The sequence below is a fragment of the Dendrobates tinctorius genome, unplaced genomic scaffold (genome assembly GCF_039654945.1).
Source record: "Dendrobates tinctorius isolate UK_male_01 unplaced genomic scaffold, ASM3965494v1 ptg000095l, whole genome shotgun sequence".
Lineage (NCBI taxonomy): Eukaryota > Metazoa > Chordata > Amphibia > Anura > Dendrobatidae > Dendrobates > Dendrobates tinctorius.
The window spans coordinates 10,902,124-11,046,302 of NW_027361763.1; the positions used below are offsets into that span (position 1 = coordinate 10,902,124).

Here is a 144,179-nt window from a genome sequence, read left to right on the forward strand (position 1 = left end):
AAGAAAACTTTTTGTCCCACTGGAGCACATAATTATTTTTGATTATTATTAGCATCATTTGCTAGGGATTCAATCTCTGTTTTTTATACTCTGTATGTACTGAGCTCCTCCTAGTGGTGACTGTATAACTCTGTATGTAGTAAGTTCCCACAAGTGGTGGCTGTATAAATCTGTATGAAGTGAGCTCCCCCTAGTTGTGGGTGTATAATCTGTATGTAGTGAGCTCCCCTAGTGGTGACTGTATAATTTGAATGTAGTGAGCTCCCTCTAGTGGTGACTGTATAATCTGTATGTAGTGAGGTCCCCTAGTGGTGACTGTATAATCTGTATGTAGTGAGCTCCCCCTAGTGGTGACTGTATAAATCTGTATGTAGTGAACTCCCCCTAGTGGTGGATGTATAATCTGAATGTAGTGAGCTCCCCTAGTGGTGACTGTATAATCTGTATGTAGTGAGTTCCCTTAGTGTGACTGTATAATCTGTACGTAGTGAGCTCCCTTAGTGGTAGCTGTATAATCTGTATGTAGTGAGCTCCCCCTAGTGGTGGCTGTATAATCTGTATGTAGTGAGCTCCCCCTAGTGTTGACTGTATAATCTGTATGTAGTGAGCTCCCCTAGTGGTGGTTGTATAATCTGAATGTAGTGAGCTCCCCCTCTTGGTGGGTGTATAATCTGTATGTAGTGAGCTCCCCCTAGTGTTGACTGTATAATCTGTATGCAGTGAGCTCCCCTAGTGGTGGCTGTATAATCTGAATGTAGTGAGCTCCCCCTCGTGGTGGGTGTATAATCTGTATGTAGTGAGCTCCCCCTAGTGTTGACTGTATAATCTGTATGTAGTGAGCTCCCCTAGTGATGACTGTATAATCTTTATGTAGTGAGCTCCCCTAGTGGTGACTGTATAATCTGTATGTAGTGAGCTCCCCTAGTGGTGACTGTATAATCTGTATGTAGTGAGCTCCCCTAGTGGTGACTGTATAATTTGAATGTAGTAGGTTCCCACTAGTGGTGACTGTATAAAGATGTATGAAGTGAGCTCCCTCTAGTGGTAACTGTATAATCTCTATGTAGTGAGCAAACCCTAGTGGTGGCTGTTTAACTATGTATGTAGTGAGTTCCCACTAATAGTTGCTGTTTAGCTCTGTATAAAATGAGATCCCACTAGTGGTAGCTGTATAAATCGGTATGTAGTGACATCCCCCTAGTGGTGGCTGTATAAGTCTGAATGTAGTGAGCTCCCTCTAGTGGTAACTGTATAATCTGTATGTAGTGAGCTCCCCCTAGTGGTGACTTTATAATTTGTATGTAGTGAGTACCCCCCCAGTGACGACTGTATAATCTGCAGTATATGTTGTGAGTTCCCACTAGTGGTGGCTGTATAATCTGTATGTAGTGAGCTCCCTCTAGTGGTGGTTGTATAATCTGTATGTAGTGAGCTCCCACTAGTGGGGGCTGTATAAACCTGTATGAGGTGAGCTCCCTCTGATGGTGACTGTATAATCTATATGTAGTGAGTTTCCACTAGTGGGGGCTGTATAACCTGCATGTAGTGAGCTCCCCCTTGTGGTAGCTGTATCATTTTGAATGTATACAGTGTTTTCTAATGTGTTTCTTCTGTGTTGATTCTTGATATAACTGTTTCTTATATAATTAATGCCTCCTAATGTATGAAGAAAATGAAAGTAACTGTGGCGCCCCTGAGGCTCAGTCGCCACAGAGGTACTGCACCGCCTCCTGAGGTGTAGTATCCCACCGTCCAGGTAAGGTGGAGACTGCTGACCACACTCCAACACCTGCACCCCCACACCACAAAGTAGTGTAGCAAAGCACCTTCGGTGGCTCCCTGCTTGGAGTATAGCAAGGCACCCATTGGTGGCTCCCTGCTTGGAACACGAAACGTGCTGGGAAGTGGGTGGAGTTAGTTTTACATTACAAGGAGCGGGAAGAGTTTAGGATTAGAGATCAGTTGGTTAGAGAGTTGGAGAGAAGAAGATCCCCGGAGAGAGGGATGGAAGGATGGAGGTGCTGCAGCGGACCCCAGTGATCTGGATCTGCTGGCACGGGAAAGGAAGAGAAAGAGCAACGTAGACTGAAAGCCTGATTCTCCATAGAAGGAAAGATTAGTACGGAACGTGAGGAGTAAGAGAGAACAGAGGACGTGGGTTAGAGGAGAACCCTACCTAGAAGTTCTAAGCGCAAGGCCGGGGCCCGGTCCCTGAGGTTGTATGGATACTAATGGTCCTGCAGCAGACACCGGAGGAGTAGAAGTAGTGACCACTTTATTCCCACACAAGACTTGGGGGCACCACAGCAACTGGATAGTGAGCCGGGACTTAGTAGCAAGGAGTCCCCGAAGCAGGCTACAGCTGTCTGCCGTACAAGTAGAGTTCTTAGGAACATTGGACAGGAGCAACTCCAGTGTAACTCAGTACTAGGAGCACTTCACTCAAAGGCGCTATAAGAGGAGACGTTCAGCAAGGCACATGTTGCGGTGTTAGGAGGAAATATAAAGATGTACCTGAAAGTGGACCCTCTGGATCACGGCTCCAGAGCCCCCGGGGGCGAGTGCCCAGGTGAGGACCACCCCCTATACAGGGAGTGTTAGGGACAGACCTCCAGGGGATAGAACCGCAACAGCCGGAACCAAAGGGATGACTGAGGCAATAGAGGGTAAGAAGGCACAGACGTCGATAAGCAGAGCACCGGGCAAGCGCAGAGACCAAGAGGGTTACTGGACGGGAGAGCCGGGGGAGCACAGAACTGGAGGCTGTAAAGGCAAAGAAGCACGGTGAAGTACAAGGCGTAGGAAGGCAGGCAACAGAGACGGAGAGGGGAGAGCAGGAGGCAGGACAGAGGAGGGAAAGCACTAGGGAGACTGGGAGTGCAGAGTACAGGAGAGACTGGCCGAGACGAAGCAGGCAGCGGACAAGGGAGAACTAGAGGAACTAAACACAGAATGGACATAGGACGGGAGGGGGCCTGAGAACACAGTGGACGCCGCACCAGACAGCGTCACCACATAAGATAACCAGGCACCTTACCAGAACAGGCACCAAGCATATGTAGCGGTGGGCGCCGCCATGTTGGGGGCGGGGCCAGCGCATCACACTACCCAGGAGGCTGCGCGCTGTGTGCACGTACCCGACGCCGAGGGAGCCGGAGGCCGGGCGCGGGGTACGCGCCGAGAAGCAGGAGCGCACCGGGCAGAGGGCGCAGAGAGGTGAGCAGGAGCAGGAGCCGTGACAGCACATATTGGCAGAGTGTTGGAAAGGAGTATTCCATCTGGCTGGGAGGTTGGCTGAGCTCCTGACCCGGAGGACACGGCACGGAGGCAGGCACCTGTTTGTACAACAGACTGTGAGTAAAGATTTGGAACTACATGCCCTGGTGTCCTCCACTCATTCCTGCGAGAACCTGCCCAGCACTGCTGCACCCTCTGCGCCTGACACTACACCATCTGCGTGTCACCTCACCTACTCTGCCCTGGGACCCCAGCCCTGCCTGTGGAGGGCTATAACATCACTGCTGCACCACACCATCTGTCCCAGAGGATCGTCGGCTTACATCTTCGTTGCCGAACACCACAGGTGGCGTCACTAATCATTTATAAACTTTCACTACCTCAAGCACACTGAAACAACCCCCTTTTACAATGGGCACCCAGGGCCACGGGCCGGGTCACAGCTGCTGTGACATCTCCCATTGAAGCTCACAGGGCCCGGTACCGAGTACCCCACAGCCCTGGGTGTGAGGGCGTCCCATAACATTGCAAGCATGGGATAAAGACATACTTATAGTTAGCTAGCGCTGCCAATGGAAAGAGTTTTGAGGAGGAAGAAGAGCGTTACTTCCTGGAGAAATCGGCAGATAACAGTGAAGTGAAGCTGGTCACAGTGAGTGTGGCAGGGAGCGTGACAGACTGGGCCGCACAGTGATGAGTGAGTGCAAGGAGCCTTTTTTGAGGTAGCAAACCTTGGCTAGGGTGGCAGTCTGGATCCTAAGACAGCCAATACATCCTAGATCCTGGGAATTGGGTCAGACAGAAAAAAAGCTTCAGCAGGTACAGCTGGGAGCCCAGAGAAATAGAGCTGAGTTGTGGGTAACCCTGAGACAGCACAGGTGAAGTGTGGCTGAAGAGTCAACGTGAAGGCCGAGCTGGGTGTCGTAAAAGAAAAATACTGGACTCGCCAGGCCAGGGCATGGGTGCCACAAGGAAGTGGAGGCAGATAGAAATAATGGAGTATTCAAGTCAGGCATATGTCAGCCACGTGACCGTTACACCGGTTCCTCTGTGCAAAACAGAAGCTGTGAACCACAACTTTTGTACCTGCTGCCTATTGTATGTATGTTCACCAGTTCGACCAGTAAAGTTTACTTAATTTTTATAAAACGGACTGAAATGATTCTTGTTAATGCAACACATCTGGGGTTTCTGAGTCACCTTAGGATATGCAGCCAGAGTGGGAAACAGCTGAAAGACATCACACACGATCCCAGAGGAACCCATGTCCCTGGCGCCAAGGGTCAACTCGCAACAGCGCACTTCAGCCCTTGAGACGCTGGCTTTGACCATAGATTGGCAAAGTTGGCAGGATGGAGTCCTGCAGAATGTGGAACAATAGAAATGGCGCCTGACAACATGTGCTCCCTTATCTGTGGACTGGCTGCAGTGGTGATGTCACGTTGATAGCGCAGCAGCCAATCACTGAGATCAGCTGCTCTGCCAATGTAGACAGCAGGAGCTGCGGGAGAGACATGGCACTGGACCTGGGGAGGGTAACTAACGCCAGGTTTTTTTTACACATGACGGAGCTAATTGGAAAAAGTTTGTTGAATGGGAACAACCATGTCCTTGACCGATACTCAGCATGCCAACATGACGCATTGCCACTATGTTCAGTCTGGCCACGTATAGACGTCTAATCTAAGCAGAATGATGGTACGAGGAAAAAAAAAACCAATAAGAAGAGAAAATAGTCTTCCTTCATTAAATACAGTGCTTTGATAGAGTATTCATACCCCATGAATTTTTCCAAATTTTTTATGTTACACCCACAAAAAGAACAGGGATTTTCTATGATATTCCAACAGGCACATAAAGTAAGAACACAGAAACCCCGATATAAAACCTACACATATAAATCCGAGGATAGAAGCACATCTGCAGTGACACAAACCACATCAAGGGGATCATAATAACCCGATAAATCAGTGGTTGATGTCGGCAAGGATTACGGTGAGGTCACCTGCAGGTTACAATGTTCTAAGGCTGGAACACAATGAATTCATTGATGGATCCCTCAAAGGAAAACATGAGAATGGCATCATGTATGGAGGAGCAGTCACTGCTATATGCATCAATGGTTTCCTGCTAATTCTGGGAACTGTCAGGCTAAATATGGCATCCGATCATTTCTTCTTCTCCCCCGAACATACAGTATGGAGGAGCAGAATGAAAGATATGCAGAAAGGCACACATAGACAGTGCTTCTTGTGCTGTTCCGTCTAAGTTATGATTATATGGTTTCATACATTGTGTTATTTTTCATGCTGTGTATAATCTTGTCCTGCATTTGCTATGCTGCCACCTGCTGGTCCTTTTTCTGTATGGCAGCCTGCAGCTAATTAATTCTTGTACATGCCTTTCACTTCCGGGTCAAGGTTCAGGGATTCACTTTTTCTTTGCAGCCATTCTTAGTTTCACTTTCACCCGGGAGAGACGTGCTTGTATTGAGCTGTGAAAGGCATCAGTTTTTCGACCACACTTCGTTGCCCACACCTCGTTGATAACACTCTGCATTTCTGGAGAAGTACTGCATTACCAATCATATGCTGTGTGTCCAGATTTCCAAATAAACAAGTCTGGACTTCACAATCCCTGGTGTGTATCATCTCTCGCTGAGCAACCATGGTCCTGCCTGCCCTGCATTAAGGAAACGAATGTAGGAATCTCTCACAGCCCCTATTCACCAGCCACATCTTCATTTGCCTTATGCTATGTTATGTTCACATTTGCTATGTTTTTTGCTTTATAACAGTGCTGGTGAGTAAGTGTCAGCTGACACCTTGCGGTATTGGGCCCGGCCGGTTTTCTTACTGATCGGGGCCAATTAACCTCTTAGGTACTACTGTCAATCGCGACAGTGGAATCTAAGTGGTTAAAAGGGGGTTAAAAGACCCCTTTTGGCAGGACCGACCACCCTCGATCTTAATCACGAATGTCAATCGTTGCCATGGTACTATGGAGTCATCTGATGACACTAAGGTGCAGTGGTCTCAGGGGCGGACACTGACAGCTTGGGGCCCCTGTGCAAGAAGTGTGTCTGGGCCCCCTCCTTTTATGGCGACAAAGCTATAGATATATATAGCCACACACATACATGTATCTATATTATAGTCTTTATTATGTATATTGCCGTCCCATATACAGTGTCCTCTCTTGCTATGTACAGCACCGTCCCTTACATATTGGATTATTTGGATTATATAGAGCCCTCTTTTTTATTACATACCGTCCTCGCTTGTTAGCTGTATAATGCAATGATAGCTGATGGAGCATGGGAAAGCTTATTTTCTAATGGAGGAGATAATGGACTGGTAGTCTGTTCACCGGCTCCTCGATCAACAGTCATTTTATGTCTAACAAGAGAGCGGACGATGTAATAAAATAGGGCGCTGTGAATAACAAAATAACAAGAATACACTATGTAAGAGACAGCACAGTACATAACAGCAGGGGAAGCTATATAATAAGGGACGGCACCATATATAACTAGAGAGGATGATATGCAATAAAGGACAGTGTTATACATAACAAAAGAGGAAACTATGTAACTAAGGATGGTGTTATACATAATAAGTAAGTTCACTATATACTAAGGGACTGTGCTATACATAAAAAGTGACTACACTATATACTGAGGGATGGCGCTGTTCATAATAAGTGAGTACACTAAATACTAAGGTGCTGTGTTATGTACAGTCATGGCCAAAAGTTTTGAGAATGACACAAATATTAATTTTTACAAAGTCTACTGCTTCATTTTTTCTAATGGCAATTTGCATATACTCCAGAATGTTATAAAGAGTGATCAGCTTAACAGCAATTACTTGCAAAGTCAATATTTGCCTAGAAAATGAACTTTATCCCCCAAAACACATTTCAACATCATTGCAGCCCTGCCTTAAAAGGACCAGCTAACATCGTTTCAGTGATTGATCCATTAACACAGATGTGGGTGTTGATGAGGACAGGGCTGGAGATCAATCTGTCATGATTAAGTAAGAATGACACCACTGGACACTTTAAAAGGAGGCTGGTGCTTGGCATCATTGTTTCTCTTCTGTTAACCATGGTTATCTCTAAAGAAACACGTGCAGTCATCATTGCACTGCACAAAAATGGCCTAACAGGGAAGAGTATCGCAGCTAGAAAGATTGCACCTCAGTCAACAATCTATCGCATCATCAAGAACTTCAAGGAGAGAGGTTCCCTTGTTGCCAAAAAGGCTCCAGGACGCCCAAGAAAGACCAGAAAAAAGTGTTTCAGCTGCGGGATCGGGCTACCAGCAGTGCAGAGCTAGAGCTTGCTCAGGAATGGCAGCAGGCAGGTGTGAGTGCATCTGCACGCACTGTGAGGCGGAGACTCTTGGAGCAAGGCCTGGTCTCAAGGAGGGCAGCAAAGAAGCCACTTCTCTCCAGGAAAAACATCATGGACAGACTGATATTCTGCAAGAGGTACAGGGAGTGGACTGCTGAGGACTGGGGTAAAGTCATTTTCTCTGATGAATCCCTTTTTGATTGTTTGGGACATCTGGAAAACGGCTTATTCGGAGAAGACCAGGTGAGCGCTACCACCAGTCTTGTCTCATGCCAACTGTCAAGCATCCTGAAACCATTCATGTGTGGGGTGGCTTCTCAGCCAAGGGAATGGGCTCTCTCTCAGTCTTGCCTAAAAACACAGCCATGAATAAAGAATGGTACCAGAATGTCCTCCAAGAGCAACTTCTCCCAACCGTCCAAGAGCAGTTTGGCGATCAACAATGCCTTTTTCAACATGATGGAGCACCTTGCCATAAAGCAAAGGTGATAACTAAATGGCTCAGGGAACAAAACATAGAGATTTTGGGACCATGGCCTGGAAACTCCCCAGATCTTAATCCCATTGAGAACTTGTGGTCAATCATCAAGAGACGGGTGGACAAACAAAAACCTTCAAATTCAGACAAAATAAAAGCATTGATTTTGCAAGAATGGACTGCTATCAGTCAGGATTTGATCCAGAAGTTGATTGAGAGCATGCCAGGGAGAATTGCTGAGGTCCTGAAGAAGAAGGGTCAGCACTGCAAATATTGACTTGCTGCATTAACTCATTCTAACTGTCAATATAACCTTTTGCTACTCATAATATGATTGCAATTATCTTTCTGTATGTGATAAAAACATCTGACAAACACGCATAAAAACCAGAGGGCAGCAGATCATGTGAAAATATAATATTCGTGTCATTCTCAAAACTTTTGGCCATGACTGTATAATAAGTAAATACACTATATACTAATGGACTGTGTTAAAGTGAACCTGTCACATGTTTTGGCCGCTATAAGATGCGGCCAGTGGCTTTCAGGGCTTTCTACAGCATTCTATAATGCTGTAGATAAGTCCCCAATCCGACCTGAAAGATAAGAAAAATAAGTTTTATTATGCTCACCTTGGGGGCGGTCCAGTCCGACTGGTGTCGCAGGTCTGCGTCCGGCGCCTCCCATCTTCTTGCGATGTCACCCTCCAGCTTGCGTCATGGCTCCCCGGCATTGCGCTCCTGCGCAGGCATACTTATCTGCCCTGTTGAGGGCAGAGCAAAATACTGCAGTGCACAGGAGCCGGGAAAGTCAGAGAGACCTAGCACCTGCGCACTGCAGTACTTTGCTCTGCCCTCAAGAGGAAAGATAAGTACGTCTGCGCAGGGGCGTGATGCTGGGGAGTCATGAACCAAGCAGGAGGACGGCATCGCAAGAAGATGGGAGGCTCCAGACCCAAACCTGTGACACCCATCAGACCAGACCGCACCAGACAGCCTCTCCCCTCGGGTGAGTGTAATAAAACTTATTTTTCTTCACTTCTTATCTACACATTTCTTCACTTCTGATCGGCTTATCTACAGTATTGTAGATTTCTGTAGATAAGCCCTGAAAGGCAGCGGCCGCATCTTATAGCAGCCAAAACAGCTGACAGGTTACCTTTAAAAATAATAAGCAATAATAATGTCTTCCTCCACCTCCTTCTGTTCCTAAATCCATTATAAATCCCCCTTCCTCCCTTCCCAATCCCCCACACCCCACATTGTCCTCTCCCCCACCCCCATCATTGCCTTCTCCCCTATCACCCCCATCATTGCCCTTTCCACTACCCCCATCATTGCCCTTTCCACTACCACCATCATTGCCTTTTCCCCATCACCCCATCATTGCCCATTTAACCACCTCCATCATTGCTTTTTCCCCCACCACCCCATTATTGTCCATTCCACCACCATCATTGCCTACTCACCCACCACCCCATCATTGCCCATTCCACCACCTCCATCATTTCCTCCTCCCCTATCACCTCCATCATTGCCTTTTCCACCATCATTGTCCTTTCCACTATTACCATCATTGCCTTTTCCCCACCACCCCATCATTGCCCATTCCACCACCTCCATCATTTCTTACTCCCCCACCACCCCATTATTGCCCTTTCCACTGCGACCATCATCGCCTTTTCCCCACCACAATCATTGCCCATTCCACCACCTTCATCATTTCCTCCTCCCCACCATCCCCATTATTGCCCTTTCCACCACCTGCATCATTTCTTTCTCCCCACCACCCCATCATTGCCTTCTCCGCAATCACCACCCCCATCATTGTCCTTTCCACCACCTGCGTCATTGCTTTCTCTCCCACCACCCCCATTATTACACACACACACACATGCACTCTCACCTCACTGCACTCTCTCCCACAGCATCACCTTCGCCGGCAGTTTCCTCTCTCTGGCACAGCCATCAGCCGCGCACTGAATGATGACATCATCCAGCCACAACGCTGACTGATGTGAGAGACCGGAAGTGCGGGCAGAGAGCAGGACAGATAGCTGCAGCTCCACTGTTAATTTTTCTTGTAGGCCGCGGAGATGCAGGGATCTCTCCCTGATCGCCGCAGGGCAATCTGGCCAGGGGCCAGATGAACAGGCCAGATTGCCCTCATTATTAGCCACACTGCAGTGGCCCCCTGGAAACTCTGCGCCCGGTGAAGCCTCAGTGGCTGCACAAGCAGTGTGTCCACCCATGGGTGGCCTGTGAGATCCAGGTATAAGCCGCCTCTCACAAGCACAGTCAGTGAGTCACTGACAGGTCTCAGGCACTGCAGAACACACAGATTCGGACTGGCCCACAGGGAAACCAGTGAATTCCCCGGTGGGCCCCTCAGCAGGATTAACCCACTCAATCTCACCTATATGGGCACTAGTAGGCACATTTCACTATGGACAGACAAAAGCAGCTTCTCATAACTCATTCAACAAACTACATAGTGTATATACAGAATCAAAGATGAATTTGTGAATGAGAATAATGTACTGTTTGCCTATAGCTGAACAGTGGCCCCTGAGTCATTGCTACTGGTGGGCCCTTGGCACTACAGTCTGACTCTGAGAACATAAGTACTGCAGAGCATGAGGCCAGTGATCAAAGTAAAAAATATATGTGGGCTACGTGAAAAAGTTAAAAAAATAAAATAGGTAAAAAACACAAAAAAGTGCAAAAAAGATCATGAAAAGCATTTTTAAAAAAGGCAGGTTTTTTGGTAAAACAAAAATAGACATAAAAACATACACATAATTGGTATGGCCGAATCTGAAACAACTCATTCTACAAAACTCAGACTTTATTTATTCTGTACGAGGAACATCGTAAAAAAAAAAATAATAAAACACACCAAAAATGCCTCTTTGATCATACTGACACAAAATAATCAAAGAAAAGAGATCAAAAACTCATATGTAAAAAAACAAATTCATTTTTGTAAAATATTTTTATTAGTCTCTAAAAATAGCAAAGCATAAAAAAAATATATAAATCTGGTATCGTAATAATCATATTGACCTCGCGAATAAATCGGAATAAATCGGTCTTATCACTTTTAGTACACGGTGAACTGCGCAAAAAAAAATAGTCATTGAATTGCTGGTTTTATGTTCACTGTGCATCTGAAAAATTTGATTAAGGCTGTGTGCCCACGATGCGATTTTTAAGCGTTTTTGCCGCGATTTTCGTCGCGAAAACGCTGCGAAAATGCTTAACAATCGTGTACAGAACGCCCCCCATGCATTCCTATGGCATTCCGCACATGCTGTGCTAATGCTGCGCTTTTTTCCGCGGCGGAATCGCATCGCGGAAAAAATCGCAGCATGGTCTTTCTTTTGTGCGGAATCGCAAAGAATTGCCGCGATTCCGCACCCATAGGAATGCATGAGAATCGCTTACTTCCCGCATGTGGCTATGCCCACCATGCGGGAAGTTAAGCGTCTCATGTGCGGTTGGTACCCACGGTGTGGAGGAGAGGAGACTGTCCTCCAGGCCCTGGGTACCATACCCCTGTAAAAAAAAGAATAAAAAATCGGGGTATATTTACCTTCCGACGTCCCGCGCTGCATTCCCGGCCTAAGTGTTCCCAGTAATGCCTTGCGGCAAGGTCCTGTGATCACATAGTCTTGCGTGACTCTAACGGTCTCGCGAGATCACTATAGCAACGCGAGACCAACGTCATCACAGTTCTCGCAAGGCATCGCTGGGAACGCTGAGGCCCGGGATGGCAGCGCGGGACGCCGGAAGGTAAATATACCCCGATTTTTTATTTTTTTTTTCATTTTTAACATTTTATCTTTTACTATTGATGCTGCATAGGCGGCCTCAATAGTAAAAAGCTGCTCACACTTGTCAAACACTATGTTTGACGAGTGTGACCAACTTGTCAATCACTTTCCAAGCGATGCTTCAAATCGCTTGGAAAGTGCTTGAGAAAATCGCGGCAAAATCGCGAACAGAATCGCAGTAAAATCGCGGTGAAATCGCGCTGAAAAAACCGCGCGATTTCTGGGAAGGAGTCCGATTTTCACTGTGCGTTTTAACACGCAACGTGGGCACATAGCCTAAAAAGCGATCAAAAAAGTTATTTGCCTCAAAATGGTAAAAAAAACAACTCGTTGCTCAAAAATTAAGCCCTTATATAGCTCTGTTTGCTTAAAAAAAAATTAAATGTCTCAAAATGTGGCGACAAATTTGTTTTAAAAAAAGCATTTTTTCCGTGTGGTAGCAGCAAAGCATAAAAATCCCATATAAATCTGGTGTCGTTGTAATCGTATAAGGGGAGGTCAGGACTGTAGTCATAGCCAGAGACACTGAAGCATCTGTGTCCCGACCTTCCCTCACAGAAAACTGGAATCCGTTGCTCAGCGTATCTGCATCTCCAGTTTCAGGTCCCCCTGGGCACTTCCCAGGCGGTGACGGCCCTTCTTCCAGGCGACCTCCAGTAATGGAGACATAGTCCAGAGTAACTTTAACGTTTTCTTTTCATATAACTTCACATATTATATCCACAGTTGGCACATCATGGAATTCACATTCAACTTTACTTGCTTCCTCAGCTTTCGCCACTTTGCTGACGCTTTTGTAAGGCACACGTCTGGACCAGATCATCTTAGACTGCTTCCCAGCTTCTTCCTGGCCTAACCTTGCCAGGATGACAATTTCTTCTGCCTGTTTCACCCCTGACTTGAAATCATCCGCCACCCAGTTTAGTTGCCTCTGGGAAAGCATCCGGCCTGTCTATACTGTTCCCTGCAAAGCTTCAACTTCCTTCTGTTCCTCACTCCAACCGACTACCGCCCTAAAGGTGTCCGCCCAGGCTATGAGTCGCCACATGTTCTTCCTACTGTATTGACCTACTGCAATGATGCCCAGTGGCCACGGATAATGTGGGCTATAGCTACTTAACATTGCGTTGCTGCCGAGCCGTCCTGGGCCTATAGCCCATGTGGACACTTCGGGCACCCTGACCCCATCAGACTAACTTCCCTTCTGCTCTAACCTTAACTCCCGACAGCCCCTCCTATGTGCGTAATCTTTTACTTTCTACACTATACTGGGAACAGTGTGTACTAAAATGCCCCCATCTTGTGGCCAAATAAAGGTACTACGCTCTCCCTTTAAATCACAGTGCACAACCTATGTACATAGAAGCAACAAGATATAAGACAGTATACATAAAGACATAGCAGAACATATATACACATTATAGATTTAACGTCTAGGGTAAAACACCAGTAGGTGTAGCAATACCTTTCCATATGAGTGGTAATACACTATAAGTGTAGCAGTACCATAACATTTTTGTCATAGCCTTACAATCGCACCGACACGAAGAATAAACGCGCCTTATCACTAATACAGGGCAAAAATAAAAATAAGAGCTAATCTTTTACTGCTGTCTATTTGTTACCTCGGCTTCCCAAAAATCAGACCAAGGCTCAGTTCACATTTATCCTGTGTTCTCTGCTGAGCACTTACGTCAGGGTTTGTGTGTGAATCCCCAAAAAATGTGATTTAGACTAAATTCCCAATGGAGCCACTCACTATAAAGAGGCACATGGAGACACCTTAGACTTTGTCCGATCATTTTAGGTGTCTTTTTATCACACAAGTATGGTTGAGCACAGTTCTGTGAACGCCTAAAAAGATGGACACCACCGGAGCAGACACCAAACAGACTCCAAAGTGTCTCCATCTGCCTCACTATAAAGAGTGGTTCCATCAGGGGTTTTATCTGAATTTTTGTGGAATTTACACGTAAACCCCCAGAATGTGATCCCAGCCTTACGATGAAAACAATCAAATAATGTTATGTACCCCAAAATGTTATCAACAAAAAATATAACTCATGCTGTACAAAACCAGCCACCACTCAGGTCCGTCATCTGTCACTGGAAATATAGTGGTTTCCAAGTTACTGGTAGTACAAAGAAAAGTTTAACCAACAGGGATGGGGGTGACCCGCTTCTTGCCGCAGACAAACACGAGACTGAGACAGAGGTTGTATTCAACAGGTCCATTTTTATTGGCCGTCCTTCTGACGACCACCGCAGCTCATCACAGCAGGTTTACACTTCTCTGTGTACAGGCCCAGGTACCTTCACTTCTTTTGTTATTATAATGGTGGCGTCCTCTATGGCTCTTTTCACTGTGGCTGCCCTAGGCCCATCCACCACAGCGCTTCACCAATCTGAGTACACCGTCCGTTCAATACCCACAGACCGTCTTCATCTGCGGCTACCTTCCTCTGGGCCACCCCCCGTGACCACCTCAACAGTCAGTCCTCTCTGGAACCTTTCTACTGTCTCTATTTCCGCAGCAGAACTTCCTCTCTAGTGTGCTCCCCTCACTGACTGGACTTTCCAGAACCTTCCCTCAGCCTTTTATACTCCCAGTCCTGGTAGCTCCGCCCACTATTACCTGACAGTTTCTCTGACCAATGGCAGTTATTCAGCCCCACTCATACACTCTCCACTGCCCTCTAATGGTCAAACTATAATACGGCACCCTTTCTCTTTATCTCGGCGCTTTCACATCTACACTGCTCTATCCCTCTGCCTCTCACTACAGGCAGATCTGTCCGTCAGTCCAACTTCCCTACACAAAGACTCTGGAAAAGCAATAGCTCTCATCCTCCCCCCTTAAATAAAATCCAGTGAAATCTATGCTCCCAAACTATTATCATTATTATTATACATTTATATAGCGCCATTTATTCCATGGCGCTTTACATATGAAAAGGGGAAATATAGACAAGCACAATAAACATGTGCAAGACAAGGGACACACAAGTACTGAAGGAGAGAGGACCCTGCCCGCGAGAGCTCACAGTCTACAGGGATGGGTGAGGGTACACTAGGAGAGGGTAGAGCAGGTTGTGCGTTGGTTCAGTAGACCGAGGATCATTGTAGGCTGTAGGCTTGTCGGAACAGGTGGGTCTTCAGGTTCTTGTTGAAGGTTTCCGTTGTTGGTGAGAGTCTGATGTGTTGCGACAGGGAGTTCCAGAGTATGGGGGAAGCATGGGAGAAGTCTTGTATATGCGGTTGTGGGAAGAAGAGATAAGAGGGGAGTAGAGAAGGAGATCTTGAGAGGATCGAAGGTTGCATGAGAGTAAGTATCGGGAGACCATGTCACAGATGTATGGAGGAGACAGGTTGTGGGTGGCTTTGTATGTCATGGTTAGGGATTTGAACTGGAGCTTCTGGGCAATAGAAAGCCAGTGAAGGGCATGGCATAGGGGGGAGGCTGGGGAATAGCGGGGGAGACAGGTGGATTAGTCGGGCAGCAGAGTATAGGATGGACTGGAGTGGTGCCAGAGTGCTGGAGGGGAGGCCAGAGAGTAGGAGGTTGCAGTAGTCGAAGCGGGAGATGATAAGGGCGTGCACTAGTGCTTTTGTGGTTTCATGGTTGAGGAATGCGCAGATCTGGGAAATATTTTTGAGTTTGAGGCGGCAGGAGGAGGCAAGAGCTTGTATATGTGGTTTGAAAGAGAAGGCAGAGTCGAGGATCACCGAGCGTGCAGGACTGAGGAAAGCGAGCCGCCATTGACAATGAGAGCAGAAAAGAAGGAAAATCCAAATGCCCCGATCCATCTGAGGCCTACTGTGCTCAAACCACAGTAAGCGGCCACATGTTTGGCATTATAGTAGCAGGGATAGCGGATTTAACTTTTTATGGGGTGCATGTTTCCAGAAGAACAAGTTAGTCAAAATGTATGGGGGTGCTACACTATGTGGGGGCACTACACTGTATGGGGTCACAATGTATGGGAATTAAACTGGCAGATTTGCAATTTTCCAGAAATAAAGCCCGGTCTGGATGTTATAAAATAGTCATTTCAGCCATAGATTATTTTATTGAGCGGTACAATTTCTACAATAGGGTCTGGTATGGGGGCAGAAGGGCCTGAAGTCTGCTGCCTGGTAGCGAGGGCCGACCAAGTGGTATGCCGGAGGAGGACACCTGGTCATCGAGGGGAGAGCAAGCCATGGCTCCTGAGACAGTGCGGAACGCACTAAATAAAAATAATAATAAAGTACGTTTGCCGCTCGGGGTCCACCGTGCAGTAGGTGATATAACCGCTGCTAAGTGGTGGCAGGAGCAATATGGCGGAAATGCGCACAGGGTTAAACTTCACCCAGGTGCGCAGCGCAATCTCAGTTAATTCACAGAGATGCCAAATAAGTACAAACACAAAAGACTGAGCCTGTTGAGGTCACTGTACTCAGTAAAAACGCACACACGGTATCAGGTAACAGGAGTAGCCCAAGACGGTGGCTCTACGTCCGTCTAGACCTACCGTGTGCGGAGTTTTGCAACTGCGGACGCAAAGGGGCTGCTACTGCAGTGCGGCGTGGACACTGACGCTAAACGACAAGGCTAAGACGCAAGCGCAATGTCGGACGCTAGCAGCTGTGGATGTTGCAGCAGAGGAGCGCTGGTGCTGATTCTAACTCAGTCCCTAACCACATACGTAACATCAGAGGGAAGGGGTTTTATAATGAGTCATTCACCAGAATCATACATCCGTCCTCACACACACAGCAGCAAGTAAGTCTATACTAGCGCATGACGGAACAGCCATGTGTGCCTTTTATAGCAGCCGGGACCTTCCGCAAGCTTCCAGATCTCTGAGATGGACCAATGAGATCCGGAGCGGGACCTGAGCACATGACTCCCGATCTCCAATGGGAAATCGTCCCATGAGCATGCTCAGTAGGAGGACAGAAGGACTTAGCCTCAGGAGAGCTTTGCTGCAAGGCAATCTCCTCTGCAATCTCCTCTGCAATAGATAAACAGCAGGAGACTGCAGAATGTGAGGGTCTGGATCCCTGCGGAGTAAACGCAGAAATCTGATGCCTAACAGCCAGAACCTTTTGCCCGAGCCTGGTTTGCTGCTAAAGGGAGGGCAAAAAAACTTGCTACCCTATGGGTTGAAATACCCGTAGGTCCAATTCCCCTTCTGCTCTTTAGAATGCGAAAGCGTAGGCTGTTAGGAATGGGACACCGAGGAGAAAAAAGCTAAACAAGCTAAGTCACAGAAAACCAGAGAGGTTGGTAACTATGCAGATTGCAGATCCCTGATCTTACCACACAACTAGCAGTAGCCGTGGAGCGTGCCTACGATGTTCCTAGACGCCTCGTCACAGCCGGATTACTAAATAAGCCTAAAGCAAGAAAAGGGAAAACTAACTGCCCCAGAGCAGACCCCAAAGGCATAGATAGCCCCCACACAAGTATTGATAGTGAAACAAGATGAAGGCACAAACACAGGCAGGAAAATAGGCTGACCAAATGATGGGGCCCAAACTAACTAGACAGGAAAGGAAAGGAGAGACACTGTCTGCAAGCCGCAAAAAACCCTACAAAATCATGTCCAACACTTCTGATAGCAAAATTAACCCTGAAGTCACTAGACTTCTCCCACTATATCAGCACTCTGAAATATTCTGAGACAGAGCAAAAAGAGACCGAACTAGTAAGGGACAAAAAGCCAATTGGCAAAATACTGATAAATAAGAGTGGAAATTCAGCACAGCCCCCAGCAGGGGCTGGCTGACCACATCAAAAAACTGAATAGACCAACAAAATCAAGTGTGAACATTAGCAGAAAAACTTAGCTTTAGATGACAGGAACAGAGCTGAAAACCAAGAGCTAACAAGCCAGAAGGAATCACCAGCAACTGAATAGGGCGTCAGCTGTCTTAAATCCAATCTGAGACTCCTGAGATCCAATCGTCATCCTCATTCTCAGGTGGCAGATCTCCACCCATCAAATCAGCCTCTCTACCTCCTGTTACCACCAGAGGGAGTCTGGAAGGAGAACTCACAACTGGTGAACCAGAGAATGAACTCACAACAGTACCCCCCCCTTGAGGAGGGGTCACCGAACCATCATCCACGCCACTAGGCCGATCAGGATGGGCGCTGTGAAAACCACGAACCAATCTATTGGCATGAATATCGGAGGCAGAGACCCAAGAATTATCCTCCTGACCATAACCCTTCCATTTGACCAAATACTGGAGTCTCCGTCTAACCAAACGAGAATCCAATATTTTCTCTACCTCATATTCCACATTGCCTTCAACCAACACAGGGTCAGGAGGTGCTGCCATAGGAACCACTGGCTCAACAAACCTCTTCAACAGAGATTTGTGAAATACGTTATGGATCTTAAACGTAACTGGAAGAGCCAATCGAAACGAAACAGGATTAAGAATTTCCAAAATCTTATAAGGACCAATAAATCTTGGCTTAAATTTAGGAGATGCAACCTTCATAGGAATATTCTTAGATAACAACCAAACCATATCACCCACTTTATACCGGGGACCAATGGTCCTATGCCGGTTGGAAAATCGCTGGGCCTTTTCCTGAGAGAGTGACAACTTATCCACCACTTGGTCCCATATCTGCTGCATTCTCTTAACCACAGTGTCCACACCTGGGCAGGATGAAGATTCCACTTGCCCTGAAGAGAATCGAGGATGAAACCCAAAATTACAGAAAAACGGTGACATCAAAGTGGCAGAACTAGCTCTATTGTTCAGTGCGAATTCGGCCAAGGGCAAAAATGAGACCCAATCATTCAAACCCAAACATCTCAAATAAGACTCCAAGGTCTGGTTTGTTCTCTCAGTCTGTCCATTGGTCTGGGGATGAAACGCAGAGGAGAAGGATAACTGAATTCCCAGATTGGAACAAAAGGCTTTCCAGAATCTGGAAACAAACTGGACTCCTCTGTCGGACACAATATTCTCAGGAATCCCATGTAACCGAACCACCTGTTGTAAAAACAAGGGCACCAAGTCGGCGGAAGATGGCAACTTTGGGAGTGGTACAAGATGGACCATCTTCGAAAATCTATCACAAATCACCCAGATAACAGTCATTCACTGAGAGACAGGAAGATCAGAAATAAAATCCATTGAGATATGGGTCCATGGCCTCTTGGGCACCGGCAGGGGCTTCAACAACCCACTAGAACGAGAACAGGGTTTAGACCGAGAACAAGTCCCACAGGCCTGTACAAAATTCCTGACGTCACGAGATAAGGCAGGCCACCAAAAGGACCGACTCACCAAATCTCTGGTACCAAAAATACCTGGATGACCAGCCAATGTGGAGCAATGAATTTCAGACATCACTCTCTTTCTTCACTGGTCAGGAACATACAATTTTCCAATAGGGCAACGCTCAGGTTTATCCTCCTGAAATTTCTCCAGGGCGCGTCTCAAATCGGGCGAAATGGCAGAAAGAACTACCCTCCTCACCTAGGATGGTAGTAGGCTCGGTCACACTAAGAGAATCGGCAAAGAAACTCCTAGAAAGGGCGTCTGCCTTAACATTCTTAGTGCCCGGAAGAAAAGAGACCACAAAATTAACCCCTTACCTACAATTGACGTAATATTCCGTCCATGTGACCATGGACCTAATTACCATGGACGGAATATTACGTCACCATGATCAGCGGCGCCCACGTGGTGAGCGCCGCTGATCGCGGCCGGGTGTCAGCTAATTATCATAGCTGACACCCGGCACAATGTGTCAGGGGCGGTCACGGACCGCCCCCGACACGTTAACCCCTTGCACACCGCGATCAAACGCGATCGCGGTGTACCGGGGGTTAAAGGGAAGCATCGGCAGGGAGGGGGCTCCCTCCGTGCTTCCCTGAGCCCCCCACGGCAGCGCAATGTGCAGCGCTGCTGCGGGGGGCTCCTTTCCTCCAGGCCCCCGAATCCAAGATGGCGACGGGGGCCTTCGGGGGCCTGAGGAAGCTGGCTTCCTCAGTGCCTGCAAAGCGCAGGCATGAGGAAGTCTGCAGCAGTGCCTGTGACAGATCGCTGATCTGTCACAGTGATCTGTGATGTGACAGATCAGCGATCTGTCACAGGACAGTGATGTCCCACCTGGGACATGGTAATAAAGTAAAAAAAAAAAAAAAAAAGTGTTAAAAATAATTTAAAAAAAATCGCTAAATAAATTAGTAAAAAAAAAAAAATATTTCCCAATAAATCAATTTTTTCAAAATAAAAAAAAACAAAAACAATAAAAGTACACATATTTGGTATCGCCGCGTCCGTAATGACCTGCCCTATAAAACTGTCCCATTAGTTAACCCCTTTAGCGAACCCCTTAAAAAATAAAAATAAAAAACGAAGCAAAAAATAATGATTTATTATCATACCACCGAACAAAAAGTGCAATAACGCGCGATCAAAAAGACACATAGAAATATCCATGGTACCGCTGAAAACGTCATCTTGTCCCGCAAAAAACGAACCACCATACAGCATCATCTGCAAAAAAATAAAAAAGTTATAGCTCGCAGAATAAAGCGATGCAAAAATAATTATTTTTTATATAAAATTGTTTTCATTGCAAAAAACCGACAAAACATAAAAAAACGACCTAAATGAGGTATCGCTGTAACCGTACTGACCCGTAGAATAAAACCGCTTTATCAATTTTACCGCACGCGGAACGGTGTAAACGCACCCCCCCAAAAGAAATTCATGAAATGCTGGTTTTTGTTCATTCTGTGTCCCAAAAATCAGAATAAAAAGCGATCAAAAAATGTCACGTGCCCGAAAATGGTACTAATAAAAACGTCAACTCGTCCCGCAAAAAATAAGACCTCACATGACTCGGTGGGTCAAAATACGGAACAATTATAGCTCTCAATATGTGGTGATGCAAAAACTATTTTTACAATAAAAAGCGTCTTTTAGCGTGTGACAGCCGCCAAACATAAAAACCGCCATAAATAGTAAATCAAACCCCCCCGTTATCACCCCCTTAGTTAGGGAAAAATAATAAAACTAAAAGAAAATGTATTTATTTCCATTTTCCCGCTAGGGTTAGGGTTAGGGTAGGGTTAGGGTTAGGGTTAGGGCTAGGGTTAGGGCTAGGGCTAGGGTTAGGGCTAGGGCTCAGATTAGGGTTAGGGGTGTGTTGAGGTTAGGGTTGGAGTTATAATTGGGGGGTTTCCACTGTTTGGGCACATCAGGTGCTCTCCAAAGGCAACATGGCGTCTGATCTCAATTCCAGCCAATTCTGCGTTGAAAAAGTCAAATGGTGCTCCTTCCCTTCCAAGCTCTGCCATGCGCCCAAACAGTGTTTTACCCCCACATATAGGGTATCAGCCTACTCAGGACAAATTACAAAACAACTTTTGGGGTCCAATTTCTCCTGTTACCCTTAGGAAAATAAAAAATTGGGGGCAAAAATATAATTTTGCGGAAAAAAATGTTTTTTTTATTTTCACGCCCAGGCGTTATAAACTTCTGTGAAGCACTTGGGGGTTCAAAGTGCTCTCCACACATCTAGATAAGCTCCGTGGGGGGTCTAGCTTCCAAAATGGGGTCACTTGTGGGGAGTTTCAATAGTTTAGGTACATCAGGGGCTCTCCAAACGCACATGACACCCGCAGACCAATCCATCAAAGTCTGCATTCCAAAACGTCACTACTTCCCTTCCGAGCCCCGACGGGTGCCCATACAGTAGTTTTCTCCCACATATGAGGTATCAGCGTACTCAGGACAAATTGGACAACAACTTTTGGGGTCCAATTTCTCCTGTTACCCTTGGGAAAATAAAAAAATTGGGGACTAATTGATCATGTTTGTGGAAAAAATACGATTTTTTTATTTTCATGCCTGGGCATTATAAACTTCTGTGAAGCCCTTGGGGGTTCAAAGTGCTCAACACACATCTAGATAAGTTCCTCAGGGGGTCTAGTTTCCAAAATGGGATCATTTGTGGGGGGTTTTCACTGTTTAGGTACATTAGGGGCTCTCCAAAGGCAACATGACACCCACAGACCATTCCATCAAAGTCTGCATTCCAAAACGTCACTACTTCCCTTCCGAGCCCTGACGTGTGTCCATACAGTAGTTTTCTCCCACATATGGGGTGTCAGCGTACTCAGGACAAATTGGACAACAACTTTTGGGGTCCAATTTCTCCTGTTACCCTTGGGAAAATAAAAAAATGGGGACTAAAAGATGATGTTTGTGGAAAAAATACGATTTTTTTATTTTCACGCCCGGACGTTATAAACTTCAGTGAAGCACTGGGGGGTTCAAAGTGCTCACCACACATCTAGATAAGTTCCTTGGGGGGTCTAGTTTCCAAAATGGTGTCATTTGTGGGGGGTTTCTACTGTTTTGGTACATCAGGGGCTTTCCTAACGCGACATGGTGTCCGATCTCAATTCTAGCCAAAAACGTCAAATGGCGCTGCTTCCCTTCCGAGCTCTGCCATGCGCCCAAATAGTGGTTTACACCCACATGTGGGGTATCAGCGTACTCAGGATAAATTGCACAATATCTTTTAGGGTCCTGTTACTTTTGGAAAAATAAGAATTGAGGGTGAAAAGATCATTTTTGTGGAAAAAATATGATTTTTTAATTGTACTGCTGTACGTTATAAACTTCAGTGAAGCACTGGGGGGTTCAAAGTGCTCACCACACATCTAGATAAGTTCCTTGGGGGGTCTAGTTTCCAAAATGGTGTCATTTGTGGGGGGTTTCTAGTGTTTTGGTACATCAGGGGTTTTCCAATCGCGACATGGTGTCCGATCTCAATTCTAGCCAAAAACGTCAAATGGCGCTGCTTCCCTTCCGAGCTCTGCTATGCGCCCAAATAGTCATTTACACCCACATATGGGGTATCAGCGTACTCAGGACAAATTGCACAATAACTTTTAGGTTCCTGTTACCCTTGGAAAAATAAAAATTGGGGGTGAAAAGATCATTTTTGTGGAAAAAATATGATTTTTTAATTGTACCGCTGTACGTTATAAACTTCTGTGAAGCCCTTGTGGGTTCAAAGTTCTCACCACATATCTAGATAAGTTCCTTGGGGGGTCTAGTTTCCAAAATGGGGTCACTTGGGGGGTTTCCACTGTTTAGGTACATCAGGGGCTCTCCAAACGCGGCATGGCGTCCGATCTGAATTCCAGCCAATTTTGCATTGAAAAAGTCAAACGGCGCTCCTTCCCTACTGAGGTCTGCCATGCGCCGAAACAGTGGTTCCCCCCCACATATCAGGTATCAGCGTACTCAGGACAAATTGCACAATAACTTTTGCAGTCCAATTTCTCCTGTTACCCTTGGTAAAATAAAGAAAATTGAACCTGAAGTATTTTTTTTGTGAAAAAAAGTTAAATGTTCATTTTTTTTTTAATATTCAAAAAATTCCTGTGACGCACCTAAAGGGTTAATAAACTTCTTGAATGTGGTTTTAAGCACCTTAAGGGGTGCATTTTTTAGAATGGTGTCACTTTTGGGTATTTTCTATCATATAGACCCCTCAAAGTGGCTTCAAATGTGAAGTGGTCCCTAAAAATAAAATGGTGTTGCAAAAATGAGAAATCGCTGGTCAATTTTTAACCCTTATAACGTCCTAACAAAAAAAAATTTTGGTTCCAAAATTGTGCTCATGTAAAGTAAACATGTGGGAAATGTTATGTATTAAGTTTTTTGTGTGCCGTATCGCTGTGATTTAAGGGCATAAAAATTCAAAGTTGGAAAATTGCGAAATTTTCAAAATTTTCGCCAAATTTCCGTTTTTTTCACAAATAAACGCAAGTTATTTGAATGCAATTTTACCACTAACATGAAGTACAATATGTCACGAGAAAACAATGTCAGAATCACCGGGATCCATGGAAACGTTCCAGAGTTATGACCTCATAAAGGGACAGTGGTCAGAATTGTAAAAATTGGCCCGGTAGTTAACGTGCAAACCACCCTTGGAAGTGAAAGGGTTAAAACGCGTGAAAAACAAGGCCCATCTAGCCTGTCTGTGATTCAAGCGTTTGGCCGACTCCAGATAAATCAAATTCTTGTAATCGGTGAGGACCACAACTTGATGTCTAGCTCCCCCCAACCAATGTCTCCTCTCCTCAAATGCCCACTTCATGGCCAACAATTCCCGATTCCCCACGTCATAGTTGCGTTCAGATGGGGAGAACTTTTGAGAAAAGAAGGCACAGGGTTTCATCTTAGAAGTCACAGGGTCATTTTGGGACAAAACAGCTCCTGCACCAATCTCAGAAGCATCTCCCTCCACCTGAAATGGAAGTTATACATCAGGTTGCCGTAAAACTAGAGCTGAAGTAAATCTTTGCTTAAGCTCCTGAAATGCTGAGACAGCCTCAGGAGACCAATTCAGCACATCAGCGCCCTTCTTGGTCAGATCAGTCAGTGGTTTGACAATACCAGAAAAATTACCTATAAATTTACGATAGAAATTAGCAAAACCCCAAAACTTCTGGAGGGCCTTCAAAGAAGTAGGCTGAACCCAATCATAAATGGCCTGTACCTTGGCCGTGTCTATTTCAATAGTCGATGAAGATAAGATAAATCCCAAAAATGAAATCCTCTGTACACCAAAGAGACATTTCGATCCCTTAACAAACAGGGAATTCTCCCTCAAAATCCGGAACACAGTCCGGACGTGTTCCACATGAGAATCCCAATCACTAGAAAAGATCAAAATATCATCCAGATAGATGATCAAAAACTTATCCACAAGGTCACGGAAAATATCATTCATAAAGGACTGGAAGACAGAAGGGGCATTAGAGAGCCCAAAAGGCATCACCAGGTACTCAAAATGTCCCTCCGGAGTATTAAACGCCGTCTTCCATTCATCCCCGTGCTTGATGCGAATAAGATTATTCACCCACCTGAGGTCAGGCTTAGTAAACCAGCAAGCACCTTTAACTCTGGAGAATAAATCAGACATCAGAGATAACAGGTACTGATATTTAACCGTCATCTTGTTAAGGGAACGATAATCAATACACGGTCTTAATGAACCATCTTTCTTGGCCACAAAAAAAACCCAGCACCTAAAGGTGACGAGGATGGTCTAATATGACCCTTCTCCAATGACTCCTTAATGTAGGATCGCATAGCATCATGTTCGGGTACTGATAAGTTGAAAGCCGACTCTTGGGAAATTTACACCCAGGCATCAACTCAATTGCACAGTCATAACTCCTATGAGGAGGCAAAGATGCAGACTTGCTCTCACTAAATACATCAGAAAAATCGGCTAGATAATCAGGAATATCATGAGACTGAGGAGAGGTGGTGAAAACAGGAGCATCCCTAAGAACACTCTGACAACCCCAATTCACCACAGACACAGATTTCCAATCCAAAACTGGGTTATGAGTTTGCAACCAGGGGAACCCCAGAACAATAGTATCATGCAAATTATGCAACACCAAAAATTTACAATTTTCTTGGTGGTCTGGGGCAACTCGCATTGTCACCTGGGTCCAAAACTGAGGTTTATTCTCCGCCAAAGGAGTAGCATCAATACCCCTCAAAGGAATAGGCGTCCGCAGTGGCGTCATGGAAAAACCACAATGTTTAGCAAAGTCCAAATCCATCAGATTCAACGCTGCATTCGTGGAAAACGTGGATAAGGAGCAGATCAGAGTAATTGCCAAAAGGAACTTAGGTTGTACACTGCCCACAGCAAATGTGTGTGCAAAACGTTTCTCTCATTTTGGGCAGACAGAAATAGTATGAGAGACGTCTCCACAGAAAAAACACAGCTTATTATGCCTTCTAAACTCCTGATGTTGCGCCCTAGACAAAATCCCATCACATTGCATAGGTTCAGACGTTTGTTCAAAAGGTGGCAGCGCCTCCCGTGTAGTTTTACGTTCACCTAAACGCCGATCAACTTGAATGGCTAATGACATAGAATCATCCAGACCAGAGGGAACAGGAAATCCCACCATAGTATCTTTTACGGTCTCTAATAAACCGTTCCGAAAGAGAGCTGCCAATGCACTATCATTCCATGTAGTAAGGACCGCCCTCTTTTGGAATTTTTGACAGTATAACTCTGCAGAATCCTGAACCTGGTTTAATGCCAACAGGGTTCTCTCAGCTTGATCAACAGCATTAGGTTCATCATACAACAACCCCAAGGCTTGAAAAAATGCATCCACATTAGTCAGAATAGGATTTTCAGGTGTCAGAAAAAGCCCAATCCTGGGGATCGCCGCGCAGCAAGGAGATGACAATTTTAACCTGCTGCACAGAGCTCCCCGATGAGTTAGGCTTCAAGGCCAGAAATAATTTACAATTATTCTTAAAATTCAGAAATTTAGACCGATCCCCAGAAAACACATCAGGAGTAGGGATCTTAGGTTCAGCAGCATGTGACTGAATGAGGTAGGTGGAAATTCCCTGCACTTGAGCAGCCAGCTGCTCCACACGATCAGATAATTGCTTAATCTCCATTAGGAAAAAGAAAAAAAATCCACCTACGGCCCCAGAGGAAAAAATATAACAAAAAAAAAAAATTCTGACACTTTTTTTTAACAACTTTTTCCTGCTTTTGAGTACCCTAGAATCTGCGGTATGGCTGGTGATTCTGTTATGAATGGGTCACCGAGGAGTAAAAAGCTAAACAAGCTAAGTCACAGAAAACCAGAGAGGTTGGTAACTATGCAGATTGCAGATCCCTGATCTTACCACACAACTAGCAGTAGCCGTGGAGCGTGCCTACGATGTTCCTAGACGCCTCGTCACGGCCAGAGGACTAAATAAGCCTAAAGCAAGAAAAGGGAAAACTAACTGCCCCAGAGCAGACCCCAAAGGAATAGATAGCCCCCACACATGTATTGACGGTGAAACAAGATGAAGGCACAAACACAGGCAGGAAAATAGGCTGACCAAATGATGGGGCCCAAACTAACTAGACAGGAAAGGAAAGGAGAGACACTGTCTGCAACCTGCAAAAAACCCTACAAAATCATTTCCAACACTTCTGATAGCAAAATTAACCCTGAAGTCACTAGACTTCTCCCACTATATCAGCACTCTGAAATATTCTGAGACAGAGAAAAAAGAGACCGAACTAGTAAGGGACAAAAAGCCAATTGGCAAAATACTGATAAATAAGAGTGGAAATTCAGCACAGCGCCCAGCAGGGGCTGGCTGACCACACCAAAAAACTGAATAGACCAACAAAATCAAGTGTGAACATTAGCAGAAAAACTTAGCTTTAGATGACTGGAGCAGAGCTGAAAACCAAGAGCTGACAAGCCAGAAGGAATCACCAGCAACTGAATAGGGCGTCAGCTGTCTTAAATCCAATCTGAGACTCCTGAGATCCAATCGTCATCCTCCTTCTCAGGTTGCAGATCTCCACCCATCAAATCAGCCTCTCTACCTCCTGTTACCATCAGAGGGAGTCTGGAAGGAGAACTCACAACTGGTGAACCAGAGAATGAACTCACAACAGACGGCCGTGTCCCAATAGACTACCGAGTTGGTGGAAGAGAAGAAGCAAAGTGAAGAGTGGGCAAGGGCTTGGATGGATGGACGGACCTGAAAGAGACAGTCTATCCCACCAGCTGATCCAAGGAATGATCTTGTCCTGTGACAAGGTACAGGGTACAGGTTCCTACAGGAGGAACACACAAGACACATCGTCTATGTGAACCTCTACTCCATCAAGCAAAATTACCTACCCTCTTACCTGCATAGCTTACAGACCGGGGTAGTGGGTGAGATTCCTAAGAGGATGGACCCAGAGGATGATATGCTGTGTCTGTTTCTCGTGTGAATATGGGGTCAGACATAGAGGAGAAGACCCGTGAGGTGAAACTGAGGGCGGCCATCATTAAAGAAGGGGAAAATGTAAAGAAGCAGAGTGTAATGATGTATAGTAGGTTTCTATGAAGACAGTGGCTAGATGATAGAGTCACAGACACAGGTATACGTGAAAGTAGTTTGTATTAAACAAGCAGCACAGAACAGCACAGTTGCTGGCGGAGCCAGATAATGACAGCAGTGGTAACAGCAGCAGAACTCAGTCCAGTAAATAGCAAGTTGTACACCGGCACTGTGTAGATGTAAGCAGACACAGTCTGAAGAATGCAGGCAAGGACAGTCACTTAGCCCTCTCCCTTGCGGGAGGGGAATCTTCGGGCACAGTGCAGTGGCAGAGAAAGTCACTAGGTAATTGATACTGGATGTGCAAAGGTAGCAGGGATAGTCTCTCAGGTGGAACGCACACAGCAGTCAAGATCTTCAGCGCATACCGTGAGTGCTGTAGTAGCGGTGAGCGGTGGAGGCAGGGCTGGAAGGAGCCTTCAGGCAGACACCGTCAGAAGGTCCAGGCGGCGGCAGTAGGCAGCAGGTAATCCAGGTGGATTCAGCAGGAAGGAAGGAGGTAGCACAGCGTGCAACTCCCAGCTAGCAGATCAGGTACAGGACGAGATATACAAGCAAGGTAGTCACGTCCAGGAAAGCTATTTAAACCCGGCGGGCGGGACCAACAGGCGGTGATGTCACAGGAACCAGTATGGCCGAACGAAGCCAGGCTTAAGGGCAACAGTAAGGGCAAAGTCCAGAACACAGCAGAATAGGAACGATGCTTACATTATTCCCCCCTTAAAGAATGTCCTCCGGACAATCTTCGACCAGGCTTGTCCGGGTACCTTAGATGAAACTGCTCCAGCAGCCGCGGAGCACAGATATTCTCCACCGGTTCCCAGGAATTCTCCTCGACAGAGTATCCTTGCCACTTGACCAGATATTGCAACTTCCTTCTGAAGATCCGTGAATCCAGAATCTTCTCCACGACATATTGTTCATGTCCATCAACAAGCACTGGAGCTGGAGGAGAGGAAGTACGCCCTGGGAAAGAATTTGGTACAACTGGCTTTAGTAGGGAAACATGGAACACCGGGTGAACCTTCCAGGCAGGGGGTAATTTCAGACGCACCGCTACCGAATTCACTAGAGCCACGATCTTGTATGGCCCTACAAACTTCTGCCCCAGCTTGACAGTCGGTGCCCTCACCCTCAGATTCTTGGTAGACAACCAGACCGTATCTCCCACCCTATACACCGGAGCCGGCCTCCTGGTACGATCTGCTGCTCTCTTATACCTTTCCTGCGCAGTCGTCAAGGTGGTCTTCAGAGCTTCCAAATTCTGGTGTAAGAAAGAAAGATGGTCAGACACAGCAGGCACTGCAGCCTCCTTGGGGAACTGCGGCAAGATGCTTGGGTGGTAACCCTGATTAGCAAAGAACGGTGACTGCTTAGTCGAGGAGTGCTGCGAGTTGTTATATGTGAACTCTGCCAGGGGAAGCAGATCTACCCAATCGTCCTGCAGATGACTTAAGTAGCAACGGAGGTACTGCTCCAGGGTCTGATTCGTACGTTCCGTCTGTCCATTAGTCTGAGGATGGTAAGCCGAAGACAGACTTACTCTAATATCCAGAGCCGCGCAGAAACACCTCCAGAACCTAGACGTGAACTGCACCCCACGATCCGAGATCACCTCATCCGGGACTCCGTGCAGACGGACCACCTCTTGAATCAACAAGTCTGCAGTCTGTTTTGCTGTGGGTAATCCAGCGCAAGGGATAAAGTGTGCTGCCTTAGTGAGGCGGTCCACGACCACTAGAATGGTGTTCTTACCCTTGGAGACCGGTAGTTCAACAATAAAGTCCATTGAGATGGATCTCCAGGGACGAGATGGTATAGGCAAGGGTTGTAACAACCCGGAAGGCGACGCACGAGGCATCTTGAACCGAGCACATACCTCGCAGGATGACACGTATCCCTCCACGTCCTTCCGGTACGAAGGCCACCAGAAGTACCGAGCCAGGAACTCTTGGGTCTTCGTTATTCCACGATGTCCCCCAATCTTAGAATCATGGATCAGTCGGAGGACTTCAAGTCTTGTCACCTCTGGTACATACAGCCGATTCTCCTGTAACCACACTCCTCCATTGTAATTTAGGCTTACTTCGGGGGTAGGTTGCCTTAGCAACGGATCTGCTGCGTATGCTGCTTTGATCTCAGACAGAAGATCCTGATGATGGATTGCAGAGATGAAATGAGCGGGAGACACAACAGTACTAGGAGACGACTTAATCACTTCCTCAGGAGCAGCAATCCTAGATAGCGCATCTGCCTTACCATTCCGTGCCCCCGACCTGTAGGAGATGATGAAGTTGAATTGGTTTAGAAACAAGCTCCAACGTGCCTGACGTGGGTTCAAACATCTTACGGACTGCATGAATTCCAGGTTTCGGTGGTCGGTAAGAACTGTAATCGGAGTTGAGGACCCCAGCAGCAAGTGTCTCCACTCCTTGAATGCCGTCACAATCGCCAGTAACTCCTTGTTCCCTACGTCATAGTTCTTCTGCGCCGGGGATAGCTTCTGAGAAAGAAAGGCACAAGGATGAAGAACTGCCTTCTCACCTCCTCTCTGTGACAACACTGCGCCGATGGCGACATCCGATGCGTCCACCTCAAGAGTAAAGCTCAGGTCTGGGTCTGGATGTCTTAAGATGGGAGCCGACACAAATTTGTCCTTCAGCCGTGTGAACGCCTCCTGGGCTTGCGGAGTCCACCGGAACGGTACCCCCTTCTTGGTCAGTTGGGTGATGGGAGCCACAATCTCAGAGAAGTTACGGATGAAGCGCCTATAGAAGTTGGCGAATCCCACAAACCTCTGAACTTCCTTCACCGATCCTGGCGCTGGCCACTCCTGGATCGCTCTGGTCTTTTGATCGTCCATCTGGAGACCCTGTGGAGAGATGACATAACCGAGGAACTGCACTGTTGCCCTGTGGAACTCGCATTTCTCCAATTTGATGTAAAGATGGTTATGCAGCAGGCGTTGCAGCACTGTCCTCACGTGGAGCCGATGTTCCTCGAGATCACTGGAAAAGATTAAAATGTCATCGAGATACACAACCATAAATACATCAAGCACATCTCGGAAAATGTCATTAACAAAATGCTGAAAGGTTGCAGGAGCATTTCGTAGTCCGAACGGCATGACCCGTGATTCGAAGTGTCCATAACGGCAGCGGAAGGCCGTCTTCCACTCATCTCCAGACCGAATTCTCACGAGATTGTAGGCTCCCCGAAGATCCAGTTTGGTGAATATCTTAGCCTGCTTCACCCTCTCCAGTAGTTCAGAGATTAAGGGTAGCGGGTGCCGATTCATGACCGTTACCTTGTTTAAATCACGGTAGTCCATGCAAGGACGCAGACCCCCGTCCTTTTTCTTCACGAAGAAGATTGGTGCACCCGCAGGAGAAGTAGACGGTCGGATGAAGCCCTTGGCGAGATTCTCGTCGATGAAGTCCTTCAAGGCCTTTAATTCAGGACCAGACAAAGGGTAAATACGCCCGAATGGGATCTCCGCCCCAGATATCAGTTCTATCGGGCAATCATAAGGCCGGTGGGGAGGTAACATATCTGCCCTCTTCTTATCACATACCTCTGCCAGATCCTGATACTCCATTGGTAATTGTCCCTCAGTCGTAGCTACTACCTTGGGGATAGCAGCGACCTTAGGAATAGCGGGGTTGCTGTTAGAACTTGGAGGGAACTGCACTTCCCTGGTCTCCCAGTTGATGCGAGGATTCTGAACCTGGAGCCAAGGTAACCCCAGGATAATAGGAAAGTGAGGAGAAGATATTAGTAAAAAGGACAAATGTTCCACATGTTCCTCTCCAATGCATATCTTCACCGACTCAGTCTCCATGGTTACCGGTCCCGATGTAAGTGGTGACCCGTCTACTGTCTCCATCAAGACTGACGACTCCCTCTTCACTGCCCTGATTCCATGCTTCCTTGCAAACGCGATATCCATGAAGTTTCCACTGGCCCCGGAGTCCAACATGGCGGCGCTCTCGACACACCGACCCTGGAAGCAGACCCTCAAGGATAGGTAATAGTGGGAATTCTTCTTAGTAGCGAAGGAGGAAACGACGGATGTCATCGAGATCACCACTGCGTTCAATGGAAGAGATGCCAGCGAATTCATATCGGCAAAGTCCAGGTCTCTCTGATTGTCTCTGCCCCCCGAATTGTTCAGATCTAGGACGCAGGACTCCCCCGCCTCGGAGTTACAATCAATGATAGCTGCAGCCGTCTTACGTCTCCTGACTGGACACTCGGAGATGAAGTGACCGGTCCCCCCGCAGTAGAAGCACAGGTTTTCCTTAAAGCGATGCTCCTTGCGGGCATCAGGAGGATTTCTACGTACGGCATCCACCTGCATCGGTTCGGGCTCGGGCTCGGGATTCCTCCTGCTGGTGACATCTCTGGAGGGAGAAGAGAACGGAACAGTGTTATTAAACCGTAGATCAGACCAGCGCTCCTGTCTGCGCTCAGAGAGTCGATTGTCAATGCGGATGCAGTGGTTGATGAAGTCCCCAAGAAGCACGGGCGAGTCCCCGCGTGCCAGTTCATCCTTAACTGCCGTAGACAATCCCCTGCGGAAGATGGCCTGCTTGGCTGCCCCGTTCCAGGTGGTGTCTAAAGCCCATCTACGGAAGTCCAATGCATACTCCAGCACCGAACGCTTCCCCTGCCGAAGGGTCAGCAGCGTCGTCTCAGCAGTATTAGCTCGGTTCGGGTCATCAAACATCTGCGTCATTGCGGCAATGAAATTGTCCATAGAGTTAAGCAGAGGGTCGTCGGTCTCAATCAAAGGGTTGGCCCACGCGAGCGCCTTACCAGACAGCAGCATGACTATGGTCAGAACTTTGGAGCGTTCCGTAGTGAACTGTGGGGCATGAGCAGCAAAGAAGATCCGACACTGGTTCAAAAATCCTCGGAATTTATCCCTCTCACCAGCGAACCGGAAGGGTGGAAGCTTCGGGAAGGTCGGTGTAGTATCCCGGGCAACACCTGCTACCTGCGCGGCTGGGGCCTGTTCCAGAGCAGCAATCCGATCGAGCTGCATAGGAATCGCTTGCTCCAACGCCAGAACACGATCACCCTGAAGAGGAGCTGCTTGTTCCAGCGCCGTAATCCGATTTGCCAGTCGTTGCAACTGTGCCTCTGCTGCCCCGGCGTTGTGTTCGATACGTTGCTCCAGCGTGTCCAGCTGGGTCCTAATGCCTGCCACATCCTGCCGTATCAAAGCAAGCTGCTTGCTTACACGTTTCTCCAGGGACTCTACACCTGCGGTCTCCATATTGGTGGCTTGTATATCCTGTAATGATGTATAGTAGGTTTCTATGAAGACAGTGGCTAGATGATAGAGTCACAGACACAGGTATACGTGAAAGTAGTTTGTATTAAACAAGCAGCACAGTACAGCACAGGTGCTGGCGGAGCCAGATAATGACAGCAGTGGTAACAGCAGCAGAACTCAGTCCAGTAAATAGCAAGTTGTACACCGGCACTGTGTAGATGTAAGCAGACACAGTCTGAAGAATGCAGGCAAGGACAGTCACTTAGCCCTCTCCCTTGCGGGAGGGGAATCTTCGGGCACAGTGCAGTGGCAGAGAAAGTCACTAGGTAATTGATACTGGATGTGCAAAGGTAGCAGGGATAGTCTCTCAGGTGGAACGCACACAGCAGTCAAGATCTTCAGCGCATACCGTGAGTGCTGTAGTAGCGGTGAGCGGTGGAGGCAGGGCTGGAAGGAGCCTTCAGGCAGACACCGTCAGAAGGTCCAGGCGGCGGCAGTAGGCAGCAGGTAATCCAGGTGGATTCAGCAGGAAGGAAGGAGGTAGCACAGCGTGCAACTCCCAGCTAGCAGATCAGGTACAGAACGAGATATACAAGCAAGGTAGTCACGTCCAGGAAAGCTATTTAAACCCGGCGGGCGGGACCAACAGGCGGTGATGTCACAGGAACCAGTATGGCCGAACGAAGCCAGGCTTAAGGGCAACAGTAAGGGCAAAGTCCGGAACACAGCAGAATAGGAACGATGCTTACACAGAGGTTTTGCCCACTGTGCACTGTTTTAAATGTGATTTTGTCGGCTTAGTAATTTGCATGCACTTAGTTGGGGAATGGATAGTGTTGATAGTTGGGACTAGCCCATAATGGGATGGGGCTATGTGGGAAGACAGCAGATAGCTTACTGATAGTGTTCAACAGAGAAAGTTGGCAGCCGGACATGTTATAGTGTGTTGTATGCAAAGAGGGAAGACCACAGGACATCAGATAATACATCCTAACGACCAGGGAGACATGACAAGACATTTGACAGATTGGAACTAAGGTCGGGGAGGCCACCTACATGGTACAGAACTAAACCGAGGGGAAGTAAAAGGCACAGTGAACAGTTGTCTACAGTGAAAGGGAAATCAATTGTGTATCTTGAAAGAAGCAATGGGCACCATATTGGGGCTTGAACTCTCCTATGGAGAACAGTGGACTTTGACGGCTCTAGTGAGGAGTCCGACCAACGTTCCTCAAGTAATGGGATCCTCATTAGACGGGAACTGAAAGTAGCTGTGATCGGTGTTACCCCCTATACCCGCGCAGCCCTCACAAAGGAAGCTGAAGTGCCCCCTAATTGTTTGCTGCTTTGTCAGGAGATGCAAAAGTGTGGAGAGCAAGAGAAAGCGTCATTCCAGCTAGCAGAGAGGTGCCATGTCTGCTTAATGCAAGAGAAACCTTTATGAAGGAATGTGTCTATTATCTGTGCCATCTGATGCTGAGAATTCTTATCAAGTTCAGTAAAAAAAATAAGTTTACCTTTAATAATAATAATAATCTTTAATTTTATATAGCGCTAACATATTCCGCAGCGCTTTACAGTTTGCACACATTATCATCACTGTCCCCAATGGGGCTCACAATCTAAAAATTCCCTATCAGTATGTCTTTGGAATGTGGGAGGAAACCGGAGCGCCCGGAGGAAACCCACACATACTTTGGTCTTCCTCAATTTGTGCTCTAACATCTGGTCCTGGCCCGCCTGATTTCGAAGAACCGTGCAGTCTGCAGAGGCGCATCGGTAACAAGAGCACACACAGCCAGGACCCCCATTTTCAAGTAGCGTGCTGGGTCGTGGCAGACAAGTACCTTGTTTTGTCACTTTGAAAATGACAAAAAGGGGAAATGGCCTATGGAAAAGTTTGGGCACCCTTACAGAAGGGTGTGCTCAGATAATTTTGACCAACGTTTCAGACCTTCATTAGCCTGTTAGGGTTATGGCTTTTTCACTATCATCATTAGGAAAGGCCAGGTGATGCAAAATTCCCAGCTTTATGAAAACCCAGCTTCCTCTACCCTTGTGCCAAAAGAACAGCAGCCATGGGATCTTCTAAGCAGCGGCCTGGCACTCTGATGACATCTAGCCACTTTTATTATTATATTATCCACACAAGTTTTTCAATAAATGGTGACGTGAACTTTATATCATGTAGCACCCCCCCCCCCAAAGATTCCGAGTTTTTATTTTTGACAGAATTGGTTCCAGTAGTCTACAGACAGACCAAACAGCGGAGTCTTAGCACGATGATCTGCTTTATCAGTAAACTTCGAGGAGAATTATGTCATCACAATTTAGGCCAGTTTTTTTTTTTTTTCTTTGCCAATAATTTTTTTTCCTTTTTCTGCGGTTTGTAGCAATTTTTAAAAGTGGACGAGGCTTCATGCCGGAGATTGGTATAAATTCTAGAGTAAATCTATGCCAGTCGTGATTTCATTTTCTAGTGCATAGACTTCCAAATTCTTATTTAGAGATGTTCACCTGTAAGGAGATGAGCATATTGCTTACGTTCCCCCTTGAAGAAAAACTGTACTATTGTATAAAGAGAGTTATAGTTAATGTTTGGGACTAGCCCAGAGTGGGAATGGGCTAAGGTGAAGGGACAGAGACAGTTTTCTCCCCTCAGAGCACAAATCTACACAAGCATCCAGAACCTCTACCTTCATGTAACGTAAGATGAGTATCTCCCCCATGGCTACCGCCTCGCACCATGTTACACACCTCTAGGTAAATGAGTCACACCAGCTGACAAAAAAAGCCAGTCAAAAGACTTCCTATTCATTTCTGCTGTAGATCCTCTTTGCTGTTCACATGTTCAGTCTTTTGAGCGCTTTTTTTTTCTGCTTCGGGTTTCGAAACTACCTGGCGAGAGTAGAGAAAGTGCGTGTGACTTCTGAGCAGTGTCCTCATGAATTCACCGATGTAATAGAATAACTGTAATACCAGGTTATGACCTCTAGATGGCAGACGTAGCACATGTTTTAAGAAACTTTGAAAAGTTTCCTATTCTAGAACTTAATATGCAAATTGCCTCTTCAGAAAGAAAGAGGACTTTTACTCTACAGCGCCACCTATTGGTAGTAGCGATCCTACAAGTCACATTCTATTCTAGAACTTAGAACTGTAGCGGGTGCCAGAGATGCCATCACTCCCACACCGGGAAATTAAGGTCTTTGTGGCTCATATTTTTATTATGTATACCCCTTTTCACATGTAAAGCGCCATGGAATAAATATTCCTTATATTAAATAATAATAATATGAGAAGACAAAGTCTATTGAGGGCCCATGATAGTTGGGGACTCGATGGAGATTTTGATTTGGGGCACATGAGCTTCTGGTTTTGCTACTGAACTCATCATATAGTGAAGGACATATAAGACAAATATGTCATTAATGTGCAGGTGCGTGTACGCTGTGGATAATATACAGACAGCACAGATCAGCGAATCTCTTCCCAGGACCCTGGTCAGTGGGAGCGTCATTATTCTACGGCTGCCCAACGAGGGTCCGGGAATCGCATCTTACATGCGGGCATGAACCGGCACGGCAGGACATTGTGCCAGCGTCACACTGGGGACAGTGACGGTGTGCCAGGCAGAATAATCAGCACCGGGATCCTGTCTCTGCCCCAGAACATTGGAGGAATGAGAGGTAAATGACTGGAGCCATGGTCCATGATCCGAGGAGGTCGCCTCGTGCTGGTGGATAGATCATGTTCGCAGGCTTTACTGGAATTCACCTATCCATTAATGGCAGAGGCTGCTCCACAGGGTGTGATAAAGAGAGGGACGCTATCTCTAGAGATCCTAAGTTTGTAGGTCACTGTCATGGCTGAAAATGGCCTCCAAGAGATTGTAGCAGGTACTGGAGACCAACAACAAATGGCATCAGTAAGTGATGTAGCTTCTCAGTGCCCATAGCTCCTCAGTCCCCATGACTTCTCAGTGCCCATAGCTCCTCAGTTCCGATAGATCATCAGTGCTCACAGCTCCTCAGTGCCCATATCTCATTAGTCCTCACAGCTCCTCAGTTCCCATATATCATCAGTACCCATAGCTCCTCAGTCACCATAGCTCCTCAATCACCATAGCTCCTCAGTTTCCACAGCTCCACAGTCTCCATAGCTCCTCAGTCCCCATATCTCCTCAGTCCCTATAGCTTCTCAGTTCTTATAGTTCCTCAGTCCCCATAGTTCCTCAGTTCCCATAGATCGTCATTGTTCATAGCTCCTCAGTACCCGTAGACTGTGAGTCACCATAGTTCCTCTGTGCCCATAGTTCCTGGGTGCCCATAGGTTATCAGTACCCATAGCTCCGCAGTTGCCATAACTCCTCAGTCACCATAGCTCCTCAGTGTCCACAGCTCCTCAGTCACCATGGTTGCTCAGTTCCTACAGCTCCTCAGTGTCCACAGCTCCTCAGTCCCCATAGTTCCTCAGTCCCCACAGCTCCTCAGTCCCCTTAGCTCCACAGTCCCCACAGCTCCTCAGTCCCCATAGTTCCTCAGTCCCCATAGCTCCTCAGTCCCCACAGCTCCTCAGTCCCCATAGCTCCTCAGTCCCCATAGCTCCACAGTCCCCACAGCTCCTCAGTCCCCATAGTTCCTCAGTTCCCATAGATCGTCACTGTACATAGCTCCTCAGTACCTGTAGACTGTCAGTCACCATAGCTCCTCTGTGCTCATAGTTCCTCGGTGCCCATAGGTTATCAGTCCCCATAGCTCCTCAGTGCCCATAGTTCCTCAGTCACCATAGATTGTCAGTACCTATGGCTCTTCAGTACCCACAGCTCCTCAGTGCCCATAGATTGTCCCACAGCTCCACAGTCCCCATTGTTCCTCAGTGCCCATAGATTGTCTGTCCCAATAGCTCCTCAGTCCCCATAGCTCTGCAGTCCCCATATCTCCTCAGTCCCCATAATCACCATTCTCCACAGCTCCTCAGTCCCCATAATCATCATTCTCCACAGCTCCTCAGTCCCCATAATCATCATTCTCCACAGCTCCTCAGTCCCCACAGATCATCATTCTCCACAGCTCCTCAGTCCTCATAGATCATCATACCCCATAGCTCCTCAGTCCCCATAGATCATCATACCCCATTGCTCCTCAGTCCCCATAGTTCATCATTCTCCACAGCTCCTCAGTCCCCATAGATCATCATTCTCCACAGCTCCTCAGTCCCCATAGATCATCATACCTCATAGCTCCTCAGTCTGCATAAACAACTTTTGGCTTCACTACCGCAAGTCTCCTTCTCCTGCAAAAGTAGAAATCTGACAATGTAAAAAAGCAGGTTCTGATTACTTCTGTCTTTTTTTGTTTTGAGCAATGCTGCTGCCTTTATCATATCCAGATTGCTCATGTTTTAATACAAAAATAACACATACCCTCAATTTGAAAACCCTTAAAACCATTTTTTACAATACCCCTGGGTCATTACACTGCCAGAATGGAGTAGAAATATCTGTAGAGGGGATGATATACACTGTGTGCTCCACATCTGCCCCCACACGGCCGCTGCTCCGGACCAGTTGTTAACAGAGTGTAAGTCAACGCAACCTTCAGTAAGTGCCGGCATTACCAGACACGGGAGAGGCCGCAGCCCAAAACAATGATAGAAAGATAGATAGATAATAGATAGATAGATAATAGATAGATAGATAATAGATAGATAGAAATCTTCCTTTGCCTCTCCGTATATTCGTGCTGCCCTTCTCCCAGTGACTTTATGATTCTGGAATGCCTGATATGCAATAGATACGCAATCATTCCTATCCTCCAACTCTCCACAGTCCGGCTTCTGCCCACCATCCTCAAGAAGACATCATTGACAACTTTAAGCTTGTCTTCGGCTGAATCTGTAGTGCAGCTATACTTTTTATCATCGTGTAATTTTTAGGTCACCGCTCACGGGTTAATTCTGCCTGACAAACTTTCTCATTAGTGTCTGTAACGCTAGTCACTACTCAAGGAGAAGAAGTGAGGCTCAGTAGTCAAGAGGTCCGGAGTCACATAGCAAGAGGGCTCATCATAAATAAAGGGATAAGGCAAAGGCATAGTCAAGTCACAGTCCGAGGTCAGGATTCCGCAAAGGTAGCGGATCAAGACAAAGGGGCAAGGCAAACAGATTTTCAAGGCAAGGTCCAAGGTTGGGCAGCAAAGATCAAATACAGGAATGCAGAGAACAGATCAAAGCTTCAACTGGCAATAACTGGAGGCAGAGAGCCAGCTTAATAGCCAGGTAATCAATCAAATAGCAGACACATGGAGGAAGATCCGACACGTCCTGGCACTGATTGGACGACTGAACTGTCACTCAACATAATGACAGCTAAGTACTTCCCAGCCTCTGATTGGACGGCTGAGCTGTCCATCACCATACAGCTCAGCACGACCCTGTCCTAGATTGGACGGCTGAACTGTCACTCACTGCTTCCAGACACACCTATAGGTGGAATCGTGACAGTGTCTAGTCATCACTCATTACACACAATAAACAATAAACCAAACAATAAAAAAGTAAATATTACTAACGTAGTATTATTATTTTTAAATACAAGCACATTTGCTTGTATTTACAAGTCTTATCCAGCAATATCCATTTATGAAGATGAACATACCTCCTTAAAGGGGTTGCCCAAAGATTAAAAATTATTTTTTAATTGATCCATAGTAGTTTACAAAAAAATTAAAGAGACACTCAGTGATCCCCAGCATCTGCGTTATTTTGATGTTTAACCAGTCTACGCAAGTCTCTACTCCCTGGTTCCCTCATGACACACAGGAAATAGGAGGAAATGCTCAATCATCCAGTTACTGGCTGAGGTGGGTCACTGCTGTGGCCAGTGATTGGCTGCACAAGCATTTACATTATTGTGTATCCAGATGGAATCAGAACATACTGACCAGACGAGTGAACTGTAGCACGGGGGTTTGCTTTGGCCCTTTAAAATAATATTTGTAGACATTGTGAACCCCTTTAAGTATATTTGTTTATCTAATAATTGATTTTTTATAACTGTTGCCAAAATAGGTAAACTGGCTGTGCATGTTTGTTGGGACTAGTGGATATGAGCATGGGACTGGTGAGTAAAGTCAGTGTGTGCATCTAGTATGGGGTTAAATAGACTAGTTTGTTGGAAAAGTGAATGGATGTAGATATGTATTCCAGATTACAGAGGTACAGACGGTAGATGTGGTCCAGGTTACAGAGGTACAGAGAGTATAAATAGTCCAGGTTACAAAGGTATAGACAGTAGATGTGGTCCAAGTTACAGAGGTATAGACAGCAGATATGGTCCAGGCAACAAAAGTACATTCAGTAGAAGTGCTCCAGGTTACAGGGGTACAGACAGTAGATATTGTCCAGGTTACAGAGGGACAGACTGTAGATGTGGTCCAAGTTACAGAGGTACAGAAAGTAGAGAGGTTACCGAGGTACAGGCAGTAGATATGATCCAGGTAATAAAGGTACAGACAGTAGATGTGGTCCAAGTTATGGAGCTACATAATGTAAGTAGATATTGTCTAAGTTACAGAAGTACAGGTAGTGGATGTGGTCCACATTACAGAGGTACAGACAGTAGATGTAGTCCAGGTTACAGAGGGACAGACAGTAGATATAATCCAGGTTACAAAGGTACAGACAGTAGATGTGGTCCAAGTTACAGATGTACAGAAAGTAGAGAGGTTACCTACAGTTAGGTCCATATATATTTGGACAGAGACAACATTTTTCTAATTTTAGTTCTAGACATTACCACAATGAATTTTAAACAAAACAATCCAGATGCAGTTGAAGTTCAGGCTTTCAGCTTTCATTTGAGGTATTCACATTAAAATTGGATGAAGGGTTTAGGAGTTTCAGCTCCTTAACATGCGCCACCCTGTTTTTAAAGGGACCAAAAGTAATTGGACAATTGACTCCAAGGCTATTTCATGGACAGATGTAGGCAATCCCTTCGTTATGTCATTCTCAGTTAAGCAGATAAAAGGCCTGGAGTTGAGTTGATTTGAGGTGTGGTGCTTGCATTTGGAAGGTTTTGCTGTGAAGGAAACATGTGGAGCTCTCCATGCAGGTGAAACAAGCCATCCTTAAGCTGCAAAAACAGTAAAAACCCATCCGAGAAATTGCTACAGCATTAGGAGTGGCAAATTCTACAGTCTGGTACATTCTGAGAAAGAAAGAAAGCACTGGTGAACTCATCAATGCAAGAAGACCTGGGCACCCACGGAAGACAACAGTGGTGCATGATCGCAGAATAGTCTCCATGGTGAAGAGAAACCCCTTCACAACAGCCAACCAAGTGAACAACACTCTCCAGGAGGTAGGCGTATCAATATCCAAATCTACCATAAAGAGAAGACTGCATGAAAGTAAATACACAGGGTTCACTGCACGGTGCAAGCCACTCATAAGCATCAAGAATCAAAAGGCTAGACTGGACTTTGCTAAAAAACATCTAAAAAAGCCAGCACAGTTCTGGAAGAACATTCTTTGGACAGATGAAACCAAGATCAACCTCTACCAGAATGATGGAAAGAGAAAAGTATGGCGAAGGCGTGGTACAGCTCATGATCCAAAGCATACCACATCATCTGTAAAACACGGCGGAGGCAGTGTGGTGGCTTGGGCATGCATGGCTGCCAGTGGCACTGGATCACTAGTGTTTATTGATGATGTGACACAGGACAGAAGCAGCCGAATGAATTCTGAGGTATTCAGAGCCATGCTGTGTGCTCAGATCCAGCCAAATGCAGCCAAAGTGATTGGTCGTCGTTTCATACTACAGATGGACAATGACCCAAAACATAAAGCCAAAGCAACCCAGGAGTTTATTAAAGCAAAGAAGTGGAATATTCTTGAATGGCCAAGTCAGTCACCTGATCTCAACCCAATTGAGCATGCATTTCACTTGTTAAAGACTAAACTTCAGACAGAAAGGCCCACAAACAAACAGCAACTGAAAACCACCGCAGTGAAGGCCTGGCAGAGCATCAAAAAGGAGGAAACACAGCGTCTGGTGATGTCCATGAGTTCAAGACTTCAGGCAGTCATTGCCAACAAAGTGTCTTCAACCAAGTACTAGAAATGAACATTTTATTTACAATTATATAATATGTCCAATTACTTTTGGTCCCTTTAAAAACAGGGTGGTACATGTTAAGGAGCTGAAACTCCTAAACCCTTCATCCAATTTTAATGTGGATACCCTCAAATGAAAGCTGAAAGTCTGAACTTCAACTGCATCTGAATTGTTTTGTTTAAAATTCATTGTGGTAATGTCTAGAACCAAAATTAGAAAAATGTTGTCTCTGTCCAAATATATATGGACCTAACTGTAGGTACAAGCAGTAGATATGATCCAGGTAATAAAGGAACAGACAGTTGATGTAGTCAAAGTTATGGAGCTACAGAAAGTAAAGTGGCTACAGTGGTACAGGCAGTAGATATGGTCCAGGTAGCCGAGGAACAGACAGAAAATGTGGTCCAGTTTAAAGAGGGACAGACAGTAGATATGATTCAGGTTACAGAGGTACAGACAGCAGATGTGGTCCAGGTTAAAGAGGTACAGAAAGTAGATATGATCCAGGTAATAAAGGTACAGACAGTAGATGTGGTCCAAGATATGGAGCTACATAAATTAGAGAGGCTACACAGGTACAGACACTAGACATAGTCTAGGTAACAGAAGAACAGACAGAAAATGTGGTCCAGGTAACAGAGGTACAGCCAGTAGATGTGATCCAGGTTACAGAGGTACAGACAGCAGATATGTTCTAGGTTACAGAGGTACAGTCAGTAGATGTGGTCCAAGTTACAGAGATACAGACAATTGAAGTGATGCAGGTTACAGAGGTACAGACAGTAGATGTGGTCTAAGTTACAGAGGTACAGACAGTAGATGTGGTCCAAGTTACAGAGGTACAGACAGTAGAGAGGTTACAGAGGTACTGACAATAGATATGGTCAAGGTAACAAAGGTACAGACAGTAGATCTGTTAGAGGTTACAGAGGTACAGGCAGTAGATGTGGTCCAAGTTACAGAGATACAGACAATTGAAGTGATGCAGGTTACAGAGGTACAGACAGTAGATGTGGTCTAAGTTACAGAGGTACAGACAGTAGATGTGGTCCAAGTTACAGAGGTACAGACAGTAGAGAGGTTACAGAGGTACTGACAATAGATATGGTCAAGGTAACAAAGGTACAGACAGTAGATCTGTTAGAGGTTACAGAGGTACAGGCAGTAGATGTGGTCCAAGGTTACAAAGGTACAGACACTAGATATGGTCCAGATAACAAAGATACAGAGAGTAGAAGTGCTACAGGTTAAAGAAGTACAGACAGTAGATGTGGTCTTGGTTACAGAGGTAGAGCTAGTAGATGTGGTCCAGATTACAGAGGCACAGGCAGTAGATGCTGTCCATCTTACAGTGGTACAGACAGTAGATGTGGTCAAATATACTTACGTGACGAGCTTTATGCCACTCAGTGTCAGTTGTAGTGACCAGTATGAACAGCAATTGGAGATCTAAATCGAAATCAACCTATGACTTTTAGGTTGTGGTTCTGCACCTCAAGCCCTCAGTGTACTACCACAGGCTACATAATTTGGGGAGGAGATATCAGAAGTGCCTACATGTAAGCAGCTGACCTAGAAAAAAGCAAGTAACTTAGTGAGAAAGGATCTGGGAGAAAAGAGGCCTGCTGTGGTGTCCAGTTTGCAAAAGAACAAAGCTGCCAAGGAGTGGTAAATAAACGTTGACACCAAAGTGAGGTTTTGTCGCCAGTGAGACAAGTGTTGACTGTGATACGTGAATCAAGAACTGAATGGCAAGCAGAAACTGACCATTGATGAACTATAAGGAACGACAAAAGGTGCCAGACTCCATTCGATGGGTCCCTTGCATACCTAAATCAGATGCAAACTGTATGTATGTTATATAACTTACTACTATAGTTGTGGTCCAATCCTTGGGTGGTCACTTAATCTCTTCTGATTCTGATCACTTTGCTTCCGGTCCTGTGCTCGATACAGGACAAATAATTAATAATATATCGTAACTGTTTTTGCAAAGGGACCCTGACCCGCCACCTGTCTCTCTTGTGTCTTTTGCTTCTAGACTGTGTTTTCTGACTCGTAGGTGTCCAGATATGTGTGTGAAGGAGGCTGACTTACGGCTTAGGTTACTAGCTAAGAGAAGGGCTAATGAGATGAGCAGTCAGCCAAACCCCTTCAAACACAGCTTTGGTTACGTGCCAACTCAGAGAAACACTGCCCAAAAGGAAAAGAGACAGAGACCTGGGGCCAGAACAGTAAATGGTGGATCGAGGTACTTTGATTAATATAACTATATTAAAAGAGGTCTGGATACACATGATGAGAGCATTATACTGCCTCTGTACAAATCTCTGGTTAGACCGCACATGGAGTACTGTGTACAGTTTTGGGCACCGGTGCTCAGGAAGGATATAATGGAACTAGAGCGGGTACAAAGGAGGGCAACAAAATTAATAAAGGGGACGGGGGAACTACAATACCCAGAGAGATTAGCAAAATTAGGATTATTTAGTCCAGAAAAAAGACGACTGAGGGGCGACCTAATAACCATGCATAAGTATATAAGGGGACAATGCAAATATCTCTCCGAGGATCTGTTTATACCAAGGAAGGTGATGGTCACAAGGGGGCATTCTCTGCGTCTGGAGGAGAAAAGGTTTTTCCACCAACATAGAAGAGGATTCTTTACTGTTAGGGCAGTGAGACTCTGGAATTCCCTGCCTGAGGAGGTGGTGATGGCGAACTCAGTCGAAGGGTTCAAGAAAGGCCTGGATGTCTTCCTGGAGCATAACAATATTGTATCTTACAGTTATTGTTAGGTTCTTAGAAGGACGTAGATCTGGGGATTTATACTGACGGAATATAGGCTGAACTGGATGGACTGATGTCTTTTTTCGGCCTTACTAACTATGTTACTATTAGAAATTCTCCAAGACTTCAGAAAATAAGATAAAACTCCTTCCACACCCAATATCCATATGTCTTAAAACAAAGGATGGTATTTTTTCTAGGATCCCTTTGCTTGTGACGATCACTTCGTCTGTTTCTTTTCATGGAAAATGCTTAAAAGAAATGTTAATAGTGTTGGTCGTGTCACCGCTTGTTCTGCTTCGTAACTCAATCAACAGACTCTTTTCAAGTCTTTGCATTTGATGCTGTGAGCCACTGGTTGGGAATTTAATGGCCGCTGACAACATCAATGGTTCTGGGCTCTTTGATAGAAAAGTTCCAGCCTTTCTCGCAGCAGGCGAAGATCAGCGAAAATGGATTTTCTTATCATGAAATTTATAATAACGGAGAAAGAAAAAGGATACTAGTGAAGCTGGAATTCTTGAAGGAATTGGAGTTCTGGAGGAAATGGGGTGTTGGAGAAACTGTAAATCCTCAAGGATATGGATCCTGGAGGAGCTGGGATCCTGGAGGAGCACAGATCCTGAAGGGGCTAGGATCCTGGAAGAACTCAGGTCCTGGTAGGATTGGGATCCTGTAGAAGTTAGGATCTTTGTGGAGCTGAGATCCAGAAGAGCTGAGATCCTAGTGAAGCTGTGATCCTGGTGGAGCTGGTATCCTTGAGGAGCTAGGATAATGTAGGAGCACAGATCCTGTGGGGGCTGTGATCATTGCGGAAATGGGATCCTAGAGGAGCTAGAATCTTGGTGAACCTGGGATTCTGGAAGAGCTGAGATCCTGGATGAAATGGGATTCTGGAGATGCAGGAATCCTAGAGGAGATGGGATCCTAGAGAAATAGGGATCATCAATGAACTGGGATCCCAGAGGAGCAGGATTCCTAGAGAAACTGGGATACTGGTGAAGCTAGGATTCAGGAGGAGCTGAGATTTTGGTGAAGCTGTCCCTTACACTAGTCTGGAGCCAAAACTCAACATTCAGTTCTTGAGGACCTAAAGGTCAACATGAACAAGCGAATACCGAACCATGTGACTCTACATATCACCTGGCTTCATTGGTAAAGATAAGAGTCACTTTTTGACACTTCAATCATGGAGATATCCAGAGACTGGATCCCTCATGACCTCCGGAATAAATGAAGTATATAATTTGAGGGTCTATATAGCAAGAAAAACTTGTGGAGACTGGCATTTAGTGGGAAATGAGAGACTAAAGTGATCTGATTGTCTAGTTTATCAGGAGATGGTAAGAAAATGGTTTGCTCATCTTTAGTTCATTCTTATTCAAACGCGTAGCCACAAGAATGGAAAGGTAGAAGTCATAATCGGGCCCTGGTGCCGCTCACTTTTCCACATAAAAAGACACCAGTGTTTAAAATTGCATATTGATAGTGGGGACCTGTCGCAGAATTTGAATTGTAGTTCAGAACTTGAAGTTCTGTGTCTATTGTATCCATTGCAGAATCATGATCTGTGCTGATGAGTCTGAAAAGTCAGGAACATATCTGTCCACTGTAGCGCCTGCGTCTCTGCATGCAGCCCCTCTGCCACTGCAGAGATGCCAACATACTCGCTGCTGCGTCGCCCGTCCTGTTCCATCTCCTCCCTCAGTGCCTGTAGGTGCCCGTGGTGCGCGCACAGCACGCAGGTCCCCAGGCACTGTGCTTAGGACGCACACACATGGAAACGTCCCCTTTCTTTAAGGGGCGGCGCACATCCTCCAAAGGTATCCCCAGCCAATAGCTGGGGGACACTTACTATTTAAGGCATCTCCTCCAACATGGAGGTGCCCGGGCAATGTTGTTTATTTCCTAACATGTTTATTAGTTCTCAGGTCCCAGTGCTTATATCCTCGTACACTTGCCTGCCTATAAGTATCACATATCACCTGGCTTCACTGGTAAAGATAAGAGTCACTTTTTGACACTTCAATCATGGAGATATCCAGAGACTGGATCCCTTATGACCTACCGTGGCTACCAGCCTGTCTATCACCCATGCCCACCTGCCTATCAGCCGCTCCCACTGCACCAGCTAGTGCTCATCTCATTGTCAGCAGGGACCTTTGCACCTGCCAGTGCTAAACTCTATGCTGGTCCTGTCTGCATTGTGTTCTTAAAGCGCCTGCCTGCATCCACTGTACCTTCCTTAGGGTTGTCCTTGCTACCTGTCCCTCGGAGGTCAGCTGCCATCTACCCATTGTCAGTCCTGATTTAGTGACTCACCAAACCCTGACTAATGCACTGGCAGGATACAGCAAAGCCCCAGTGATAAAGGCTGGGGCAGCACAGGTGCATTCCACTGATAAAGACAGCCAGTTAACCCATCAGGGTCTGGCTGCCTAGTGGGAAATGCACACTAATAAGGCTTGCATAAGACATAAGTCACACTGATAAGTGTGATGCATAGTGTCTGAGCAGCCTATCAATGACGCCAAAATAGGCGGGCCGCTCAGCACTATATACATGCATCACACCAAATACCAAGCCAACATGAAGGGCTAAGCTGCATCCTGTAGAAATGATAAAAAGTGCAAAAAGATAAATGATAAAAAATATGGGGTATTGGTTACTATTTTGGCCAAAGCAGATAAGCTCACAACCCATCGTCAAGGGTCCCCAGATATTGTGAGTCCCTAACACTAAAGCTAAACGGCGAACACAAGAAAAAATAAATTTTCAAAAAATTTTTTTAAAAAAATTTTTTGAAAATTTATTTTTTCTTGTGTTCGCCGTTTAGCTTTAGTGTTAGGGACTCACAATATCTGGGGACCCTTGACGATGGGTTGTGAGCTTATCTGCTTTGGCCAAAATAGTAACCAATACCCCATATTTTTTATCATTTATCTTTTTGCACTTTTTATCATTTCTACAGGATGCAGCTTAGCCCTTCATGTTGGCTTGGTATTTGGTGTGATGCATGTATATAGTGCTGAGCGGCCCGCCTATTTTGGCGTCATTGATAGGCTGCTCAGACACTATGCATCACACTTATCAGTGTGACTTATGTCTTATGCAAGCCTTATTAGTGTGCATTTCCCACTAGGCAGCCAGACCCTGATGGGTTAACTGGCTGTCTTTATCAGTGGAATGCACCTGTGCTGCCCCAGCCTTTATCACTGGGGCTTTGCTGTATCCTGCCAGTGCATTAGTCAGGGTTTGGTGAGCTGCCTAACAATTTGTTCGTTTTTTGTAAATTTTTGAAAATTTATTTTTTCTTGTGTTCGCCAGTCCTGATGTAGTAAATGATCCACCTCCTTGATCTCTCATCGGATCACGGTATTGTATACCACTGTGTATCCGATGTCAGAATAGGTGATGCTCCTAGTCATGCCCCTCCAGGCTTTCCCTGGTCCAGATCACAGTGGTTTCACCACCCTTTCCATTACATCCACTCAATAGGAAGGAAATATATAAACGATATTCGCATGTTCTTGTAGCTTTTAGCACCAGTTATAAAGACAGCGCAACACTGAGTGCTACGGGACATTTCATACAAGATGTAAAATGTGATGATTGGGCGCTGCAGTCACTGTGTACATACATTACATTACTGATATCCTGAGTTACATCCTGTATTATACCCCAGAGCTGCACTCACTATTCTGCTGCAGTCACTGTGTACATACATTACATTACTGATCCTGAGTTACATCATGTATTATACTCCAGAGCTGCACTCACTATTCTGCTGGTGCAGTCACTGTGTACATACATTACATTACTGATCCTGAGTTACATCATGTATTATACCCCAGAGCTGCGCTCACTATTCTGCTGGTGTAGTCACTGTGTACATACATTAAATTACTGATCCTGAGTTACATCCTGTATTATACTCCAGAGCTGCACTCACTATTCTGCTGGTGTAGTCACTGTGTACATACATTAAATTACTGATCCTGTGTTACATCCTGTATTATACCCCAGAGCTGCACTCACTATTCTGCTGGTGCAGTCACTGTGTACATACATTACATTACTGATCCTGAGTTACATCATGTATTATACTCCAGAGCTGCACTCACTATTCTGCTGGTGCAGTCACTGTGTACATACATTACATTACTGATCCTGAGTTACATCATGTATTATACCCCAGAGCTGCGCTCACTATTCTGCTGGTGTAGTCACTGTGTACATACATTAAATTACTGATCCTGAGTTACATCCTGTATTATACTCCAGAGCTGCGCTCACTATTCTGCTGGTGTAGTCACTGTGTACATACATTAAATTACTGATCCTGTGTTACATCCTGTATTATACCCCAGAGCTGCACTCACTATTCTGCTGGTGCAGTCACTGTGTACATACATTACATTACTGATCCTGAGTTACATCCTGTATTATACCCCAGAGCTGCACTCACTATTCTGCTGGTGTAGTCACTGTGTACATACATTGCATTACTGATCCTGAGTTACATCCTGTCTAATACTCCAGAGCTGCACTCACTATTCTGCTGGTGCAGTCACTGTGTGCATACATTATATTACTGATCCTGAGTTACATCATGTATTATACTCCAGAGCTGCACTCACTATTCTGCTGGTGCAGTCACTGTGTGCATACATTACATTACTGATCCTGAGTTACATCCTGTATTATACCCCAGAGCTGCACTCACTATTCTGCTGGTGCAGTCACTGTGTACATACATTACATTACTGATCCTGAGTTACATCCTGTATTATACCCCAGAGCTGCACTCACTATTCTGCTGGTGCAGTCACTGTTTACATACATTACATTACTGATCCTGAGTTACATCCTGTATTATACCCCAGAGCTGCACTCACTATTCTGCTGGTGCAGTCACTGTTTACATACATTACATTACTGATCCTGAGTTACATGCTGTATTATACCCCAGAGCTGCACTCACTATTCTGCTGGTGCAGTCACTGTGTACATACATTACATTACTGATCCTGAGTTACATCCTGTATTATACTCCAGAGCTGCACTCACTATTCTGCTGGTGCAGTCACGGACCCATGTAGTTAAGATGGCGGCACCACAGGTGCAAGAATACTGATATGACAACCACTCTTGGCCTACCAATCCATGGAGGGGCGGCTGCTTGGTATATTAAAGCACAATAGAGGCTTGTATGGGGCGCTGTTCACACTATGGCAATGCACAGCATCCAGGCTCGCAGCCTATTAGTGACACCCATACAATTCGATCAGGCGGGCTGCTCAATGCTATCCAAATGCATCCCATGTGAACAGACACCAGTTTACAAGCCAAAATTTGAGAGTGGTATCATTTATAATTGGTCATATTGGGGCAGTATTATTTATATATAATAAATTCAGGGCAGTAATATTTAGAATTAGTCATATAGGAGCGTTACGATTTATAATTAATCATTTTGGGACAGGAATAATTGGTCATACGACGGCAGTAACATTTATAATTGGACACATTAGGTTGTTAGTGAAGATTGGTCATATTGGGGCAGTATTATTTATGATCAATTCAGGGCAGTAAATTTTATAATTAGTCTTATGAGAGCGGTACGATTTATAATAAATAATTTTAGGACATTAATAATTTGCCATATAAAGGCAGTAACATTTATAATAATTAGTCATATTAGGGCGGTATTTAAAATTGGCCATTTGATGGCAGTATTATTTATAATTGATCATATTTGGACAAAATAATTTAAACTTACAGGTATATTACAAGTATTAATGACAGGGCAAATTATCTGAGGATGGGGAAAACGTTGCTAATGAGCCGATGTCGTCCGCGCCACTGACAGTAACACAATGGTAACGTGGCATGTGAAATAATACATCCATTTACATCAATTCGCAGCTTTTTGCATCTACTATAAAGGGTCAGGACCTCCCGGACTGATTGTTGTCTGGCATCAGCCGGTCTATTTTTATCGTCTGTAAATCACTATGATTATGAAAAGCAGCAATAACGTAATAAGTGTATAATCTGCTCCTTGTGGTTCGAAATGCAGAGGAAAAAAAAATTCAGGCCAGGACTGGATCTAAAACTAGAATCTAAAGCTTACAATTGCCATAAATAGCTGACAGCCTGCGGGAAGCGGGAGTACGGAGCGCGGCATTAGGACCCGCAGACGCTCAGCCCTTTCAAGGAAATTAATTTAAATTGCGCCTTTTAAGCAAAAAAAAACTGCAGTGTGTCACAGTTAGTTCTGCTATCTCACTACTGGACTCCTCCGTAAAGAAGTCTCATACTATCGGTAGTTGCATCACGGCTCCTCCGCTGAGAAATACATTGCTTCTTAGAGTTCACTCACATCCGCGTACATAAAATCGCTCAGATTCTCAGCCAGAAAAGTTGTCGAGTGTCATATGAATGTGCGGTTTTTTTTTTCCTTGCCTAGCAGCCGCATACCATCCGGAATGCGGAATACGTAGTGTAATACTCTATGTAACTTAAAGCTAGTTTACAAACTAAAAAAGCAATCTGATATACAGATATATATGTGATAGATATCCGGTTGATGTATAATTTCACAAGCCCCTTACCTATAATAAACTTGCACCGTTTAGTGATTTTTATGTGGCACTAAAAGTTGTTTAGCCTGGTTTAACCTAATAAAAGAATAAATAATTTAAAAAATGACGTCCGTCCTATTTTTGTAACCAGCAAAGGTAAAGCAGACAGCTGTGGACCGATATTATCAGGCTGGGATGTTCCCTGGTTATTGTGCCCTTCCCAGTGTATATAAGACTTCGTATACAGGGATCGTCGTGGGAACACCAAGGACTACATCAAAGCTGCGTGAGAACTTTTGTTTTCTAATAAATTGGTGAACGAGGAACAGTGTTTTGTCTTTATTTTTCTCTTTTTATGTTTTTAAGGTTTTCATTTGTGGACTACAGCAGATTCCCAGGACTATGGGGGTACCTGAATGGCTTTTTTTTTGTTTTTATTTTTTACTACTTGGTTGGTAAAAGGGGTATCTGATAGACGCCTCTCTATTACTAATCACAGTTATTGATGCCAGCTGTGATTTTTGACAAATCACAGCTGTCAACCCCAACTACCACTATCCTGATTGGCACTGCACCAGAGCAATCACAAAGAGCCGGGCAAAGTACCAGAAATGGCACATCTTATTTGATGCTCCACTTCTGGGGCAGCTGCAGTCTGGTATTCTTAGGCTGAGAGGGGCCAATAACCAGAGATATTCCCAGCCTGATAGTATCAGCTCACACCTGTCTGTTTTACCTTTGCTGGTCATCAAAAATAGGGTGCTTTTTAAATTATTTATTAGGTTAAACCAGGCTTAACAGCATTTAGTGCCACATGAAAGCTTATTACATGTAAGGGGCTTGTGAATTTATGTATCTACATGGTCCACGTGCCATTCGTTTTTTCTGGCACCCATTGACTCGCGTCGTCGAGGCTTGGCCGTTCTACGCGGCCACACTCAGCATGCTGATTTTTTTCCTCAGCCCGATTCCAGCTGTGAAAAAACTCACAGATGAGCACTGAATAACATTGGTGCGAGTGCAATGTGTTTTTTTTTTTATCACATTGCACTCGGTGTTATTATATGCAGACGTAAGCGAACCCTTATAAAGTATCACCTTGTTTTTTGTTTTATATTATTACATTGTACTGATAGAACTTTTTTTTTTTTATCTATTTATGACGGTACATTATTTTTTTTTTCCCCATTTCCCGCTCCTAATTGTAAAATGATGCCGAATATGATGGCGCCCTAAAAAAAAAATTCGTAGTATGTTGCCCCAGGACTATGGCGATTCTTTGCCATCACTAAAAATGGGGGCTGAAAGAAGGAACATATTCACAGGAGCAGAATCGGAGACCTTTAATGATGGATGAACAAGAGATTTGTTACATAGGACTGCTTCTCCTGGTAGAGATCCTGTTGGTAGTAAGCGTTTCGGACAATGATGAAGCCTAGGGGAGGGTATGCAAAATAGCTCTCCTCCACAAAGAAACAGTCAATGCAAAAGGTCAGTAGTAGCTGGTTAGATGGAGTTCCCAGAGGAAAAAAGACATGATAATGAGGTATATAGGGACGTATTTTCTGCAAAACACTCTAGGACCAATGCCTAGGGCGGCAAGCTGCATGGGGTGGCGCAATCTGCTGTGGATAATGAAACACATTTATTTTTTTTTGGGGGGGGGGGGGGGGGGGGAACAACTAAATCTTCTGGCTCCTGCTCGTCACCGGGTTGGGAGAGGTGCAATGCAGCAACAGACAGAGCAGGGGAATTCAATACTCGATCCTGAGAATACTATAAATCCTGGAAAACTCCTTTAAAGCTAGTCTAGAAAGTGGCAACATTTCATTGCACATCAAAAAGGTAGTCACTGGACCAAAAAAAAAAAAAAACCTTAATACTACTGTGTTACACAACGCCCAGACCTTTTTCCCTCTTTTGTTTAGCCCAGAAAAAAAAAATAAAAATAAGTGCATGTGCAAAAACTCAAACATTCATGCTTTATTTGCCATGTAATTACACAATACAGAGAAGTTTGGCATTGTTGTGGCCGCCTCATATCAGGCAGTGTCCCTTTTCTGTGACATTCAGGTGCGGATCAGATTTCCAAGAATTGTTAAAGGGTAGAAAGACTACAAACAAAAAAAAAAAAGCTTACGCTCTAATGAAATGAAAACTATGAAGTAGCAGTTTCTTACTGCGTTATTACACAGTTGCTTTTTTTTTTTATTACATTTCCCCCCCCTCTACAAGGATATTTCACTCAAAATTCTTGTGCATGCGAATTTCCTGAAACATTAGCAGCAATGAACAGACTCCTATCACTTGTATTGTTGCATCTAATGAGCATGTGCTAAGGTCATTGTACAGGAGGAGGTGAGCTATGACACCACCTATATTCAATGGTAGATCCTGTGTCATCTACTGTATATACAGTTGTGCTCAAAAGTTTATACACACCGGCGGAATTTTTGCTTTCTTGACCTTTTTTCAGAGACTGAGTGATAACACCAAAACTGTTTCTCCACTCATGGTTAGTGGTTGGGTGAAGCCATTTAATGTCAAACTACTGTGTTTTCTCTTTTTAAATCATGACAATCCAAAACGTCCAAATGACCATAATCAAAAGTTTACATACTCCATTTCTTAATACCGTGTATTGCCCCCTCTAACATCAATGACAGCTTGAAGTCTTTTGTGGTAGTTGTGGATGAGGTTCTTTATTTTCTCAGATGGTAAAGCTGCCCACTCTTCTTGGCAAAAAGCCTCCAGTTCCTGTAAATTCCTGGGCTATCTAGCATGAACTGCACACTTGTGATTTCCCCAGAGTGGCTCAATGATATTGAGGTCAGGAGAATGAGATGGCCACTCCAGAACCTTCACTTTGATTGAGTGGAGAAAAAGTTTTGGCGTTATCACTCATAGGCTCTGAAAAAGGACAAGAAAGCAAAAATTCTGTCGAGGCAAGTAAACTTTTGAGCACAAGTGGAGAGGTTATCAGTCATTGTACAGGAAGTGGGAGGTGAGCTGTGACCTCACCAATTGTGAATGGTGGATCCTCTGTTATGTACTACACAAAGGTGTTATCAGATGTACAGGAAGAGGTGAACTAGGATATCAACTATTGATAGAGGTGCATCTTATTTTACCAGTCATTGTGCAGGAGGAGGCGAGCTGTGACCTCAGCTATTGTGAATGACTGATCCTATAAATAGGGGTGCTACCTGTCTTTGTAATCCTGTCTGTGATCATAATGAGGCTGCTGAAAAGTCTTCTGTAAAGAACAGGACTTGCAAGTCTATAAAAAAAAAAAAAAAAAAAAAACACAGCTTTTCATAAAACAGGATCTTAGTTTCCATTAATCTGGACATCACACCTTCATCCAGGAGTTTAGTTGTATAACTAGAAAGGTTTGTCAGAGGGATTTTTTTTTTTATTGACCAATGAAAAATAATTGAGCCTTAATACCCCAAAAGGAGGCATAGTCAGCTCTAAATAGAAGCATAGAAGGGAGCGGTAAGGATAGGCTAGAAACAAAACAAATCAACCCCTTCAGTCATTTTTTACAGCAATCAGCCACTGTTACTATAAAATGTAGAAAGAGACAAAAAAAATAAAAATTGGTACCAAAAATACAAATCCACATTTTTTTTTTTTTTAAAACAAAAAACCCAGCAAAGGCAGAAGAACCTTCCCACCTGATGTTCTTTTATTGATTTTTGTAGAATTTATTATTAAATCGAAGGCACTTACAATACAGAAAAAGAAAATCCCAAAAAGGCACCAGGTGTGCAAGATGTAATGGACAAGAGAGGGGAGAGAAGAAAAAAAAAAAAAAAAAAAAAAAAAAAAGAGAAAGGACAGAGGTGCTGCACCCTTCCCTGTTACCAATACAGTACATGAATTTGCTACAGACTTATTTTTTTTTCTTAGTTTTTTCTTTAAATATTTAGTTTTTTTTATTAAAAAGGATAAAAACATTTCTACTTTTAACATTAAAAAAGGAAAAAAAAAAAAAACTAAATTATAATATGGACACACACTGGTAGTCACAGGCTGGGAGTCCGCGGCTGTAGAGCGGTGACTCTCAGTTGTTGCATTGTAAGAAGTCTTGGTACAAATCGGCTAAGTGAATTGCCTCCCTCTGGCCGGACAGCAAAGCACCATGGGTTGTGGAATAATACTTTCTGTGAGTGGCCTCTCCGGAGAACATCACCTGCATGGGCTACAAAAAAAGAAGAAAAAAAAATTGTTATAGGCATACCAAACTGGTACACTCTAGGTAAAACCTCAAAAGTTCAAGACCAACTCTCCTGGTCCCCTGGTATTGCCCATCAGTGGTCATGGTGAAGAGTCACATCAATATTCATTGATGGGGATGCAGAGAAGTGGTCTCCAACCAGTGGAACACATACAATATCCAACATGCCCCTAGTCAATACAGACCATAAGGGCATTTGTCCCCAGACGAAACACCATGATATTTTAGAGCAAATAACCCACTAAAGTAACACCTTTGACTGAATAGCTCAGAGACCACCTACTCTGTATGGTAGTGATTGGTAGGCCCTAAGTACTTCTTAAGAAGTACGGTAGACCCATTATGAGGTCATGCATATATTAGGCCTGTGGGGGACCAAAATAACATGAATCAAAAGCAAGATAAAGTTTCGGGACTCAGCTCCCAACCTCAAAAATTTGACACACACCCTAACATTTTGGTTTCTGCTTTTTATTAGAACCGAGAAAGGTACAACCAACCATATTCCCCTCTCTTGTTCTTCAAACCATCATAACAAGGCCATCTATAACCTGTCTTTCCCATATGTCTCTGAACTAATCTCCCGATACCTTCCCTCACGTAATCTCCGGTCCTCCCAAGACCTCCTTCTCTCCTCCCCCAACCGCCTCCAAGACTTCTCCCGAATAGCCCCCATTCTCTGGAATTCTTTGCCCCAACAAGTTCGACTATCAACCACATTTGGATCCTTTAGACGGAACCTGAAAACCCACCTCTTCAAGAAAGCCTACAGCCTGCAATGACCCCACTGCCTCCTCACCACTACCGGTGATATCACCTCAACCAACACCGGAACTGCTGCAACCCACCAACCTACTGTCTCCATCCCCACCATCCTGTAGCATGTAAGCCTGAAAGGGCAGGGTCCTCTCCCCTCTGTATCAGTCTGTGATTGTTAGTTTGTTTACTGTAAGTGATATCTGTAATTTGTATGTAACCCCTTCTCATGTGCAGCACCATGGAGTCAATGGTCCTATATAAATAATAATAATAATAATAATAATAATAATAATAATAATACCTAAATGAAGTACCTAAAAGGTTTGAGAAACTTTAGAGATGTACTGGGAGAGTAAGATGTTAAGGACAAGTTAACATTCACCTCAAAATGTAGGAGAGTGCTTAGATTTTGGGTAGACGATTTCAACAAAAGAAGAATGTCAAGAAAAAGGAGACTCAAAAAAACCAAAATAAAGTACCGTTCCTACTCACCGCAGTTTTTGAGCTCTCAGTATAAGGCAGTGGCTTCATGAGCTTCTCAACATCTGCTCCACTGGAGCCAACTTGAGTGTAAGAATAAGATCCAAGGACGTAAGGGTTACTGCCCCAGGAGGACCTCAGGATGCGCCGAGGTTTTGGAATGTTTGGATTGCCTAGTGGTGAGAAAAAGGGAAAAAAAAAAAATTTTATAGAAAAATGTTATCCGTGATTTGAATACACAGTTTTGCTGAGACCTATGCCTTAGTCTAGCAATTGTCCTTAGACTATGAAAGTATCCCCAATATATACAATCAAGTACGTTGCTGAAATCATCTTCTACCAATATAGTTCCTGAATTAGTGGTCCAGAAGTATGAAATTTGGATAAAAAAAAATATATAAATATATAATTTAATAAAAGCATTGAAATAATTTTTAATGAGAAGTATTCAGCTGAATATCCGCAATTAACATCCCAGCTATTTTAATCAATGTCTTCCTGACCTTCATTTAGAAAGTGAAGACTAGTAAACACTGAATGCTCAGATATATTGTATTACGTGGGGGAAACTCAGATGTCAGACAGGAGGCGCTATGCCAAAGTCCTAAGTGTCCTCTAATCTTGTGCTCAAGTAGAAACCCATACAGTTAATTAGCTTTCATTTGTTATGAATATTTTAAAAGAGGCCTCTGTGCCTTGGAGAACACTTATTTTAAATTAGTGAGCAGATGAGAGAACTAACAATTAGATGTTTTGGAGTTTGTTTTGAAGAAATCTGGTAATTTCCCTACAGCACTCCCGCAGGACAGATGAAGAATTACCATTCTCAAAAAAACCACAATGGGCTGTCCATGTAATGGGTCAATAAGTCAGGTCCTCCGGCATGAAACATCATTTGTGGATAAGCAATTGATGGATTTGAATGTGCGACCACAAGAAAAAAAATCCCCAATTTCGTAAAGAAAAAAAAAAAAAAAAAAAAAAAAAAAAAAAAAAAAAAAGTGGTAAGTAGTGTTGAGCATTCCGATACCGCAAGTATCGGGTATCGGCCGATATTAGCGGTATCGGAATTCCGATACTTAGTTCCGATACTTTTGTCATATCGGATTCCGGAATCGGAATAGGAAGTTCCCATCATGCTATGAGCCTGCTTGCTTTGATTAAGCCAATGGGAATCCTCCGAAGTGTGGGCACATCCTGTTAGGCATGTAGGCATGTTAACTATTGGCATGGCTGTGATTGGCTGCCGAAATGATGTCATGATGCACTATAAAAGCCACCGCAGCCGCCATTTCTGGTCACTCTGCTGTGAATTCAGTTAGGGACAGGCTGCTGTAGAAGACTGTGAGGGACAGTTAGAAATAGCGATTCCACCAAACATCTAATGCTTTACCCAGGCTACATAAACCACCACTGTAACCTTCTTTGCCCTAGCAGCAGTGTTCACAGCTGTCTGCAAGGGCTGTGTGAGTGCAGCTCACGCTGTGGAGTGGGTCCTGCAGCCACGTCAGGCTGTAGGCCACCCAGTGTGATCACTGCTGCCTCATACATCTTTTATTTTTTGAGCTGCATTTTTTACATAATTTCAATCTAGTGTGCTTCCATCCGTATCCATATACGTTGGTTGCAAACACTAGTAGTAGACAGCGGAGCCTTTCTGCAGCCTTTCAGTGCTAGTGTCTACTTTGCTGCACTGTTCACGGCTGTCTGAGAGGTCTCTGACTGTGTGTGAGTGCAGCTCACGCTGAGTAGTGTGTCCTGCAGCTACGTCTGGTTGTAGGATGCTCAGCGTGCGTCAGTGCCTCACACATTTATATTTGAGTGCAGCTCATTTTTTCTTCTATTAGTGTGCATCCATCCGTCTCCATCTACGGTGGTTGCAAACACTATAAAGGAGTACACAGCGGAGCCTTTCTGCAGCCTGTCAGTGCCAGTGCCCACTTAGCTGCACTGTTGACGGCTGTCTGAGAGGCCTCTGACTGTGTGTGAGTGCAGCTCACGCTGAGTAGAGTGTCCTGCAGCTACGTCTGGTTGTAGGACGCTCAACGTGCGTCACTGCCTCACACATATTTGTCTTTGAGTGCAGCTCATTTTTTCTTCTCCTATTAGTGTGCATCCATCCGTATCCATCAACATTGGTTGGTTGCAAACACTATATAGGAGTAGATAGAGGAGCCTTTTTTTCTGGCTTGTGCCCTGCCGGCGCAGCCAGATTAGTATTACCCAATTTTTTTGGAGCCTCATCTTTTGCATTGTAGGTTACCTGCCTGCATTGTAATAGCTCCAAAAAGTTGGTGATACTATCAGTTTCAATTCTTTGTTCACATACTTTGAGTTTGTTTCCAACAAAGAAACCACAAAAAAAGTTCACCAAACACTACATTTTGAACTTGTGTAGGCCACATCAGCTCCTATTAAAGTCTAGTCCACACACACACACACTTCATAAAATTAGTGTTTCTTGTACCTGTAACCAGCTGTTCAGGAATAAGCACACTAAGGCCCCCCTTTGTACTTTTTTGCCTATCTTAAGCAGTCTTGCAAGATGAAGAAGGCAGGGAGTAAGGCGCGTGGGCGTGGGCATGGAGTTTCAGCAGGGAGAGGACGTGGGGATTCTACAGGTAGAGGACGTGGGGATTCTGGGCCTGCTGCGGGCACCAGTGGATCAGCATCCCCCAGTTTTAGCAGGCAACAGTCCTTTATGCGCAGCTTTGTAGGACCTCAACGTACCCCACTGCTGCGGGAGGAACAAATTGAAGCCGTTGTCGGATGGATGGCAGCTAACGCATCAACTTCAATTACTTCCACAGCCTCTCAGGGTCAGAGCACCGAAGAGCAACCATCTGTCTCTTCACCACCTGCCAAAGTGCCCAGGCAGTCAGAGAGACATGGACAGGAGCCATCACAGTCTCTACTTCTGTTCTCGGAATCTGTTGGCTTGGAAAGAGGGGGCCAGCCAAGCAGCATTCCTGAATGTGAAGAAGAGGGAGTATGCAGTGATGCGCAACTTCTTTGTCCCTCTGAATCTGAAGAGGCGAGTGGGCCAGTGCCTATGGTCAGCACACCTCAGTACGCATCAGATGATGACGAGACTCAGTTGCCACTTTCTGGTGCGTACGGTGCTGGCGAGACAACCCCGGAGAAGCAGCTGTTTGAAGAGGGGAGGGAAGATGATGATGAGGTCCTTGACCCATCATGGCGTGAGCAACAGGAAGGTGGTGGGAGCAGCTCGGAGGAAGAGATTCCCCTACCGGCCAAAACAGGAGGCAGAGGGAGGGGGAAGACTTGGTTGCCTGTACCCTCCACTTCGGCACCCGTTAGGAGCATTCCTCCTTCCAAAGGCAAACCGGGCGCTCACAAGAGTTGCAGTGCGTGGTCCTTTTTTGACACAGTTGCAGATGACATTTGCTTTGTCAAATGCAAGCTGTGTCATCAGAGAGTCAAAAGAGGGAGAAATGTCAGCAACCTCAATACCACAAATATGTGGAAACATGTGCGCACCAAGCACGAGTTGGAGTTGCAGAGACACCCTGAAGACGTAGGCCAACGTACAGCACCACCTACCACCTCTTCAGCTCGTGTTGGGCCCTCTTCCTCCAGCTCACACACTGCTGGTTCGGCTTCCTCACAGGATCGCCAAGGAAGAACCTCTGCCACTGTTGTCCGGAGACCCTGTCAGATTACACCCATAGCAGCACGTTCCCATCCATCACAGCCATCGGTAGCACAGGCATGGGATAAAAGGCGCCCTTACTCGGCAAACCATCCCCGAGCACAGTCTCTGAATGCTGGCATTGCCAAACTTCTGGCAGTTGAAATGCTGTCATTCAGGCTGGTGGACACTGACACCTTCCGGGACTTAATGGTATTGGCAGTCCCCCAATACAACGTGCCCAGCCGCTTTTATTTCAGCAGGTGAGCCGTCCCTGCCCTGCAGAAACATGTTGAGGGCAAAATAAAACATGCGCTACTAAACGCCGTTAGTAGCAAGGTCCACCTGACCACCGATGCGTGGACCAGTAACCATGGACAGGGACGATACCTTTCCCTCACTGCCCACTGGGTCAATGTTGTGGAGCCGGGTACGGATCTGGAGAGTGGCGCTGTACGTGTTCTTCCAACGCCACGGATTGCAGGACTCCAGTCTGTACACATAGACTCCTCCTCCTACTCAAGTTCCTCAGAAACAGCAGAGCAGGAGCCTGTTACGACCGATATGAGCACAGCCGTGGCCAAACGTCAACAGGCTGTACTCAAATTAATTTCTTTGGGGAATCGAAGCCACACAGCGCAGGAGCTCTGGAATGCTATCAAGCTGGAGAGCGATGTGTGGTTTGGGCCAGCGAATCTCCAGCCGGGCTTGGTAGTGTGTGACAATGGCCGAAATCTGGTGGCAGCTCTTGGCCTAGGCAACCTCACACACATCCCATGTCTGGCACATGTTCTTAACTTGGTCGTGCAGAGCTTTCTGAGGGACTATCCGGATCTTGCTGCACTGTTGCACAAGGTCCACATAGAGTGCGCTCACTTGCGACGTTCCAGCACGGCAAGATCGCGCCTCGCTGCTCTGCAGCGACGATTTGGCCTTCCGGAACATCGCATCATATGTGACCTACCCACCCGGTGGAATTCAACGTTACATATGTTGGAGCGGTTGTGTGAGCAGCAGGCAGCAGTCATGGAGTACCAGCTGCATCAGGCGCAAACAAGTCGCACTGTGCGCCGTTCACACTTCAGCACCATTGAGTGGGCCTCTATGAAGGACATCTGCCTCGTTTTGCGTGCCTTCGATGAATCCACGCGGATGGCGAGTGCAGATGATGCACTAGTCAGCATGACTGTCCCCCTTATCTGCCTGCTTCAACAAACACTGCAAGCACTAAGGGATGAGGTTTCAGAAGAGGTGGAGGATGAGGAGTCCCAAATGCCATCTGCTTCTGGACAGTCTGCGCTACGTGTTTCCTCACAAAGGCCTAGGCAGGGGACACTTTGTGAGGAGGATGAGGAGGAGTCGATGGAGGAGGAAGACATCTCTCCAGAGGAGGGAGGTACACAAACCTCTACTCAGTATGTACAGCGAGGGTGGGATGATGCAGAGCAGGCCGAGGTCACGCCTCAAACAGGGGACAGCGGTTCTTTGGCAGTTGGGAGTCTGCAGCACATGGTTGATTTCATGCTGCAGTGCCTGAGAAACGACCGCCGCATCGCCCACATTCTCGTCTCGGCTGATTATTGGGTGTACACCCTCCTAGATCCTCGCTACCGGGACAGCGTACAAAGGCTCATACCAACGTTGAAACGGGAGCGTAAAATGCGGGAGTACGAAGAGTCACTGGTGCAGTCCATAATGCTTTCCATTCCACCCGACAGCATTGTTGCTAGTGCTTTACAAAGCAGCTCTGTGCGTCGAGGCAGTGGAGGAAACTCTGCACAAAGAGGGAGCAGAGGCAGCGCCGCAGCACAAGGCAAGACCACTATGGCCCAAATGTGGCAAAGTTTTGTGTGTCCACCACAATTGTCTACACCATCAGCGACGCCTCGAGTCAGCAGGAGGCAACGCTTCCGTCAGATGGTGTCAGACTACATGTCTTGCCCTGTCGCTGTACTCCCAGATGGCTCTTCCCCCTTCAAGTTTTGGGTCTCTAAGCTGGATACATGGCCAGAGCTTAGCCAGTATGCATTGGAGGTGCTGGCTTGCCCTGCTGCCAGTGTATTATCGGAACGTGTCTTTAGTGCCGCAGGTGGTGTACTAACAGACCGCCGCACGCGACTATCTTCCGATAATGTTGACCGGCTGACTTTTCTGAAAATGAACAAGGCCTGGATCTCCAAAGACTTTGCCATTCCTCTTACAGACTAAATTAGTGGTTGGCAACTGTATCCAGGTCTGCTGGTGTGTTCATTTTTCTACCACCTGAACTATAATCCCTTTGCTTCAACACAGCCAGTTGTCGCTCAGATGTGTCGTCTGCACAGAGAAACACACTAGCTCCTGTGTTAGTGGGGTTCAGTAATGCCAGCTGATCCCCTGCTGTGTGGACGGCAAAGTCACCAGCTCCATCAACATTCAAACCACTACTGATTTTTAACCGTGCCCAACTTAGGTCTCTGGCTCCACTGTCTCTACTATTTCCCCTGACCTCCAACCCCACCATCTACATCTCTGAAGTGGCGTCAGCACAATCTACACTTGTTCCTGTGTTCCTGTGGCTCAGTCCCATCAGTTTATCCCCTGATGTGTGTCCGGCAAGGTCTCCTGCTCTGTCCACATTCCCATAACCAGTAGTGGGAATGAGGACAGAGCTGGCGAACTTGCCGGACAAACATCAGGGGATCAACTGACGGGACTGAGCACCAGGAACAAGTGTAGATTGTGCTGACGCCACTTCAGAGATGTAGCTGGCGGGGTTGGAGGCCAGGGTAAATAGTAGAGACAGTGGAGCCAGAGGCCTAAGTGGAGCATGGTTAGAATCAGTAGTAGTCCACAACCTCCATAAAAACCGCTGCCCATTGGCCTCTGCATGCGGCATGCGTAATCCTGGGCTCCAACAGCGTCAGTTGGTGTTCAGAAGTGTCGTCTCCACAGAGCCAAACACCTTCGTTAGAGTGTTAGTGGGGTTCAGCACTGCCAGCTGTTCCCCTGCTGTGGAGATGGCAAGTCTCCTGCTGCCTTCACCTGCCAAAATCCAGTAGGCCCCAGCCTGCTCCTCGCCTAATCCTGGGCTCCAACAGCGTCAGTTGGTGTTCAGAAGTGTCGTCTCCACAGAGCCAAACACATTCGTTCGAGTGTTAGTGGGGTTCAGCACTGCCAGCTGTTCCCCTGCTGTGGAGATGGCAAGTCTCCTGCTGCCTTCACCTGCCAAAATCCAGTAGGCCCCAGCCTGCTCCTCGCCTAATCCTGGGCTCCAACAGCGTCAGTTGGTGTTCAGAAGTGTCGTCTCCACAGAGCCAAACACATTCGTTCAAGTGTTAGTGGGGTTCATCATTGCCAGCTGATCCCCTGCTGTGGAGATGGCAAGTCTCCTGCTGCCTTCACCTGCCAAAATCCAGTAGGCCCCAGCCTGCTCCTTGCCTAATCCTGGGCTCCAACAGCGTCAGTTGGTGTTCAGAAGTGTCGTCTCTACAGAGCCAAACACCTTCGTTAGAGTGTTAGTGGGGTTCAGCACTGCCAGCTGTTCCCCTGCTGTGGAGATGGCAAGTCTCCTGCTGCCTTCACCTGCCAAAATCCAGTAGGCCCCAGCCTGCTCCTCGCCTAATCCTGGGCTCCAACAGCGTCAGTTGGTGTTCAGAAGTGTCGTCTCCACAGAGCCAAACACATTCGTTCAAGTGTTAGTGGGGTTCATCATTGCCAGCTGATCCCCTGCTGTGGAGATGGCAAGTCTCCTGCTGCCTTCACCTGCCAAAATCCAGTAGGCCCCAGCCTGCTCCTTGCCTAATCCTGGGCTCCAACAGCGTCAGTTGGTGTTCAGAAGTGTCGTCTCTACAGAGCCAAACACCTTCGTTAGAGTGTTAGTGGGGTTCAGCACTGCCAGCTGTTCCCCTGCTGTGGAGATGGCAAGTCTCCTGCTGCCTTCACCTGCCAAAATCCAGTAGGCCCCAGCCTGCTCCTCGCCTAATCCTGGGCTCCAACAGCGTCAGTTGGTGTTCAGAAGTGTCGTCTCCACAGAGCCAAACACATTCGTTCGAGTGTTAGTGGGGTTCAGCACTGCCAGCTGTTCCCCTGCTGTGGAGATGGCAAGTCTCCTGCTGCCTTCACCTGCCAAAATCCAGTAGGCCCCAGCCTGCTCCTCGCCTAATCCTGGGCTCCAACAGCGTCAGTTGGTGTTCAGAAGTGTCGTCTCCACAGAGCCAAACACATTCGTTCAAGTGTTAGTGGGGTTCATCATTGCCAGCTGATCCCCTGCTGTGGAGATGGCAGTCTCTCCTGCTGTCTCCGCATTACAAAGACAGTAGGCCTCTGCCTACACCCTCCTATTTCCTGGGCTTCAACACAGCCAGTTGTAGTTCGGAAGTGCCGTCCACACGGAAAGAGATACTTGCTCCCGTGTCTCAGTGGGGTTCAGTAATGTCAGCTGATCCCCTGCTGTGTGGATGGCAGTCTCTCCTGCTGTCACCTCATTCAAAATACAGTAGGCCTCTGCCTACACCCTCCTATTTCCTGGGCTTCAACACAGCCAGTTGTAGTTCGGAAGTGCCGTCCACACGGAAAGAGATACTTGCTCCCGTGTCTCAGTGGGGTTCAGTAACGTCAGCTTATCCCCTGCTGTGTGGATGGCAGTCTCTCCTGCTGTCACCTCATTCAAAATACAGTAGGCCTCTGCCTACACCCTCCTATTTCCTGGGCTTCAACACAGCCAGTTGTAGTTCGGAAGTGCCGTCCACACGGAAAGAGATACTTGCTCCCGTGTCTCAGTGGGGTTCAGTAATGTCAGCTGATCCCCTGCTGTGTGGATGGCAAAGTCTCCTGCTGCCTACACAGTCGTACCACTACTGATTTTTAACCGTGCTCCAATTAGGCCTGTGGCTCCACTGTCTCTCGTATTTCCCCTGTCCTCCAACCCTGCCAGTTACAGCTCCGAAGTGGCGTCTGCACAATCCACACTTGTTCCTGTGTTACAGGTGTTCAGTCCGGTCAGTTAATCCCCTGATGTGTGTCCGGCAATGTCGCCTGCTCTGTCCACATTCCCATTATGGGAATGTGGACAGAGCAGGCGACATTGCCGGACACACATCAGGGGATTAACTGACCGGACTGAACACCTGTAACACAGGAACAAGTGTGGATTGTGCAGACGCCACTTCGGAGCTGTAACTGGCGGGGTTGGAGGACAGGGGAAATACGAAAATCAGTGAAGCCACAGGCCTAAGTGGAGCTTGGTTCAAATTAGTAGTCTACAACCGATCTTAAAATTTCTTCAATGCAGCCTCAGCCTGCTCCGTGCTTGTCCCTGGGCTTCAACACAGCCAGTTGTTGCTCGGAAGTGCCGTCTTCACAGAGTAAAACACTAGCTCCTGTGTTTGTGGGGTTCAGTAACGTCAGCTGTTCCCCTGCTGTTTTGATGGCAATCTGTCCTGCTGCCTCCCAATTGACAGCACATCAGGCCTCAGCCTGCTAAGTGCTTGTCCTGGGCTCCAACATCGCCAGTTGCTGCTCATAACTGACTTTGGCACGGGTACTCCCTCCTGCCCAGCTTGGTTCCAGCCCTGCCTGCTGTTTCCGGGAAGTGTCAATGTCAGTTTGCCACCCCAAGTTGCCATGTCGTGTTGCGGTTGGGTTAGCCGAGGCTAGGGTGCCAGCAGTTTAGGTGCTTCCTATGTGGACTGCGGGTTCTGGTAAGAAAGGCTTGTTCCATAGTGCCAGTAGGACAAGCACCCCCTGTAGGACTGTGTGATTCGGTAACTGCGGCCAGCTTGCGGCATGCCAACTTTGCTTTTCAGGGGTAACTTCTGATACCCCTCCGGGTTCCAGCACCGTCAGCTGGTTCTCGTCAGAGCCTTTGGCCTAGGTGCCTCCATCTCGGTATCTGAGTTCCAGCAACGTCTGCTGGTCCTTGGTAGTGCTTTGTAGCACAGGTACCTCCTGCTTAGTAACCGGGTGCCAGTACCGTCAGCTGGTTCAAGAGGACAAAGAACAGGAAGACAAGAAGAGAGAAGACAAGAAGAGAGAAGACAAGAAGAGAGAAGACAAGAAGAGAGAAGACAAGAAGAGAGAAGACAAGAAGAGAGAAGACAAGAAGAGAGAAGACAAGAAGAGAGAAGACAAGAAGAGAGAAGACAAGAAGAGAGAAGACAAGAAGAGAGAAGACAAGAAGAGAGAAGACAAGAAGAGAGAAGACAAGAAGAGAGAAGACGACATACATGTCTGGCAAAATATAAATGAGGCTAACATAGTCAATATCTTTGTAACTCCTAACATCTTTAAAAAAAAAGTTTAATTCCTGCTATTCCATTTGATTGGGCTAAACCTCTATGGCTTTAATGTCTCCTCCACCTCCCACAATACATTCTACATTATTCTTAGTTGTTTTTCTTCATGTAGAATTAACCTACAAGGAAAGAAAGGGTTTTTTTTAATTCCGATATTTTGGCCCCATTGACTTGCATTGGTTCCCGGTATCGGAATCGGCGATACCGATACTTTTTTTTTGTAAGATCGGCCGATCCGATATTTTCAAGTATCGGCTGGTATCGCTCAACTCTAGTGGTAAGGACATAACATACTTCCAAACCAGACACCTTATTGTTTAAGGCTAGTTTCACACTAGCGCTTTTGAGCGCAGCGACGGCCTGCGCACGACCGCCGCTAAGCCCCGCCCCCTGCCGGTAGCTCCGCCTACCGGCGCATGACGCTGCATGCGTCCCCTATCTTTATCACTGGGGGCGCAGGACGTGCGCAGTATGCGTTTGGCGGCGCATGCGTCCTTTTGACGGTGCGCCGACCTGCGCCAAACGCAACCTGCTGCAGTTTGGTTGCGCTCGGCGCACCGTCAAAAAGGCGCATGCGCCGCCAAACGCGGAGGTGCGGCAGGGGGCGGGGCTTAGCGGCCGCCGTGCGTAGGCCGTCACTGCGCTCAAAAGCGCTAGTGTGAAACTAGGCTTAGACATACTGCATGTTAATTGTAAGAGAGGAAAAAAAAAAAAAAAAAAAGAAATATTTGCCTGTAAGGAGAGAAGAACGTACACTGAATGAGCGTGAGGAACTAAGCAAATACTGTTTAGAGCAAGAAGGATCAGATGCCATTCTTCTGATATTTGAGGCCCGAAAGCCATTTTTTGTGTATAGGGAAATTAGGGCTCAGATATATTTTGCAGTCTCACAATTAGTAGAGCAGAAGTAGACATACTTGGCCACTGCACCTTTCTAAAGGAGGTAGTAAGAGCTCCATTCTCGGGATTACTGAAAGTCCCAGAAATAAAAAAAAAAAGGGCACCTGTCACCCCGGTCTGCGCCACGACAGGAAGGAAAGAAGAGGATGGCATCGTATGAAGATGGGAGGCGCCAGACCGGACGGCAACACTGATCGGACGCCGGGTGAGTATAATCTAAATCGTTTTTCTTATCTTTCAGGTTACATCGGGGGCTTATCTACAGCTTTACAGAATGCTGTAGATAAGCCCTTGATGGCAAAGCCGGCAACTCATTCGAAAAAAGGGGTGACAGATTCCCTTTAACAAAATACAATATAGTAACCCTGGTTATCAGTGATACATTCCAAGCGGGTCACCAGTTTCCAGTTATATGCAGATGGGAGTTGTACTTTACTTCCCAAGACTCCAGTTCCATGCCACCTGGTGGAAAAACCTCAAGAGATGAGACCTACAGGGAAAAAAAAAAACAAAAAAAAAACCCACAGCACAGATTTTCACCTCGTTACATAACTGAACTATTACACCGCCACTTCAGACAATTGTCTCCTATTATGTAAGAGCCTCAATCAAACACTAGAAAACTTCGCAGTAAGTACGGCCACTCCATCCTCCCGCAGGAAAGCTCCAAAAACATGATGAAATTATTTGCCGGTTTCAGTCATTATGATTGAAGTGGGTACTCCTAAATCTCGACAGGAGAGTCACATCGGATCGGCGTGAATGACAAGGATGATGAGTGCAGACAGTTTGTTATGAATGTGTGGTCAACGCAGTGGCAGCGAGAGTGACATTACTGATTTTTTGTGCTGGAGTCAAGAGGATGTTCAAACCAAGGAATCTTTGTCATATGTTCATAACATTCTGCTCCAAGCAATGGGAAAAAAGTCAGTTTTTTTTTTTTTTGCAATGCCGTGCCAAGTACATGATCCGGTACAGAAGCACAAGTTCCTATGGGCCTTTACTACCAAAAAAAAACGCAGAGATGGAACATGGTGTCGATAACAAAAAAAAAAATACTTTTGCACGTCAATACCCTCAGTGTGCAAAAATGGAGCAGAGGACAAGTTTTTATCCTGCCACTTCCTAAACGAGTTGGCCCATTTTGGCAAGGTATAATTTATCCACAGGTTAGGTGGTAACTTGTCGAATGACCAGATCTCACAGATTCTGAGAAATGCCTGTTAAAAATGGAGCAGTGGCCATGTATGCACAAAACCCCACTATTCACCCTCTAGGAGACCATCTGAGAGAGCCAAGTACAGCAAATGTGTTCACTGTCTATAGGACGTGGCAGAGTACAGCGCATGGATATCGCTACCCACTCACCGTCTGTGGGACCACAAGAGCACAGTCTATGGGGATTGCCAGAAATAGTCGGCATCTTAAAGAGGGCGAACGGGCAGTGGCGCGCATGCGCATTCAATCTAGTCTGTTGTCATATTTCAGAGGTCTCCGCTTGAATTGGAAGTCCCTAAATGCGGGTCTTTAAAAAGGAACATAGAATAGGAATTTTCTAAAATAAGGAATATGTTTTGGCCTCTTCGCTAAAACACAAGAGCAGAATACCAACCTGTAAATTTGCGCAGCAGCTCAGTGCAGGTTTCGGCAACAGTTTCGTCATCGTACTTTTCCATAATCAAGGCTTCCTCACCACAGATCCATCCACTCAGCACATAACCGTAGCGCTCCGGAGGATAGAGCACATCGAAGCTGCAGATCTTTTTGAACCACATCTCCTCGGTATAGGTCAAACTTTCGCATTCTGCATCATCTTCCCACACAAACTGGATGCTGTTACACTCAGGACTCCAGAAAGGTTCTTCAAATTCCAAAAAGATCTTGTCGGTGGTGCTGATCCCTAATTTTTCAATAGCCATAACTTTGTCTTCGGGAAGGCAAGGATGAAATAAAGTCTCGTGACATTTCTTAAGGACGCCCAGAGACACGGTGACGATCACATGATCTGCAGGGATGAACTCGTAGTCTTCACACTCCACAAACACAGGATAGCCCTTGTCCTCCATCTGGTCGTTGTTGTGGTCAGCCATTCCTTCAATCTGCTTACGGATGGACCTGTTCCAGTGGATGCACTTCACCGGCTTACCCAGTTGGATGACCGATTTTGGGATGGAGGCAGACAGAAGCTCTACAATCTTAATGAAGCCACAAGGAATTACGTGATGGGCGCCAGGGATTTCGGTCCATTCCCCAAATTCGCTGAGGGATACTTCATCCATACTGTGTGAACTACTCTCGCAGCTTTCCACCTGGTAGAAAGAGACCATAAAGAGAAACAAAAATCACATTAAAAGTCTTGACCTCCAGGAAGAAACAGTTTTATCATCAAGCAGTAGAAATCTGCAGCGGACATGAATGATCTTTGTGCATGCGCCGTAATGGTCTTAGTCTGTAGAGGTCTACATATTTCTTAAATAAAATTAAAAAAAGTTGGAGAGGAAAAAAAAAAAAAAAAAAAAAAGAAAAATTGCAGAGTAGACTCTTATCTGATGACAAGAGGGTGTGGAAGGTTAAGGAATACGCTCACCCGATAAGCGTTGTGACTGTCACAACTCTATAGAAAGCATGTGGAGGCAGCTGTAGGATCACCAATAGGACCTGATTCAATCGTAAGGAATTTGGCGATTCAGAATCAGCGCTGCCAAAGATCCACAGTACGATCAAACTCAGGATGAGATATGGATGCGGTTTAGTCAACGCGTTTCAATTTTTAAAACCTATTCATCAGGACAAAACCACAATAATCATCCTTGCCTTTGATCATTGCGAATTCTCTTGATCTGACTTCTGAGTCGGGGCTCCCTCTGGTGGTTACTGTGGGTAGTGGAGCTGGCCGGGTTGACAGAAGTCTGCCACCTGACGATGAGGATTGGAAATCAGGGGTTACTGACTGGGAGGATATAGATGAGCAGGCTTCCCTCAGTTGCTGCTGGTGATTGTTTCTTCCTGTGCATTTTGAGGACTGCTGTCTCCTGCCTGATCCTGCATTTTTCAGTTAAGTTGTTCATTTGCTAGTCCTTTGCATCTGATCTGGTTTTGTCTCTTTCTGCTATGCTGTGAGGGTTCAGCGTGCTCCCAGCTAGGGCAGTGCTGGACGCCGCTCCATATGTTACAGCTTGTGTTTGTTCAGTCCCCTGTTATACAAGTCTCTTGCTTTGCTGCCAGTTCACACCAGAATGCTGATATAGTTTTTTTTGTACATTAGACGTGTTGGATTTTTTTAGGCTTTTTGCGTGATTGCAGATAGTGTCTTTCCTATCTAGACAGTTTGGGCCCCATCATTTGCTTAGTCTATTTTCTGTCTGTTTGTGCCTCATCTTGTCTCACCGATAATATGTTTGGGGGCTATTTCTTTGGGGGGAGGGGGGGGGTTCTACTCCGGGGCAGTTTAGATGTCACCTTTCTTGCTTTAAGCTTAGTTAGTTCCCGAGTGTGCCAAGGCATCTAGGGCATCGTAGGTACACCACACGGCTACTGCTAGTTGTGTTGTTAGGATTAGGGGGTCTGCAATCCGCTGAGTTACCAACCTTTCTGGTTTCCTGGTGGCCTAGCCTATTCCTGCTATCCTCCTCGGTGACCTAGTTATAACAGATCATACTTTGGACCTTTAGCAGCGTGGATCATGAATCACCACATCCTCTATCGATTAAGTCTTTTTGGTGGCATTTCACCTAGTTTGACATTAAAGTAATACAATTTACAAAGTGGGTTCCAAGTAAGTTGTATTTCTAAACTTTAGCTATAAGGTAGCGCTTTATTCATCTACTCAAGGTTAACCGAGCATGTACATTTATAGTGGAGCCATGTTAGACAGCCTTCTCACGCTTGCGGATAGCCTAAGTGCAGGACTCTGGTAAGGAACCAAAATGGTACACGTGAATGGCTAGTTAAAGTCTGGTTGATAATCTTATAGGCCAAGTCTATGGCGGAAAGCTCTCCTATATGGCAATTGGTGGGGTTATGAGAGGAAAACAAACACACCCCCACAGTCAATGAGCTTGAAACAGCTTTGGCGCAAATTTAGAAATTTTTATTATGGAGGCACTGAACAACAGACATTTTGACCATTTACCTTTAAGTATTGCTGAATCATAGCCAGTTTCAGCCTCTTTGTGGTCTCCGAATCATCAGGATCATCCTTGATGCGTTTCCGTACCACATCCCGGGTAAAAACGCCAACGCTATTTTGACTTTCCGCATTAACTGGTTTTCCATTCTGAAAAAACTCCTGAGTCAGGTTATAGACCTAAAGCAGAAGAAAACAACATAGTCAACTTGGACCAACTGGCTCAGAACGTGACCATTACTTCGATAATGACCATTCAGTAGCTAAGTAATTTTATGCTCAGTGATCCAATTTTATTCACATACATCCTTCAGATCAGTGTCGGTCAGGGGTGAACTACCACACCTCTAGACCATCCAACACATTTGTGGCATGGTAACAGGATATGTGATAAAGTGTTTGATGGAAGGGGGTTCCCACTTATGAGAACGTGGCTGTCCCAGTCAGTACACCATAGACGAAGAACCCTGCTGCTAGGATATAAAACTCGAAGGAAAAATAAGACAAAAGCAGATGCATCTAAAGAAGATAAAAGAAAGTTCAAAAGGATGACTAGTCAGTAAAACCTTAGAAGGATGGTGAAGAATACAATCTCACCTCAGTACCCTAAGGGCCCTATCTGTTCAATCAGCAGGAAAGTACATTCGTTGAACATTTCATCAGAATCTACAATGCCAAGTGATTTGAGCCTGAACAACAAGTTCACAATTGCAAGAAAATATGATTTAACAGAACCGCATTGAAGGATTTAATCGGGTCAAGGACGAAACAGGAAAAGAGACAAAACATTCAGGGAAACCATAACCAGAATACCAAAACTGACATTTTATGATAAAATCTTATAGATTTCCAACATGGTCAAAAGGCTGTAGAAATTGGGGGGGGGTGGGATTAATATATGTTATTCTTACTAGGGTTGTGTACAAAACCTTCAAAAGACAAAATGAAAAAACCCTGCTATAATTAAATAAGTAAAAAGCAAAAGTGCATTTTAAAAGCATACAGAGTTCTCAGTAATACTGTATTTGATCAAACATAGCATAAAAGCCGTCCCACCATCGACAAGGTATTTATATGCTCCATGTGTATCAACTCAAACCAAGCTCAATTTTTGTGTTTTTTCTTTGCATTTTGTGTGGCCTCCTTCTCCTGAGCTGGAAATTGTATTTAAAGGCTTCCCCTGACTGGTGTCCGGTGGTTGGGACCCGGTCCTTGTCTGCCCTTATTCACACAGACGTCAACAGCAGCCCAGCCCTGCCCCAGGATCTGTTTCATTGTGCACCTGTGTCTGGGCCTGTCTCACCCTTCATCTGTGCTCCTGGTCTGGCAGTATGGAGGTTAAACTTGATAGGTTTATGTCCAGACCTGGTCAACCTTCATCTGCGCTTGCCCTCTCTGGCGCCATGGGAGTGATTCAGAAACGCTTCAGGTACAGTTTGCATTTAATACATTTAGGAGGCTGTAATGGCACAGCGAATATAAAAAAAAAAAAAAAAAAAAAAAAAAAAAAAAAAGGGAGCGTAGGACTGCCCCATGAGATTGCCTTGATGTGGTGGCTCAAATAATGGATCAATTTTTTGCTAAATGTCTCATTTTCAAATACAGTTAGAAATCAATATGTGCATATGCACTTTATGTATTGCGCTGGCTTTTTCCATTTAAGAGAATTTGACGTTAATATTTATATATGGTTTACCCATTTAAGTCATTGACATAACACGCTAGAACATGTATCCCTCACTGATTCATCGTGGTCAGATAGCGACAAGTCACAGCCACCCACTGGGCGCAAAACTACAACACAGCTCCAGTTCCTAACATGCCCTCTAATCCAGAGCCTTAGCAGAGGAGGTCAATGACTGACCTCACTTGGAGAAAAATCTTGGTGTATTCCTTAATTTCCAGCAGCTTGTCCCTTGAATACCAATATATGGCCTGTGCCCACATACTAATTAGGAATCCTCATCTGCCGTCACAGTCATTCTGTGATCTCCCATTAACCACAGGAATTTCCTTAACAAAAATTAGGCCATCCGCTGATCTTCATTTCTCATCACATTTTACTATTCCCTACAGACCTGATGAAGCAGCCAGAGGTCATTAGACATCAAGAATGACAGCCACCGAGCTCGAAAGCTACCAAGCACAAGACATGCCCAACCGGTGACTAAAGGGACGCAAGAGGTCAAATCTACGCTTTTAAAGCAGAGAAGCTCAGTAGTTGTTCTACTAGTAGACTGCATCATACTCCCAAACTCAGTGATCCTGGCACCGAAAAGGAGACTGTCATGTATAGTGACCCTACCTGGCGCTTTCCATTTGCCTCCTTCTGCCACTTTCACCGGCCCCCCTGCATCCATGATGGCAAACAAACTATGCCTCCACCGCCTTTCCTGTGCTGAGGTTTAGAATTACCTCTGCTCCTTGTGCAACTGCAGCACCCATATCGAAAAGAACGCCGGCCTCAATGGAGGCGGCATCAAAAAGCAAACTACGAGCATAAAAAGGTAGAATTAGTATATTGACACAGTTTAGTGCCGTGGTGGAGGGCCCATCTACTTATGGGGAGAATGAAATATTATAAATATTTTTGTTAAGTTTCCATAAATTTTGCACCCTACACATTCAACTTTGATGTGGTCGTAAATTGGCTGGGAGGAGCCAAGAAAGCGTCAGACCATCATAGCGAGGTCACCGATAGATTCTCGGTTAACTTTTTTTGCATCCAACAATGGACAGTGCAACACCCAGGTTGTAGAAATCAGAATAATAATAATATACATACACTATGGGGGAAGGGCAAATAACAGCACGACGGATTGGGCAACAGCGACCTTAGCCGCCTTAATAATTGGCCAAACACCGTAGAGAAGCAGTTTCACAGGCGTGTGCCTAAAGACTAGTAGGACCTTACATTTCTGGCACCTGGTGTCTATAGGAGTACCATAAACTGCTCTTGATGTATAGGGTATGAGTGGATGATGTGGAAATAATTACCAAATGCCAAGAGTTTGATAACATGATACAGACTTGGGCGTACAAAATATTTTCTGCACTTCCTAAATATTAAAAAAGGTTCTCTTTTTTTGGGCAATGCAAGAAGGGTCACGTGACAAACAGATCAAAGTATTCAATTTCCCTGCAGCGCCTCTGCAGGAGAATCTAAGCATTACCCGGAATCCACTCAGATCAATGAACATCACGGGACAGGACAGGGGCAGGTCCTCCAGAGCGAGAGATGTTCTTCATACTCAAGAATTAAGATACTAAATCAGACAACTGCCACCTTAAACTTTCCCTAAAAAGCAGGTTAACTGGTTTTCCCAAACAGGACGTCTCATTTAATAGACGTGACCCTTCAGTTTTATCCAGCAGTATGTTGTGTGAACAATACAGTAAGATACAAATCACATTCGGGTCACAGCCTTGGCCGCATCACCAGGAAGTCGATTCCGCACAGACGATTAGGTCAGATTGGAAGTGCAGAAGCGTCCCAGCGGGACAACATCAAACGCTGCGCGCTGACCGACTCCAGCACAAAAGACAAGATCAGGTGTCTTCATTGAGTTACCATCAGTCAACAATTCTCTGGAGTAGAGCTGGGACACATGTGCCAACCTGCCGGCTTCTAGAGGATCCAGACCAGAATATCGGTGCCCACCAATGAACCATTCACAACTTGTGTGTCCAAACCAAGACACGGTTCTTTAATACAGAGACGGGGCTCAGCAATACAAAAAAGGTCTTATTTCTGGTCGGGAGACATTTGTAATCATGACTAGGGGCAGGAACAAAAAAATAAAAGACAATAGAGCCCTCTCAGCGTTAGATTCCAAATCATTAGAAAGTCGTATTTATACTTTTTAGACGAGGCTGGACAAGCATTTCCTAACTGGCATGTAAAAGGTCACCCAGATACTGAGGGTCTGAACAACCTGACGAGGAGGAGACGTTCAGGCTCATTAATAGGACAACGTTATGTGGAGGCATCAGGGATGACAAACACGTTCTGACATCTCAGAATAGCAGGACGAGGCGCGGCGTTATTCAGCAGCCGAGGTGGAAACATGACAGGAGATATTTCCATGAATGAATACGCAGAGTCACTCAACACCCGACGGCCAGAATCACTGCTCCTCGCCTCCATCCAAAAGGGGAACCTATCACCCCATTTTTGGCCTATAAGATGCAGCCACCCCCATCAGGGGCTTATCCAGAGAATTCTGTAATGCTGTAGATAAGCCCCCGATGTAACCTGAAAGATAAGAAAAACGAGTTAGATTATACTCACGCTGGGATCCGGTCTGGAGCCTCCCATCTTTCGTGATGACGTCCTTCTCCTTACTTCGGCCGCGGCTCCTGCGCAGGTGTACTTTGCCTGCCCTATTGAGGGCAGAGTAAAGTACTGCAGTGCGCAGGACCTCTCGGACCTTTCCCAGCGCAATGCAGTACTTTACTCCGCCCTCAACAGGGATAAAGTACGCCTGCGCAGGAGCCACGGCAGAAGTAAGGAGGAGGACATCATCTCTAGAAGATGGTGGTGCCGGACGGCGACACCCACCGTACCCACCCCCCAGTGAATATAATCTTGGTTTTTTCCTCTTTCAGGCTACATCGGAGGCTTATCTACAGCATTACAGAATGCTGTAGATAAGCCCCTGATGGCGCAGGCCACAGCTTATAGGCCGAAAATGGGGTGACAGACTCCCTTTAAAGTCACATCTGTGTATGAAGTAGTAAAACCTGCGATCTAGATTAGGAGATAAAAAAAAAAAAAGGGCTCATTTTAATCCCCCCCCCCCCCCATTTTAGGCTAGACTGCAATAGAGCTTTAAGAGTCCTGAATTTGGTGAACTTATGAGAATAAGCCAATAATCAAACACTGATGCGAATATTGCCCAGGAGCACTGGACATGGAGCCAACCACAAAGGACCCACTTTCCTCCCCCATCTGCTGTGTGCATCATATGGTGGCACACAGACTTCCTAAGTGTGTGTAATCTGGATTAGTGCACAGTGAGCCCAAACAAGGGATAGGTGTTTTTTGACTTCAGTATAAGGGTACAGTTACACTTAGCAACGCACCAGCGATTCCAACAACGATGCTACCTGGTAAGGAGCGCTGGTGCGTCGCTAAATGGTCGCTAGTGAGCTGTGAGACAGATATACTCACCAACGCAGCAGCGGTCGTTGGTATAGTGTCACACAGCGGCTATTCAGACGACTCACGCCTGCGTCCATGTGTTCTGCATCGCCAATGAGGTCGCTTGTTGGCGGCAAAAACAGGTGCGCGCTGGCCAGCGGAACACCAAAGATGAAAAAAAATGGCCCAGGCCATTCAAGCACAATCAGCGAGACCGCAGCAGGGGCCCGGTCGCCGCTGCATGTCACATAAATCGGTGACGCACTAGCGATCTCGCCATGTGAGAAAGGGCCTTATAAGACCCAAATCAGACTTTAGGGGACTAATTCAACAAATACTTTTTTGGCAAAAATTAACTGCTTGAACTGTCGGTAGATTTTGAAAAAAATTAAAATTGCATCTTCTGGCATTGTTTTGCCAAGTTCTGGATTGATCTGACAACTTTTTGAAAAGTTAATGGAGTTCAGACAGGACATGAACAAGTGCACCAAAAACTTACGGGGCAAAAATGTGTAGAAATGTGTATAAGTCAGGGGCTAGCATACTTTTCTGGCAGGAGCACACACACACACACACACACATCTTAATGAATTTGTTACATCTTACTCCAGCAAGTCTAAATGAATAAAATCCAAGGACTCCAGACAAATGGTTTATCAGATCCAACAAGATAAAAAGACAGTCACCGGTTGGCAAAATTTGGACATTGAGATCAGGGAGAGCCTCACCTCGTTATAAACATCACTGAATTCTTCAACCACATCTTTTGGGATCCGCTGTCCGTTGCTGGTGAGGTAGTGAGCCACTCCATTCTTGGAGTAAAGACTGATGCGACCAACACTTCTCTCTCCATCTGTGGTTTCCTCCAGTAGGCCATTGTCTTCTGCTAGATGATATATGGGATTGCCGTTTGAGCCATGGATCCAGGTAGCTCCCAGTTCAAAAGTAGCACGTTCTAAAACGGAACCAAGTAAGTCACCATTAAGTCATGAGGACTACGGATCAACCAGAAACCAGAGTAGGATCTTGCAAAATTCCAAAAATTTACCCAGTCACTCTCCCCCCCCCCCCCCCCCCCTCCCAGCCACACCTGTATGATTTAGAAACATGGGAAAGGACATCATTTTTCAGTATTCACATCATATGAAATGTGAATTTTCAACAAGTACTACTAGAATTAAACTTTAATTTGCTCACTCAGCTCTAGCCATTATATGATTTGTATTCTGCATTTCCCCCCCCCCTCCCTCTATGGGTTCTCCCTCAGTTGTCTGAGCTACTGGATGGAGACTGGTTTCCCCTACACCCAGTCATGAGGGATTCCTGTTCTCCTGTCTCTATGTTGCACATGTTCAGAAGCAGCACCAACATGGAGGACATTCCACCTCTTACTGAGCAGTGTAGTTGCGATTCCAGCTCTAAAGGAGAGAAATACTTATTAGAAAGCAGCTACACCACCCACATGTACTCCTTTCTTAATCTGTGGACTTTGGATAGTGTAGCAGCATATATGGTTCCTCACTATAGACATCTCCAGTGAGAAGTAACAGGGGACTCAGCACTTCTGTTTCAGTGATTAGTAGGGACCCTATCATTTGTCACATAGAACAATTCACAATCTGTGGTCCTCAGTTTTGATAGGCAGAACTATCCAAGGGACAATAAAATGTAACGGGCACTTACCAAGTTTAAAACTTTGAACTCTGCCTCCAATGCGATCAGATGCCTCAAGGATCGTAACATCCGAGAATCCTTTCTCAAGGAGAAATTTTGCAGCTGAGAGGCCCGCAAGACCCGCCCCAATAATCACTATTCGCGGCTTTCGGTTTCTCCGTGGGCCACTACTAAGAGGATCATCAGTGCTGTCTGAAGATATGTCACAACTTTGCATGCCGTCCAAGCTCTCCTTTTAGTTGGCCTAGCAAAGGGAAAAAAAAATAAAGAAAATAATAATGATGAAGCACAAACATGGTTCACTACTTTTGCACCTTTTAAAGTCAGCTTCATCTGGTGAAGCATTTGTGGCTGTTGGATATTATGTCCTTTGTATTAATTTATCCAGATGATATTTTAGCCCAATGTCTCATTTGCAGCTTTTCAGATGTGGCTATATTTTTGGAGCAGTTCCCTAATAAAGAGCAAAAGGTTGGTTTTTTTTTTGGTTTTTTTTGTGTCCAGGGCTTTTTTGGGGACTTTTATTCATTCGCTTGCCCTCCACCACTCTTGTTTGGAGTTTATAGTCATTGTCAAAAAAACAAAAAAGGTTTGTTTTTTTTTTGCACAAATTTTGCATATTTTAAATGCGTTTTTGCCTTTGAAGAATTTGGAGCAAGAAAAAAAAAAATAAAAACTATACGGAATCTCACAAAACAATGAAAAGTGACTTTAAAGAACATAAATAAGTAGTCTCCCTGCTTGCCAAGTGTTGCACAGAAAGGAAACAAATTAATTTTGTTGTGAAGGATCCGTCCGGCCTGTTCTTTGAGGTAGAGAAGAGCAGCCCCGACCTGTATTCATCCGTCCGGCCCACCCGCCTCCTCGTTCCCAAGGCCGCCGCTGACTATTCACAATCCTGGCAACATGCCCTCGGAGGAGGAAGCAAACCGGAGACTCTGCTGGAAATCTTGGGATACGGAAACCTCAGAAAGACATTATTGGGGCACGAGAGCAGAACGACAAGACGAGGGCGAAAAAAAAAAAAAAGCCACCTTACTGTGTCAGAACAGTCTGTGCCACCATACAGCAGCGCCAGGAGAGGTTTTATTAAGTTGCCATCAATCACCCAGACAGGAACAAAATGGCTTGTTTTCGCGTCTCGTAACTCGGCGTTCACAATACTTCGTTGTCAGGTAACGCAAACACTTAAGGAGAACTCTGAACTTGCGATGTTACAGCCTGCGTCCCCCTCGGCCAGACTTTCGTTCCCGCGCTCAGCGTTACCAGAGGGACGAGAGAGCACGATTGTACTCCATCGTGAAGCAACTTGTTGCCATGGCAACAGTGAGAACAGGAAGTACCGGCACACGGACAATGATGGGCAGACGCCAATCTGTTGTACTTGACAACTTTTGTGGAGGCGCCGTCGAGATAGGGGACATCTTCTAGACTCCAGGGTGCGGTGGAGGCCTACAGCAAAGCAGATCTCCATCCTAAATATTTCAGTAACCGTAGAAGCAACAAATACAGCCCCCTTCCCCTGGGCACGGACTCACTTTGGAAAGGTGGTGCCATACTATATAGTGTCGCTAGGACCGGCTCTGGATCTATTTGGGCCCATCTACTCCTTCCATAATTTCCTCCTCGCCTACCTTTATTTATCGGTGGGTGGCATTGTATTTTTTAGGCTGGAGCTACAAGCTGACTTTTGGCCACGATGGGTCATGCGGCTCAGGATTGTTAGAGGTCTCCACTTCCAATACAATTGGCTACCATAAAAGAAAGTCTCCAAGAATCCAACCGGGTCAGATTTTTATCACGACGTGCTTGTCACGGTCAACTATGGGGGGGGGGGGGTCGCAGTGTGACTCACTTCACTTGCATTGCGGATGTAATTTTGGCTGCACAGCCTGTGTCATGACCAAACTCGCCGTGTGGCCCCCTCAGCCTTGTTATCCTTCTTATGTCCGGGTGACTTTATGATCCCCTTTATTCCAATTCTTCTGGGGAGGCGAAGGGAGTACATGGAATATATAGATTTGGACAGTTTTTTCTTTATTGGCCTTTAGTGACTTGTACAATACACTAATATTGCAGTCAAATTATCTTTCTTCCATCTTCATAGGTGCACAGACATGGTAGGCCCCCGGCTGTCATGAGGACACCAACACCCCATTTCGACCTCAGATGCTGCTGCCAAGAGGGGTTAAACTGATGAAAGTCACTAGCTTCTGAGCCTGGTCAGCACATACAGTGCACACAGGGCCCGGTGGGCCCCATGGGAACAGATAAGCCTGGGATTTGACCAAGTTTGTCAGATGTTAGCCCTGAATGAAGTGATTTGAAGGGGCAGCACCGTGGCTCAGTGGTTAAAGACTGCAGCGCTGAGGCCCTGGGTTCAAAGCCAACCAAGGAAAACCTCTGCAAGGAGTTTGTATGCTCTCCCCAGGTTTTCCTCTGAGTACTCCAGTTTCCTCCCACACTCCAAAGACATACAGATAGAGAATTTAGATTGAGAGACCCAATGGGGACAGCAATAACGGTGCTTTTGGTTGCACATGCAGTTGTAAGAATGTCTCAAGTGGAGTACCACAAGGCTCTGTCCTGGGCCCTGTGATATTCAACATCTTTATCAATGATTTAGATGACGGAAATGAGGGTAAACTGATCACATTTGCTGAGGACAAAAACCTAGGAGGGATAGCTCATACTACAGAAGGATTCAAAAAGACCTAGACAAACTGGAACTGTGGGCAGCAACTAGCAGAATCATATTTAACAGGGAGAAATGCAAAGTCCTACATCTGGGAAAGAAAAATTTAATATACAAAATAGGAAGAATAGAACTAAGCAACAGCACGTGTGAAAAAGACTTGGGTATACTAGTAGATCACAGGCTGCATGAGTCAGTGTGATGCAGCAGCAAAAAGGCAAATGCAGTTCTAGGAAGTATTAAGAGAAGCATAGAGTCTAGATCACGTGAAGTAATTATTGCCCTCTACTCCTCCTTGGTCGGGCCTCATCTGGAATACTGTGTCCAGTTCTGGGCATCACATTTTAAAAAACAAAAAATGACGTGCAGAAACTGAAGCAAGTTCAGAGAAGAGCTACCAGGATGGTGAGCGAACTGCAAACCATGTACTACAAGGAACGGTTAAAAGGATCTGGAAATGTTTAATATGCAAAAGACTTAATAGCGGTCTACAAATATCTGGAGGGCTGTCACATTGTAGAGGGATGATCTCTATTCTCATTTGCACAAGAAGAGACTAGAAGCAATGGAATGACACTGACAGGGAGAAGATACAGATTAGATATTAGAAAAAAAACTTTTTGACAGTGAGGGCGATCAATGAGTGGAACAGGCTGCCACGAGAGGTGTTGAGTTCTCCTTCAATGGAAGTCTTCAGACAGAGGCTGGACAGACATCTGTCTGGGATGGTTTAGTGAATCCTGCATTGAGCAGGGAGTTGGACATGATGACCCTGAATATTCCATTATTAATATTATCTATAGCCATCTATATATTTTCATACATAAGAGGACTTTTTTTTTTTTCCTCCAAAATAAAAAGTGTGTGTGTGGGGGGGGGGGGGGGGGGGGGGGGAAATGGAGGGTGTGTCAAAAAAAAAAACAAAAAAAAAAAAAACTTGGAGATAAGTATCGGGGAAAGATACTGAAGGGCCAAGGCCACAGCAAAAAGCATTCAGTAGCTGGCAAGCAAGACTTTTTTTTTTTTAGTACTATAATTAGGCCGCATACGAACAGCTTCTTTCAACGAAAGCCTACAAAGCAGGACACGAACAGTTAACAGCACAAACCTGAACCAGGAAATATTGCGACATCACAATGTGGAGCAATTACCTAAAGCAAACAATCGGGAATGACGCACTCTCTGAATCACTTCCAGGGATGAGCGTCTCACGTCACGCAGGAGGCCAAAGATCCACCACGTAACCAGAGCTTTAATCCACACTAACCGGCTTCTCCTGCTCTCCACCGCATTTCTGCTCGTGAACCAGGAAGCTCAGGATGAGCACACTGATCCCAGAGAAGCACATGGTTTGTAGGAACATAGTAAAAGAAGGACAAGCAGACAACCCCATAGTCACAGACACTGGGATTTGGGGGATTGAGATATGGACACTTCCAGGATTTATTTCTTTAGGGCAATAGTGACATCAAAGATCTACATTAATAAGAGGTTTCTCCAAGATAACCCCTGGCTGTCGAAGAGATGGCAGTTTACTATTCAGGACCAAGTGTGAGGGCGAAGGGATGTCCTGTAGGTGCTCCAGTTCTATGAACAGTAAATAGGTCAGATGGGGGTTCCAGAAGGCAAACTCTGCCCCAAAAACAACATTATGGGTTTTGTTTTTTTAAAGTCAAAATTAATCAAATTTGTTAAGACTGGAAGAAGTCTACCTTCACCGCACCCATCCCCAGTCCTCCGCCCTTTAAAGGGAATCTGTCACCCTATTTTTTGCCTATCAGCTGTGGCCACCGCCATCAGGGGCTTATCTACAGCAGTGGTCCCCAACCTTTTTTGCACCAGGGACCGGTTTCAAGCAAGACCATTCTTCCATGGCCCGGCAGGGCGGGGATGGAGGTGTGGCAGGGGCGGGGCTATGGACACAGTTGTAGTGTAGCAGTGCATACTTATAATTAAACAACATTTATAATGTGACTCAACTCACCATAGGTTTTGAATGAGTGCTCCATCACCCCCTTTCCCCCCCCCCCCCCCCCCCATCATTGCCTTCACCCCATCACCCCCTTTTCCCCCCCATCATTGCCTTCACCCCAGCACTCCCTTCTCCCCATCATTGCCTTCACCCCATCACTGCCGTCTCTCCATCATTGCCTTCACCCCATCACTGCCGTCTCTCCATCATTGCCTTCACCCCATCACTGCCGTCTCTCCATCATTGCCTTCACCCCAACACTGCCGTCTCTCCATCATTGCCTTCACCCCAACACTGCCGTCTCTCCATCATTGCCTTCACCCCAACACTGCCGTCTCTCCATCATTGCCTTCACCCCAACACTGCCGTCTCTCCATCATTACCTTCACCCCATCACTGCCGTCTCTCCATCATTACCTTCACCCCATCACTGCCGTCTCTCCATCATTACCTTCACCCCATCATTACCTTCACCCCATCACTGACGTCTCTCCATCATTACCTTCACCCCATCACTGACGTCTCTCCAACATTACCTTCACCCCATCACTGACGTCTCTCCAACATTACCTTCACCCCATCACTGCCGTCTCTCCAACATTACCTTCACCCCATCACTGCCGTCTCTCCATCATTACCTTCACCCCATCACTGCCGTCTCTCCATCATTACCTTCACCCCATCACTGCCGTCTCTCCATCATTACCTTCACCCCATCATTGCCTTCACCCCATCACTGCCGTCTCTCCATCATTACCTTCACCCCATCACTGCCGTCTCTCCATCATTACCTTCACCCCATCACTGCCGTCTCTCCATCATTGCCTTCACCCCATCACTGCCGTCTCTCCATCACTCCCATCATGGCCTTCTCCCATTACCCCCTCATGGCCTTCTCTCCCCATCACGGTCTTCTCCTCTGTCCCCATCTCCTCCAGGGCCAGGCTCCACCTACACAAACACACACACACACACCACCTCTCTCCTGTCCGCAGCATCGCCCGCGCTTCCTCGCTCTGACAGAGCAGCGGCGCGATCCTCTCTGTGTCAGTCAGACAGGAAGCGCGGGCGGCGGGCAGGAAGCTGGACGCAGTGGACGGGCCCTTGCAGCTCCGCTCCTGCTATTCCCTCTTGCAGGCAGCGGAGCTGCTTGGATCGCTCCCTGGCCGCCGCTACACACGCCGATAAGAACTGCTGCGTGACGCCCCCGCCACGCCACTGACCACCCCTGGCTCCCCTTGTGTCCGCGGACCGGCAAGGGCACTGCAGCGGCCCGGTGCTGGGCCGCGGACCGGCGGTTGGGGACCCCTGATCTACAGCATTCTGTAATGCTGTAGATAAGCCCCCGATGTAACCTGAAAGAAGAAAAAGGAGTTAGATTATACTCGCCCAGGGGCGGTCCGGTCCGGCGCCTCCCATCTTCTAGAGATGACGTCCTCTTCTTTCCTGCCCGTCGCGGCTCCGTCACAGGCGCACTGCTCAGAGCAGATTACTGCAGTGCGCAGGCGCCAGAAGAGGTCCAGCCCTTGCACATTCATTTTTCTTATCTTTCAGGTTACATCGGGGGTTTATCTACAGCATTACAGAATACTGTAGATAAGCCCCTGATGGCGGCGGCCGCAGTTTATAGGGTGAAAAATAGGTGACAGATTCCCTTTAATTCCTCCAGCGACAGAAGAACCAAAGACAGAAGGTGAGTACCGTGAACAGGAGCTGCAGTGGAGTAAGGGTCAAGGGAAGGTTTAGGAGAGTTATTTTTATTTATTTTTTTTTAACCTGTTTGCGACTGAGCATAAAAACAGTATTTGTGGTACTGTAGATTTGGACCAATTTAAATCTGCCAATTCGATCTCATCTGCCCAAAATGAGTTTTGCTCCTCACAAGAGTTAACTGCTACCGGCTTGGCCTAGTGACACTCAGGGGAAGGAAAGGAAGAACATACCTTACTGCCAGCTAGTAAAACTCCCATCTTTCCATCTCAACATGAGTAAAATTTCAAAAGATAGCTTACAACTGTATAGCAGCCCTACCCAAAAAGAGGACAGCCACTCCCAAGACATTTACAAGAGCACTACATAAAGCTTCGTGAAGGCAGAGTGTTCAAACGACGTGACACAACACAAGAGTTGAAGGAATTTGTTCAGATTCGGTTGCCGAATCTGAAAATACCATATTGGTGCCCAATCTATGCTTGATGATCGGTTCCGAACATATTCGGTAATTTCTACTCCCATTGACTCCAATAACGTTCGGCTGTGTTCGACGAATATTGCTTCAACGATATTCGATTCCAATCGTATTCAGAACCGAATCTGAACAAATTCGCTGGACTCTACTCAACACCCAAAGAGTCAACGTGGAGCTGCACCAAGACGAACAATATCCGAGTACAACTGTACGTCATTACCAAACCTCAGGGACTTTATAGTTCTCCAAAAAAAAAAATAAATAAATAACTGGTTTCCACCAATAGCAGCACCTTGGTGCTCGCAACGAGAATGATATTTTGTGGTAGAGGATAGATTTTATACAGTCGTTACCATCCAGTCCTGGTAGGATTGTTTTCTAGAGCAACTGTGGAGAAGTTCCTGATACCACAATATCTAGGAGGTCCTGAGGTCAGAACGCTCCAGCACCTCAAACATAACTTTTGGATACCCATCTATTCCAACTACATGGGAGTCACCTAGCAGGAACTACTATAAAGCCATGATGGGTTGTACTGGAAAAAAAAAAAAAAAAAAAAAAAAAAAAAAAAAAGACAGTGTACTGTATGTCATATACATGGATGAAACAAGAGATCAGGAATCAGGCAGAAGACCAGATTTTTAGTCTTCTTAGGCTAGTTTCACACTTGTTTTTTTTTGCAGCGCGTTTTTCCCGCAAAAAAAACGCATTGAAAAAACGCATACATAAGCATACAACTGCTGCGTTTTTTTCAAGCATTTTTATGAGCATGCATGAAAAAAACGCAGCGTTTTTATGCGTTTGTAGTGCGTTTTTACCGCGTTTGCGTTTTTTTTCCAACATTTTTAGGTGGCCCCTCACACTACCCAAACCATGACTTTACTAACCCTAACCCTGACCCTAACCCTTAACCAAATCATACTTAACCCTAACCCAAACCCTAAACCCTAACTAACCCTAACCCTAACCCTGACCCTTAACAAAACCATACTTAACCCTAACCCTGACCCTTAACCAAACCATACTTAACCCTAATCCTGACCCTAACCCTGACCCTAACCCTGACCCTTAACAAAACCATACTTAACCCTAATCCTGACCCTAACCCTGACCCTAATCCTTAACAAAACCATACTTAACCCTAACCCTGACCCTAACCCTAACCCTAACCCTTAACAAAACCACACTTAACCCTAATCCTGACCCTAACCCTGACCCTAATCTTTAACAAAACCATACTTAACCCTAACCCTGACCCTAACCCTGACCCTTAACAAAACCATACTTAACCCTAATCCTGACCCTAACCCTGACCCTAATCCTTAACAAAACCATACTTAACCCTAATCCTGACCCTAACCCTGACCCTAACCCTAACAAAACCATACTTAACCCTAATCCTGACCCTAACCCTGACCCTTAACCAAACCATACTTAACCCTAACCCTGACCCAAACCCCAACCCTGACCCTGACCATAACCCTAACCCTAAACCCCCTTAACTAACCCTAACTCTAACCCAAACCCCTAAATTCCATGGTTAAAAAAAAAAAAAACGCATATGCAAAAAAACGCATACATGAGCATGCCAGTGCGCACATATGCGCATCCATAGGCTATAATGGCCATTTTTAGCGCAAAACGTGCGCATATGTGCGCATGCGCTTTTTTGCAGGGCCAAAAAATGCAACATGCTGCGTCTGGAAAATACCAACGCACACCCCAAAAAAACGCAGCGCATGAAAATCGCATACATGCGCTTACCAGCGCGCAGGTATGCGCACCCATGTTAAATATAGGGGAAAAAACGCATGCGCAGGTATGCGTTTTTTTCCAGCGCTAAAAAACACAAATGTGAAACCAGCCTTAGGACTATTTTTCAGCACTCGTGTCCGATCTAGACAAAAAAAGCATAAAAAATGAATACTTACATTTGGATATGGCCTAAGGAAGTTCACCCAAGAATGTGCCCCATATGTCTGCGAGTGGTGATAAACATCTAAAAATCAGGGACACCTAGGCCTAAAGCCAATGGTCTATGATTGGTCTTCCCAACCCAAGAAAAACTAGAGCTGCATAAAGGCACATGGGACAATACTAGATCCTTGTACACAAGCAGTACATTGGCGTCATTGATAGGCTGCTCAGACACTATGCATCACACTTATCAGTGTGACTTATGTCTTATGCAAGCCTTATTAGTGTGCATTTCCCACTAGGCAGCCAGACCCTGATGGGTTAACTGGCTGTCTTTATCAGTGGAATGCACCTGTGCTGCCCCAGCCTTTATCACTGGGGCTTTGCTGTATCCTGCCAGTGCATTAGTCAGGGTTTGGTGAGTTGCCTAACAATTTGTTCGTTTTTTGTAAATTTTTGGAAAATTTATTTTTTCTTGTGTTCGCCATGTACACAAGCAGTACAGAAAGTCTTAGACTAAAGTGAAAAAGAGGGAAGAAACTAACAAGGAACCATCTCATAACTGTTATGCAACCCTTGCCCAATCTGAGAGGGCAGTATGCCCACTTATATTACTGGATCATGTACAAGGAGAAGTTTGGGAAATAAGATCTGGAGATAAACGCCTAAAAAGATATTGAGAATTTGGTGTAGTGTAGATACCTTATCTCTCATATGTGGGTATTAAGAGCGTTCCTGTGCATTGTGTAGTGACTACATCCTGCCACTTGTCCATATTGCACAGTAATGACATACAGTGCACCATGTAATCTTCGAGTAAACTCCCTTCCTCCAACCTTCGGTCTACAGAAGTAAAGAGTCATACAAGGACAAAACGCCACGTACTGCACTCACTCAGTTGTATGGCTGACTCAGCACTGGTGCTGTCACAAATCCCAACCTTTATATTACAACTAAAGTCAGATGCACCAAACATTACACAAGTAGGACTTATATTAAGGTCTTCAAATTGGACAAATGGAGGACTTGACAAGGAAAAAAGATAACCATCAGTCTCCCCCAACTAGTCTGTAAACTCCAAGTGGACTTGACCCATTATCATTGCTCCAACACTTCTATAGACCAGCTTCTCCACCAAACTGAACAAGACAATCCCGATACATTAATATGACTGGCATCAGCTAGATATGAGCCCCTGAACATGTTCTACATGGTGCAAGCTCACCAACATGTTCCTGAAGCCGCCCTAGTCGTCATTCATGTTCGACCTGCTTGTCTATTGAGGAAAGAGAGACTGAAGGCCTTCCAAATTGGAAGTATAATTGGCTATCTGAAGCCAAAAACGAGAAGATTTGCTACTGATCCAGCATCCCGTCTTTAGGTCAAGCCTAGTCCTCAACATTTCCATTAAATCGCTAGGTCCACAGCCACCAAAACAAGCACCCATATTAGGTCCACCTCAGTCTTAACTTTTCTTGTGGTAGTTGGTAGAAGTGGAAAAAAAAAAAAGAAAGCAGCACCGATGGAGGTCAGGGCACAGATTCAAGTACTAGGACATTGGGCCAGGAAAGGACCAATGCTTTGTTGGAAACACTGGCTATGGTGCAGCTCAATGGTGATAATCACCATCATGGATCACCTAGAACTCTCAGACAACCCTACATGGTTCTTTCACCACAACTGGAAGGGTTTGATATTCTCGAACACTCACACACCTGCCAACTAGGAGGCTATGTTCTCACACAGCATTTGTGGAATTCCTACAGTGATATTCGCATCGGAATTTACCATTGAGAAAAATTAAAAAGGTGGCACCGTCACCACGTTCACACGAACTGAAGTTTTTGTCCGAAAACTGCTTGTGGAAAATACAGACAGTACTCGGACCAACGTTGATCAGTAGGGCTGTTCAGAACGCTCGTTGTGAACACGGACCTCATGGTCCCACAAAAAAAAAAAAAATCCCATACTGTCCAATTTTTACAGATTCCCTTGCAATTAACAATTTGTTATTTTTTTTTGGGGGGGGGGGGGGTCTTAAAATTTTTTATTTGCAGCTGACAAAAAAAAAAAAAAAAAAATTTCACAACAGTATGTGCACACATTGAACGAAATTTCTTTTGACCTGCGAATTTTCCCAAATCCGCAGGACCTAAAACTACGTGTGCACATAGCCTTAGCAGGAAAAAAACTCCGCGGAAAAAACACTTGCGTTTTTGATGAATTTGAGCAAAGTAAACGGTGAAAAATACAGAGCAAAAACGCACAAAGATTTGACACACAGGAGATTACTTACTGCAACTCAAAAATAAGCAACGTGTGCATGAGAAGTCAGGCTTCTCTAAGCAAAAAAAAAAAAAAATGCAACAAAACTGCAACGTGTGCCCAACGCCTTGAGGTGAAGAAATCGCCCAGGGTTTTTTTTTTTTTTTTTTTAAACGCTCATGTGAACGTAGCCCAAGACGCTGCAAATTTTTAAGAAACGAATAATGCAGAAAAAAAAAAAAAAAAAAACCCTCAATGATTTACCAAGGGAACTTGGCCTTAGAGACCCAACTAGTCACCCCGGTAGATTCTCATTTTCTGGCCATACCAATAATATTTTACTAACAAAGAATAAATATTCCTCAATACAGCGAGCTCTTCCAATCTCGTGACATCCTACAGATACAGTGATGTAATAAGGTGCGATCACTGCGCGGTCCTCCGATCGCTCTCACACTACAACGCTGGATTTTAGGAGATCTAATGGCAGCCACAAGACTCTAGCGCTGGCCTGTTACAGCCCGGAGATGGGGAGCTTAGTGGATCGAGGAGAAAAATAAATAAATAAAAAAAATAAATAAAAAAGTAATATTATATATATATAAAAAAAAAAAAATTTAATGCTTAAAAATTAAAGAAAATCTTCCGGCTCTACACATCGCTGACAAGAGGGCGAACGCTGCGGTTTTCACACAACTGAATTGGCAAAAAATGAGGTCACAGGAACCAGAAAGAATGAAATCCTTCAGTCGGAAGAAGAAAAAGCGGAGGGAGGCAACAATAGCCCCCATTAATACCCCAACCCCTGGTCTTTCAGTAATGCACCTGATCCCCCCCTCCCCACCTGATCGCCTCCCAGAACTGGTCACGACAGGTGCAGCGACCATGAGCCAAACCCCAACAATAAGTAATATTTCTATAGCACCAACATATTCCGCAGCGCTTTACAACCAAGGGGCCATACAAAGCCAGGGAGAGGGGGATGTAAATATGGGGGATGGGCTCATAGCAGCACAAAGCTCAGGGCAGATCCTGGAGGAGGGGGAAGGGGAATGGTGAAGAGCACATGGGGGGCACAGGGTGGAGGAGCCCACCAGGAGACAGCAACACAAGCTATCAGCCTGGAGAGAGAGCTGCAGATCTAGGGGGCTCCTACACCCAGAGAGCAGCTACTGCAGGGGTCACAGCACACACAGGGCAGCACTCAGCGCTGTACCTTCCTCCTCTGCTCCCGGCTGCTGCCTCTCCTGATGGCTGCAGTGTCTTTGTCCTGCTCAGTGCTCAGCAGTCCAGGCGGCACTATCACTGCACGGAGCAGCCAGGCTCTGTTTATCAGCCTGCAAAGCCCTCCCCCTGACTGGAAAATATCCTCCTCCCCATTCACAGTGCCCTCCCCTTATATATAATACATGTATCCTACTGCGGGCACAGTGCCCTCCCCTTATATATAATACATGTATCCTACTGCATGCACAGTACCCTTCCCTTATATATAATACATGTATCCTACTGCGGGCACAGTGCCCTCCCCTTATATATATAATACATGTATCCTACTGCATGCACAGTGCCCTCCCCTTATATATATAATACATGTATCCTACTGCATGCACAGTACCCTCCCCTTATATATATAATACATGTATCCTACTGCATGCACAGTACCCTTCCCTTATATATAATACATGTATCCTACTGCATGCACAGTACCCTTCCCTTATATATAATACATGTATCCTACTGCGGGCACAGTGCCCTCCCCTTATATATAATACATGTATCCTACTGCATGCACAGTACCCTTCCCTTATATATAATACATGTATCCTACTGCGGGCACAGTGCCCTCCCCTTATATATATAATACATGTATCCTACTGCATGCACAGTGCCCTCCCCTTATATATAATACATGTATCCTACTGCATGCACAGTACCCTTCCCTTATATATAATACATGTATCCTACTGCGGGCACAGTGCCCTCCCCTTATATATATAATACATGTATCCTACTGCATGCACAGTACCCTTCCCTTATATATAATACATGTATCCTACTGCATGCACAGTGCCCTCCCCTTATATATATAATACATGTATCCTACTGCATGCACAGTACCCTTCCCTTATATATAATACATGTATCCTACTGCGGGCACAGTGCCCTCCCCTTATATATAATACATGTGTCCTACTGCATGCACAGTACCCTCCCCATATATATAATACATGTATCCTACTGCATGCACAGTGCCCTCCCCTTATATATAATACATGTATCCTACTGCCTGCACAGTTCCCTCCCCTTATATATATAATACATGTATCCTACTGCATGCACAGTACCCTTCCCTTATATATAATACATGTATCCTACTGCGGGCACAGTGCCCTCCCCTTATATATAATACATGTGTCCTACTGCATGCACAGTACCCTCCCCTTATATATAATACATGTGTCCTACTGCATGCACAGTGCCCTCCCCTTATATATAATACATGTATCCTACTGCATGCACAGTGCCCTCCCCTTATATATAATACATGTATCCTACTGCCTGCACAGTTCCCTCCCCTTATATATATAATACATGTATCCTACTGCATGCACAGTACCCTTCCCTTATATATAATACATGTATCCTACTGCGGGCACAGTGCCCTCCCCTTATATATAATACATGTGTCCTACTGCATGCACAGTACCCTCCCCTTATATATAATACATGTATTCTACTGCCTGCACAGTGCCCTCCCCTTATATATATAATACATGTATCCTACTGCATGCACAGTACCATTCCCTTATATATAATACATATATCCTACTGCGGGCACAGTGCCCTCCCCTTAAATATAATACATGTATCCTACTGCATGCACAGTGCCCTCCCCTTATATATAATACATGTGTCCTACTGCATGCACAGTGCCCTCCCCTTATATATAATACATGTGTCCTACTGCATGCACAGTGCCCTCCCCTTATATATAATACATGTATCCTACTGCATGCACAGTGCCCTCCCCTTATATATAATACATGTATCCTACTGCATGCACAGTGCCCTCCCCTTATATATAATACATGTGTCCTACTGCATGCACAGTGCCCTCCCCTTATATATAATACATGTGTCCTACTGCATGCACAGTGCCCTCCCCTTATATATAATACATGTATCCTACTGCATGCACAGTGCCCTCCCCTTATATATAATACATGTATCCTACTGCGGGCACAGTGCCCTCCCCTTATATATAATACATGTATCCTACTGCGGGCACAGTGCCCTCCCCTTATATGTAATACATGTGTCCTACTGCATGCACAGTGCCCTCCCCTTATATATAATACATATATCCTACTGCATGCACAGTGCCCTCCCCTTATATATAATACATGTATCCTACTGCATGCACAGTTCCCTCCCCTTATATATATAATACATGTATCCTACTGCCTGCACAGTTCCCTCCCCTTATATATATAATACATGTATCCTACTGCATGCACAGTACCCTCCCCTTATATATATAATACATGTATCCTACTGCATGCACAGTACCCTTCCCTTATATATAATACATGTATCCTACTGCATGCACAGTACCCTTCCCTTATATATAATACATGTATCCTACTGCGGGCACAGTGCCCTCCCCTTATATATAATACATGTATCCTACTGCATGCACAGTACCCTTCCCTTATATATAATACATGTATCCTACTGCGGGCACAGTGCCCTCCCCTTATATATATAATACATGTATCCTACTGCATGCACAGTGCCCTCCCCTTATATATATAATACATGTATCCTACTGCATGCACAGTACCCTCCCCTTATATATATAATACATGTATCCTACTGCATGCACAGTACCCTTCCCTTATATATAATACATGTATCCTACTGCATGCACAGTACCCTTCCCTTATATATAATACATGTATCCTACTGCGGGCACAGTGCCCTCCCCTTATATATAATACATGTATCCTACTGCATGCACAGTACCCTTCCCTTATATATAATACATGTATCCTACTGCGGGCACAGTGCCCTCCCCTTATATATATAATACATGTATCCTACTGCATGCACAGTGCCCTCCCCTTATATATAATACATGTATCCTACTGCATGCACAGTACCCTTCCCTTATATATAATACATGTATCCTACTGCGGGCACAGTGCCCTCCCCTTATATATATAATACATGTATCCTACTGCATGCACAGTACCCTTCCCTTATATATAATACATGTATCCTACTGCATGCACAGTGCCCTCCCCTTATATATATAATACATGTATCCTACTGCATGCACAGTACCCTTCCCTTATATATAATACATGTATCCTACTGCGGGCACAGTGCCCTCCCCTTATATATAATACATGTGTCCTACTGCATGCACAGTACCCTCCCCATATATATAATACATGTATCCTACTGCATGCACAGTGCCCTCCCCTTATATATAATACATGTATCCTACTGCCTGCACAGTTCCCTCCCCTTATATATATAATACATGTATCCTACTGCATGCACAGTACCCTTCCCTTATATATAATACATGTATCCTACTGCGGGCACAGTGCCCTCCCCTTATATATAATACATGTGTCCTACTGCATGCACAGTACCCTCCCCTTATATATAATACATGTGTCCTACTGCATGCACAGTGCCCTCCCCTTATATATAATACATGTATCCTACTGCATGCACAGTGCCCTCCCCTTATATATAATACATGTATCCTACTGCCTGCACAGTTCCCTCCCCTTATATATATAATACATGTATCCTACTGCATGCACAGTACCCTTCCCTTATATATAATACATGTATCCTACTGCGGGCACAGTGCCCTCCCCTTATATATAATACATGTGTCCTACTGCATGCACAGTACCCTCCCCTTATATATAATACATGTATTCTACTGCCTGCACAGTGCCCTCCCCTTATATATATAATACATGTATCCTACTGCATGCACAGTACCATTCCCTTATATATAATACATATATCCTACTGCGGGCACAGTGCCCTCCCCTTAAATATAATACATGTATCCTACTGCATGCACAGTGCCCTCCCCTTATATATAATACATGTGTCCTACTGCATGCACAGTGCCCTCCCCTTATATATAATACATGTGTCCTACTGCATGCACAGTGCCCTCCCCTTATATATAATACATGTATCCTACTGCATGCACAGTGCCCTCCCCTTATATATAATACATGTATCCTACTGCATGCACAGTGCCCTCCCCTTATATATAATACATGTGTCCTACTGCATGCACAGTGCCCTCCCCTTATATATAATACATGTGTCCTACTGCATGCACAGTGCCCTCCCCTTATATATAATACATGTATCCTACTGCATGCACAGTGCCCTCCCCTTATATATAATACATGTATCCTACTGCATGCACAGTGCCCTCCCCTTATATATAATACATGTGTCCTACTGCATGCACAGTGCCCTCCCCTTATATATAATACATGTGTCCTACTGCATGCACAGTGCCCTCCCCTTATATATAATACATGTATCCTACTGCATGCACAGTGCCCTCCCCTTATATATAATACATGTATCCTACTGCATGCACAGTACCCTCCCCTTATATATAATACATGTGTCGTACTGCATGCACAGTACCCTCCCCTTATATATAATACATGTATCCTACTGCGGGCACAGTACCCTCCCCTTATATATAATACATGTATCCTACTGCATGCACAGTGCCCTCCCCTTATATATAATACATGTATCCTACTGCATGCACAGTGCCCTCCCCTTATATATAATACATGTATCCTACTGCATGCACAGTACCCTCCCCTTATATATAATACATGTATCCTACTGCGGGCACAGTACCCTCCCCTTATATATAATACATGTATCCTACTGCATGCACAGTGCCCTCCCCTTATATATAATACATGTATCCTACTGCATGCACAGTGCCCTCCCCTTATATATAATACATGTATCATACTGCATGCACAGTGCCCTCCCCTTATATATAATACATGTATCCTACTGCGGGCACAGTACCCTCCCCTTATATATAATACATGTGTCCTACTGCATGCACACTGCCCTCCCCTTATATATAATACATGTATCCTACTGCATGCACAGTGCCCTCCCCTTATATATAATACATGTATCCTACTGCCTGCACAGTGCCCTCCCCTTATATATATAATACATGTATCCTACTGCATGCACAGTACCCTTCCCTTATATATAATACATGTATCCTACTGCGGGCACAGTGCCCTCCCCTTATATATAATACATGTGTCCTACTGCATGCACAGTACCCTCCCCTTATATATAATACATGTATCCTACTGCATGCACAGTGCCCTCCCCTTATATATAATACATGTATCCTACTGCCTGCACAGTACCCTCCCCTTATATATAATACATGTATCCTACTGCATGCACAGTACCCTCCCCTTATATATAATACATGTATCCTACTGCGGGCACAGTACCCTCCCCTTATATATAATACATGTATCCTACTGCATGCAGAGTGCCCTCCCCTTATATATAATACATGTATCCTACTGCATGCACAGTGCCCTCCCCTTATATATAATACATGTATCCTACTGCATGCACAGTACCCTCCCCTTATATATAATACATGTATCCTACTGCGGGCACAGTACCCTCCCCTTATATATAGTACATGTATCCTACTGCATGCACAGTGCCCTCCCCTTATATATAATACATGTATCCTACTGCATGCACAGTGCCCTCCCCTTATATATAATACATGTATCATACTGCATGCACAGTGCCCTCCCCTTATATATAATACATGTATCCTACTGCGGGCACAGTACCCTCCCCTTATATATAATACATGTGTCCTACTGCATGCACACTGCCCTCCCCTTATATATAATACATGTATCCTACTGCATGCACAGTGCCCTCCCCTTATATATAATACATGTATCCTACTGCCTGCACAGTGCCCTCCCCTTATATATAATACATGTATCCTACTGCATGCACAGTACCCTTCCCTTATATATAATACATGTATCCTACTGCGGGCACAGTGCCCTCCCCTTATATATAATACATGTGTCCTACTGCATGCACAGTACCCTCCCCTTATATATAATACATGTATCCTACTGCATGCACAGTGCCCTCCCCTTATATATAATACATGTATCCTACTGCATGCACAGTGCCCTCCCCTTATATATAATACATGTATCCTATTGCGGGCACAGTACCCTCCCCTTATATATAATACATGTATCCTACTGCATGCACAGTGCCCTCCCCTTATATATAATACATGTATCCTACTGCATGCACAGTACCCTCCCCTTATATATAATACATGTATCCTACTGCATGCACAGTACCCTCCCCTTATATATAATACATGTATCCTACTGCGGGCACAGTACCCTCCCCTTATATATAATACATGTATCCTACTGCATGCACAGTGCCCTCCCCTTATATATAATACATGTATCCTACTGCATGCACAGTGCCCTCCCCTTATATATAATACATGTATCCTACTGCATGCACAGTACCCTCCCCTTATATATAATACATGTATCCTACTGCGGGCACAGTACCCTCCCCTTATATATAATACATGTATCCTACTGCATGCACAGTGCCCTCCCCTTATATATAATACATGTATCCTACTGCATGCACAGTGCCCTCCCCTTATATATAATACATGTATCCTACTGCGGGCACAGTACCCTCCCCTTATATATAATACATGTATCCTACTGCATGCACAGTGCCCTCCCCTTATATATAATACATGTATCCTACTGCATGCACAGTACCCTCCCCTTATATATAATACATATATCCTACTGCATGCACAGTACCCTCCCCTTATATATAATACATGTATCCTACTGCGGGCACAGTACCCTCCCCTTATATATAATACATGTATCCTACTGCATGCACAGTGCCCTCCCCTTATATATAATACATGGATCCTACTGCATGCACAGTGCCCTCCCCTTATATAAAATACATGTATCCTACTGCATGCACAGTACCCTCCCCTTATATATAATACATGTATCCTACTGCGGGCACAGTACCCTCCCCTTATATATAATACATGTATCCTACTGCATGCACAGTGCCCTCCCCTTATATATAATACATGTATCCTACTGCATGCACAGTGCCCTCCCCTTATATATAATACATGTATCCTACTGCGGGCACAGTACCCTCCCCTTATATATAATACATGTATCCTACTGCGGGCACAGTACCCTCCCCTTATATATAATACATGTATCCTACTGCATGCACAGTGCCCTCCCCTTATATATAATACATGTATCCTACTGCATGCACAGTGCCCTCCCCTTATATATAATACATGTATCCTACTGCCTGCACAGTTCCCTCCCCTTATATATATAATACATGTATCCTACTGCATGCACAGTACCCTTCCCTTATATATAATACATGTATCCTACTGCGGGCACAGTGCCCTCCCCTTATATATATAATACATGTATCCTACTGCATGCACAGTACCCTTCCCTTATATATAATACATGTATCCTACTGCATGCACAGTGCCCTCCCCTTATATATATAATACATGTATCCTACTGCATGCACAGTACCCTTCCCTTATATATAATACATGTATCCTACTGCGGGCACAGTGCCCTCCCCTTATATATAATACATGTGTCCTACTGCATGCACAGTACCCTCCCCTTATATATAATACATGTATCCTACTGCATGCACAGTGCCCTCCCCTTATATATAATACATGTATCCTACTGCCTGCACAGTTCCCTCCCCTTATATATATAATACATGTATCCTACTGCATGCACAGTACCCTTCCCTTATATATAATACATGTATCCTACTGCGGGCACAGTGCCCTCCCCTTATATATAATACATGTGTCCTACTGCATGCACAATACCCTCCCCTTATATATAATACATGTGTCCTACTGCATGCACAGTGCCCTCCCCTTATATATAATACATGTATCCTACTGCATGCACAGTGCCCTCCCCTTATATATAATACATGTATCCTACTGCCTGCACAGTTCCCTCCCCTTATATATATAATACATGTATCCTACTGCATGCACAGTACCCTTCCCTTATATATAATACATGTATCCTACTGCGGGCACAGTGCCCTCCCCTTATATATAATACATGTGTCCTACTGCATGCACAGTACCCTCCCCTTATATATAATACATGTATCCTACTGCCTGCACAGTGCCCTCCCCTTATATATATAATACATGTATCCTACTGCATGCACAGTACCATTCCCTTATATATAATACATATATCCTACTGCGGGCACAGTGCCCTCCCCTTATATATAATACATGTATCCTACTGCATGCACAGTGCCCTCCCCTTATATATAATACATGTGTCCTACTGCATGCACAGTGCCCTCCCCTTATATATAATACATGTGTCCTACTGCATGCACAGTGCCCTCCCCTTATATATAATACATGTATCCTACTGCATGCACAGTGCCCTCCCCTTATATATAATACATGTATCCTACTGCATGCACAGTGCCCTCCCCTTATATATAATACATGTGTCCTACTGCATGCACAGTGCCCTCCCCTTATATATAATACATGTGTCCTACTGCATGCACAGTGCCCTCCCCTTATATATAATACATGTATCCTACTGCATGCACAGTGCCCTCCCCTTATATATAATACATGTATCCTACTGCATGCACAGTGCCCTCCCCTTATATATAATACATGTGTCCTACTGCATGCACAGTGCCCTCCCCTTATATATAATACATGTGTCCTACTGCATGCACAGTGCCCTCCCCTTATATATAATACATGTATCCTACTGCATGCACAGTGCCCTCCCCTTATATATAATACATGTATCCTACTGCATGCACAGTACCCTCCCCTTATATATAATACATGTGTCGTACTGCATGCACAGTACCCTCCCCTTATATATAATACATGTATCCTACTGCGGGCACAGTACCCTCCCCTTATATATAATACATGTATCCTACTGCATGCACAGTGCCCTCCCCTTATATATAATACATGTATCCTACTGCATGCACAGTGCCCTCCCCTTATATATAATACATATATCCTACTGCATGCACAGTACCCTCCCCTTATATATAATACATGTATCCTACTGCGGGCACAGTACCCTCCCCTTATATATAATACATGTATCCTACTGCATGCACAGTGCCCTCCCCTTATATATAATACATGTATCCTACTGCATGCACAGTGCCCTCCCCTTATATATAATACATGTATCATACTGCATGCACAGTGCCCTCCCCTTATATATAATACATGTATCCTACTGCGGGCACAGTACCCTCCCCTTATATATAATACATGTGTCCTACTGCATGCACACTGCCCTCCCCTTATATATAATACATGTATCCTACTGCATGCACAGTGCCCTCCCCTTATATATAATACATGTATCCTACTGCCTGCACAGTGCCCTCCCCTTATATATATAATACATGTATCCTACTGCATGCACAGTACCCTTCCCTTATATATAATACATGTATCCTACTGCGGGCACAGTGCCCTCCCCTTATATATAATACATGTGTCCTACTGCATGCACAGTACCCTCCCCTTATATATAATACATGTATCCTACTGCATGCACAGTGCCCTCCCCTTATATATAATACATGTATCCTACTGCCTGCACAGTACCCTCCCCTTATATATAATACATGTATCCTACTGCATGCACAGTACCCTCCCCTTATATATAATACATGTATCCTACTGCGGGCACAGTACCCTCCCCTTATATATAATACATGTATCCTACTGCATGCAGAGTGCCCTCCCCTTATATATAATACATGTATCCTACTGCATGCACAGTGCCCTCCCCTTATATATAATACATGTATCCTACTGCATGCACAGTACCCTCCCATTATATATAATACATGTATCCTACTGCGGGCACAGTACCCTCCCCTTATATATAGTACATGTATCCTACTGCATGCACAGTGCCCTCCCCTTATATATAATACATGTATCCTACTGCATGCACAGTGCCCTCCCCTTATATATAATACATGTATCATACTGCATGCACAGTGCCCTCCCCTTATATATAATACATGTATCCTACTGCGGGCACAGTACCCTCCCCTTATATATAATACATGTGTCCTACTGCATGCACACTGCCCTCCCCTTATATATAATACATGTATCCTACTGCATGCACAGTGCCCTCCCCTTATATATAATACATGTATCCTACTGCATGCACAGTACCCTTCCCTTATATATAATACATGTATCCTACTGCATGCACAGTGCCCTCCCCTTATATATAATACATGTATCCTACTGCATGCACAGTGCCCTCCCCTTATATATAATACATGTATCCTACTGCGGGCACATTACCCTCCCCTTATATATAATACATGTATCCTACTGCATGCACAGTGCCCTCCCCTTATATATAATACATGTATCCTACTGCATGCACAGTACCCTCCCCTTATATATAATACATGTATCCTACTGCATGCACAGTACCCTCCCCTTATATATAATACATGTATCCTACTGCATGCACAGTGCCCTCCCCTTATATATAATACATGTATCCTACTGCATGCACAGTACCCTCCCCTTATATATAATACATGTGTCCTACTGCATGCACACTGCCCTCCCCTTATATATAATACATGTATCCTTCTGCATGCACAGTGCCCTCCCCTTATATATAATACATGTATCCTACTGCCTGCACAGTGCCCTCCCCTTATATATAATACATGTATCCTACTGCATGCACAGTACCCTTCCCTTATATATAATACATGTATCCTACTGCGGTCACAGTGCCCTCCCCTTATATATAATACATGTGTCCTACTGCATGCACAGTACCCTCCCCTTATATATAATACATGTATCCTACTGCATGCACAGTGCCCTCCCCTTATATATAATACATGTATCCTACTGCATGCACAGTGCCTTCCCCTTATATATAATACATGTATCCTACTGCGGGCACAGTACCCTCCCCTTATATATAATACATGTATCCTACTGCATGCACAGTGCCCTCCCCTTATATATAATACATGTATCCTACTGCATGCACAGTACCCTCCCTTTATATATAATACATGTATCCTACTGCATGCACAGTACCCTCCCCTTATATATAATACATGTATCCTACTGCGGGCACAGTACCCTCCCCTTATATATAATACATGTATCCTATTGCATGCACAGTGCCCTCCCCTTATATATAATACATGTATCCTACTGCATGCACAGTACCCTCCCCTTATATATAATACATGTATCCTACTGCATGCACAGTACCCTCCCCTTATATATAATACATGTATCCTACTGCGGGCACAGTACCCTCCCCTTATATATAATACATGTATCCTACTGCATGCACAGTGCCCTCCCCTTATATATAATACATGTGTCCTACTGCATGCACAGTACCCTCCCCTTATATATAATACATGTATCCTACTGCCTGCACAGTGCCCTCCCCTTATATATATAATACATGTATCCTACTGCATGCACAGTACCCTTCCCTTATATATAATACATGTATCCTACTGCGGGCACAGTGCCCTCCCCTTATATATAATACATGTATCCTACTGCATGCACAGTGCCCTCCCCTTATATATAATACATGTGTCCTACTGCATGCACAGTGCCCTCCCCTTATATATAATACATGTGTCCTACTGCATGCACAGTGCCCTCCCCTTATATATAATACATGTATCCTACTGCATGCACAGTGCCCTCCCCTTATATATAATACATGTATCCTACTGCATGCACAGTGCCCTCCCCTTATATATAATACATGTGTCCTACTGCATGCACAGTGCCCTCCCCTTATATATAATACATGTGTCCTACTGCATGCACAGTGCCCTCCCCTTATATATAATACATGTATCCTACTGCATGCACAGTGCCCTCCCCTTATATATAATACATGTATCCTACTGCATGCACAGTGCCCTCCCCTTATATATAATACATGTATCCTACTGCGGGCACAGTACCCTCCCCTTATATATAATACATGTACCCTACTGCATGCACAGTGCCCTCCCCTTATATATAATACATGTATCCTACTGCATGCACAGTGCCCTCCCCTTATATATAATACATGTATCCTACTGCCTGCACAGTTCCCTCCCCTTATATATATAATACATGTATCCTACTGCATGCACAGTACCCTTCCCTTATATATAATACATGTATCCTACTGCGGGCACAGTGCCCTCCCCTTATATATAATACATGTGTCCTACTGCATGCACAGTACCCTCCCCTTATATATAATACATGTATCCTACTGCCTGCACAGTGCCCTCCCCTTATATATATAATACATGTATCCTACTGCATGCACAGTACCCTTCCCTTATATATAATACATGTATCCTACTGCGGGCACAGTGCCCTCCCCTTATATATAATACATGTATCCTACTGCATGCACAGTGCCCTCCCCTTATATATAATACATGTGTCCTACTGCATGCACAGTGCCCTCCCCTTATATATAATACATGTGTCCTACTGCATGCACAGTGCCCTCCCCTTATATATAATACATGTATCCTACTGCATGCACAGTGCCCTCCCCTTATATATAATACATGTATCCTACTGCATGCACAGTGCCCTCCCCTTATATATAATACATGTGTCCTACTGCATGCACAGTGCCCTCCCCTTATATATAATACATGTGTCCTACTGCATGCACAGTGCCCTCCCCTTACTGTATATATAATACATGTATCCTACTGCATGCACAGTGCCCTCCCCTTATATATAATACATGTATCCTACTGCATGCACAGTGCCCTCCCCTTATATATAATACATGTGTCCTACTGCATGCACAGTGCCCTCCCCTTATATATAATACATGTGTCCTACTGCATGCACAGTGCCCTCCCCTTATATATAATACATGTATCCTACTGCATGCACAGTGCCCTCCCCTTATATATAATACATGTATCCTACTGCATGCACAGTACCCTCCCCTTATATATAATACATGTGTCGTACTGCATGCACAGTACCCTCCCCTTATATATAATACATGTATCCTACTGCGGGCACAGTACCCTCCCCTTATATATAATACATGTATCCTACTGCATGCACAGTGCCCTCCCCTTATATATAATACATGTATCCTACTGCATGCACAGTGCCCTCCCCTTATATATAATACATGTATCCTACTGCATGCACAGTACCCTCCCCTTATATATAATACATGTATACTACTGCGGGCACAGTACCCTCCCCTTATATATAATACATGTATCCTACTGCATGCACAGTGCCCTCCCCTTATATATAATACATGTATCCTACTGCATGCACAGTGCCCTCCCCTTATATATAATACATGTATCATACTGCATGCACAGTGCCCTCCCCTTATATATAATGCATGTATCCTACTGCGGGCACAGTACCCTCCCCTTATATATAATACATGTGTCCTACTGCATGCACACTGCCCTCCCCTTATATATAATACATGTATCCTACTGCATGCACAGTGCCCTCCCCTTATATATAATACATGTATCCTACTGCCTGCACAGTGCCCTCCCCTTATATATATAATACATGTATCCTACTGCATGCACAGTACCCTTCCCTTATATATAATACATGTATCCTACTGCGGGGACAGTGCCCTCCCCTTATATATAATACATGTGTCCTACTGCATGCACAGTACCCTCCCCTTATATATAATACATGTATCCTACTGCATGCACAGTGCCCTCCCCTTATATATAATACATGTATCCTACTGCCTGCACAGTACCCTCCCCTTATATATAATACATGTATCCTACTGCATGCACAGTACCCTCCCCTTATATATAATACATGTATACTACTGCGGGCACAGTACCCTCCCCTTATATATAATACATGTATCCTACTGCATGCACAGTGCCCTCCCCTTATATATAATACATGTATCCTACTGCATGCACAGTGCCCTCCCCTTATGTATAATACATGTATCCTACTGCATGCACAGTACCCTCCCCTTATATATAATACATGTATCCTACTGCGGGCACAGTACCCTCCCCTTATATATAGTACATGTATCCTACTGCATGCACAGTGCCCTCCCCTTATATATAATACATGTATCCTACTGCATGCACAGTGCCCTCCCCTTATATATAATACATGTATCATACTGCATGCACAGTGCCCTCCCCTTATATATAATACATGTATCCTACTGCGGGCACAGTACCCTCCCCTTATATATAATACATGTGTCCTACTGCATGCACACTGCCCTCCCCTTATATATAATACATGTATCCTACTGCATGCACAGTGCCCTCCCCTTATATATAATACATGTATCCTACTGCCTGCACAGTGCCCTCCCCTTATATATATTACTTGTATCCTACTGCATGCACAGTACCCTTCCCTTATATATAATACATGTATCCTACTGCGGGCACAGTGCCCTCCCCTTATATATAATACATGTGTCCTACTGCATGCACAGTACCCTCCCCTTATATATAATACATGTATCCTACTGCATGCACAGTGCCCTCCCCTTATATATAATACATGTATCCTACTGCATGCACAGTGCCCTCCCCTTATATATAATACATGTATCCTATTGCGGGCACAGTACCCTCCCCTTATATATAATACATGTATCCTACTGCATGCACAGTGCCCTCCCCTTATATATAATACATGTATCCTACTGCATGCACAGTACCCTCCCCTTATATATAATACATGTATCCTACTGCATGCACAGTACCCTCCCCTTATATATAATACATGTATCCTACTGCGGGCACAGTACCCTCCCCTGATATATAATACATGTATCCTACTGCATGCACAGTGCCCTCCCCTTATATATAATACATGTATCCTACTGCATGCACAGTGCCCTCCCCTTATATATAATACATGTATCCTACTGCATGCACAGTACCCTCCCCTTATATATAATACATGTATCCTACTGCGGGCACAGTACCCTCCCCTTATATATAATACATGTATCCTACTGCATGCACAGTGCCCTCCCCTTATATATAATACATGTATCCTACTGCATGCACAGTGCCCTCCCCTTATATATAATACATGTATCCTACTGCGGGCACAGTACCCTCCCCTTATATATAATACATGTATCCTACTGCATGCACAGTGCCCTCCCCTTATATATAATACATGTATCCTACTGCATGCACAGTACCCTCCCCTTATATATAATACATATATCCTACTGCATGCACAGTACCCTCCCCTTATATATAATACATGTATCCTACTGCGGGCACAGTACCCTCCCTTTATATATAATACATGTATCCTACTGCATGCACAGTGCCCTCCCCTTATATATAATACATGGATCCTACTGCATGCACAGTGCCCTCCCCTTATATAAAATACATGTATCCTACTGCATGCACAGTACCCTCCCCTTATATATAATACATGTATCCTACTGCGGGCACAGTACCCTCCCCTTATATATAATACATGTATCCTACTGCATGCACAGTGCCCTCCCCTTATATATAATACATGTATCCTACTGCATGCACAGTGCCCTCCCCTTATATATAATACATGTATCCTACTGCGGGCACAGTACCCTCCCCTTATATATAATACATGTGTCCTACTGCATGCACACTGCCCTCCCATTATATATAATACATGTATCCTACTGCATGCACAGTGCCCTCCCCTTATATATAATACATGTATCCTACTGCCTGCACAGTGCCCTCCCCTTATATATAATACATGTATCCTACTGCATGCACAGTACCCTTCCCTTATATATAATACATGTATCCTACTGCGGGCACAGTGCCCTCCCCTTATATATAATACATGTGTCCTACTGCATGCACAGTATCCTCCCCTTATATATAATAAATGTATCCTACTGCATGCACAGTGCCCTCCCCTTATATATAATACATGTATCCTACTGCATGCACAGTGCCCTCCCCTTATATATAATACATGTATCCTACTGCGGGCACAGTACCCTCCCCTTATATATAATACATGTATCCTACTGCATGCACAGTGCCCTCCCCTTATATATAATACATGTATCCTACTGCATGCACAGTACCCTCCCCTTATATATAATACATGTATCCTACTGCATGCACAGTACCCTCCCCTTATATATAATACATGTATCCTACTGCATGCACAGTGCCCTCCCCTTATATATAATACATGTATCCTACTGCATGCACAGTGCCCTCCCCTTATATATAATACATGTATCCTACTGCATGCACAGTACCCTCCCCTTATATATAATACATGTGTCCTACTGCATGCACACTGCCCTCCCCTTATATATAATACATGTATCCTACTGCATGCACAGTGCCCTCCCCTTATATATAATACATGTATCCTACTGCCTGCACAGTGCCCTCCCCTTATATATAATACATGTATCCTACTGCATGCACAGTACCCTTCCCTTATATATAATACATGTATCCTACTGCGGTCACAGTGCCCTCCCCTTATATATAATACATGTGTCCTACTGCATGCACAGTACCCTCCCCTTATATATAATACATGTATCCTACTGCATGCACAGTGCCCTCCCCTTATATATAATACATGTATCCTACTGCATGCACAGTGCCTTCCCCTTATATATAATACATGTATCCTACTGCGGGCACAGTACCCTCCCCTTATATATAATACATGTATCCTACTGCATGCACAGTGCCCTCCCCTTATATATAATACATGTATCCTACTGCATGCACAGTACCCTCCCTTTATATATAATACATGTATCCTACTGCATGCACAGTACCCTCCCCTTATATATAATACATGTATCCTACTGCGGGCACAGTACCCTCCCCTTATATATAATACATGTATCCTATTGCATGCACAGTGCCCTCCCCTTATATATAATACATGTATCCTACTGCATGCACAGTACCCTCCCCTTATATATAATACATGTATCCTACTGCATGCACAGTACCCTCCCCTTATATATAATACATGTATCCTACTGCGGGCACAGTACCCTCCCCTTATATATAATACATGTATCCTACTGCATGCACAGTGCCCTCCCCTTATATATAATACATGTATCCTACTGCATGCACAGTGCCCTCCCCTTATATATAATACATGTATCCTACTGCGGGCACAGTACCCTCCCCTTATATATAATACATGTGTCCTACTGCATGCACACTGCCCTCCCCTTACATATAATACATGTATCCTACTGCATGCACAGTGCCCTCCCCTTATATATAATACATGTATCCTACTGCCTGCACAGTGCCCTCCCCTTATATATAATACATGTATCCTACTGCATGCACAGTACCCTTCCCTTATATATAATACATGTATCCTACTGCGGGCACAGTGCCCTCCCCTTATATATAATACATGTGTCCTACTGCATGAACAGTACCCTCCCCTTATATATAATACATGTATCCTACTGCATGCACAGTGCCCTCCCCTTATATATAATACATGTATCCTACTGCATGCACAGTGCCCTCCCCTTATATATAATACATGTATCCTACTGCGGGCACAGTACCCTCCCCTTATATATAATACATGTATCCTACTGCATGCACAGTACTCTCCCCTTATATATAATACATGTATCCTACTGCATGCACAGTGCCCTCCCCTTATATATAATACATGTATCCTACTGCGGGCACAGTACCCTCCCCTTATATATAATACATGTATCCTACTGCATGCACAGTACCCTCCCCTTATATATAATACATGTATCCTACTGCATGCACAGTGCCCTCCCCTTATATATAATACATGTATCCTACTGCATGCACAGTGCCCTCCCCTTATATATAATACATGTATCCTACTGCGGGCACAGTGCCCTCCCCTTATATATAATACATGTATCCTTCTGCATACACAGTGCCCTCCCCTTATATATAATACATGTATCCTACTGCATGCACAGTACCCTCCCCTTATATATAATACATGTATCCTACTGCGGGCACAGTACCTTCCCCTTATATATAGTACATGTATCCTACTGCATGCACAGTGCCCTCCCCTTATATATAATACATGTATCCTACTGCATGCACAGTGCCCTCCCCTTATATATAATACATGTATCATACTGCATGCACAGTGCCCTCCCCTTATATATAATACATGTATCCTACTGCGGGCACAGTACCCTCCCCTTATATATAATACATGTGTCCTACTGCATGCACACTGCCCTCCCCTTATATATAATACATGTATCCTACTGCATGCACAGTGCCCTCCCCTTATATATAATACATGTATCCTACTGCCTGCACAGTGCCCTCCCCTTATATATAATACATGTATCCTACTGCATGCACAGTACCCTTCCCTTATATATAATACATGTATCCTACTGCGGGCACAGTGCCCTCCCCTTATATATAATACATGTGTCCTACTGCATGCACAGTACCCTCCCCTTATATATAATACATGTATCCTACTGCATGCACAGTGCCCTCCCCTTATATATAATACATGTATCCTACTGCATGCACAGTGCCCTCCCCTTATATATAATACATGTATCCTATTGCGGGCACAGTACCCTCCCCTTATATATAATACATGTATCCTACTGCATGCACAGTGCCCTCCCCTTATATATAATACATGTATCCTACTGCATGCACAGTACCCTCCCCTTATATATAATACATGTATCCTACTGCATGCACAGTACCCTCCCCTTATATATAATACATGTATCCTACTGCGGGCACAGTACCCTCCCCTTATATATAATACATGTATCCTACTGCATGCACAGTGCCCTCCCCTTATATATAATACATGTATCCTACTGCATGCACAGTGCCCTCCCCTTATATATAATACATGTATCCTACTGCATGCACAGTACCCTCCCCTTATATATAATACATGTATCCTACTGCGGGCACAGTACCCTCCCCTTATATATAATACATGTATCCTACTGCATGCACAGTGCCCTCCCCTTATATATAATACATGTATCCTACTGCATGCACAGTGCCCTCCCCTTATATATAATACATGTATCCTACTGCGGGCACAGTACCCTCCCCTTATATATAATACATGTATCCTACTGCATGCACAGTGCCCTCCCCTTATATATAATACATGTATCCTACTGCATGCACAGTACCCTCCCCTTATATATAATACATATATCCTACTGCATGCACAGTACCCTCCCCTTATATATAATACATGTATCCTACTACGGGCACAGTACCCTCCCCTTATATATAATACATGTATCCTACTGCATGCACAGTGCCCTCCCCTTATATATAATACATGGATCCTACTGCATGCACAGTGCCCTCCCCTTATATAAAATACATGTATCCTACTGCATGCACAGTACCCTCCCCTTATATATAATACATGTATCCTACTGCGGGCACAGTACCCTCCCCTTATATATAATACATGTATCCTACTGCATGCACAGTGCCCTCCCCTTATATATAATACATGTATCCTACTGCATGCACAGTGCCCTCCCCTTATATATAATACATGTATCCTACTGCGGGCACAGTACCCTCCCCTTATATATAATACATGTGTCCTACTGCATGCACACTGCCCTCCCATTATATATAATACATGTATCCTACTGCATGCACAGTGCCCTCCCCTTATATATAATACATGTATCCTACTGCCTGCACAGTGCCCTCCCCTTATATATAATACATGTATCCTACTGCATGCACAGTACCCTTCCCTTATATATAATACATGTATCCTACTGCGGGCACAGTGCCCTCCCCTTATATATAATACATGTGCCCTACTGCATGCACAGTATCCTCCCCTTATATATAATACATGTATCCTACTGCATGCACAGTGCCCTCCCCTTATATATAATACATGTATCCTACTGCATGCACAGTGCCCTCCCCTTATATATAATACATGTATCCTACTGCGGGCACAGTACCCTCCCCTTATATATAATACATGTATCCTACTGCATGCACAGTGCCCTCCCCTTATATATAATACATGTATCCTACTGCATGCACAGTACCCTCCCCTTATATATAATACATGTATCCTACTGCATGCACAGTACCCTCCCCTTATATATAATACATATATCCTACTGCATGCACAGTGCCCTCCCCTTATATATAATACATGTATCCTACTGCATGCACAGTGCCCTCCCCTTATATATAATACATGTATCCTACTGCATGCACAGTACCCTCCCCTTATATATAATACATGTGTCCTACTGCATGCACACTGCCCTCCCCTTATATATAATACATGTATCCTACTGCATGCACAGTGCCCTCCCCTTATATATAATACATGTATCCTACTGCCTGCACAGTGCCCTCCCCTTATATATAATACATGTATCCTACTGCATGCACAGTACCCTTCCCTTATATATAATACATGTATCCTACTGCGGTCACAGTGCCCTCCCCTTATATATAATACATGTGTCCTACTGCATGCACAGTACCCTCCCCTTATATATAATACATGTATCCTACTGCATGCACAGTGCCCTCCCCTTATATATAATACATGTATCCTACTGCATGCACAGTGCCTTCCCCTTATATATAATACATGTATCCTACTGCGGGCACAGTACCCTCCCCTTATATATAATACATGTATCCTACTGCATGCACAGTGCCCTCCCCTTATATATAATACATGTATCCTACTGCATGCACAGTACCCTCCCTTTATATATAATACATGTATCCTACTGCATGCACAGTACCCTCCCCTTATATATAATACATGTATCCTACTGCGGGCACAGTACCCTCCCCTTATATATAATACATGTATCCTATTGCATGCACAGTGCCCTCCCCTTATATATAATACATGTATCCTACTGCATGCACAGTACCCTCCCCTTATATATAATACATGTATCCTACTGCATGCACAGTACCCTCCCCTTATATATAATACATGTATCCTACTGCGGGCACAGTACCCTCCCCTTATATATAATACATGTATCCTACTGCATGCACAGTGCCCTCCCCTTATATATAATACATGTATCCTACTGCATGCACAGTGCCCTCCCCTTATATATAATACATGTATCCTACTGCGGGCACAGTACCCTCCCCTTATATATAATACATGTGTCCTACTGCATGCACACTGCCCTCCCCTTACATATAATACATGTATCCTACTGCATGCACAGTGCCCTCCCCTTATATATAATACATGTATCCTACTGCCTGCACAGTGCCCTCCCCTTATATATAATACATGTATCCTACTGCATGCACAGTACCCTTCCCTTATATATAATACATGTATCCTACTGCGGGCACAGTGCCCTCCCCTTATATATAATACATGTGTCCTACTGCATGCACAGTACCCTCCCCTTATATATAATACATGTATCCTACTGCATGCACAGTGCCCTCCCCTTATATATAATACATGTATCCTACTGCATGCACAGTGCCCTCCCCTTATATATAATACATGTATCCTACTGCGGGCACAGTACCCTCCCCTTATATATAATACATGTATCCTACTGCATGCACAGTACTCTCCCCTTATATATAATACATGTATCCTACTGCATGCACAGTGCCCTCCCCTTATATATAATACATGTATCCTACTGCGGGCACAGTACCCTCCCCTTATATATAATACATGTATCCTACTGCATGCACAGTACCCTCCCCTTATATATAATACATGTATCCTACTGCATGCACAGTGCCCTCCCCTTATATATAATACATGTATCCTACTGCATGCACAGTGCCCTCCCCTTATATATAATACATGTATCCTACTGCGGACACAGTGCCCTCCCCTTATATATAATACATGTATCCTTCTGCATACACAGTGCCCTCCCCTTATATATAATACATGTATCCTACTGCATGCACAGTGCCCTCCCCTTATATATAATACATGTATCCTACTGCGGGCACAGTGCCCTCCCCTTATATATAATACATGTATCCTACTGCGGGCACAGTGCCCTCCCCTTATATATAATACATGTATCCTACTGCATGCACAGTGCCCTCCCCTTATATATAATACATGTATCCTACTGCATGCACAGTACCCTCCCCTTATATATAATACATGTATCCTACTGCATGCACAGTACCCTTCCCATATATATATTACATGTATCCTACTGCATGCACAGTAGCCTCCCCTTATATATAATACATGTATTCTACTGCATGCACAGTACTCTCCCCTTATATATAATAGAATCATAGAATCATAGAATCATAGAATCGTAGAGTTGGAAGGGACCTCCTGGGCCATCTGGTCCAACCCCCTGCTCAAAGCAGGATTCGCTAAATCATCCCAGTCAGATGTCTGTCCAGCCTCTGTTTGAAGACTTCCATTGAAGGAGAACTCGCCACTTCTCGTGGCAGCCTGTTCCACTCATTGATCACTCTAACTGTCAAAAAGTTTTTTCTAATATCTAATCTGTGTCTCCTCCCATTCAGCTTCATCCCATTCCTTCTAGTCTTTCCTTGTGCAAATGAGAATAAAGTTGATCCTTCTACAATGTGACAGCCCTTTAGATATTTGTAGACAGCTATTAAGTCTCCTCTCAGTCTTCTCTTTTGCAAACTAAACATTCCCAAATCCTGCAACCTTTCCTCATAAGACAGGGTTTGCAGACCGGTCACCATTCTGGTCGCTCTTTTCTGAACTTGCTCCAGTTTGTTGATGTCTTTTTTAAAATGTGGTGCCCAAAATTGGACACAATATTCCAGATGAGGTCTGACCAAAGAGGAGTAGAGGGAAATAATTACTTCACGTGATCTAGACTGTATGCTTCTGTTAATACATCCTAGAATTGCATTTGCCTTTTTTGCTGCTGCATCACACTGTTGACTCATATTCAGTCTGTGATCTATTAGTATACCCAAGTCTTTTTCACATGTGCTGTCACTTAGCCCTATTCCTCCCATTCTATATATGCTTTTTTCATTTTTATTGCCCAGATGTAGTACTTTGCATTTCTCCCTGTTAAAAACCATTCTGTTAGTTGCTGCCCACTTCTCCAGTTTATTTAAATCTTTTTGAATCCTCTCTCTCTCTTCTCTAGTATTAGCTATCCCTCCTAGCTTTGTGTCATGTATTAATACATGTATACTACTGCATGCACAGTGCCCTCCCCTTATATATAATACATGTATCCTACTGCATGCACAGTACTCTCCCCTTATATATAATACATGTATCCTACTGCATGCACAGTACCCTCCCCTTATATATAATACATGTATCCTACTGCATGCACAGTGCCCTTCCCTTATATATAATACATGTATCCTACTGCATGCACAGTAGCCTCCCCTTATATATAATACATGTATCCTACTGCATGCACAGTACTCTCCCCTTATATATAATACATGTATCCTACTGCATGCACAGTGCCTCCCCTTATATATAATACATGTATCCTACTGCATGCACAGTACCCTCCCCTTATATATAATACATGTATCCTCCTGCATGCACAGTGCTCTCCCCTTATATATAATACATGTATCCTACTGCATGCACAGTGCCCTCCCCTTATATATAATACATGTATCCTACTGCATGCACAGTACCCTCCCCTTATATATAATACATGTATCCTACTGCATGCACAGTGCCCTCCCCTTATATATAATACATGTATCCTACTGCATGCACAGTGCCCTCCCCTTATGTATAATACATGTATCCTACTGCATGCACAGTGCCCTCCCCTTATATATAATACATGTATCCTACTGCATGCACAGTACCCTCCCCTTATATATAATACATGTATCCTACTGCATGCACAGTACCCTCCCCTTATATATAATACATGTATCCTCCTGCATGCACAGTGCCCTCCCCTTATATATAATACATGTATCCTACTGCATGCACAGTGCCCTCCCCTTATATATAATACATGTATCCTACTGCATGCACAGTACCCTCCCCTTATATATAATACATGTATCCTACTGCATGCACAGTGCCCTCCCCTTATATATAATTCATGTATCCTACTGCTTGCACAGTGCCCTCCCCTTATATATAATACATGTATCCTACTGCATGCACAGTGCCCTCCCCTTATATATAATACATGTATCCTACTGCATGCACAGTACCCTCCCCTTATATATAATATATGTGTCCTCCTGCATGCACAGTGCCCTCCCCTTATATATAATACATGTATCCTCCTGCATGCACAGTACCCTCCCCTTATATATAATACATGTATCCTACTGCATGCACAGTGCCCTCCCCTTGTATATAATACATGTATCCTACTGCATGCACAGTACCCTCCCCTTATATATAATACATGTATCCTACTGCATGCACAGTGCCCTCCCCTTATATATAATACATGTATCCTACTGCATGCACAGTGCCCTCCCCTTATATATAATACATGTATCCTACTGCATGCACAGTGCCCTCCCCTTATATATAATACATGTATCCTACTGCATGCACAGTACCCTCCCCTTATATATAATATATGTGTCCTCCTGCATGCACAGTGCCCTCCCCTTATATATAATACATGTATCCTACTGCATGCACAGTGCCCTCCCCTTATATATAATACATGTATCCTACTGCGGGCACAGTACCCTCCCCTTATATATAATATATGTATCCTCCTGCATGCACAGTGCCCTCCCCTTATATATAATATATGTGTCCTCCTGCATGCACAGTGCCCTCCCCTTATATATAATAGATGTATCCTACTGCATGCACAGTGCCCTCCCCTTATATATAATACATGTATCCTACTGCATGCACAGTACCCTCCCCTTATATATAATACATGTATCCTACTGCGGGCACAGTACCCTCCCCTTATATATAATACATGTATCCTACTGCATGCACAGTGCCCTCCCCTTATATATAATACATGTATCCTACTGCATGCACAGTGCCCTCCCCTTATATATAATACATGTATCCTACTGCGGGCACAGTACCCTCCCCTTATATATAATACATGTGTCCTACTGCATGCACACTGCCCTCCCATTATATATAATACATGTATCCTACTGCATGCACAGTGCCCTCCCCTTATATATAATACATGTATCCTACTGCCTGCACAGTGCCCTCCCCTTATATATAATACATGTATCCTACTGCATGCACAGTACCCTTCCCTTATATATAATACATGTATCCTACTGCGGGCACAGTGCCCTCCCCTTATATATAATACATGTGTCCTACTGCATGCACAGTACCCTCCCCTTATATATAATACATGTATCCTACTGCATGCACAGTGCCCTCCCCTTATATATAATACATGTATCCTACTGCATGCACAGTGCCCTCCCCTTATATATAATACATGTATCCTACTGCGGGCACAGTACCCTCCCCTTATATATAATACATGTATCCTACTGCATGCACAGTGCCCTCCCCTTATATATAATACATGTATCCTACTGCATGCACAGTACCCTCCCCTTATATATAATACATGTATCCTACTGCATGCACAGTACCCTCCCCTTATATATAATACATGTATCCTACTGCAAGCACAGTGCCCTCCCCTTATATATAATACATGTATCCTACTGCATGCACAGTGCCCTCCCCTTATATATAATACATGTATCCTACTGCATGCACAGTACCCTCCCCTTATATATAATACATGTATCCTACTGCATGCACAGTACCCTCCCCTTATATATAATACATGTATCCTACTGCATGCACAGTGCCCTCCCCTTATATATAATACATGTATCCTACTGCATGCACAGTACCCTCCCCTTATATATAATACATGTTCCTACTGCATGCACACTGCCCTCCCCTTATATATAATACATGTATCCTACTGCATGCACAGTGCCCTCCCCTTATATATAATACATGTATCCTACTGCCTGCACAGTTCCCTCCCCTTATATATAATACATGTATCCTACTGCATGCACAGTACCCTTCCCTTATATATAATACATGTATCCTACTGCGGGCACAGTGCCCTCCCCTTATATATAATACATGTATCCTACTGCATGCACAGTGCCTTCCCCTTATATATAATACATGTATCCTACTGCGGGCACAGTACCCTCCCCTTATATATAATACATGTATCCTACTGCATGCACAGTGCAATCCCCTTATATATAATACATGTATCCTACTGCATGAACAGTACCCTCCCTTTATATATAATACATGTATCCTACTGCATGCACAGTACCCTCCCCTTATATATAATACATGCATCCTACTGCGGGCACAGTACCCTCCCCTTATATATAATACATGTATCCTACTGCATGCACAGTGCCCTCCCCTTATATATAATACATGTATCCTACTGCATGCACAGTACCCTCCCCTTATATATAATACATGTATCCTACTGCATGCACAGTACCCTCCCCTTATATATAATACATGTATCCTACTGCGGGCACAGTACCCTCCCCTTATATATAATACATGTATCCTACTGCATGCACAGTGCCCTCCCCTTATATATAATACATGTATCCTACTGCATGCACAGTGCCCTCCCCTTATATATAATACATGTATCCTACTGCGGGCACAGTACCCTCCCCTTATATATAATACATGTGTCCTACTGCATGGACACTGCCCTCCCCTTACATATAATACATGTATCCTACTGCATGCACAGTGCCCTCCCCTTATATATAATACATGTATCCTACTGCCTGCACAGTGCCCTCCCCTTATATATAATACATGTATCCTACTGCATGCACAGTACCCTTCCCTTATATATAATACATGTATCCTACTGCGGGCACAGTGCCCTCCCCTTATATATAATACATGTGTCCTACTGCATGCACAGTACCCTCCCCATATATATAATACATGTATCCTACTGCATGCACAGTGCCCTCCCCTTATATATAATACATGTATCCTACTGCATACACAGTGCCCTCCCCTTACATATAATACATGTATCCTACTGCATGCACAGTACTCTCCCCTTATATATAATACATGTATCCTACTGCATGCACAGTGCCCTCCCCTTATATATAATACATGTATCCTACTGCGGGCACAGTACCCTCCCCTTATATATAATACATGTATCCTACTGCATGCACAGTACCCTCCCCTTATATATAATACATGTATCCTACTGCATGCACAGTGCCCTCCCCTTATATATAATACATGTATCCTACTGCATGCACAGTGCCCTCCCCTTATATATAATACATGTATCCTACTGCGGGCACAGTGCCCTCCCCTTATATATAATACATGTATCCTTCTGCATACACAGTGCCCTCCCCTTATATATAATACATGTATCCTACTGCATGCACAGTGCCCTCCCCTTATATATAATACATGTATCCTACTGCGGGCACTGTGCCCTCCCCTTATATATAATACATGTATCCTACTGCGGGCACAGTGCCCTCCCCTTATATATAATACATGTATCATACTGCATGCACAGTACCCTTAACTTATATATAATACATGTATCCTACTGCGGGCACAGTGCCCTCCCCTTATATATAATACATGTATCCTACTGCATGCACAGTGCCCTCCCCTTATATATAATACATGTATCCTACTGCATGCACAGTGCCCTCCCCTTATATATAATACATGTATCCTACTGCATGCACAGTACCCTCCCCTTATATATAATACATGTATCCTACTGCATGCACAGTACCCTTCCCTTATATATATTACATGTATCCTACTGCATGCACAGTAGCCTCCCCTTATATATAATACATGTATCCTACTGCATGCACAGTACTCTCCCCTTATATATAATAGAATCATAGAATCATAGAATCGTAGAGTTGGAAGGGACCTCCTGGGCCATCTGGTCCAACCCCCTGCTCAAAGCAGGATTCGCTAAATCATCCCAGTCAGATGTCTGTCCAGCCTCTGTTTGAAGACTTCCATTGAAGGAGAACTCACCACTTCTCGTGGCAGCCTGTTCCACTCATTGATCACTCTAACTGTCAAAAAGTTTTTTCTAATATCTAATCTGTGTCTCCTCCCATTCAGCTTCATCCCATTCCTTCTAGTCTTTCCTAGTGCAAATGAGAATAAAGTTGATCCTTCTACAATGTGACAGCCCTTTAGATATTTGTAGACAGCTATTAAGTCTCCTCTCAGTCTTCTCTTTTGCAAACTAAACATTCCCAAATCCTGCAACCTTTCCTCATAAGACAGGGTTTGCAGACCGGTCACCATTCTGGTCGCTCTTTTCTGAACTTGCTCCAGTTTGTTGATGTCTTTTTTAAAATGTGGTGCCCAAAATTCGACACAATATTCCAGATGAGGTCTGACCAAAGAGGAGTAGAGGGAAATAATTACTTCACGTGATCTGGACTGTATGCTTCTGTTAATACATCCTAGAATTGCATTTGCCTTTTTTGCTGCTGCATCACACTGTTGACTCATATTCAGTCTGTGATCTATTAGTATACCCAAGTCTTTTTCACATGTGCTGTCACTTAGCCCTATTCCTCCCATTCTATATATGCTTTTTTCATTTTTATTGCCCAGATGTAGTACTTTGCATTTCTCCCTGTTAAAAACCATTCTGTTAGTTGCTGCCCACTTCTCCAGTTTATTTAAATCTTTTTGAATCCTCTCTCTCTCTTCTCTAGTATTAGCTATCCCTCCTAGCTTTGTGTCATGTATTAATACATGTATCCTACTGCATGCACAGTGCCCTCCCCTTATATATAATACATGTATCCTACTGCATGCACAGTACTCTCCCCTTATATATAATACATGTATCCTACTGCATGCACAGTACCCTCCCCTTATATATAATACATGTATCCTACTGCATGCACAGTGCCCTTCCCTTATATATAATACATGTATCCTACTGCATGCACAGTAGCCTCCCCTTATATATAATACATGTATCCTACTGCATGCACAGTACTCTCCCCTTATATATAATACATGTATCCTACTGCATGCACAGTACCCTCCCCTTATATATAATACATGTATCCTACTGCATGCACAGTGCCCTTCCCTTATATATAATACATGTATCCTACTGCATGCACAGTAGCCTCCCCTTATATATAATACATGTATCCTACTGCATGCACAGTACTCTCCCCTTATATATAATACAAGTATCCTACTGCATGCACAGTGCCTCCCCTTATATATAATACATGTATCCTACTGCATGCACAGTACCCTCCCCTTATATATAATACATGTATCCTCCTGCATGCACAGTGCTCTCCCCTTATATATAATACATGTATCCTACTGCATGCACAGTGCCCTCCCCTTATATATAATACATGTATCCTACTGCATGCACAGTACCCTCCCCTTATATATAATACATGTATACTACTGCATGCACAGTGCCCTCCCCTTATATATAATACATGTATCCTACTGCATGCACAGTGCCCTCCCCTTATGTATAATACATGTATCCTACTGCATGCACAGTGCCCTCCCCTTATATATAATACATGTATCCTACTGCATGCACAGTACCCTCCCCTTATATATAATACATGTATCCTACTGCATGCACAGTACCCTCCCCTTATATATAATACATGTATCCTCCTGCATGCACAGTGCCCTCCCCTTATATATAATACATGTATCCTACTGCATGCACAGTGCCCTCCCCTTATATATAATACATGTATCCTACTGCATGCACAGTGCCCTCCCCTTATATATAATACATGTATCCTGCTGCATGCACAGTACCCTCCCCTTATATATAATATATGTGTCCTCCTGCATGCACAGTGCCCTCCCCTTATATATAATACATGTATCCTCCTGCATGCACAGTACCCTCCCCTTATATATAATACATGTATCCTACTGCATGCACAGTGCCCTCCCCTTATATATAATACATGTATCCTACTGCATGCACAGTACCCTCCCCTTATATATAATACATGTATCCTACTGCATGCACAGTGCCCTCCCCTTATATATAATACATGTATCCTACTGCATGCACAGTGCCCTCCCCTTATATATAATACATGTATCCTACTGCATGCACAGTGCCCTCCCCTTATATATAATACATGTATCCTACTGCATGCACAGTACCCTCCCCTTATATATAATATATGTGTCCTCCTGCATGCACAGTGCCCTCCCCTTATATATAATACATGTATCCTACTGCATGCACAGTGCCCTCCCCTTATATATAATACATGTATCCTACTGCGGGAACAGTACCCTCCCCTTATATATAATATATGTATCCTCCTGCATGCACAGTCCCCTCCCCTTATATATAATATATGTGTCCTCCTGCATGCACAGTGCCCTCCCCTTATATATAATACATGTATCCTACTGCATGCACAGTGCCCTCCCCTTATATATAATACATGTATCCTACTGCATGCACAGTGCCCTCCCCTTATATATAATACATGTATCCTACTGCATGCACAGTACCCTCCCCTTATATATAATACATGTATCCTACTGCATGCACAGTACCCTCCCCTTATATATAATACATGTATCCTACTGCATGCACAGTGCCCTCCCCTTATATATAATACATGTATCCTACTGCGGGCACAGTACCCTCCCCTTATATATAATACATGTATCCTACTGCATGCACAGTACCCTCCCCTTATATATAATACATGTGTCCTCCTGCATGCACAGTGCCCTCCCCTTATATATAATACATGTATCCTATTGCGGGCACAGTACCCTCCCCTTATATATAATACATGTATCCTACTGCATGCACAGTACCCTCCCCTTATATATAATATATGTGTCCTCCTGCATGCACAGTACCCTCCCCTTATATATAATATATGTGTCCTACTGCATGCACAGTACCCTCCCCTTATATATAATAAATGTATCCTACTGCATGCACAGTACCCTCCCCTTATATATAATAAATGTATCCTACTGCATGCACAGTGCCCTCCCCTTATATATAATACATGTATCCTACTGCGGGCACAGTACCCTCCCCTTATATATAATATATGTATCCTCCTGCATGCACAGTGCCCTCCCCTTATATATAATATATGTGTCCTCCTGCATGCACAGTACCCTCCCCTTATATATAATATATGTGTCCTCCTGCATGCACAGTGCCCTCCCCTTATATATAATACATGTATCCTACTGCATGCACAGTGCCCTCCACTTATATATAATACATGTATCCTACTGCATGCACAGTGCCCTCCCCTTATATATATAATACATGTATCCTACTGCATGCACAGTACCCTCCCCTTATATATAATACATGTATCCTACTGCATGCACAGTACCCTCCCCTTATATATAATACATGTATCCTACTGCACGCACAGTGCCCTCCCCTTATATATAATACATGTATCCTACTGCGGGCACAGTACCCTCCCCTTATATATAATATATGTGTCCTCCTGCATGCACAGTACCCTCCCCTTATATATAATACATGTATCCTACTGCATGCACAGTGACCTCCCCTTATATATAATACATGTATCCTACTGCATGCACAGTGCCCTCCCCTTATATATAATACATGTATCCTACTGCGGGTACAGTACCCTCCCCTTATATGTAATACATGTATCCTACTGCATGCACAGTACCCTCCCCTTATATATAATATATGTGTCCTCCTGCATGCACAGTACCCTCCCCTTATATATAATATATGTGTCCTACTGCATGCACAGTACCCTCCCCTTATATATAATAAATGTATCCTACTGCATGCACAGTGCCCTCCCCTTATATATAATACATGTATCCTACTGCATGCACAGTACCCTCCCCTTATATATAATATATGTGTCCTACTGCATTCACAGTGCCCTCCCCTTATATATAATACATGTATCCTACTGCATGCACAGTGCCCTCCCCTTATATATAATACATGTATCCTACTGCATGCACAGTGCCCTCCCCTTATATATAATACATGTATCCTACTGCATGCACAGTGCCCTCCCCTTATATATAATACATGTATCCTACTGCATGCACAGTACCCTCCCCTTATATATAATACATGTATCCTACTGCATGCACAGTGCCCTCCCCTTATATATAATACATGTATACTACTGCATGCACAGTGCCCTCCCCTTATATATAATACATGTATCCTACTGCATGCAAAGTGCCCTCCCCTTATATATAATACATGTATCCTACTGCATGCACAGTAACCTCCCCTTATATATAATACATGTATCCTCCTGCATGCACAGTACCCTCCCCTTATATATATTACATGTGTCGTACTGCATGCACAGTACCCTCCCCTTATATATAATACATGTATCCTACTGCGGGCACAGTACCCTCCCCTTATATATAATACATGTATCCTACTGCATGCACAGTGCCCTCCCCTTATATATAATACATGTATCCTACTGAATGCACAGTGCCCTCCCCTTATATATAATACATGTATCTTACTGCATGCACAGTGCCCTCCCCTTATATATAATACATGTATCCTACTGCGGGCACAGTACCCTCCCCTTATATATAATACATGTATCCTACTGCATGCACAGTACCCTCCCCTTATATATAATATATGTGTCCTCCTGCATGCACAGTACCCTCCCCTTATATATAATATATGTGTCCTACTGCATGCACAGTGCCCTCCCCTTATATATAATACATGTATCCTACTGCATGCACAGTGCCCTCCCCTTATATATAATACATGTATCCTACTGCATGCACAGTACCCTCCCCTTATATATAATACATGTATCCTCCTGCATGCACAGTACCCTCCCCTTATATATAATACATGTGTCATACTGCATGCACAGTACCCTCCCCTTATATATAATACATGTATCCTACTGCGGGCACAGTACCCTCCCCTTATATATAATACATGTATCCTACTGCATGCACAGTGCCCTCCCCTTATATATAATACATGTATACTACTGCGGGCACAGTACCCTCCCCTTATATATAATACATGTATCCTACTGCATGCACAGTACACTCCCCTTATATATAATATATGTGTCCTCCTGCATGCACAGTACCCTCCCCTTATATATAATATATGTGTCCTACTGCATGCACAGTGCCCTCCCCTTATATATAATACATGTATCCTACTGCATGCACAGTGCCCTCCCCTTATATATAATACATGTATCCTACTGCATGCACAGTGCCCTCCCCTTATATATAATACATGTATCCTACTGCATGCACAGTACCCTCCCCTTATATATAATACATGTATCCTCCTGCATGCACAGTACCCTCCCCTTATATATAATACATGTATCCTACTGCATGCACAGTACCCTCCCCTTATATATAATACATGTGTCCTACTGCGTGCGCAGTACCCTCCCCTTATGTATAATACATGTATCCTACTGCATGCACAGTACCCTCCCCTTATATATAATACATGTATCCTACTGCATACACAGTGCCCTCCCCTTATATATAATACATGTATCCTACTGCATGCACAGTACCACCCCTTATATATAATACATGTATCTTCCTGCATGCACAATGCCCTCACCTTATATATAATACATGTATCCTACTGCATGCACAGTACCCTCCCCTTATATATAATACATGTATCATACTGCATGCACAGTACCCTCCCCTTATATATAATACATGTATCCTACTGCATGCACAGTACCCTCCCCTTATATATAATACATGTATCCTCCTGCATGCACAGTGCCCTCACCTTATATATAATACATGTATCCTACTGCATGCACAGTGCCCTCCCCTTATATATAATACATGTGTCCTACTGCATGCACAGTGCCCTCCCCTTATATATAATACATGTATCCTACTGCATGCACAGTGCCCTCCCCTTATATATAATAAATGTATCCTCTGCATGCACAGTGCCCTCCCCTTATATATAATACATGTATCCTACTGCATGCACAGTGCCCTCCCCTTATATATAATACATGTATCCTACTGCATGCACAGTGCCCTCCCCTTATATATAATACATGTATCCTACTGCATGCACAGTGCCCTCCCCTTATATATCATACATGTATCCTTTGCATGCACAGTACCCTCCCCTTATATATAATACATGTATCCTACTGCATGCACAGTACCCTCCCCTTATATATAATACATGTATCCTACTGCATGCACAGTACCCTCCCCTTATATATAATACATGTATCCTACTGCATGCACAGTACCCTCCCCTTATATATAATACATGTATCATACTGCATGCACAGTGCCCTCCCCTTACATATAGTACATGTATCCTACTGTATGCACAGTACCCTCCCCTTATATATAATACATGTATCCTACTGCAGGCACAGTACCCTCCCCTTATATATAATACATGTATCCTACTGCATGCACACTACCTTCCCCTTATATATAATACATGTATCCTACTGCATGCACAGTGCCCTCCCCTTATATATAATACATGTATCCTACTGCATGCACAGTGCCCTCCCCTTATAAATAATACATGTATCCTACTGCATGCACATTACCCTCCCCTTATATATAATACATGTATCCTACTGCCTGCACACTGCCCTCCCCTTATATATAATACATGTATCCTACTGCATGCACAGTACCCTTCCCTTATATATAATACATGTATCCTACTGCGGGCACAGTGCCCTCCCCTTATATATAATACATGTGTCCTACTGCATGCACAGTACCCTCCCCTTATATATAATACATGTATCCTACTGCATGCACAGTGCCCTCCCCTTATATATAATACATGTATCCTACTGCATACACAGTGCCCTCCCCTTATATATAATACATGTATCCTACTGCATGCACAGTACTCTCCCCTTATATATAATACATGTATCCTACTGCATGCACAGTGCCCTCCCCTTATATATAATACATGTATCCTACTGCGGGCACAGTACCCTCCCCTTATATATAATACATGTATCCTACTGCATGCACAGTACCCTCCCCTTATATATAATACATGTATCCTACTGCATGCACAGTGCCCTCCCCTTATATATAATACATGTATCCTACTGCATGCACAGTGCCCTCCCCTTATATATAATACATGTATCCTACTGCGGGCACAGTGCCCTCCCCTTATATATAATACATGTATCCTTCTGCATACACAGTGCCCTCCCCTTATATATAATACATGTATCCTACTGCATGCACAGTGCCCTCCCCTTATATATAATACATGTATCCTACTGCGGGCACTGTGCCCTCCCCTTATATATAATACATGTATCCTACTGCGGGCACAGTGCCCTCCCCTTATATATAATACATGTATCATACTGCATGCACAGTACCCTTCCCTTATATATAATACATGTATCCTACTGCGGGCACAGTGCCCTCCCCTTATATATAATACATGTATCCTACTGCATGCACAGTGCCCTCCCCTTATATATAATACATGTATCCTACTGCATGCACAGTGCCCTCCCCTTATATATAATACATGTATCCTACTGCATGCACAGTACCCTCCCCTTATATATAATACATGTATCCTACTGCATGCACAGTACCCTTCCCTTATATATATTACATGTATCCTACTGCATGCACAGTAGCCTCCCCTTATATATAATACATGTATCCTACTGCATGCACAGTACTCTCCCCTTATATATAATGGAATCATAGAATCATAGAATCATAGAATCGTAGAGTTGGAAGGGACCTCCTGGGCCATCTGGTCCAACCCCCTGCTCAAAGCAGGATTCGCTAAATCATCCCAGTCAGATGTCTGTCCAGCCTCTGTTTGAAGACTTCCATTGAAGGAGAACTCACCACTTCTCGTGGCAGCCTGTTCCACTCATTGATCACTCTAACTGTCAAAAAGTTTTTTCTAATATCTAATCTGTGTCTCCTCCCATTCAGCTTCATCCCATTCCTTCTAGTCTTTCCTTGTGCAAATGAGAATAAAGTTGATCCTTCTACAATGTGACAGCCCTTTAGATATTTGTAGACAGCTATTAAGTCTCCTCTCAGTCTTCTCTTTTGCAAACTAAACATTCCCAAATCCTGCAACCTTTCCTCATAAGACAGGGTTTGCAGACCGGTCACCATTCTGGTCGCTCTTTTCTGAACTTGCTCCAGTTTGTTGATGTCTTTTTTAAAATGTGGTGCCCAAAATTGGACACAATATTCCAGATGAGGTCTGACCAAAGAGGAGTAGAGGGAAATAATTACTTCACGTGATCTAGACTGTATGCTTCTGTTAATACATCCTAGAATTGCATTTGCCTTTTTTGCTGCTGCATCACACTGTTGACTCATATTCAGTCTGTGATCTATTAGTATACCCAAGTCTTTTTCACATGTGCTGTCACTTAGCCCTATTCCTCCCATTCTATATATGCTTTTTTCATTTTTATTGCCCAGATGTAGTACTTTGCATTTCTCCCTGTTAAAAACCATTCTGTTAGTTGCTGCCCACTTCTCCAGTTTATTTAAATCTTTTTGAATCCTCTCTCTCTCTTCTCTAGTATTAGCTATCCCTCCTAGCTTTGTGTCATGTATTAATACATGTATCCTACTGCATGCACAGTGCCCTCCCCTTATATATAATACATGTATCCTACTGCATGCACAGTACTCTCCCCTTATATATAATACATGTATCCTACTGCATGCACAGTACCCTCCCCTTATATATAATACATGTATCCTACTGCATGCACAGTGCCCTCCCCTTATATATAATACATGTATCCTACTGCATGCACAGTAACCTCCCCTTATATATAATACATGTATCCTCCTGCATGCACAGTACCCTCCCCTTATATATAATACATGTGTCGTACTGCATGCACAGTACCCTCCCCTTATATATAATACATGTATCCTACTGCGGGCACAGTACCCTCCCCTTATATATAATACATGTATCCTACTGCATGCACAGTGCCCTCCCCTTATATATAATACATGTATCCTACTGAATGCACAGTGCCCTCCCCTTATATATAATACATGTATCTTACTGCATGCACAGTGCCCTCCCCTTATATATAATACATGTATCCTACTGCGGGCACAGTACCCTCCCCTTATATATAATACATGTATCCTACTGCATGCACAGTACCCTCCCCTTATATATAATATATGTGTCCTCCTTCATGCACAGTACCCTCCCCTTATATATAATATATGTGTCCTACTGCATGCACAGTGCCCTCCCCTTATATATAATACATGTATCCTACTGCATGCACAGTACCCTCCCCTTATATATAATACATGTATCCTCCTGCATGCACAGTACCCTCCCCTTATATATAATACATGTGTCGTACTGCATGCACAGTACCCTCCCCTTATATATAATACATGTATCCTACTGCATGCACAGTGCCCTCCCCTTATATATAATACATGTATACTACTGCGGGCACAGTACCCTCCCCTTATATATAATACATGTATCCTACTGCATGCACAGTGCCCTCCCCTTATATATAATACATGTATACTACTGCGGGCACAGTACCCTCCCCTTATATATAATACATGTATCCTACTGCATGCACAGTACACTCCCCTTATATATAATATATGTGTCCTCCTGCATGCACAGTACCCTCCCCTTATATATAATATATGTGTCCTACTGCATGCACAGTGCCCTCCCCTTATATATAATACATGTATCCTACTGCATGCACAGTGCCCTCCCCTTATATATAATACATGTATCCTACTGCATGCACAGTGCCCTCCCCTTATATATAATACATGTATCCTACTGCATGCACAGTACCCTCCCCTTATATATAATACATGTATCCTCCTGCATGCACAGTACCCTCCCCTTATATATAATACATGTATCCTACTGCATGCACAGTACCCTCCCCTTATATATAATACATGTGTCCTACTGCGTGCGCAGTACCCTCCCCTTATGTATAATACATGTATCCTACTGCATGCACAGTACCCTCCCCTTATATATAATACATGTATCCTACTGCATACACAGTGCCCTCCCCTTATATATAATACATGTATCCTACTGCATGCACAGTACCATCCCCTTATATATAATACATGTATCTTCCTGCATGCACAATGCCCTCACCTTATATATAATACATGTATCCTACTGCATGCACAGTACCCTCCCCTTATATATAATACATGTATCATACTGCATGCACAGTACCCTCCCCTTATATATAATACATGTATCCTACTGCATGCACAGTACCCTCCCCTTATATATAATACATGTATCCTCCTGCATGCACAGTGCCCTCCCCTTATATATAATACATGTATCCTACTGCATGCACAGTACCCTCCCCTTATATATAATACATGTATCCTCCTGCATGCACAGTGCCCTCCCCTTATATATAATACATGTATCCTACTGCATGCACAGTGCCCTCCCCTTATATATAATAAATGTATCCTACTGCATGCACAGTGCCCTCCCCTTATATATAATACATGTATCCTACTGCATGCACAGTACCCTCCCCTTATATATAATATATGTGTCCTCCTGCATGCACAGTGCCCTCCCCTTATATATAATACATGTATCCTCCTGCATGCACAGTACCCTCCCCTTATATATAATACATGTATCCTACTGCATGCACAGTGCCCTCCCCTTATATATAATACATGTATCCTACTGCATGCACAGTACCCTCCCCTTATATATAATACATGTATCCTACTGCATGCACAGTGCCCTCCCCTTATATATAATACATGTATCCTACTGCATGCACAGTGCCCTCCCCTTATATATAATACATGTATCCTACTGCATGCACAGTGCCCTCCCCTTATATATAATACATGTATCCTACTGCATGCACAGTACCCTCCCCTTATATATAATATATGTGTCCTCCTGCATGCACAGTGCCCTCCCCTTATATATAATACATGTATCCTACTGCATGCACAGTGCCCTCCCCTTATATATAATACATGTATCCTACTGCGGGAACAGTACCCTCCCCTTATATATAATATATGTATCCTCCTGCATGCACAGTGCCCTCCCCTTATATATAATATATGTGTCCTCCTGCATGCACAGTGCCCTCCCCTTATATATATAACATGTATCCTACTGCATGCACAGTGCCCTCCCCTTATATATAATACATGTATCCTACTGCATGCACAGTGCTCTCCCCTTATATATAATACATGTATCCTACTGCATGCACAGTACCCTCCCCTTATATATAATACATGTATCCTACTGCATGCACAGTACCCTCCCCTTATATATAATACATGTATCCTACTGCATGCACAGTGCCCTCCCCTTATATATAATACATGTATCCTACTGCGGGCACAGTACCCTCCCCTTATATATAATACATGTATCCTACTGCATGCACAGTACCCTCCCCTTATATATAATATATGTGTCCTCCTGCATGCACAGTGCCCTCCCCTTATATATAATACATGTATCCTACTGCATGCACAGTGCCCTCCCCTTATATATAATACATGTATCCTACTGCGGGTACAGTACCCTCCCCTTATATATAATACATGTATCCTACTGCATGCACAGTACCCTCCCCTTATATATAATATATGTGTCCTCCTGCATGCACAGTACCCTCCCCTTATATATAATATATGTGTCCTACTGCATGCACAGTACCCTCCCCTTATATATAATAAATGTATCCTACTGCATGCACAGTGCCCTCCCCTTATATATAATACATGTATCCTACTGCATGCACAGTACCCTCCCCTTATATATAACATATGTGTCCTACTGCATTCACAGTGCCCTCCCCTTATATATAATACATGTATCCTACTGCATGCACAGTGCCCTCCCCTTATATATAATACATGTATCCTACTGCATGCACAGTGCCCTCCCCTTATATATAATACATGTATACTACTGCATGCACAGTGCCCTCCCCTTATATATAATACATGTATCCTACTGCATGCACAGTACCCTCCCCTTATATATAATACATGTATCCTACTGCATGCACAGTGCCCTCCCCTTATATATAATACATGTATACTACTGCATGCACAGTGCCCTCCCCTTATATATAATACATGTATCCTACTGCATGCACAGTGCCCTCCCCTTATATATAATACATGTATCCTACTGCATGCACAGTAACCTCCCCTTATATATAATACATGTATCCTCCTGCATGCACAGTACCCTCCCCTTATATATAATACATGTATCCTACTGCGGGCACAGTACCCTCCCCTTATATATAATACATGTATCCTACTGCATGCACAGTGCCCTCCCCTTATATATAATACATGTATCCTACTGAATGCACAGTGCCCTCCCCTTATATGTAATACATGTATCTTACTGCATGCACAGTGCCCTCCCCTTATATATAATACATGTATCCTACTGCGGGCACAGTACCCTCCCCTTATATATAATACATGTATCCTACTGCATGCACAGTACCCTCCCCTTATATATAATATATGTGTCCTCCTGCATGCACAGTACCCTCCCCTTATATATAATATATGTGTCCTACTGCATGCACAGTGCCCTCCCCTTATATATAATACATGTATCCTACTGCATGCACAGTGCCCTCCCCTTATATATAATACATGTATCCTACTGCATGCACAGTACCCTCCCCTTATATATAATACATGTATCCTCCTGCATGCACAGTACCCTCCCTTATATATAATACATGTGTCGTACTGCATGCACAGTGCCCTCCCCTTATATATAATACATGTATCCTACTGCGGGCACAGTACCCTCCCCTTATATATAATACATGTATCCTACTGCATGCACAGTACCCTCCCCTTATATATAATATATGTGTCCTCCTGCATGCACAGTGCCCTCCCCTTATATATAATACATGTATCCTACTGCATGCACAGTGCCCTCCCCTTATATATAATACATGTATCCTACTGCGGGTACAGTACCCTCCCCTTATATATAATACATGTATCCTACTGCATGCACAGTACCCTCCCCTTATATATAATATATGTGTCCTCCTGCATGCACAGTACCCTCCCCTTATATATAATATATGTGTCCTACTGCATGCACAGTACCCTCCCCTTATATATAATAAATGTATCCTACTGCATGCACAGTGCCCTCCCCTTATATATAATACATGTATCCTACTGCATGCACAGTACCCTCCCCTTATATATAATATATGTGTCCTACTGCATTCACAGTGCCCTCCCCTTATATATAATACATGTATCCTACTGCATGCACAGTGCCCTCCCCTTATATATAATACATGTATCCTACTGCATGCACAGTGCCCTCCCCTTATATATAATACATGTATCCTACTGCATGCACAGTGCCCTCCCCTTATATATAATACATGTATCCTACTGCATGCACAGTACCCTCCCCTTATATATAATACATGTATCCTACTGCATGCACAGTGCCCTCCCCTTATATATAATACATGTATACTACTGCATGCACAGTGCCCTCCCCTTATATATAATACATGTGTCCTACTGCGTGCGCAGTACCCTCCCCTTATGTATAATACATGTATCCTACTGCATACACAGTGCCCTCCCCTTATATATAATACATGTATCCTACTGCATGCACAGTACCATCCCCTTATATATAATACATGTATCTTCCTGCATGCACAATGCCCTCACCTTATATATAATACATGTATCCTACTGCATGCACAGTACCCTCCCCTTATATATAATACATGTATCATACTGCATGCACAGTACCCTCCCCTTATATATAATACATGTATCCTACTGCATGCACAGTACCCTCCCCTTATATATAATACATGTATCCTCCTGCATGCACAGTGCCCTCCCCTTATATATAATACATGTGTCGTACTGCATGCACAGTACCCTCCCCTTATATATAATACATGTATCCTACTGCGGGCACAGTACCCTCCCCTTATATATAATACATGTATCCTACTGCATGCACAGTGCCCTCCCCTTATATATAATACATGTATCCTACTGAATGCACAGTGCCCTCCCCTTATATATAATACATGTATCTTACTGCATGCACAGTGCCCTCCCCTTATATATAATACATGTATCCTACTGCGGGCACAGTACCCTCCCCTTATATATAATACATGTATCCTACTGCATGCACAGTACCCTCCCCTTATATATAATATATGTGTCCTCCTGCATGCACAGTACCCTCCCCTTATATATAATATATGTGTCCTACTGCATGCACAGTGCCCTCCCCTTATATATAATACATGTATCCTACTGCATGCACAGTGCCCTCCCCTTATATATAATACATGTATCCTACTGCATGCACAGTACCCTCCCCTTATATATAATACATGTATCCTCCTGCATGCACAGTACCCTCCCCTTATATATAATACATGTGTCGTACTGCATGCACAGTACCCTCCCCTTATATATAATACATGTATCCTACTGCATGCACAGTGCCCTCCCCTTATATATAATACATGTATACTACTGCGGGCACAGTACCCTCCCCTTATATATAATACATGTATCCTACTGCATGCACAGTGCCCTCCCCTTATATATAATACATGTATACTACTGCGGGCACAGTACCCTCCCCTTATATATAATACATGTATCCTACTGCATGCACAGTACACTCCCCTTATATATAATATATGTGTCCTCCTGCATGCACAGTACCCTCCCCTTATATATAATATATGTGTCCTACTGCATGCACAGTGCCCTCCCCTTATATATAATACATGTATCCTACTGCATGCACAGTGCCCTCCCCTTATATATAATACATGTATCCTACTGCATGCACAGTGCCCTCCCCTTATATATAATACATGTATCCTACTGCATGCACAGTACCCTCCCCTTATATATAATACATGTATCCTCCTGCATGCACAGTACCCTCCCCTTATATATAATACATGTATCCTACTGCATGCACAGTACCCTCCCCTTATATATAATACATGTGTCCTACTGCGTGCGCAGTACCCTCCCCTTATGTATAATACATGTATCCTACTGCATACACAGTGCCCTCCCCTTATATATAATACATGTATCCTACTGCATGCACAGTACCATCCCCTTATATATAATACATGTATCTTCCTGCATGCACAATGCCCTCACCTTATATATAATACATGTATCCTACTGCATGCACAGTACCCTCCCCTTATATATAATACATGTATCATACTGCATGCACAGTACCCTCCCCTTATATATAATACATGTATCCTACTGCATGCACAGTACCCTCCCCTTATATATAATACATGTATCCTCCTGCATGCACAGTGCCCTCCCCTTATATATAATACATGTATCCTACTGCATGCACAGTGCCCTCCCCTTATATATAATACATGTATCCTACAGCATGCACAGTGCCCTCCCCTTATATATAATACATGTATCCTACTGCATGCACAGTGCCCTCCCCTTATATATAATAAATGTATCCTCTGCATGCACAGTGCCCTCCCCTTATATATAATACATGTATCCTACTGCATGCACAGTGCCCTCCCCTTATATATAATACATGTATCCTACTGCATGCACAGTGCCCTCCCCTTATATATAATACATGTATCCTATTGCATGCACAGTGCCCTCCCCTTATATATCATACATGTATCCTTTGCATGCACTGTACCCTCCCCTTATGTATAATACATGTATCCTACTGCATGCACAGTACCCTCCCCTTATGTATAATACATGTATCCTACTGCATGCACAGTACCCTCCCCTTATATATAATACATGTATCCTACTGCATGCACAGTACCCTCCCCTTATATATAAAACATGTATCATACTGCATGCACAGTGCCCTCCCCTTACATATAGTACATGTATCCTACTGTATGCACAGTACCCTCCCCTTATATATAATACATGTATCCTACTGCAGGCACAGTACCCTCCCCTTATATATAATACATGTATCCTACTGCATGCACACTACCTTCCCCTTATATATAATACATGTATCCTACTGCATGCACAGTGCCCTCCCCTTATATATAATACATGTATCCTACTGCATGCACAGTGCCCTCCCCTTATATATAATACATGTATCCTACTGCGGGTACAGTACCCTCCCCTTATATATAATACATGTATCCTACTGCATGCACAGTACCCTCCCCTTATATATAATATATGTGTCCTCCTGCATGCACAGTACCCTTCCCTTATATATAATATATGTGTCCTACTGCATGCACAGTACCCTCCCCTTATATATAATAAATGTATCCTACTGCATGCACAGTGCCCTCCCCTTATATATAATACATGTATCCTACTGCATGCACAGTACCCTCCCCTTATATATAATATATGTGTCCTACTGCATTCACAGTGCCCTCCCCTTATATATAATACATGTATCCTACTGCATGCACAGTGCCCTCCCCTTATATATAATACATGTATCCTACTGCATGCACAGTGCCCTCCCCTTATATATAATACATGTATCCTACTGCATGCACAGTGCCCTCCCCTTATATATAATACATGTATCCTACTGCATGCACAGTACCCTCCCCTTATATATAATACATGTATCCTACTGCATGCACAGTGCCCTCCCCTTATATATAATACATGTATACTACTGCATGCACAGTGCCCTCCCCTTATATATAATACATGTATCCTACTGCATGCACAGTGCCCTCCCCTTATATATAATACATGTATCCTACTGCATGCACAGTAACCTCCCCTTATATATAATACATGTATCCTCCTGCATGCACAGTACCCTCCCCTTATATATAATACATGTGTCGTACTGCATGCACAGTACCCTCCCCTTATATATAATACATGTATCCTACTGCGGGCACAGTACCCTCCCCTTATATATAATACATGTATCCTACTGCATGCACAGTGCCCTCCCCTTATATATAATACATGTATCCTACTGAATGCACAGTGCCCTCCCCTTATATATAATACATGTATCTTACTGCATGCACAGTGCCCTCCCCTTATATATAATACATGTATCCTACTGCGGGCACAGTACCCTCCCCTTATATATAATACATGTATCCTACTGCATGCACAGTACCCTCCCCTTATATATAATATATGTGTCCTCCTGCATGCACAGTACCCTCCCCTTATATATAATATATGTGTCCTACTGCATGCACAGTGCCCTCCCCTTATATATAATACATGTATCCTACTGCATGCACAGTGCCCTCCCCTTATATATAATACATGTATCCTACTGCATGCACAGTACCCTCCCCTTATATATAATACATGTATCCTCCTGCATGCACAGTACCCTCCCCTTATATATAATACATGTGTCGTACTGCATGCACAGTACCCTCCCCTTATATATAATACATGTATCCTACTGCGGGCACAGTACCCTCCCCTTATATATAATACATGTATCCTACTGCATGCACAGTGCCCTCCCCTTATATATAATACATGTATACTACTGCGGGCACAGTACCCTCCCCTTATATATAATACATGTATCCTACTGCATGCACAGTACACTCCCCTTATATATAATATATGTGTCCTCCTGCATGCACAGTACCCTCCCCTTATATATAATATATGTGTCCTACTGCATGCACAGTGCCCTCCCCTTATATATAATACATGTATCCTACTGCATGCACAGTGCCCTCCCCTTATATATAATACATGTATCCTACTGCATGCACAGTGCCCTCCCCTTATATATAATACATGTATCCTACTGCATGCACAGTACCCTCCCCTTATATATAATACATGTATCCTCCTGCATGCACAGTACCCTCCCCTTATATATAATAAATGTATCCTACTGCATGCACAGTACCCTCCCCTTATATATAATACATGTATCCTACTGCATACACAGTTCCCTCCCCTTATATATAATACATGTATCCTACTGCATGCACAGTACCATCCCCTTATATATAATACATGTATCTTCCTGCATGCACAATGCCCTCACCTTATATATAATACATGTATCCTACTGCATGCACAGTACCCTCCCCTTATATATAATACATGTATCATACTGCATGCACAGTACCCTCCCCTTATATATAATACATGTATCCTACTGCATGCACAGTACCCTCCCCTTATATATAATACATGTATCCTCCTGCATGCACAGTGCTCTCCCCTTATATATAATACATGTATCCTACTGCATGCACAGTGCCCTCCCCTTATATATAATACATGTATCCTACTGCATGCACAGTACCCTCCCCTTATATATAATACATGTATCCTACTGCATGCACAGTGCCCTCCCCTTATATATAATACATGTATCCTACTGCATGCACAGTGCCCTCCCCTTATGTATAATACATGTATCCTACTGCATGCACAGTGCCTTCCCCTTATATATAATACATGTATCCTACTGCATGCACAGTACCCTCCCCTTATATATAATACATGTATCCTACTGCATGCACAGTACCCTCCCCTTATATATAATACATGTATCCTCCTGCATGCACAGTGCCCTCCCCTTATATATAATACATGTATCCTACTGCATGCACAGTGCCCTCCCCTTATATATAATACATGTATCCTACTGCATGCACAGTGCCCTCCCCTTATATATAATACATGTATCCTACTGCATGCACAGTACCCTCCCCTTATATATAATATATGTGTCCTCCTGCATGCACAGTGCCCTCCCCTTATATATAATACATGTATCCTCCTGCATGCACAGTACCCTCCCCTTATATATAATACATGTATCCTACTGCATGCACAGTGCCCTCCCCTTATATATAATACATGTATCCTACTGCATGCACAGTACCCTCCCCTTATATATAATACATGTATCCTACTGCATGCACAGTGCCCTCCCCTTATATATAATACATGTATCCTACTGCATGCACAGTGCCCTCCCCTTATATATAATACATGTATCCTACTGCATGCACAGTGCCCTCCCCTTATATATAATACATGTATCCTACTGCATGCACAGTACCCTCCCCTTATATATAATATATGTGTCCTCCTGCATGCACAGTGCCCTCCCCTTATATATAATACATGTATCCTACTGCATGCACAGTGCCCTCCCCTTATATATAATACATGTATCCTACTGCGGGAACAGTACCCTCCCCTTATATATAATATATGTATCCTCCTGCATGCACAGTGCCCTCCCCTTATATATAATATATGTGTCCTCCTGCATGCACAGTGCCCTCCCCTTATATATAATACATGTATCCTACTGCATGCACAGTGCCCTCCCCTTATATATAATACATGTATCCTACTGCATGCACAGTGCTCTCCCCTTATATATAATACATGTATCCTACTGCATGCACAGTACCCTCCCCTTATATATAATACATGTATCCTACTGCATGCACAGTACCCTCCCCTTATATATAATACATGTATCCTACTGCATGCACAGTGCCCTCCCCTTATATATAATACATGTATCCTACTGCGGGCACAGTACCCTCCCCTTATATATAATACATGTATCCTACTGCATGCACAGTACCCTCCCCTTATATATAATATATGTGTCCTCCTGCATGCACAGTGCCCTCCCCTTATATATAATACATGTATCCTACTGCATGCACAGTGCCCTCCCCTTATATATAATACATGTATCCTACTGCGGGTACAGTACCCTCCCCTTATATATAATACATGTATCCTACTGCATGCACAGTACCCTCCCCTTATATATAATATATGTGTCCTCCTGCATGCACAGTACCCTCCCCTTATATATAATATATGTGTCCTACTGCATGCACAGTACCCTCCCCTTATATATAATAAATGTATCCTACTGCATGCACAGTGCCCTCCCCTTATATATAATACATGTATCCTACTGCATGCACAGTACCCTCCCCTTATATATAATATATGTGTCCTACTGCATTCACAGTGCCCTCCCCTTATATATAATACATGTATCCTACTGCATGCACAGTGCCCTCCCCTTATATATAATACATGTATCCTACTGCATGCACAGTGCCCTCCCCTTATATATAATACATGTATCCTACTGCATGCACAGTGCCCTCCCCTTATATATAATACATGTATCCTACTGCATGCACAGTACCCTCCCCTTATATATAATACATGTATCCTACTGCATGCACAGTGCCCTCCCCTTATATATAATACATGTATACTACTGCATGCACAGTGCCCTCCCCTTATATATAATACATGTATCCTACTGCATGCACAGTGCCCTCCCCTTATATATAATACATGTATCCTACTGCATGCACAGTAACCTCCCCTTATATATAATACATGTATCCTCCTGCATGCACACTACCCTCCCCTTATATATAATACATGTGTCGTACTGCATGCACAGTACCCTCCCCTTATATATAATACATGTATCCTACTGCGGGCACAGTACCCTCCCCTTATATATAATACATGTATCCTACTGCATGCACAGTGCCCTCCCCTTATATATAATACATGTATCCTACTGAATGCACAGTGCCCTCCCCTTATATATAATACATGTATCTTACTGCATGCACAGTGCCCTCCCCTTATATATAATACATGTATCCTACTGCGGGCACAGTACCCTCCCCTTATATATAATACATGTATCCTACTGCATGCACAGTACCCTCCCCTTATATATAATATATGTGTCCTCCTGCATGCACAGTACCCTCCCCTTATATATAATATATGTGTCCTACTGCATGCACAGTGCCCTCCCCTTATATATAATACATGTATCCTACTGCATGCACAGTGCCCTCCCCTTATATATAATACATGTATCCTACTGCATGCACAGTACCCTCCCCTTATATATAATACATGTATCCTCCTGCATGCACAGTACCCTCCCTTATATATAATACATGTGTCGTACTGCATGCACAGTGCCCTCCCCTTATATATAATACATGTATCCTACTGCGGGCACAGTACCCTCCCCTTATATATAATACATGTATCCTACTGCATGCACAGTACCCTCCCCTTATATATAATATATGTGTCCTCCTGCATGCACAGTGCCCTCCCCTTATATATAATACATGTATCCTACTGCATGCACAGTGCCCTCCCCTTATATATAATACATGTATCCTACTGCGGGTACAGTACCCTCCCCTTATATATAATACATGTATCCTACTGCATGCACAGTACCCTCCCCTTATATATAATATATGTGTCCTCCTGCATGCACAGTACCCTCCCCTTATATATAATATATGTGTCCTACTGCATGCACAGTACCCTCCCCTTATATATAATAAATGTATCCTACTGCATGCACAGTGCCCTCCCCTTATATATAATACATGTATCCTACTGCATGCACAGTACCCTCCCCTTATATATAATATATGTGTCCTACTGCATTCACAGTGCCCTCCCCTTATATATAATACATGTATCCTACTGCATGCACAGTGCCCTCCCCTTATATATAATACATGTATCCTACTGCATGCACAGTGCCCTCCCCTTATATATAATACATGTATCCTACTGCATGCACAGTGCCCTCCCCTTATATATAATACATGTATCCTACTGCATGCACAGTACCCTCCCCTTATATATAATACATGTATCCTACTGCATGCACAGTGCCCTCCCCTTATATATAATACATGTATACTACTGCATGCACAGTGCCCTCCCCTTATATATAATACATGTATCCTACTGCATGCACAGTAACCTCCCCTTATATATAATACATGTATCCTCCTGCATGCACAGTACCCTCCCCTTATATATAATACATGTGTCGTACTGCATGCACAGTACCCTCCCCTTATATATAATACATGTATCCTACTGCGGGCACAGTACCCTCCCCTTATATATAATACATGTATCCTACTGCATGCACAGTGCCCTCCCCTTATATATAATACATGTATCCTACTGAATGCACAGTGCCCTCCCCTTATATATAATACATGTATCTTACTGCATGCACAGTGCCCTCCCCTTATATATAATACATGTATCCTACTGCGGGCACAGTACCCTCCCCTTATATATAATACATGTATCCTACTGCATGCACAGTACCCTCCCCTTATATATAATATATGTGTCCTCCTGCATGCACAGTACCCTCCCCTTATATATAATATATGTGTCCTACTGCATGCACAGTGCCCTCCCCTTATATATAATACATGTATCCTACTGCATGCACAGTGCCCTCCCCTTATATATAATACATGTATCATACTGCATGCACAGTACCCTCCCCTTATATATAATACATGTATCCTCCTGCATGCACAGTACCCTCCCCTTATATATAATACATGTGTCGTACTGCATGCACAGTACCCTCCCCTTATATATAATACATGTATCCTACTGCATGCACAGTGCCCTCCCCTTATATATAATACATGTATACTACTGCGGGCACAGTACCCTCCCCTTATATATAATACATGTATCCTACTGCATGCACAGTGCCCTCCCCTTATATATAATACATGTATACTACTGCGGGCACAGTACCCTCCCCTTATATATAATACATGTATCCTACTGCATGCACAGTACACTCCCCTTATATATAATATATGTGTCCTCCTGCATGCACAGTACCCTCCCCTTATATATAATATATGTGTCCTACTGCATGCACAGTGCCCTCCCCTTATATATAATACATGTATCCTACTGCATGCACAGTGCCCTCCCCTTATATATAATACATGTATCCTACTGCATGCACAGTGCCCTCCCCTTATATATAATACATGTATCCTACTGCATGCACAGTACCCTCCCCTTATATATAATACATGTATCCTCCTGCATGCACAGTACCCTCCCCTTATATATAATACATGTATCCTACTGCATGCACAGTACCCTCCCCTTATATATAATACATGTGTCCTACTGCGTGCGCAGTACCCTCCCCTTATGTATAATACATGTATCCTACTGCATACACAGTGCCCTCCCCTTATATATAATACATGTATCCTACTGCATGCACAGTACCATCCCCTTATATATAATACATGTATCATACTGCATGCACAATGCCCTCACCTTATATATAATACATGTATCCTACTGCATGCACAGTACCCTCCCCTTATATATAATACATGTATCCTCCTGCATGCACAGTGCCCTCCCCTTATATATAATACATGTATCCTACTGCATGCACAGTGCCCTCCCCTTATATATAATACATGTATCCTACAGCATGCACAGTGCCCTCCCCTTATATATAATACATGTATCCTACTGCATGCACAGTGCCCTCCCCTTATATATAATAAATGTATCCTCTGCATGCACAGTGCCCTCCCCTTATATATAATACATGTATCCTACTGCATGCACAGTGCCCTCCCCTTATATATAATACATGTATCCTACTGCATGCACAGTGCCCTCCCCTTATATATAATACATGTATCCTATTGCATGCACAGTGCCCTCCCCTTATATATCATACATGTATCCTTTGCATGCACTGTACCCTCCCCTTATGTATAATACATGTATCCTACTGCATGCACAGTACCCTCCCCTTATATATAATACATGTATCCTACTGCATGCACAGTACCCTCCCCTTATATATAATACATGTATCCTACTGCATGCACAGTACCCTCCCCTTATATATAAAACATGTATCATACTGCATGCACAGTGCCCTCCCCTTACATATAGTACATGTATCCTACTGTATGCACAGTACCCTCCCCTTATATATAATACATGTATCCTACTGCAGGCACAGTACCCTCCCCTTATATATAATACATGTATCCTACTGCATGCACACTACCTTCCCCTTATATATAATACATGTATCCTACTGCATGCACAGTGCCCTCCCCTTATATATAATACATGTATCCTACTGCATGCACAGTGCCCTCCCCTTATAAATAATACATGTATCCTACTGCATGCACAGTACCCTCCCCTTATATGTAATACATGTATCCTACTGCATGCACAGTACCCTCCCCTTAAATATAATACATGTATCCTCCTGCATTCACAGTGCCCTCCCCTTATATATAATACATGTATCCTACTGCATGCACAGTACCCTCCCCTTATATATAATACATGTATCATACTGCATGCACAGTACCCTCCCCTTATATATAATACATGTTTCCTACTGCATGCACAGTACCCTCCCCTTATATATAATACATGTATCCTCCTGCATGCACAGTGCCCTCCCCTTATATATAATACATGTATCCTACTGCATGCACAGTGCCCTCCCCTTATATATAATACATGTATCCTACTGCATGCACAGTGCCCTCCCCTTATATATTATACATGTATCCTCTGCATGCACAGTGCCCTCCCCTTTTATATAATACATGTATCCTACTGCATGCACAGTGCCCTCCCCTTATATATAATAAATGTATCCTCTGCATGCACAGTGCCCTCCCCTTATATATAATACATGTATCCTACTGCATGCACAGTGCCCTCCCCTTATATATAATACATGTATCCTACTGCATGCACAGTGCCCTCCCCTTATATATCATACATGTATCCTCAGCATGCACAGTGCCCTCCCCTTATATATAATACATGTATCCTACTGCATGCACAGTGCCCTCCCCTTATATATAAT

The 144,179-nt window shown here is 44.3% G+C and overlaps 1 protein-coding gene across 1 annotated transcript; it reads right to left on the bottom strand.

The window, feature by feature from the left end:
• Nucleotides 1-55,293: 55,293 nt before the first annotated feature.
• On the bottom strand, nucleotides 55,294-91,268 carry SMOX (spermine oxidase). Its single transcript, XM_073586721.1, has 7 exons — nucleotides 91,130-91,268; nucleotides 78,886-79,120; nucleotides 77,931-78,157; nucleotides 72,066-72,239; nucleotides 69,546-70,242; nucleotides 57,119-57,279; nucleotides 55,294-55,831 (listed from the first exon to the last, which is right to left on the bottom strand). Exons 2-7 carry the CDS (start codon nucleotides 79,091-79,093, stop codon nucleotides 55,694-55,696), a joined length of 1,605 nt encoding a protein of 534 aa, XP_073442822.1. The 5' UTR covers nucleotides 79,094-79,120; nucleotides 91,130-91,268; the 3' UTR covers nucleotides 55,294-55,693.
• Between the last annotated feature and the right edge of the window lie 52,911 nt (nucleotides 91,269-144,179).

Excerpts from the sequence above, each read along its gene's own strand:
- SMOX (XM_073586721.1), bottom strand. The coding sequence starts at position 79,093 with ATGCAAAGTTGTGACATATCTTCAGACAGCACTGATGATCCTCTTAGT. Across the intron at positions 78,158-78,885 it reads AGTTCAAAGTTTTAAACTTG|AACGTGCTACTTTTGAACTG; the intron begins GTAAGTGCCCGT and ends GTTCCGTTTTAG. Across the intron at positions 55,832-57,118 it reads CTGAGAGCTCAAAAACTGCG|CCCATGCAGGTGATGTTCTC; the intron begins GTGAGTAGGAAC and ends CTTTTTTTGTAG.